The sequence below is a fragment of the Cryptomeria japonica genome, chromosome 1 (genome assembly GCF_030272615.1).
Source record: "Cryptomeria japonica chromosome 1, Sugi_1.0, whole genome shotgun sequence".
Taxonomy (NCBI): domain Eukaryota; kingdom Viridiplantae; phylum Streptophyta; class Pinopsida; order Cupressales; family Cupressaceae; genus Cryptomeria; species Cryptomeria japonica.
In genome coordinates this window covers 319647446-319791624 of record NC_081405.1, presented here as the reverse complement: position 1 = coordinate 319791624, position 144179 = coordinate 319647446, and the positions used below count along the sequence as shown (strand labels likewise).

The 144179-nt window shown below is 37.3% G+C and overlaps 2 protein-coding genes across 4 annotated transcripts; one reads left to right on the top strand and one right to left on the bottom strand.

Annotated features, from left to right (window-relative positions):
• The first annotated feature begins 15786 nt into the window (after nucleotides 1-15786).
• On the top strand, nucleotides 15787-16152 carry LOC131857393 (uncharacterized). The gene has a single exon (XM_059209916.1). The coding sequence runs from the start codon at nucleotides 15787-15789 to the stop codon at nucleotides 16150-16152; it is 366 nt and encodes a 121-aa protein (XP_059065899.1).
• Nucleotides 16153-42259: 26107 nt separating this feature from the next.
• On the bottom strand, nucleotides 42260-114405 carry LOC131070621 (dol-P-Glc:Glc(2)Man(9)GlcNAc(2)-PP-Dol alpha-1,2-glucosyltransferase). 3 transcript variants are annotated; one of them, XM_058006203.2, is made up of 9 exons: nucleotides 114257-114405; nucleotides 113936-114132; nucleotides 113754-113842; nucleotides 96811-97144; nucleotides 96152-96428; nucleotides 69290-69427; nucleotides 68909-69113; nucleotides 42844-42986; nucleotides 42260-42692 (listed from the first exon to the last, which is right to left on the bottom strand). In XM_058006203.2, the coding sequence occupies exons 2-9, from the start codon at nucleotides 114023-114025 to the stop codon at nucleotides 42436-42438; spliced, it is 1533 nt and encodes a 510-aa protein (XP_057862186.2). In that variant the 5' UTR covers nucleotides 114026-114132; nucleotides 114257-114405; the 3' UTR covers nucleotides 42260-42435. The 3 variants fall into 3 exon arrangements, with proteins under 3 accessions (XP_057862186.2, XP_057862184.2, XP_057862185.2); XM_058006201.2 differs by having other exon boundaries at nucleotides 113936-114161; nucleotides 114257-114404; XM_058006202.2 differs by having other exon boundaries at nucleotides 113936-114102; nucleotides 114257-114391.
• Nucleotides 114406-144179: the final 29774 nt, after the last annotated feature.

Genomic DNA, 144179 nt, shown 5'->3' with positions numbered 1-144179 from the left:
CCAAGTTGCCAACATAATTAAAGGGAAATCATGAATCCCTTTCTAATTAAATAATTCTAAACAAACCAATGAAATATTGCATGTATGACAATAAGGATGTAAAATATCTAATTAAAACTCCCTATTCCATAAACATAAATGGCTTTCATTGTTCTTCTTCTTCTTGTGGTATGGTGGCTCTTAGATTGTGTTGTTAACCTGTAAGTGACACAAGATTTCAAAGTTCGTGATTCTTCATGATTGTTTGTGATTGTTGAAAATGGAGAATTGATCTTGAATTTATAGATTTTTGGGTGAGATTAAATGAGAGGTGGAACTCAAGTGAGCTCAAAGGCTGATTGACAGTTAAACTGTTGATTTGAAGGTGGAATAGAATAGATTGAATAGATAAATGAGTTAACTAATTTAGAAAAAAGCTTTGTTTAGAAAAAGCTAATTGGATGATAAGAAAAGAATGATTGGAGGAGAATTAAAGGATGATGCAACTAATCAATTAATTGAATTGAAGATTGAAATAGATTGAATAGTTAACTGGAGATGATGATTGAAAGCTTTTTGGGAATAAAGCAAAGTGGAAGATAGAAATAGAGATTGGAAAGATAATTGATTTAATTAATCAATTAATTGAATTGATTAATTTAGCATGTGCTTGAACTTGATTTAGATTTTTAATTTAATCTTTGCATGAGAATTGATTTAAAAAATTCAATTTGATCTTTGAATATATTTAGAACTTCACTTTGGAATTCAATTTGATTTTTGAATGTTAACTGAATTTGATTTTATTTAAATTCAACTTGATATTTGAATTCATGCAAACTTGATTTAGGAATTCAATTTAATTTTTGAAATCATGAAATTGAAATGTACATGTATTTGAAATTAGACGAAATTGGAAGAATATGAATTTGAATTAGAAGAATTAGTGAAATTAGATGGAATTAGAATTTGGGGATTTGGATTTTGAATTAGATAAATGAATTATCTAATTAAATATTTTAAAGAAGTTATTTAATTATTTAGAAATTGAATTTAATTAAATAATAAAGATTATTCAATTAAAGGAATCAAATCACAATTAATTAAATTATAAATATTTAATTAATATTAGAAAAGGGTTTAAATGATTAATTGATTAGGATATAAATTAAAATAGAATAATTAGTAATATGGTGATGAAATGTGATTTTAGAAGAATAAGATTAATTAAATTAATCAAATAATTATGTAATCAATTAGAGGAATAATTAGTATGCGATTAATGAGATATTTGTAGGTGTCTACACCTATCATTTGGAAAACATTGATATTGTAAATGAGTTCTTTGATTATGTGAGGGTTGTATGATCTTTAGCTAGGATATGTTTATCACGATGCCATCATGGATAGCTCTAGATCACTTGCAATGTGAGTTTTAGTAGTGATGTAATATTGTGCCATGGAACACTCTTGATCATTGGTTGAAGTTTTGGGCATGATGAAAAGATCTATCTATTGGAGATAGATTTTCTTTGAGAGAAAACCAAAATGCCATGGTGATTTCATAGATTTTGTATCAACCATGTAAAGGGATAATTGGTGATTATTTAAGGTATAGTCTTATTATAATTAACACAATGATCAGTATTTCATGGGGAGCTTTTAGAGACTATAGTGATGTAGTTAGAGTTTAATTGGAATAAGTTGGTATATTGGGTGCTCATGGATACTAGATATACTTGGGTGAGGTTGGAGAACTATAGGTTTTAGATATTGAGTGTTGAAACAACTCTTTGATGTGATTTAACAAAAAGATTAATGGGCCTTTACCTAGATCTAGGTGTGAGTTCAACATGGACCTCTTGAAGAGATTGTTTATGGATAGAGAAATTTTATTCCCCACTTTTGATCACTCAATAGAGAATCATTTGATAGGTATCACCTAGTTTCTTAGATATATTTTGTTCCTTACTTTTTGTCTCCATGAGAATGAGTGTAAAGCTATTAAAATTAATCTTAGAGGCCTTATTTGAGGAGTACATGACCTAATATCTTTCTCCTTTGTCTTCACACGTGCATGAGTTTGTTTTGAGAATAGTTTGGTTTACAAATTTTCTTTCTAGATGGTTGGTTATTCCTCATGGACGTTGGATTCATATAAGAAATTCAAAAAGATAAGGAGATATGTTAGTGTGAATGAGGTTATTTCCTATCTTGTTATCAGTGGCAGTTCATTCACATGTTAAGTTTACTTAGGGCTTATGTTGCATTTTATGTTAGTTGTCCTTATATCCTAAGTGTCATTTCTAGAAGTTAGTTTTAATAGATCCATGTTCCATTATTTTCTTTTAGCCATTTAGGTGTTTAATATTTTTCATTAAGAATTTTAATATTTCTATCAAGTGTAGTTGGCATACCTCATTACACCTTTCCTATATATTCAAGGTATTTGTACATTGTAGTATATCTCAAGTTCTTATCTCATTTTTTCATTTTCCTCTCTTAGTATTCAAGCAAGATCTTTGTTGCAAAACTCTCTTGTGGAAGGTTTACTTTTTTATCAATCCCAAAGTCTATAGCTTCAACATGGTATCAGAGTCATGGTCATGCAAAACCCTTCTAAAATTTGAGAGTTGAGCTATTTCTAGATGAGATATTTTTCATTGTAGGTTATCTTTGCCACATGTTGGAGGAGATCTAAGACCATTTATTCCAAGTTGAATGAGAAAGTTAGGATTGGATTTTGCTTCATCTAAATCCAATCACTTTTGGCAAAATTATGATGGTTTGAAGTTTGGGCTAGTTGCCATTTTTGAGAGGTAGTTGATATTTTGGAGTAGATTGGGTCAAATATGACCTTACCATTGCATCTAGAATGCCCCAAAACCCTTACAACACTTGCCAAACCATTGAAATATGACACTTTTTGAGAGGGAATTAGAGGTTTTTTTGTAGGTCAGAGATTTCCTATGACTATACAAATTTTTATGAATTTGTACATGATTGTATTATATGGATCCATATAGTTGGTAGAAAAAAATCCCCCCAACTAGGACATCTAGGGAGAATATTCTTGGTACTATTCAAGATTTATTGAATGATATTCAACAATTTTTTACATAATTTTGGTTTTATTTCCTTTGCCACATCCTTATTGCATACTTGGTTAGGTTGTTAGTACAAATTTGTAGTTTTATCAAAAATTCAAATTATCTTTTTTGGAGGTGTTGAACAGACCAAAATACTGAGAGGGGGGGTGAATCATTATTATATTCAAATTCTAAAACAAAAATAGATAATATGTTGATCTTAACTTAATCTTAATTATCCTTGATATAAAATGAAAGATAGAAATGAATTCCACAACATAGCCACAAAAGAGACACCAAAGATTTTTATACATGGAAAACCCAATAAGGGAAAAACTATAGAGAGGGTTAACTCTCAAGATAATATAACTAATTATATGAGGTTACAAAATAGGCTCACTGCCAGAAAGGCTTACTACCAAAAGGAGTGAACTGGGAAGATTGCATCTACTCATGCATGAAATTAGTTCCAGTTAAATCTCTAACAATATACTAAATATTTGTAGCAGATCTGGTTAAGAACCTCTACAAAACACTTCACCCACTCACTGCACCAATCTGCTCATACTAAACCAATTCTCTGATTTTTTCGCTCACCACTTTTATTCTTTGCTCATGCAACATACACTTCCACACACTCACTCACTCTTTCAATCTAAAGAGATCATATATATATATATATCAATTTGGAATTATACATCAAGTCGGCCTCTAAGATATTTTAAATATTAGGATAGACACTACATTCACCAAAGTAGAATACCAATGTAAGTCTTCAAAGTTGTTCAATAACATATCCTCGAAGTACCAAAACCACACGCTACAAAAATGACACAATAACGGGAGCACAAAATGGAACAGCCGGATCATAGCTAAGTCCAAAAATTTTGGGGTGCAATAATCATGATCCAAATCAAATCACCAAATGAATGTTACCAAAAATCATAGAAACTAGAGAATAACTAAAGCATAAGAATCCAATCATCACAACATATCTGGACATACAACTGAAGCATGGCATCTAGAGACTAGCTTCCAGAGCACAAGAACAAATGTCACAACCAATGCCAAAAACTCACACATCCATATACTCACATCCTCATTATTCTAGAGCAATAATCATATCAAAAAATATGACAACAACAACAACAAAAACAACAAAAATTATTGCAATTTGTAACATACATACCTATCCTCCACTCTGCTACAACTCAACATATATAAAATCTCACATATCAATCTAGACCAATCCAAATCACCATATTTGACATCAATGACAACATAGCTAAGTAATTCCAACAATCTGCCCCTTTGTCATTGATGATATAACACTTATATCAAAACTTTCCACAAATCCCCCTTAGATAATGCTTCCAATCATCTCCAAGACTCCCAAAAATTCTCCCCCTTTGACATTGAGGAGAAAGCTAGACAAAAAAATATCTACATTACAATACCTCATCTCCTCTTATATTTTTGTTTCAACTTAGGGAGAAAATTCGTCCATGAGTTCATTGCCAAATGGATACTCAAGAAAAAACTATCATTGTGCATAATTACATCAACTGCATATGATAACAAACCAGGAACAGAGATGTTTCACTCACACTTCTCAGCTTCAAAGAGAATACTAGAAAGAGGCTCTAACCAAGGTTCAATGATCTCTTTAAATTTCAAGAATATACTAGTTGAATCTTCTTTATGTTTCTGATAAAATATGAGATATGATTGCAAGGAGTTTATATTTCTTCTCTGTGGACCATCAAAATCACTAAAACTATCAAATGCCTTACCCAAGGAACACAACTCATATTCAATAGAGTCATTTTTTTCTTTGAATTGTTCCACAGCTGCAGGCCACTAAAAATAGTATTTGTAAACTTTTCTTGCTTCTGCCACACAGACTCTCATATTCTTTATATTTCCAAATAATTTATTTTGAGCATATACATATTTTTTATCCATGTCATCTTGAATATCTTCTTTAGCAATTGGTGCCTTAATAGACTACTTCATTCAATCTTTAAGAACTTCATAGAGGACATCCAACAAGATATATGCAAAACTATCTAGAGAAATACAATTTCAAACCAAATAATTAGCTAAAATTTCCTCAATTTGATCTTGGTCATACAAGGGATGCTCAATCCACAATTCACCAACCTTTTTCAATCCAACTTCTTCCATTAGAAAACTTTAAATATTATCAACATTGGACCGATCATCTTCCTCATCTTTTCTTTCTTCAGCAACATGCATATCCTTAATCACAACCAATGATTTTGGATCATCCAAAGAAATAACCTCATGTGCAACTTCACTTTTTGTCTTCTTCACTGATCCTGGAGGAGACATCAAGCATTTCCTCTTTAAAATTTTACTACTAGAGGCACTTCCTTCAAGAATACTGATAAAATTGGGAACCGGACCAGAGAACAACTTCTTCTTCTGAAACTCTAAGAAATATTCTTTCATTGCGAGATCTTTTTTTTCCAAACAAGATAAATATATGAAAAAAAAATTTCCAACACAAATATTTTATTTTCATGTAACATTTTCTTTCAAGGGTAATGACTTTGTGAAGTAAAGCATCAAACATACAATCAAGGAGCCAAATCTAAAAGAATAACCCTACTTCATAGTCATCTTGATGTTTTCTACCAATTGTGCTCTCAACAATTCACATAAATCAAAGTTCTTGTCTTCTCTCACCATCTGATGTGCAATGTATACAACAATAGCCAAAGTAAAACCTTCTCTATTTATGAAGTAGATTTTATAAGAAACTCCATAAGCAACATACCTCATTGTAGGGTAAAAAATAGTGTCAATTATGAGTGCCCATTGATCACCTGAGACACTCGCTAGGGTTTCAACTTCTTTGTTCTTGATTGATTTCTTTACCGTAAGGAGTCCATTATTACATAAATCTAACACAACAAAAATAGCTTTTCAAATCGGATATGGTTTATCCAAAATGATTTGATCATTCCCAATGCAATTCAAGAGAAATTTTATCATGTCTTCATTTTCAAACCGAGGAAATTCATTCCACAGATCTAAACCTTTATGCCCTAAATTTTTTATTTCCTGCATACCTTCATTTGATAAAGAATTTACCAATTTCTTAAGTTTCTCATGATTATACTTATCCAGATGCACATTCTCATTTATCTGAACAACTACTATCTTCCATAGGAAGAGATGTGAAAAAATACCTTTTGCGCGAACTAAGATTTGAATCTTCTTCTTTTCTTTTCTTGCTTTGCTCTTCAATTTTTCTTCAATGCAAGATGCAAAACTGATTAAAATATTGAATACTTATCTTACTTGGAATGCCTATGGTTTCACCACCAAAAATGTCTTATCAAAATGATGTCAGCCAAAACTTTACTCTTCTGCATATGCAATCTACCGAAACATACATCAACAACAATAACAACAATATCTTGTGATGCCACAAGCATTCCCTTCTCATGGGGAGGAAAAATAGATTTTTTATTGTATCTCCCCCTAAGAGCTAACTACCAAATCAGTTTCCAGAGGAAGAAGCACCCACACCAAACACAGGTGTAGAGGGCTCATTAGATTCCTTTCTTTTCTATACCATAACATTATTTTCAGGTTTGTTTACTGGAGCCTTCTCATTACTGCAATTGTTAGAAAAATTTCCATATGTGTTGCAATTATAGAACTTTACCTTCTTCTATCCCAAATTCAGTGATTTTCCTTTGAAGCTACATTGATTATCTTTATGACCAAATTTATGACATGTGTGACAATAACCTTGAAAAAACGTATTCACTTGTGATACATTCATTTCATTCACAAACAATCTATAGCTTTTGTTATTAACTTGACTACTCCAATTGTTAGCCTTATGTCCAAAATTTCCACATCTAAAGGATTAAATATTTTGATTAACATTTCTTCTGCAATCTATAGCTCTGTGTCCAAAATAGTTGCATTGAAAACAATAGCCATTAAATGATGAGTACCTTTGAGCATTAGGTTGCCGAACTGGAGGTTTGTATGTAGTAGGTCTAAGAGTCTGGACTTTGTTTGTATCCTTGTCTTATTTTCAATCTCCACCTTTTCTTTCCCTTTACCTTTGTCTTTTGAACAATCACCGGTGAATCCTAATCCTTCCTTATCCTTGTTTTCTTACTGCATTTACAATATTTGATCCAATAATGCACTGCTTTCACTAACTTTAACTTCCAATTTTAGCTTCAACAATTCTTGTTCTAACTTCCCATTTTCTCTAGTCTTCAGATTAACTGTGTTCTTTAGGCTTTCTTCCACTTTTCTATTTTCTTCTAATTGAAATTTTAGATTCTCAATAGGCTCATTTTCTTGCTTCAATTCCTTGCTAACTTCCCTATGCCTTGCTTTGAACTTCCAGATTTGATCTCTCGGCTTCTACACACATTCAATCACTACCTTCACATTATATTTCAATTCTTCATTCTCATATTCCAAGCTTTCAAGATCTTCAAGGGTTGTCTTTAGTTCTTCATCCAATAGATATTCTCCATCCATTTCCATAGGATCCATCTATTCAAATCAAGATCTACCTCAAGCGATTAAGTTAGCAACAAGGGACCACTTGCTTTGATACCAATTGTTGAACAAACCAAAATCTTGAGAGGTGGAGGTGAATCAGTATTACATTCAAATTCTAAAACTGAAACAAATAATATGTTGATCTTAACTTAATCTTAATTATCCTTGATATGAAACAAAAGATAAAAATTAATTCCACAATATAGCCACAAAAGAGACACCAAAGATTTTTATACGTGGAAAACCCAATAAGGGAAAAACCAAGGAAAAATTATTTGATTTCTATTATCCCAATGAAATAAGAACTAAAACATCCAAAAATTACATGCTATAGTCACATGGGTCCAAATAATTATAAAGAAAATCAACTCTCTAAGAAATACTTACAATCTAGAGCCACAATTTGTACTAATGGATCTTTAACCTTGTAAACCTTGATTCACCTCTTTATTTAGCACATATAACCACCTTAGAATGTTCTTAAAAGTGCAAATTTTCTTCTTTTTGGCACCCAATAGTCCAACAATTCATTTTCTTTCCCAAGTGGATTATTCATTGAAATTTGAGTTTGGGTGGCATAAATTTTGGGAGCCATAACTTTTGACTTGGGCATCTAATTTGTTATTATAATATATCACTGGAAAGCTTGAAAATAGATCCAAAACACCAAATGTTGAAAATGTGAAGATGTTTTATGTGTCAATATGGTTGTCATTGATGTCAATGTACTGATTTTGTGTTTTAGTGTTTGGTTTTGCTTCACATTGTTGATATATTGTAGATGTGTTCATGTTGTGTTGATATGTTGTTGGATATTACCTTGAGATATTACTCTCATGTTTTGGAGGTTCAAAATTTGTGCTCCAGAATTCTATGCAGTTGATATGTTGCCCCTCGGATGGACACCATGTTGAGTAATAAGGTTGATTGTATGAAGGCTATGGCACAACCTATTCCAACTAAATTGAAGGATGTGGAGATTCATGCATAGGTTTTCATTGCATTCATTATAGTTTTGGACAACTTGAAGACAGGGTGGGATAACCACTTGGGATTTTTGAAAACCATTTTTGTTGTATATGTAAAGTCTATGGTAGATATCCTTGTATATAATTTTTGCACAACACCCCATCTTTGGCATTCCTATCAAAGGGAGAGAGTAAAGGTAAAAAAATGTACAGTGCATGTTACAGGTTCTTGATCTAAGGGGGAGCCTTAGAAATTTTGATTTGGTGTACAGGTTTCAACACTTAGTCATTTTTCATGAGTGTTGCCATCAATGCCAAAGGGGGAGATTGTTGGCAATTGACATTGGTGCTTGATTATTGGTTTAAGTGTTGTCATTGATGGCAACTCTTCATGGAATTCTATTAGGTATCTATAGATCTTGATAACCGGAAACAGATGTGAACTGGTAATTCAGTTTTAGCAGAGCAGTTTTTGGTCCAGAAGCTTTCTGGTGATTGTGGTGTTATGAATTGTGCATGGGATGATAGGGCCTGTAGACACCTAAAAGTTGCCCAATGAATTAAGTGAATTTTATTCATTTAATTATCCCTAATTCTTCCAATTAATTAAATTAAGATTTAATTAATATCCCTATTCTTCTAATTGACCTTTTAATCAAATTAAAAATTTGATTAAATCTCCTTATTCTAGCCTAACCTATTAATTAAACTAAGGTTTGATTAAGTACCCTTAGCCATTTGATTAAATAAATCTTATTTATTTGATTAAAATCCCTTTTTCCCCTTTTGATTAAATTCACATTTAATTAAAAATCCCCTTTGCAAATAAATAAATCATTATTTATTTGTGAATAGCCCCCCAACTTACAAAATCCTACAAATGCAAGTTGCATCCCTTTTGGCTAAATTAAAGCATTTTAATTTGCTAAAATATCTATCTTCCTCACCCACTTGCAAAATCCTACATTTTCCATTATTCCCCTAATCATCCTTCTAGAAACCCCATAATCCCATCCTAATCATGTCCTTTCCCTAAATTTTGTGGAGTCACTTCTCAAAAATTGGAAGAAAGTATTCAAAATGCATTTAAGACTTTATCTATTTCAACAAGTTAACTTGTTGAGTGTTCCAAACTTTTAAGGCTCTTACATGAGACTTGAGGGTTATCTACCCTCTAGCAAGTTAACCTCTAAAGTCTTCAAAAGACATTTAATACCTCTTACAATCCCACACCCCTTAGCCATTATGGTTTTCCCTCTAACCATTTTCCATGTTGCACAAGAGTTTACCTCTTGGGTAATAGCATGCATCCCTGGTTAATGACATTATCCAATGATGTCACTCCTTGAGGTTATCCCTAATTGGTTTCTTAGCATCTAACGATTGTTTAGCATCCTCTCAAGCCCTCTCAAGGTGACATTTGTCAACTTGGGATTGGATTGAATCTCTCCCATGGATTGGTAAGTTTCAATCCTAGCCCTTCTTGAGATTACTCAATCTCAATCATCCATTTCTCTATTTTGCCTATAAATAAATCTCATTTCTTCAATTCAAGGATCTCAATGTTGTGCATCCAAATTATAGTCATTTTGCAGGTTATCAAGGAGCTCATTTGTCATCTTCAAGCATCTAAGTCTTCTAGCATTAGCATCATAGCATTTAGCTTAATTGCATTATGTTCTAGATCATTTGGCCTAAATTGCATATCAATTACATACTTTTCCATCTTCATCTACCTTAATTATCTCATCATAATATTCAATTTGGAACTAACTTAGCCTCATATCATCACCATCTTGATCATAACTAGCTTTTCATCTTGCATCCTTAGCTTTCATTCATATCATCATCTTAGCATTCACTAGGATCTTAGTTGCATTCATTTTGATCCTAGAATCATCATTTAAATCTCATTCTCTAAGTTGACATCCAATAAATCAAGTGCTCTTCCAAGTGAGGGCCATCTTGAATCTTAAGGATCTTTAGGGATAGAAGAGCATGGAACTATTTTGAGAGTTTTTGGTTCACTAACATATTTTTGTGATTACTAACTCTAATGCAATGTTTCATGTGTGTGTTTGAGGTATTTTCTTCCATTGCAGGATGATCCCACATTTCTAGCACACGGGGCCCACATAGAAACATCATTTTATCTTTTTGGTGATCCGCTTTTGTTTTTGGTGATCCGATCAAGCCGACTCAATTCTGCATGTTACACTGCAGATTGACTTGATAATTGTCTATTTTGTGATTGCAGATATATAAGACCGGTGCAGAGGATATTTTTGGTGTATGGTATGAAGTAATAAAAGTGAGTAGTGATCAAGAATCCCTTTTGGCACAGTTGCACGTGCGCATTCTTGATCTGGTAGCTGACTGAGACAAAAAAAATAAAGAAGAGTAGTAGAGGTGGTATAGTCATAGTTTTTCACTTAACTACAACTCATCTAGGCATTGTTAGATGCTATTTTGGAGTTCTTTCATTGTAATTCATCATTGTAGATGATTTGTAAGGCAATGAGCCTTCTAGAGTTGTAGCCCTTATTGTATTTGAGTTGTAAGCTCTAGGCAGTGTGCATGAATGTTAATGCATTCCCCCTCATGTAATATTGTTTTTCTATTGGCCATAGTAGAATAATATTGTGGGTTCAAATCCCACCGTGGTTTTTCCCATTTGAGTTTCCACGTAGAAATCCTAGTGTTATGATTTTGTGGTCGATTGTTTTGTGTTTTTGCATTTCAGTTTCATGCTTATGCTTTTGGTGGATTAAGGTTAAGTCAAAAAATTTAATAACCTGTAGAACATTGATTCACCCCCCCCCCCCCCCCCTCTTAGTGTTCCTTGATTCCAACAATTGGTATCAAATCCTAGTTCCTCTGAGGAAGCCTAACCGCTTGAGGAAGGTCCAGGAGATTGAATCAATGGATTTCAGTTTTCAAAGACAACTGAGTGTTGCACTTGAGGATCTTGATACAACAAGAAATGAGATCATCTCCTTAAAGAGAAACCTAAATGCATCTGAAGACTTCATCAATGATTTGAAAGATCAGGTCAACACTTCAAGAGACAAGAGGAAAGAGATGGTGTACAAGCTGAAGGAGAAAGAAGATCAATGCATGGAGAATCAGGACAAAGTTGACAAGCTTGAGAGAGAGAATGTTGCATTGAAGAATGAGGTGCAATCCATTGTGATGAAGCTAAGGAGAATGAAGACCAAAAGAAGAATGAAGAAAGCCTAGCATAATCATTGAAGGGCAGCCTAGATGAATGCTTCATGCTTACCTATGAGAATGATCAGTTGAAGCTTGAGTTGACACAATCAAGGAATAATGGTCAAGAAATTGAAAGACATATTGTTGCCCTAAGAGATGAACATGCGACTACAAATGAATACAAAGACAAATTCAATGCTAGCTTAACAAGGCTTGATGAGATGTTGGAAAGTCAGAGACATGGAAAGGACATGTGAGGACTTGTATTTGAGCAAGGTGGATCCTCTGAATCTGGACAAAGCAATGCAAAACCTAAGAAGAGCAAGAATCCTCCAGTAAGACAAGCTAATGCTCATAAATTCAATGGTAGATATTTTACTTGGAATAAATTTGGTCATATGGTGAATCAATGCAAAAGTAGGATGAATAATGGAATGAATAATATGAACAATGGTCCTACCTTTACAGGTCAGTGTTTTATATGCAATAACTTTGGTCACAAGTCAAATATGTGCAAAGAAGTAATGAATAATTTTCAAAACAAGATATTCTATGCTTGTGGGATGTTTGGACATATCTCTAACCAATGCAGGATGAGACCAAATCAGATGAACTTCAGACCTATCAAAAATGTTGTTTGTCATGCATGCAATAAAACTGATCACATTGCAAAGTACTACAGAAGAAAGAATAATGCTCTGGTAAACAAAGACAAATCAAATGATAAAGGAAAGGCAAAGGTAGAAGAGATCATAGACAAGCATGAGAAGATGTGGGTAAGAAAAGATGAATCCAAGGTAGATAATGGATCTGCACCTGAATCCGGTGCAGGATCTTCATCCAAGAACTAAGGCATTTGGCCTTAGGGGGTGGCATCTTCATGAAAAATATTGCAAAACCCTCTTGGAGAGACCTTTGATCGATCATCGTTGATTGTAGATGCTTGGAGACGATAATCTGGATCTCTAGATCATCCGATGAGTTTATTGATGTTGAACAGGGAATCTAGTTGAAACTTATCAGTGCATTTATGTCAACTTGAAATTAGGGTTTGCAAGGATAAAAAGGGAAAATGTGAATCACTTCTCACATTGCGAGCAAAGAGAAGAAGCAGAAGAGAAAGGTGAATCAGTTTCCAGGGAGATCAAAAGCTTTGAGGTGATCTGATAGAAGTTATTGTGCATCCATTAGGAACAAGAGGTATTATGACTCCATCAAGAACAAGAGGTATTTATAGAAGAACACTCTTAACCCTAAATTTCTTAGAATGACATCATCTTTTGTCAATACTCCATTGGCAGTTGAGGTATCGGAGAGAGCAAGGCTGCAATTCAAGAAGCACCCATTAAAGTCTATGGAAGATGATCCAAATGATGCCTTCTCATCCATGCCCTATGGTGTTTTGCATGTTGATGATGTGAGAGCCTATATTCACTACAACATTGAGGAGACCAAAAATGAGGCGATTATAACACTTTATAAAAAACATCTTCAAGATAGGGATGGAAGCCTTAAGCTAGAATATGCGCAATTGCAGAGGAAGGGTTTCACGTAGTTCATTCATTTCTCGGTGTTCCATGATGATGAATGGGTGAGATATATTTTGATCCATGTGCATGATGAATTTATCTGGTTAGACGAGCCATACAAAATCACCAAGCAAGCCATTCATGCAGTCACGTGTCTATATCAAACTAGTGACAAATCGGATCTAAGGAAGGTTGGAAACATAGCTGTGACAAAGGTAACCAGTGCACAATTTGTTAACAGATCCATCACTATTGATGATATCCGAGAGCATGATGTGAGATTTGTGTCCATTATCATTGGCTACAAGGTTTACTAGTCTAGTAGACTCAACTCAGTCTTCGGAATAGCCATTTATGCAGCTTACCAGATGGTGAAAGAGGACACTCAGTATGATCTTTGTTCAGTCCTTCTTAAAGATCTTCTCATAATCTAAAGAAGATTAAATCAAATATGAAGAATGTATTTAAGTTTGGTTCTCTAGTTGTCTTTATGGCATAGTATTTCATGAATCAAATCCTCAGTACAAGTAGAGTGCAATGGGCATTTGATTTATCGGTGGTCACCCAAATCAAACAAGGATTGCAAAAATTGGGAAGTATAGAAAATCAAACAACATTCTTGTGGCGTTTCTTTAAGACTTTCCAAGGTCGAATGAAAGATAGAGAAAGGATTCCCAAAGAGATTGTTTAGAAATATGAGAACACTATTTGCTTCATGGTGGACAAAGACCAATGTCACATGGAAGTTGTAGAGCCCGGGACAGTCTAGATTTTTTTGATGGGTTATGAGGTGGATGGTCAGACCCTTAAAGTTTATGTTCAACATCTTCTAAGCAAACTGGTGGACCCCAGTGAACCTAGGTTTGACACCTTCAAGGAGAAGGATATGGAGTTGCACAAGCAGTTCACCACACCTATAAGGAAGAGAAAAGTATCTAAGATGGATGAAGAAGTAGTTGAGCAGATGGGATTTACTAGAGAGGTAGTGAAGCAAGAAAGGGAGAAGCATGCTCAGATGCAAGCTAAGGAGGAATCCAAGAATCCTAAGGCTGAACCGGTTCCCTCCAAAGAAAAACCAAAGGAGACCAAATATGCCCCTACTTTGGTAACACTATCAACATGACAAAGCTCATCCAAAAAGGGATTCTTAAAGCAAAAGGAGAAACCCAAATGAACCTATGTTGCTATATCTCTGGTGACATATGAGATTGAATCAAATAAAGAAGCGTAAAAGGCCAAAATGAAAGGAGAATTTGTAAGGGTGGTGAGGAAACCATAATCCAGTGGTGCAGTGCAGAGCAAGAAAGTCAAATTAGAACCTACCCTTATCGGAAGACCCAAGAGGAGAAGGAAGCTTAGAACTCAACTTGATGATGATCTTGAAACTGGTGATTTGCAAGGTAAATATACATTTGTTCCTCCAATGACAACAAATGAATTGATTGATGAGATAATTGTTGATGGAAATTTGAAACACCTTGGAGCTTACTATGAAAATCTAGTTGAGGCAAATCGAAGAAAAGTTGAGGAAGTTGTTGTTTTATACTTACACAATTCTAGTAAAACTTTGATTGAATTGGAGGGTAGCATTCCTAAGGATCTTTATAATATTATTGATGCATGGAGGTTGACTGCTAGTAAAATAGATAAAGAAATGAAAGAGAGAGAATTGATAAATGTATGCACCTGTATCTCCCAAGATGAAGCCAAAAGGCTCATTGAGGAAGCAAATAAGAAGGAATTCAAAAGCAGGAATAGGGCAAACATGTTAATGGTTGGCAGAGTTGAAGAAGTGAGGAAGGAAACTGAGGAAATCTGCAGAAGAATCATATCGAACAATCCTTTATATAATGATGTAATTCAAACTTCCCATCTGGAAGTAAAGGAAGGTGTCAATGGTGATCAGAAAGGTCAAAATCAGATAGAGGGAGATCTGAAAGATCAAGTTCATACAACCCTTGATGCTAAGATTAGTATGAATCCTCCAGTGGTAGGAAGTATTGGAGAAATTCCAGAAGTTCCAAAGGATGACACTGCACCAAGTGGTAACACCGGTGCATAAGATAAAGGGGATGGTGCTGAAGAAAAGGAACCTAAGAAGATAGAGGTGCAAGGTGTTGAGGTAGATAAAGGGAAGAGAGTTGTTGAAGCTCCGGCAATTGACACTCCTCTAGTCAAAGGGACAAGGACACTACCCCAAATCTCAATCAATCTTGATGGCCCTCTTGATATTGGACAAATGTCACCAGCTGAGAAGATGATGCTTGCAGTAACCGTACAAGCTTAGGCTAGTCAAGATCTAGTCAATTCTAAGAATGAGGATGATGTTAAATGAACAATCATATAAAAGTTGTAAATACCAATATTTCTAAAAATTTAATATTTGACCAAATATGTAGAAGTGTCTATTTGCCTCCTCCTTAGGGAGTTCTTAAAATTAATATGGATGGCTCTTCCAATGGAAACCCTGGTCATTCTAGCATTGGCAGTGTGGGTCGGGATAGTTATGGAGATGTTCAGTTTATCCTTTTTGTTTATATGGGTATTCATACTAATAATTTAATGGAGGCTCGGGTCATTTTATTAGCTCTGGAGTGTGCCAGTAAATTGGGATGGTGCAGGATTATATGTGAGTCTGACTCTCAGGTGGTGGTCAGCTTGTTGAATAGGCAGCATTTAGATGGGGTTATTTGGCATTTGGCTTTGATTGTTGATTGGATTCTCAACCTCTGTGCTTCTCTAGAGTTTGTTTCTTTTACCCATGTTCCTAGAGAATGGAATGGGGTTACTGATTGTTTGGCCAAATAGGCCTCTGATCATATTCATGATTGGAACATTGTGGATTGGGGTCAGTTACCCCCTAATTTGTCTCAAAATTTTCTTCACTTAGTTGAGCTTGATAGGGCTATGTAATGCCCTTTCTTTGTACTTCTTCTTGTCTTTAATAATTTTTTACCCCTCCTTTATTGTGAAAAGTGTCTATTTTTAGGCCGACATGTGTGTAATTTTATTATAAAAAAGAGCCTGTAGATTAGTTTCAGGTATCTAAATTTTGGATACAAGCCATCCACACATTTGGGAATCAAATTTCTGAAAAAAATGATCGAATTTGCGTTGCAGATGAAGTTTTTTTGTATTATAAATGAATATTTTTAAATGGTGCTTTCTTATTCAAGTTGAGTTAAAAAAAACATTGTTGTGTATATTTTCTATAGTTATCTCCATGAATGTATCTATACTTCTTTCAGACACAGATTTCAAGGACCTATTCTATTTGTCTATTCAACTTCCTAAATTGCATATTTTATTTGTTAATTTCATTCAAGAAATGGATTAAAATGTTTTAAGTGCAATGTGGAGGATTGTGTGTTCATTTGTAGATATCAAAGAGAAATCAAAGGAGATAACTATCCTTGGGTGTGTCTTTGTAATGCATTGACACAAGTCTACCCTCTGAATATGAAGTCAATGTGTCATAAGGAAACACTTACTTTGTAAAGTCTGACTATATTGTCCAAGCAAAGCGCTGATGTGAAAATTGGTTGCCTAAAAGTCTAGGAAACCATTGGATTCAAAGAAAAATATTTTAAATAAGTTTATTTTATGTTTTGTTTTAGTTTAGGTGTTGCATGTTCTTAGTGTTGAAAAAGTGAGACAATCCATTGTCAAATTTTGGCCGATCTTACATATCTTGGTATGAATGTATGAGAACATAATCTACCTAGTTGTAATGAATGATAAATTAGTTGATGTTGTAATAAGGGTTAACCCCTAGGTTTGAAGCACATGGGAGATAGGTGGAAACAATATCTCGCTCGTTGGACAAGTCTCCCATTGAGTTTGAGCATAAGAACTGTCAAGACTTTAATATTTAATGTGTGTACATTTGAGATCCAATACATTCCACAAAATCTTCCTCTTCCTATTTGGTCTCATTGTATTTTGATCATGGGGATGATGGGAATTATTTTTCTTCTATTTTTTACTACTACTAGATTATTTATTCTTCTTATGGTCTTCATTTTAACCTCCATAAGACCATCCACTAGTTATTCCTCCACGACCTCTTCCATTTTATCTTGCTCTCAAATCCTTTGTTTAGCTTCTCTTCTACCTTTAAAGAAAATTGATAGGCATATTGAATATTGGAAATTTTTACCAAACTCAACTCTTTTGTATAGTCTTTGACAAATTTTCCTTGTTTGCTTCAACCCTTACATCTTCTTCAACAAATCAGGCTCATAGTTGATAATGAACTGTCTCTTGAATTTTTCCACCATTCGATCCCATCTCACTATTTTCTCTTTCCCTCTTCTTTCTCTTTCTAAGTGAACTTATTTCACCAAATATTGGTATGCTTAACCCTCTCAGAATCTTCTACTTCTTTGTACTCAAAATATTCTTCCATTCCATTGATTCAATCGATCAACTCTTTTGGATTAAGATTTTCAAAAACTGTGGAAACTTCAAACTATGGCCTTTTTCCAATGTTGGAAGTGATTGTAAAAAACCTAGCCTTATCTGGATCTTTGGCCACTTCTTATTCTTCTTCAAACTAACCTTATTCAAATTCATCCTCAATTTCATCTCTTGCCCTAATATCAATTTCTCTATGCAACTCCTCTTCCAGTGCTTGAACTTGCCTTTGGGGGGCTCTAAAACCCTCTCCTATCACAACAATATTTATTCCACTATGGTTCCTTTGTGGAGGCATTTATCTCACTTTTCTCATAGACAGACAACCACAATCCTAGTGAAAAATCCCTCATGTTTGGCAATTTGTTTATACACTCAGAAACATCTACTTCGATACCACTTGATGAAGGGTAGTCCTCTTACAAACCCACACACACAACAATAATGGAGAAATAAACAGAAAATGCCTGAAAGAAATACTTACTTTCTATTATCCCAATAAAATTAGAATTACAACATTTAGAAAATTACATGCTACAACCACATGGGCCCAAATCACTACAAAGAAAATCAACTCTCTAAGAAAACCCTACAATCTGGAGCCAGCATTTGTATTGATGGATTTGTCCCCCTATAAACCTCAGTTCACCTCTTTCTTTAGAACAAATAATAACCTTAGAATGATCTATAAAGTGTAAAAAAAAAAAAAAATCAAACTTCGTAAAGATTGGACAAAATTGGTGAAATTATGGCAAGTCAAAATTTAGCCCTCAATCAGGAACTCACCACTGGAAGAACAACTTTTAAGAACTAGTGAAACCACCAACAAATTCTTCCCCCTTAAGAAATTGCTAAACGCTTAGCTTCTTCTTCAACTTTTCAAATTGGATAATACACAAGTTCCTAACACTAGTAGATTTCTCAACACTCCTTCATGGGAAGTCACTGATAAAAGATTTGGTGTTTTCACACATTCAAGTCAAAACCTAAGCGTGTTCCTTTCATAGGCAGAATTACCAGTGGTTACCAATTACTTTGAATCTGCTATAATCATAATTAGTGGATACTATGGTGAGTATATATTGAAATCAAGGTTTTGGATTGAGGCTTACTTAATAATGGCTAAAGAAGGAAGTTAAGGGTCATGGCTCATGGTTAACCCCTTATCCTTAGTGATGTGTATTAGACATTTGAAGGATCTCAAACCCAATAATGGGTAAAGTGTAAGGGTCTTGAGTGACATTTGAGCCATGATAAGATAAGATCACCTAGAACCATAAATCTAATGTTAGACTTTAACCAAAAGCCATAATTATAAGCAAAGAGAAGTAACAAAAATATGAAATGGATGAAAAAGACTATACAACAACAATACGTGGCACTTGCTTAGTGGAATATTTGAAGATCATTAGTTCAAGTTCCCACGAAGAACATAGAAACATTGAATTGGGTATGAAAGAAAGGATGCATTGATTGAATTGAAAATGTTGTTTATTCTTGGAGAACATCAAAGTTGTTGGTTGTAGATGGAAATATTGGCTATAATGTGAATGTGTAGATTATTGATTTTTTATTGAGTCAATTGTTGGTGATTGAACTTGTTAATTTTATGTAATAAAGTATTATTTGTAGGTGAATAGTAGGTGTATAGACCTATCTTTTTAGAAAATTTGCACAAATAGGATGTAGTCCCAAAGGAGGAGCACCAAAAGAAAAAGAAAAATGTAGTGATTGTGGAGATGTTACAAGGCATAACAACAATATCAAAATCTATAGAAAAACACAAAGAAGAGGGTTGCACATTAAAGATGTTAGCAAAGATGAAGAAGAATAAGTTATAGGAGGAGATGAAGCCAGCGAAGGAGTATTGGATCCAATAAATGCATATTTTATACCACATTTGGGCCAATTTACCAAAAAAAGAAAAAAAAGGAAAAACTTGATGTTTCAACAACTCCTTTTATAAAAAAAAAAGTTAAATATAACAATACCATTTTGTAGATCTATAAGTTTAGTTTTGTGAAATATAATTTTTTTAATAGTTTAATTAGTTTTTATATTTTATTTTTTATTTTTAATAAAAGTAGTTCATTTACACTAAAATATAAGGTTGATTATCTTGTCAACGAAAAATACTAACATTTATATTTTAAATTTGAAAAAAATATGATACACCGAAGAAAAGATTCAATGTTAGATGACATTTTTTTTTATTTTGGATAAAGAATTAATATAGAGTGTGACTTCCTAGGGAAGAGTTGTGCTTCAACGTATACAAGTTTTAAGATCTATTTAAAATAATATTAAAATTAAAAAGGCATATGTCCATGCACAAAATTTTCTAGATATAAATATACACAAAAAAATTGAAGCAAAAATGATGGAATTTACTATATAAAGAGTGATGCCCCATGAAACTTCATTTTTCAACATTTTACCAACAACTAAATTATAGTGTCTATTTTATTAAAAACAAAAATTAACTATATATATAGAAAACATAAAATATACTAAAAAATATAAATTTCATTAGTTCACATCATTTCAAAATCCAAAACGTATGTCACTTTCTAGTGATTCAAGTTTAAAAAAATTGATTAGCGTTGGTTGTTTTCTTTATAAAAGTGTAACATAGCTTTGGACTTTTACACTTGGGATCAAATAGTGACAAAGATAAAAACAAAATTCTTGTTAGTATACTATTATCTTAGTTTGTATGGGAAATTACAAAACTTGAAATAGAGAGAAACACGTGTCAAAGATTATATTGAAGAGTACTGTAGATTAAGCATAAGAGGAAGACACGTGGACAATGGTGTTGAGCTAGTATCAAGGCATGTAAATGTCCTACATGTGTCAATACAATATGAGATAATTTTGTTTAGGTTGCATAATGTACAAGAAACTTATCAATGTGCCTTGAAGACAAAGGAAAATATGAATAGGAAACAATAAATTAATACAAGAGGATGGGGAGGGTATTCCCTTGGTAGAGGGAAATCAAGTAGTGGGAGAGGTTATCTCATGAAGAAAGAAGAGTCCAACACCTCTCAAATGAGTTATTACACTTAGGAAATTGGAGAAAGAGGAGGTTATTTAAAAGGAAGAGGTGATTCTTCTAGACGAAGAAAAAACATTTTAGAGGAAGAGGTTGAGGCTTTATTGATATGTGTTACCAATGCAAAGAAGTAGGGGATAGAGATTTTGAATATTCACAAGTATTAAAAAAACATTAGTAAGAGTAAAGAGGATAGAATTCACGTCACCCAAGAAGAAGAGAGTGTTGCTTCACCCAAGTGTGGAGAGGATACAAAGGATGAAGAGTCACTAATCAGAAGAAGAATTTTATTGAGACCAAATAAAGAGGAGGAACTAGTAGAATGCAAGAATTTGTTTAGTACCAAATGCAAATATGAAGGTATGTGTTGCAGGGTTATAATAGATAGAAGTACTAGTAATTAGTTTCAAAGGAGATGGTAGAAAAGTTACAATTGAAGATGATGAAACATTCCAATACCTATGATTGCAGAGGGAACACCAATTATTGGTAAGTGAACAACATCTTTCAAATTTTCATATCGATAGTTATAAAGATGAAATATTATGTGATGTGATGCCAATGGATGCATGCCATATCTTGTTGAGAAGACCTTGGAAATACCACAGGTAGGCCATCCATTGTGGCAAGAAAAATTATTATACCATCAAGAAAGGTGGGAAGGAGCACACTCTAAACCCCATGAAAGATAGAGAAGAATCATTGGGTTTGATTAGTGACAAGGAAACAATTTTTGGAAGATATAAAGGAGAAAGCCTACTACTCTTTCATTCTAAAGCCTATAGAGGTTGGGATAAAAGAGAAAAAGAAAATATTCCAATGGAAGTACTAGAAATCTTGGAAGAGTTCTTGGTTTGAATTATGGATTCAAATTACAACACCTGGTGTATAACCTGTAGTATTGTAGACCTTTTTACAATAAAGTTGAGAACAACAAACTTGTAGAGAAATGTATGCAGCTCAAAAGGTAGTTTATTCTATTTTGAAATTCAGTTTATACATTATTTTATGGATCTTAAGAGTTAAAAAAAAACCTTTGGAATTCAAAATGAACAATTTGGATAATGTTCGTTACAATGAAAATAATAAAATAATAAAAAACTATATATTTTATTTTTCCAACTTTGTAGGGCCATAACTTTTCACTTGGTGCTAGAATTCTGAAATTGTTATCGAGTTAATGGATTGACAACACTTTTGATCCCAAATTTCGCTCGACGGGCCCCCAAAAATGTGATTTACTAGAACCTACAAAATACCAGAAAAATAGATTTTTGATGTTTTCCATTATTACGTGTGCTAGTGCCATTCGAGTTCTCCTAAATTGTTATCTAATCAGTTCTCAAAAAATTTTATCGAGCTGTCAGATGGGCTACCACCAATGGGAAGTAGTAGACATTGTATGGACTTAATACTAGGGGCTACCTTTCCAGCAAAGGATCCCTATAAGATGACACCAATGGAGAATGAGGAGATTAATAAACAAGTGCAATAGATTCTTGATAAAGGTGTGGTCATAAAACTTTCTTAAGTTCATATGTTGTATAAATAGTACTCGCACCAAAAGGAATGAAGAATTGGGAAATATGCATTGACTTTAGGGCCCTAAATAAGATAACAATTAAATATAGATTCAACTAGGAAGAAAGAGACACCATTATCCAATCTAATTTGCAAGAACCAACCTATAGGAGACACCAATCCCCCAATCCAAAGAGTTTAGAACCAACTCAAATTATGAGGCTTCAACCTCAAATACAAATAAGATGTAGGAAATACAAAGCATATATCATCCAGACCTTTCAAACTCAAACTTCATCATTTGTATGATTTGATCTTCTTTAGAACACCCTCATATTGTGTATAAGATATGCATCTTAGCTCACATACTTCACAACATATATTCACCACCTTTTCTTCATATAATTTAACTCTTACTTTACAAATTCTCATTGGAGTGAAACTAATTGAAATTATACATGCATTCCTATATTATTTGCATCTCCATGTTGGCTTAGGACCTAATTCCAATGTTCGCAAGTCGGCCAAGAATAAATTTCTTAAATCAAACAATGTAAAATGGGTAGTCAACTCAATCCTAACACCAACACATTACTTTAGGAGTATGGATATGATGCGTGTTTCCCAACACAAACTCAGCTAGTTCTAAACTACCTTCACACGCTTCCTTTAGCTGGTGCACATTACCCTTATTTAGCGCATTCAACAAAACCTTTTACACAAGCAATAAACTGACATTGTGAACACTATCATTTCTATATACTAAAGCAAATCCTCTAAAACTTAGGAATATTTATCTTCATGTGTTTATTTAGTTATCTTTTAAACCACAAGCCATAATACCTTATTGTGGTAGAATGTGACATCACAAACGTCAATAGTATAATTGGATACACATATGATCACTAACTAACAAATCTTAGAAATTCAATGCTAACACTTCCAAATCATATAAATTGTACTATACATACAAGAACAACTGATACCAACACACAATGATAACATTAAGAGAGCTATATGATCATTACTAGACTTTTTCCTTCATTGTTCCTAAATACTTTGACATGACTCAATCACCTTTTTAGTTATCAACAATCTCCTTGGTATCAATGACAACACTATATTATACAGTCCCTATTTTCATTGATGGCAACAACAAAATGTTCCCATGTGAATAATAATCCATTCTTTTTTTAATCTCCCCCCCTTTGTGGGGTATATCTCTATCTAATTCTCTCTTTTTCTTAATGCAGATGGAGTATAGATTATTTCCCCTAATGTAGTATTCATATATTTTGGAATCTCTTCCCCTTTAACATCAATTGCAAATGGGCATTTGAATCCTTCCTCTAAGAGTTTTTCTCCCCTATCTAATACACTCCATGCTTCATCACATTACCATCTTGTCTACTTGTGATAGGGACTCAATACTCCCCCTAAACCTACACTTCCTCTTGATTTAAGAGGATGGAGATACCACTCCTAGCTTCTGCCTAAGATATTCAATATTTTCTTGGGAAGAATTTCTAAGAATATATCCACAATTTTTCCTTTTGGCTCAACATGACCCATCTTAACTTCTTTATCTACAACCTACTCTCTCAGAAAAAGATATTCTATTGAAATATTATTTGTCCTTGAGTGTGTCACTGATTCTTTGAAATGTTTATGGAACTTTTATTGTCACAAAGATAGGAATAGGTTCATCATACTCAATTTTCATATCCTTTGACATTTGTTTCATCTAAAGTACACATGAAACTTTTCAACATACTTTGCTTCTCTTGTAGATAGGGACACTAAGTCTTACTTCTTACTCAACCATGAAAAAAGACTTTCACCAAGAAAAAATGCACCACCACTAATTCTCTTTCGGGCCCAATTTACATTAGTAATGTTGTCAAAATGAAATTCTTGTATTTAGGGTACTACAGACCATAATCCAAAGTAGCTTTTAGATATGTAAAAATTATTTCTACCACCTTCACATGAGTTTTCTTAGGTGTGGCTTGAAATATTAGAACCATATGTTCTGCTTGCATTATATCACATCTAGAAGCTATCACATACAATAGACTTCCAGTCATTGATCTCTATAAAGTCTAATCTATTGAATAAGACTTGTCATCTTTACTCAACTTACATACTATAACCATAGGTGTGTTGACTGGGTTGCAATCTTCCATCTTAAACTCTTAAAAATCTCTAGTATATACTTTGATTTTGAAATAAATGTAGACTTTATTCAAGTGTGAGATTTGTAAGCCAAGGAAGAATGATAACTTGTCAAGCATTGACATCTTAAATTCTTTTTGCATTTCATGAACAAAATCCTTACAAATTTCATTACTACTACCTTCAAACATAATATCATCAACATAAACAAAAATAATTAACTGATGACCACCTTCCATTTTGATGTAGAGTATGCCTTTCTTGAATCCTTGTTGACACAGATACTTGTCTAATCTTGAATAGCACACCCGAGGGCTTGCTTATGTAATAACCCAAATTTTTTTAACCCAAGAAAATTTTGACCATTTTTTTTTATTTAATCATTTGTGTTTGATTCAATCGCATACTCTGGGCATCTATCCATTTGGATTAGGAATTCATCCATCTGGGATGAGCATCTAACCATATGGGTTAGGCATCTAACCATACGGGTTAGGCGTCTATCCATACGAGACAGGAGGTTTCATCTATCCAATACGGGATAGGCATCTACCCAAACAGGGTAGGCATCTATCCAACTTGGGATAGGAGGTGCTCTAGCCAGAGACTTAGACTCATCGAGACCATTCGGGTCCTGAGTCACTCACTAAAGACTACACTCCCCTACTAGGAATGCACCGAGGTCGTCGTCCTTGGGAGTATAAAATTAATTACACAAACAAGCTTGAGTTTCACCTCAGAATTTGGCCTAAAGCCTCGGGAAGTCAAGCAAATCCATACGAGATTCCTTCTGAGTATGCATTGAATTAATTTTAACCTTTTAATTAATATTTGCACCATTTGATTAAAAGACCAAGGAGCTTCGAGAACCAACTACTCACCCATAACCAAATCCTAATCCCCATCCCCGAACGCCTGAGTACAAGGGACAACTCTGTCCCTAGACTGCCTACATACTCGTTTCGACATGGGATCAAGGCGTATAGTATGTAGTTTTGGTTTCTAAACTATGGTTTAATGTAAATTGTATGGTGGGTACGCAACCCTTTCTAGGGTCAATGTGCCAGACAGTTTCTCTACGGTTGCTACCCACGATGGTAGCTCTATAGAAAAAAGACTCAAGATGGTTTTTTTATTGTGGCCTAAAACAACTAAGTCCTATTTCCTATAAAATATGTCACCCTTAGTCCATTATCATCCGTTGAAATCATCAAGATAAAATGAATTTTCAAGATCTTCACACAAATCCAAACCCTAATGGGGTTATCTAAAGTTTAACTGATCGGATGTGAATTCATTTAAAAATTAATCTTTTTAGATAATCAATCCAAGGGGGATTACCCGCCCCTTGGATTTTAACTTCCATATGACCCTTATTACTCCCTGATGATTTATAGGGATGATGCCACAAACATCGTTGTTGCAGCTTTATTAGGCGTTAAGTGCAGTAGTTCAACATGACGGCATTACCTGTAAGTGTGACCTAGAGGCACCATATATACCGAATGCCGCTAGTTTTTGGTTTTAACTCCACTTATTTAGTTATCTAACTAGGAATGAACCATAAGTTCATGAAAGCTTGAATACACATTACACTTATCAATTACAAAACTATTACATGAAAAAAACAAATTATTGCTTGAAATTGAAACTAAGATATAATTAAAAGGAACATTTGACAAGAACTAAAAAATAAATAAACAAATCAACTACTTTGGGGTAACGTTCTCATGAAAAAAAAAACTATGATAAAAGAAAAAAAATAAAAATTATATTCTTGAACTAAATACACGAAAGTTCAAATTTCTTGAAAGCTAGGATTCTCGTAGGAAATAACTTACAAAATGACTTGAATTACTAACTATTACACATTAAATAAGAACTCAATACATCAAAGATACTAAATTTCTTACAAGAAGGCTAACAACCAATTTAGTGCTTACTTACTCGAAGGGGGAATGATCTTGATAACCACATTACTCATGTTTGAAAAAAAAGGGTTAGGAGAGAGACAAATTTCATGCTAATTAACCAATATGAATATGTCTCTCAAATAATCCCAATCAATCCACTTTTAATTAACCAATATGAATATGGTTCCTAAATAATTCCAATTAACCAATATACAAAAAGTTCCTAAATAACTCCAATCCAATATACCAAAAGTTCCTAAATAATTCCAATTAATCAATATATAGTAAAGTTCCTAAATAATTCCAATTAACCAATTAACAAAAAGTTCCTAAATAATTCTAATTAACCAACAAAAGTTCCTAAATAAATGTAATCTTTTTTTAAAAAAAATTTTTTAGTTGTTCTTGAACCAATGTCAAATCTTTCGCAAATTATAGGGAGATAACTAACTAACTCTTCCACTTGAAGCAATTTAACCCTTGTAATTTTTTTACAAATAATAACTTTATCAATCTCAAATTATTAGATGGGGGCTAAGGTTTTCTCCTAGATCTTCTTCAATTAAAATTGTTTAATCTTCTAAGTGATCATGGAATAGGTTTCTCAAAACCCACATTAAGGTAAGAATCCAACAATAACAATTTTTAACTCATTCCATCTTCGAAGCTAAGTTTCATTAGACATTTACAACAAAAGACAAATACTTGATTTGAGGTTCACGAGCTAAGTCAAGTCTCATGGTAAAATGATTTCAGATTTGATAACTCTCTTTGTTTTCATATAAAGTTTATGCACTTCCCAATTAATTTCAATGTTCTAGATTATAACATGTAGATTATATGAAGCTTTACTATGAGATTCACCCCTACATTTAAATGTAACTTCTCCCTTTTGCTATTCTTATGCTTCCTCAAAGTTAGAAGATAAATTTGACTATTATTAGGTTTGGCTATACTAAATCCCTTGTTTATTCTGCATCTTGGAATCCAATAAAGAACAATCCAATATCCAACCTCCTACTACTACTAAGAGATTTATATTCAAAATGAGAAGGACTATTATTTCTAGCTTCTTGCAACTTGCATGATAACATGAATTGTGTAACTTGCATGATAATCATAGATATGTACCTGGTATGATGACAATAATGTGTAACTTGCATGGAAGCAATAATCAACTTACATGATGTAACTTGCATGATAACAATAATAATGTAACTCATAGGAAGATTAAAAATGTTCATTGTCTTAAATGAGGATTAGTTAAATTAAATTTGAATAATTTCCTTGAAATAAACAATTGACTAAGGTGGCTATGATTTCTTACAGAGGAGGTCCCTTTATACAATCTTAATCAATATAATTTAATAATTTAAAATAAGATAAAAATGTCAACCAAATAACCCAATTAAATCTAAAACTATTTAGATGAGTCTAAACAATACATATAGTTACAAGTCCATCTATGAATTTAATTCCCTTGATTTAGCAAGATTGAAGAGCCCCAATCCTTCGACAAAAATAACCCTCCAAATTTATCCCCTTTAATGGTGAAAAAAAAAATTACAGATTTTTATATTAATAAAATTGTATTCATGAACTAGCCAACTCAATTTGCAATTAGATTTTATTTATAAATCACCCCATACGATTCAAGTTTTTGTATTACAAAACAAAAAATTTATATTAATAATTCTTATTTTCACTAATAAATATGAAGTAGGTTTAATGCATTTATTACTCTTTAAAACAATAATAAATAAATAACTAAAATTGAATTTATATATATAATGCACTCTTTAATTATTTATGCTTTTGAATAAAGGAAAAGTGGGGGAGTGGGGGCCCACAGACCCTGACCCTGCCACCCTGCAACCTCTTAACACAATTAAAATGCTCTTATAAATTTATTATTAGTGCATATATATTTTGTATATATGATTATTTGTATATTTTTATCTAAGTTTTATTAAATTTTACAGAGAGACTAAATAGACTTAGAATGAAAATAAATAAATAACACAGATGAACAAATATATATATTCACAGAGACATAAATTCATAGAGACATAAAAATTGTTTGCTGGAAGATAAAATTATTGGCAGAGAGAGATTATTTGTTTTCTAGAAATGGTTTTCTTTTCTTTTTTTTTCTTTTTTTTTTCTCTTTTTTTTTTCCACGGGGAATAAATTTACAATAAATTTGAGGTAGATATGAATCTGTAGCAAGTTTTCTCAGAGATTATTAAAATTTCTCAATGCATTCTTGGATTAAGTTTCCAAAATAAATTGCTTCACAGAGAAGAATTCTAGAGAAAAATTAACCTATATTTTCATGCATGTTTTGGGGAGAGAATAGTCTCAAAGGAAATCAACCATAGAGAAAAGAAAGGGTTTCATAGAGAGGTAATTTGGAATAAATAAATATTTTGTGGTAGTGTTTTGAATTAAGTAAGAAAAATACATAAACAATTTCCAGAGGTAGATTTCAAGAGAGATGAACATTCACAGATTTCACAGAGAGATGAACTTGGATTTCCACATATTTCAAGAGAGATGAATGGTTCTACATCATATTGAAAATAACAACAGCAAGGTTTGAATTAACACTGAGAAGGGATTTCACAACACACACACAAATAAAAAAAGTTGTTCAATTTTTTTTTTCTATGCACTTTCTGATGAAAAGGAGAAGAAAATTACTCACAGAGAAAATCAAATACAAAGATTTCTCATAGATCTTTTCCTCGATTTTTTTTTCAATTGAGAAAAGCAAAAAGTAAAAAGAAATCTGATTTTCTTTCTTTTCTCTAAAACATATTAAATAAATAAAAAGGAATCTGCATATGCATATTTGGAAAGAATTTTTATCAATGCAAAAAAAAAAGATTTTTCCTTTTGATTAATCTTTCTAAATAATTAAGAGATTTTTTTTTTTTTGAAGCAAAATTTTCATACAATAAAATAAAAATAAATTAAAAAAAAATCTAAGAGAGGTAAAATATATTTCCTTTTGAAAATACAAATTTCATACATGCAAATAATAATGCAAAAGAAGGGAACCTAGATTGATGAAGCTTTTTTTTTTATGTTGAATCCTCTCTAGCCTTCTTAGATCCTTCCTTGTAGCTTGGTGAGAATTATTCAAGAGAAAACTTAATAATTCTACAATGAAATGTGACTACAAACAAAATCCTATTACTATTAACAAGATCTTCAGAAATCATTTCACACCAAAACCCATGAACTCCCCTATCAAAAGTTTGACATACAATATATAGAAAGAGTGCACCATATTCCACTTTCAAAAGAATTAATTGAAATGGAGATTCTTTTCTAAAATTGTTTTTCATGCAACATTGATTGTTGACATAGTGGGAGTTACATGCAAGAACATAAATTTGAAAAGACTCTTCTAGAAACTTCCCAAATTCTCCTACGACATGTGCTAGAATAAATAATTTATAAATAAATTTTATGACCTCATATGTGTCTTCACTTATTAATTCTTTTTTATTTAAAATTCCAATCATATTCAATTTATTTGGCCTATCTAACATTACTCATAGAATCAATAGTAGTTGTAATAATAATAATAATAAGTTAGGAAAAGAGAGTTATGACATCCTTCCCCCCTTAAGTTGTGCATCGTCTCGATGCACTAACCTTAGAAAGAGTTTATCTATAACAAAAGTGAAACATATTATTGCACCTGATTGAGTCTTCTTATGAAACATTATATTCGCCATAGTGATTCCATTGTAATTTGCATTAATCAACCTCATTGTTGCGCATTTGATACTCGTGCTTCTTTAAATATTTGAATAGTCCTATCGTTATTTCCCTGATTCCTAGGAGGATCATTTCTTTGTTTATCGAACCTTGGTAGATAAGTTATCCTTCTTGTTGATCATTTCCATTATAATTTCCCTTGTTTACTATTGTATCCATCCCTTTGATTTGATTAGGAGGTGGCCTCCTTCTAGATTTATTAAACTTTTAATACTTGTTGATGTTTGAGTTCCCCTTGAATTCATGATTTCCTTTGATCGAACGATTCTTATTAAAATTCTATCTTGTTGCTGCTAGGGTTTGAATCTTTCTTTCCTGCTTTAGAGACTTCTCAATTATTGCATTCATTCTTACGAGTCCATGCACATCAATTTCAAATTTTATTTTGGTACTTATCCCCAAAATGAACCTCTCGATTTTACCCTCCTCATCTTTTGGTACACAGGTGCATAATTTAACAATTTGGCGAACTTATTTCAATATTGTTGAACTATCAAGCCCCTTGTTAGAGATTATTTCACCTACACATTGATTAATAATTGTGGTAACCTCCTTTTATAAAAAAGATCTCATGTAATTATATCTTTGTTATACCCATTTTATTCCTTCGTTAATCCACCAACTAGTTTCTTCCTAGTTAAGTTTATAGGGACCCCCATAATGCCTTAGTTGTTTCACAAATAGTCCCTTAGTTTAAGGTACCTTTCTATTTTCTGTCATTCAATCTTCAACTCCTTCACCAATTCACTTTCCTTCAAACTTAGGTTGGGTAATTTCCTTCAAATGTTTAGATAGCTCCAACATATTATTTTCCCTCTTATCATCCATCTCATTTCCTTATCGTTATCAAGATCTTGATTTTAATTGTCCCACTTCTATTTTTCAATGTCATTACCGATCTCATCCCTTTTCTCATTTAATACGTTAATTATAGCTTCAACTCTCGTTGTTGAATCACTCCTTGTTCTTGTTGTTTTCCATCATTGCTAACTTCTTCAATCTACATACAAATTTTAGATTCTTTGACAACCGAAACCTTTTCGGTTGCAATATATACTTCTTCGAAGTCACCATTGAGACATGTTGACTTAACATCCATCTAATATACCTTGAAGTTCTTAAAATGATGATAAGGTTAAAAATATTGTGATTGCCTCCAATATTGCTATCAAAGTAAATGTCTCTTAAAAGTCAATTCCTTCCACTTTTGCATAGCCTTTGCAAACTATTCTAACCTTATTTCTAATCACTTTTCCATCGTCATTCAATTTGTTTCTACAAACCCATTTTGTGGCAATGACATTCTTGTCTCTAGGTCTTTGAACAAATTCCTAAATCTCATTTTTCTCAATTTCATTAACCTCTTCTTCCATTGCATCTAACAATTTCTCATCTTTGCTAGCTTCCACAAAAAAAAATTGGTTCAATTTTTATAATAAGGCAAAGTGTACCCATCCATTTTCTCTTGCTAACCTTCTCCTAGTTTGGGCATTGTTTTTTATTAAAAAAACAGCGTTAACCAGGGTGTTGACCCTTAACATAGCCAAAGATTATCAAAACAACAACAAAAAACAAGGGTGCAAACCCTTAGAAAGGAACAGAGGAAGAAAAACAACCCAAACCCACTCAAAGAAGAGGAGGGGTTTGGGAGAGAGAGGAGGACTTCCCCTTCCGCCTACGACAAACCACAGTCCAAGCGATACAATTTTTAGGACCAGCAAGAGATTGGTCTAGCGAGGAGGACCTCGTATGGTTACAAATGGTAGCACCAACAAAGTGTTGCAGTAGTAGCAGGTTGTTGTGGAGGAGTAGCAACAGTAGCAAAATCAACAGCATTAGTAGGAGAGGAATGGGTCAGCGAAGCTAGAGTGAGAGGAGTTGAAAACACAGGGTTGGAAGAGGAGTCCACTAGAGGGTCCAAAACATCGACAACAACATCAAGAACAGTAATAGGCACCTCATCCTCTTGAGAGGAGCCATCTGAAATAGCCTGGATGGCCAAGTGATCAGCAGTAGCGTCCTTCCACCAAGTAGCAGCACCTTTGTGGCATGAAATAGAGCAGTCTGAAGCAAGATGACCTGTAGAGAAGCATTTTTGGCAATAAAAGGGGAGGCCCTCAAAATCCAATAGTTGTGTCCAAGGCCTATCCCCCACCATGATAACAACATCTCCCGAGAGAGGCAGGGAGATTTCAATGTCCACAAGGATGCGGGAAAAGGTAGTGTGGTCCATTGAGGACATAGCATCATCGACCTTCAAAAATCAGGCATTATTGTTCTTGTCTCCAAGAATCAATTTTGCAAGACAATTTTTCTAAACATACAATATCAGTGTTTGCAACTATTCTATCAAATTCACTTTCACTTTGTTCTTCACTACGATGGAATGATCAATCACTGTCATTATCATCTAAAGCTTCATTATAGTGTAATGCCTCATCAATTTTCAAATTATCACTTTAAACAATCCTCAATGATCTATTGTTATAACATACCTAAGCTTTGCTTCATATAGAATAACCAAGAAATATACCATCATCATATTTTGAGTCAAACTTACCCAATTATTCTTCAACTCTTCTAATGTAACATTTGCTTCCAAATATTCTAAAGTGTTTAATTGGTGCTAATCTACCTTTCCACCATTCATATGGTGTCTTCGTGGTGTTTACTCTAATCTTTCCTCTATTCAGAATGTAAATTGCAGTATGCACAACTTTTGTCCAATATAAATTAGGTAGCTTAGCTTGTCTCAACATTGTTCTTATTATCTCCTAAACTATTCTATTCTTCCTTTCCATCACTCCATTTTCTGAGGAGTATTTGTGATAGAGTACTATCATTGGATTCCATGCTTCTCACATAATTTTTCATACTCGTCATAACTAAACTCACCACCTCTATCAAATTTTGGACATTTAATAGTCCAACCAATCTCATTCTCTACCAAGTCTTTGAATATTTTGAACTTCTCAAAAGCTTGAGATTTTTATTTTGAGAAAGTAAACCATTACATTATAGTAAAATCATAAACAAGCATCATTTTTTATATATGTCACCTTGTAGACTCTTTTTCCTCATTGGTCAACATAAATCGGTATGAACTAGCTCCAATGGCTTTGTAGTTGAATACTCTTTTGTTAGAAACTTCAATCTAGTATTCTTTCCTTTCTAAAATTCTTTATAAAGTAAACCATGATATTCTTGTAAAATCGTCAACAAGCGTCATGATGTATATGTCACCCTGTAGAGTCTTTGTCCTCATTGGTCAACATTAATCATTATGAACTATCTCCAATGGATTTGTAGTCGAATACTCCTTTGTCAAAAACTTTACTCTAGTCTTCTTTCCTTCCTAAAATTCTTTGCAAAGAGTGCACGAATGTTTTGTGATTTTGGGTGTGTCTCTTTCTACTTCCTTAGAGCCAATATTTTTAAATGTCAAGCATCTCCCCTCAAGAATCGTGAAAAGCTTTGATAGCCTCTTGTGAGATACTTAACTAGGATGGTTGCAATTTCTTGAATAGGTGCACCTTTTAGGAAAAAGGGCTAGCTCAATTCCTAATGAGTGATATCATAGTGGGCTCGTAGGTTCAAATCCCCTTAGGTAACACTAAGGGGGAATTGTTGGAACATGTCCAACACCTCCCCTCAAGACTCATGATAAGGTTTAACATCCTCCTATGAGATCCTTCACTCAAATGGTTGTAGTTTCTTCAACATGTGCACATTTGGGGGAAAATGGTTAGTTGAACTCCTAATACATAATCTTCACAAGATGATCAAAGTTTATATTTCCCATCCAACTATGCCATAGCCAAGTTTCCTCCTTTTGTACTACAAGTCATTTATTTCCGTTGACTTCATTGAGATTATATACATCACTTTATCTCTCACTTCCTTCTACAACCATCTTATCAATTCTTGCTTTTATGATCTCGCATCCATTTCCATTGATTGAAAGGTTGTAGCCTTTTTCATGCATTTTAATTACACTTAGAAGATTATGTTTCAAACCTTCCACATATAGGACACGACATCTCTTAGTTTTCCACCATCAAGGCTCAAGGTACCTTTTCTTGAAATATATATAGCTAAGTTATTGCCAAGTCTTAGTTGTATAATTCCACATTTTCATATTGATTAACTTGTTTTTATCTCTAATCGTGTGGCTAGAACATCTGCTATCAATGATCCCTAACTTCTTCTCACTTTGTGCATGCAGAGAGGTTTGCGTGATCATTGAACTCTTTGACCTCTATTCCTTTTGTTTCATTTTTCATACTATCTTATTTTCGTTCTTTTGGTTTGTTGAGATATTTTCCTTTTATATCTAACTTAGGTGGACCCACAAAACCACTTCTAAAATGTCTTGCAATGTGTCCAAAGTTGTTGCGCTTATAACAAATAATATTGAAATCAAACAAAGGTGCAAATGTATTTTTTCTTACAAAGTTATTTCTTCTTGCAGTAAACCTTCTTTAAACTACTACCTTGTGACCAAATTTATTGCAATTAGAACAATAATTTTTTTTTAAAAAGAATAATTAAACTTGGTATTGTATATTTGTCCTTGTGGATTTTGTCTGATGGATATGCTCTTTTGTCTATGAACTTGGATGAAAACATCATCTTCTTTCTTATTATACTCATTCACCCTGTACCGATTAGATCTTGAACTTCTAGAGTCATTCCCATCCAGATCCTTGTTGGTTGTCTTTGAGGGATGGTCAATAGCCTTAGTGTTTTGATTTTCATCAAATCCAATGTTGATCTTGATATTCAATGATCTCTAACTATTTAAGATCTCATCTAGAATCTCATTGCTTTTTCCAAACTTTGAATTCTTGTTTAGCTAATTGTTTTCTTTCTCCAACTCCTTTCTCAAGGATATCACTTTTGCTTCAATCTTTTCACAATCCTTCTCTTTTTCTTTTAATTTTTATGTCATGGCGTCTTCTATCCTCTTTGCTTTTTCTATTTGAATTTTTGAATCTATGATCAGCTTCTCAAAATTTTCAAGACTATCTTAGTTTATCTTTGGTTTTAATGTCCTTTGTAATTCTTTGCTTAAGTTTCTTGATCTCTTTTTAGGCATAGTATAGTTCTTTCTCAAAATATACTTTTTCGTCATCACCGAAGTTCATATTTTTGTGTCACCATTTAGGATTTACATCGCGATGAAAAGATATCCTTTTTCATTTTCACTTTCAAAGGTGCACTAATCATATGCAATGGATGTCTAATTGGCTTCTTTAGAATAGAAACCTTTGTTATGCTTTAATTTCTTCTTCTGATAGGCATTTTTCTCCTTCTCTTCATTGCTACTTATTCTATAGGGACACTTGGAAACAAAATGATCAATTTTGCCAAAATTGAAAGATTTTTTTTTAATTTGTAAGAAGATGTGGACATGGGGTCTTCTCCCATATAAAATAATAATAAATAAGAATCACATCGGCGCTCTAATAGGGGTGCATCCAGAGGTCCCTTGACTAGAGAAAATAACAAAAAAGGACCAATGTAGGCCAAAACAAAAAAAGGTTAATGTTGCCAAATTCAGTAACAACACCTATATTATGTTGAACTCTAAACTCCTACCCTTAAGCTAAAGGCCAAGAACTACATCTTGGCCCATATACCTATAGAAATTAAGATTCCAAATTTTTCCCCTTCTTGGAGGACCTCAAAGTCATATGATGTTGTGGGGTTTGTCTCCTTTTACTTTTGTCCACCATTGGTCATTTGGCTAGAAACTTTTGGACTTTCTTCATTGCATGTCCCATCTAAAAGATCCTTTGAAGCTTGAGGTGAAAGAGTGTATACATCCTCTAAGTTATGGGACTCTTTCACACGCTAGAGAATCTCAAGGTTGTTTTGTTGCTTGCTTAGAAGTGACAATAGGAGAGGTCCTTAGAGAAATTACTCTGCAACTATTTGCTCGTTCCAAGCAACAAGACTCAGTCAGCTAAGGTGATTTTTGGTCAACCTTTGGTTCTAGAGAAAGCCCAAATACCTTCTCCACATTTTGCTTCCTAGTTTTAATCTTTGGAGAAGAAATATTCCATTTGGGAGAATTCACAACAATATAATGTTTCGAGGAGGCTTCTTTCCACCAAGAGGCCTCCTGTTTTGGCTAAAGATTTAATAACTGGGCAATTTGATGCCATGTGCCATGCTTTGTATCATCTCATGCACCTAAAAATTAAACCTTTATAATCCAAAGGTTGTGGCTAGTTGTGATCATTAGCACTCAAGATAATTTATGCTAGAAGATCTTTGTTGGTGTCTAGTTCCACTAGGATCCTTGCATAAGTTGTGTGAATGAAATCTCTTGAATTTTTATATGTGGATACAAAGTTACTAATAGAGTTTCCAATTGCTACAAAACATGAATCAAACTTGTATCAAAGGGGGGGATTTGGAAGGAGAACCTAGATCAGCATGATTGAAAATGACTTAGTAGATGTACTAAAGTTTGGATGTCGAGATTTCAATAGCAACATATTATCTCCCCGCAACTAGATGTAGTTGAGAAGACAATTTCCATCTTTCTTGTTAAAAACCATAGTGAAAAAGCCTCTTTCACAAGGATAAATTTATAACTTTTCTTCCATAAGAGGAAGCCATGATTTTGAGATATAGTCATGGAGAGCTCCTAGGATAGGCCAAAATGGTTGAAGTTCCCAATTAACCCATTCTCTAAATAGAATTCTTCATTTTCACGTAGCTCCTTCGTTAAAATGGCATCAAAGTTCATATTCAAGGGCTTTTTAGAGCACTGAAGGAGTCTCATGTTACCAATTCCTTAATGATTCAAACTCAACGAAGGGGTAGAGGGCGAAACGAATCTAGATCTGACTACCTCGAAGATGGAAATCTCAACTAAGGCAATGCCCCTCCCTAGCAACAGATTTGAGGTCTCCAAAGAAGAGTTGTGAGAGTTTCTAATAAAGCTCTCCCTATGAGCACCCCTCGAGAAAGCCATTTTGAGGTATGATTGGGCATCCAAAGATCACAAGTAGAGTGGGCTTTTTATCTCGGCATCTAAAAAAACTACCATCCCAATCTACGTGCCTAAAATTATAAGATTTGAAAGGTAACTTACCTTTATAATTTCAGAGACTACAATTTCCTTACAAAGTTTGATTCTTTCATATTTGTATCATCACTAGGATCAAACTCTTCAATATTCCTAGATGCCTTAAAAGTTGCCTATGTTCTTGAAGATTTATCATTCACAATCCTCATCTCATATGTTGTCAGAATTCCATGTAATTCATCCATAGTCAAAGTATTCAAATCATTAGCTTTTACAACAACTGAAACTTTTAAACCAAACCTTGAGGGAAGGGATCTAAGTACCTTTTTTACAATAACTTATTTCATTGCTTCACCAAGTCATTTGATGTTACTGACAATTTCATCCACCCAATCTAAAAATGTGGCAACGTTCTCTTCTTCATTCATCTTTAGACTTTCAAACTTACCTCATTAGATCTAAAGCTTTGGTTGCTTGACCTTGTCATCTCCTTCATGGATACTATGGAAAATATCCCAAACTTATTTTGTGGTCTTGTAATGCATTATCTTTAAACTCAAAGTTACTTAAACCACATAAAAAAGCATTTCTTTCCCTAGCATTATTCTCACAAAGATTTCTTCCTAGTCTGATTTCTTGGAGGATTTTTTGGAATCTCATAACCATCTACAACTATCTACCAAACATCAAAACCTAAAGCCATCAAATAGGCTTCCATCTTTACACTCAAAAACGTATACTTGGATCCATCAAATAGTGGTGCCTTGTTTGAAATAAGACTATTACCGCATCTCACATTATCATCAAGTTAGCTATGCCAAGATAGGCACATTTATACATCAACATAAGAGAACACCAGATGTATGTGGAAACCTAGAAAAGAAAAACCATGGTGAGAATAACTGCTTGGATCTACCATCCAAATCCAACCTTACAAAAAATATTGAATTTAAATTATTTTGCAAGCACCAATCCATAAGAATTTCAACCTAAGAAAGCGACACCAATCTCCAATTTAATTTGGAGGCACTAACCTCAAATAAAATAAGATGTAGAAAATACAAAAGATATGTCATGTGGACCCTTCATTATCTGTCTTATTTGATTGGCTTCAAAGCACCCTCACAGTGTCTATAAGACATGTATCTTAGCTCACACACTTCACAACATATAGTCACCACCTTTTCTTCATATAATTCAACTCTTACTTCACAAATTCACATTGGAATGATCGACATTATATATGCATTCCAATATTATTTGCATCTTCATGTCGGCCTATGATCTAATTTCAATGTTTGCAAGTCAACCAAGCATAAATTCCTTAAATCAAACAATGTAAAACGTGCAATCCGCTTTGTCCGAACACCAAGACATTATCCCAAGAGTAAGAACATGTATGTTTCACAACATGAAGTCAACTAGTTCCAAACTACCTTCACGCGCTTCGTCTAGCTGGCGCACATTACTTTTCTCGGGCACATCCAATAGAACCTTCAACACAGTCGATGAACTATCATTGTGAACACTGTTATTTCTAACTTTCTGTATGCTAGAGCAAAACCTCTATAACTTAGGAATATTTTTCTTCATGTGTCTTTACTTATCTTTCAAAACCACAAGCCATAATACCTTCCTGCGGTAGAATGCAGTGTCACAAACATCAAGGAGTATAACTGGATGCACATACAGTCACCAACTGACAAATCTAAGAAACTCAAAGCAAACACTTGCAGGTCACAGAAAATGCACTAGACATACAAGAACAGCTGATAGGGGTACATAATGATAACATTAAGAGAGTTTTTTTATCATTATTAGATTCTATCCTTCGTTGTTCTCAAATACTTTGAGATGACTCAATCACCTTGGTTGTCATCAACAATCTCCTTGACATCAATGACAACACTATATTCAACAGTTCAGCTTCGAATGCACACATGCTGCTAATTGCAACAAAATATGAGAGTTTATGAAATGGGCAATCTAATGCAAAACTGGAAGAATGGAGCATTGACGATTCCATGCAAGAAATTATGAAATGGAGTTGTAAAAATGATAACATTAAGAGAGTTTTTTTATCATTATTAGATTCTATCCTTCGTTGTTCTCAAATACTTTGAGATGACTCAATCACCTTGGTTGTCATCAACAATCTCCTTGACATCAATGACAACACTATATTCAACAGTTCAGCTTCGAATGCACACATGCTGCTAATTGCAACAAAATATGAGAGTTTATGAAATGGGCAATCTAATGCAAAACTGGAAGAACGGAGCATTGACGATTCCATGCAAGAAATTATGAAATGGAGTTGTAAAAAATGTTAGTAACACCTGCAAGAAAAATTGTTAGTCATGTAAGAGAAGTTAAGAAAAGCATCAGGAAATGAGAAAAGAAGCTTCTTATTTTCACATGAAGAATAGCACCTTAGTTGCTTTGCTCACCAAAGTGAATTGATATCAGAGTTTTTGAATCAAATGCAAGCATTTCAAATTTGAATATTTCGGTGTTCTATTCTCAATATCACAAATCCAAATGAAACTACAAGGAGATGTCATTTTCAATATGATTGAGCAATGGAAAGATGCAAGCTAAGGAACATCTGTTCATGCAAATACAAATTATTTGACACAGAAAATATATGATTCGCTTTACATCACAGATGTAAGAAATCATACGCACCTAGTCCCTCTGACCCAGGACATTCAGATTTTTCTTCAGCCGCTGGAGTATCAACAACAAAAACTGATATCACATAAGAATGGTGCATAAACATATTGCAAGTCTTAGTTGGAATATTTTTCCATTAGAAAAAAATGATTGTTAAATTCCTGTTGGAATGTTTTTCCATTCGAACAAATGATGATAGAATATAAGAACTTGGGAACAAATTTTTCTTAGAAAAGTAGCTTTCAAATAGGTATTTCATACAAGAGCAGAAAAGGTAGTGTTCTTAGTAAGCATGTAAAGCATGTGCACATTGTTATAATACAATAGAAGATATATCATCGTGTAGGTTGACATTAGTAGTGGTATTTGTCTTGTAAGTGTTTTATATGTGTCTTGTAGCTTCTTCCCGCTGCATTCATAGATGCAATAACAGGTGTTTGACAATTTGATGGTCCAGATGCTTGTTGCCACTTATTTCTTAGACCCAAATTACTCTCCATTATAAAAAAAAAATTATTAAAGATAGAATAAGAGCTAGCTCTAGTTATTAATATTGTTGTTTATAAATAAATATTTAAATCACAAATCTGTTTCGAATCACAAATTAAATATAGAATAATAAAATAAGAATTATAAATTATGCAAATTAAACATGTTATACAATGTATATGTCAAAATTTTATGTTATGGAATCAACACTAAATCTTTGTGTATCTGGATATGATGCATTTCCAAATCAGATTCAGTTACAAATGTCTATAAAATCGGACAAGGTACCTTTTTTTAGGTGGATTCATTTAAAGTAATCATACCTAGTCAATCCCCAAGTTATATATGATATGATATTCATATCTGTAATAAAGTTCTACTTTAATTTTTTTAATTTATTAATATTTTACTTGTTTAAAAAATAAATATAATATAGTATAGCTTTTTATTAATATAATAGTTAATAAATTTAAGAGAATATGGATTTGTATTATTATAGTATTAATATAGTAGTTTTTAGATTGCAAATATACTTATACTAGTGATTTTATATATTTACTAAATAAATGTATCTAGAACTTATCCAATCCCCTCCAAAACAATTGCCATATCAACATTTAGAATCGTCTATCAAAACATAGACTAAACCTAGGAAAACACTTCTCTTTACTTCCACATGGTGAGAAGTCTCCAAATTTACTTACCTCTCAATGAAAAAAAACTGGAGCGACACAATACTAAAGAAAACTAGTGACACCTATTCAAAACTACCATTTATAAATAATCAATAGTTTAATTGTTTACTAAATTATTAATCATAATAAATTGATATTTCTAGGATTAAGGCAAAATGATCAAGGTTTATTTATCAAGTGAACAAGCAAATGATAACAACTCTGCATAAATTATAATACACATGCAATGCAGCTAGCAAGTTATATGATCGACTGAGTTTGCCCGATACATAAATGATGATTAACTTCAAATAAATCTCTGAATAACTTATATGATTGACCGAGCTCAGTGAGTTGGCTGGGTACAATAATCAATTTTGGAGATGATTATGAACTAATGAAGACATTTGGTTAAAAAGCTTACCATCCTGACTAAACATATAGTATGTGATGGATAACTGTGTTGATATTCTACCTGTTGAACCCAGAAAACTCTGAGAAACATAATTTTCTGTATGCTTAATGTCCCTGTTTGGATTGAATAAAACGTACGAACTGTCCTGGATAAAGGGAGTTGCAAATAATGCTAGGTGTAGCCTATGACTTTAATAGACCATTCTGTAAGTGTTTTATGATAGAATGATGCTTTGTGAATATTTTATTGAAATGGTTTTTATATGACTTGGAGGCTAGTAGTGAGTGCTATAACATTTTTTTGTAGTTTACACAATTGTGAGTTCAACCTTTGGTCCAAACTAAGGATAGAGATTGAAACCGTTCTGGAAAACTAGTTGCCAGAACACAAAAGGCATGTTCAACAAATAAAATTGTTCAGTCAGCAAAGTTAGTCCTTAATAGAAAACACAAATAAAACAGAATCTCAATAAACAACCAACACAGCACCTCAAACCGATCTAAGCCAATAAAAAATAACCAAAAAACCACATTTCTTAAATATAATTATATGACCATATGCACAACAAAAATACAGATGTTTTAACCTGCAATTTTAGAGGCCACTTGGGCAATGCTTATAGTTGAGAGAATTTTTTTGGAAATAATGTTAGTGAAAAGGATGGATTTACAATTAAATAAACAGTTTACAATATACATCTCTTGCCAACATCATTTAAGTATTTCAAAACCCAAACAAAGAAAATTATCTTGAACTGGCAAATTTATTTATGGACGAAAGTAGGAATACTTTCGATTTAACAATAATTGTAGCACTAAAATACTGCCCACCTATCAGAAGAGAAAAAGAAAAATAGAAGATTTTACTTGCAATACATTTTTGATGTAATATCAAGTTGTCAGAGAATGCAAATTTTCTTTTCACCAAATGAATCTTTGGGTTCCTGACTCATGATCCCAATGGAACGGTCTGAACAAAAACAAGGACATAGTAGCCAGATTTACAATGATGTACTGCATTCCGATTAAAATCCAAGTTCTTTCCTTGACTGGACTATGCAAAATTATTAAATAAAATGGAATGGTGTAATATCTAAACTCAATTAAGGGAGCTGGTACCAAGACCCCTACAGCCGCAAAGAAGAAAAGAAATAACCAGATCTTCTTCTGTGCCTTCCCTGTAAACAGATCAGCAAATAATTAAACATTATTAGATGCTGTGTTCCCATTAACAGTTTATAGGTAGCTAAACTGATTCACTGAAGGAAGAGCAGAAACTTGTTGCATCTAAACTAAAGATAAACTTCATAGGAGATTTTGATCACTAACCTAAGACATGAAAAATTGACCACCATGAATAAACATAAAGGGGAATTAACAGGTACTTCATCAACCAATGTGTCTGAATGACCCTTCTCCATATGTAGAAAGGATAGTGACGGTTGTCAGCAAGGAGATATGGATGAACCAAACTGCAAAATGAAAGCATTTAGTGTACCTGTAAACTATCCTTGAAATTGTTCAACCATACAACTGACTCAAACATGCATAATTGGTAGCAACTATGCTCTACAATTCGTGGCTTTATTTCAGCAAGTAAAATTAACAATATGTAGTAAAAGAAAACATATGCAATAATAAAAAAGAGCGCATTTCTATCTGTCATGTTTTCTGTCAGTTTGAGGTACATAATTTTCGAAAAAAAGACCTGCAAAAATATTTTTAAAATTTGCACCATTAAGTGGCCATCTTTGAAAATGGTGATCCTAATCTTAAACATATATTTGATTATACTTTTACTTATATATCTCTATGTGCTTGTAGCTTATTTGGCCTTCTATTCATTAATTGACAAATTTCTCAAACTGAAATCTTACCTTAGATATCCAAATCAAAACTCCTGAGCAAGTGAATTCTAGGTGCTAGGTTTGCATCAGAATAAAACTATGGCAAGCTCTAGTGAAGAAAAGAAAAAGTTGCCCAAGTTTATAAGCAATGGATCGAAGTGTAAAAGTATTCAAATTTATGTTCAAAAATTGGAATGCTAAGGATTTTGTCTTTCTTTAATTCCTTAGACAATATTCAATGCTATTAATGTGTGCTCTCTTAGTTATTTCTGATTATGAACAAAAACTTCTTTGTTTGCAGGTGGCTGTAGATAATATTTATTGATTTCGATATATCTTCAGCATGCTTCATGGCACATATATAGGCATTGCCTTGTAAGATCAAGGCATGCCTTGACCGGACATGTCTCATGACATGTCCGATCAAGACATGTCTTGATCAAGGGTGGTGCCTCTTCATAAAGCAAACCGATAACTATCGGTTAATGTCAATGCCGATACATAACAAATGCCAATCGGTTTGTGATTTAATGCGGTTTGATTATCATTGTAACCGATAATAAATCGGTTAGATTCTAATGCAAGTTATCATTAACCGATCACTAATCGGTTTATTCTTAATGCTATTTCGTGATAATTGATGGTAAATGTAACCCGATTATGGATCGGTATAAGAGCAAAAATATGTTAAGACGATAACTATTGTAGTTATCATATGACAACACTAATATGACAACACTAATTAGTGTTGTCATATGACAACTAGAATAGATATGCAGAACCAATTACAATCACAGCATATAAATGAAATCACTGCATAGCAAATACGATCATATCATGATCAATGATAGAAATGCTTATAAAGATGATTATGATGTCTACCATTAGTATGTAGATTTAACGATAGGATAGATGATTGAATGAGAGACTTCATTTATCTCTCATTCAATCATTTATCTTACCGAAGCTACATTGTTCCAACACTCCCTCTTAGCTAGGGAAGATAAATGGAGATCTATGTAAACATTGAAATAATCATCTAATTATATAGCATCACATTTCTCATAATAGAATGTATTACATGACTTCGTAATACAAAAGATCAAGTCACATATGCTCGTGACATGATGTATCACATAACACGTGATACAAAAATATATCACATCATCTCGTGATATAGAGATATCACATAGCACATGATATCAGTATCGCATAACACGCGATACCTTGGATATACAATAATTTGAGAATATTGAATTCTCTTATATCCAGGTTACGGTATGTGCACTGACATTACGTCACATAATGTCTACCATAACATATCATGGCACACTCATGAGTCAAGATGATATCAAGTCAGCATGGTATCAACATTACAAGATTGTTCATTATCTAAAAAGTCGTCACCTCTTAGAAATGGACACAGGGGGAGGAGCCTATAAAGTCATAACACGACAAAAGAAGTTTACACATTAAACATCTTATAAAGAAAATTACAATTCAATCATACCAAGTCCTTTCCTGAAGTGTTCAACTTTTACTCTGGATAGAGGCTTGGTCAGTATGTCTGTTGTCTGGTCTCCTGTACTGATATACTGCAATTGAATCACATTCCTATCCACCATGTCTCTCACATAGTGGTAAGGGATCTCTATGTGTTTGGATCTATCATGAAATACAGGGTTCACGAAGAGTTTTATACAGCTCTGGTTATCACAATGAATTATAGTAGGCTTCAGTGGCTCACCAAATAATCCCACAAGTAGTTTCTAAGCCATACAATTTCTCGTGCAGCCATGGAAGCTGCGATATATTCGGCCTCTGTAGAACTCTGAGCTACTGAAGACTGTTTCCTGCTAATCCAAGATATCATGGTTGAACCCAAATTGAAGCGATATCCTGATGTGCTTTTCCTGTCAATCACACTTCCAGCCCAATCTGAATCAGTGAACCCATGAAGATCCAAATCAACTTTCTCATACTTGAGTCCATAGTTAAGAGTACCTTGAAGGTATCTCATAATTTCACAGCCATAAGATGTATCTCCTTAGGTTCACACATGAACTGGCTCAAGGCATTTATTGGATAACAGATATCAAGTCTAGTATTGACCAAGTATATTAACGATCCAATCATCTGTCTGTGAGAGTGGGATCTACCAATGGGGAATCTGCTGCTGCCTCCTTCAATTTGTGAAGATTAGTTTCCATAGGAGAAGGCATGGGTCTGCAGTTCATCATACCAAATCTCTTCAATATGTCTAAGGTGTATTTTCCTTGATTAAGCACAATACTATCAGAGTTTTGTCAAACTTCCAATCCAAGAAAGTAATGTAGAAGGCCTAAATCCTTCATATCAAACTCCTTTTCAAGGTCTTTCTTACATTGTCCAATAAGGTGATCTTCTCCTGTAATTAGAAGATCATCAACATATAAGATCAATATCAGCATATCACCTTTGAACCTTTTGAAGTATAGATTTGGATCTCCATCATTCTTTGAGAATCCCAATCCTTGAAGATAGTTGTCAATTCTTTCATACCAGTCCCTAGGAGCCTGTTTTAAACCATATAGGGCTTTCTTTAATATGCACACATGTGTTTCTGCATTGTGGATCTCAAGCCCTTTTGGCTGTTCTAAGTAGACTTCCTCCTCAATTTTACCATTCAAGAAGGCAGTTTTCACATCCATCTGATGGACTTTCCAACCTTTGGCTGCTGCAATGGCCAATACTACTCTGACTGAGGTGTACCTAGCAACTTGAGCAAATGTCTCATCATAGTCTATCCCTTCTTTCTGTGAGAACCCCCGGGCAACAAATTTGGCTTTGTGTTTCTATATGCTACCATCTGCGGCATGTTTGATTTTGAACAACCACTTGGATGAAACAACGGATTTCCCTTTGGCCTAGGAACAATTTGCCACACATCATTGTTAAGTATGGATGTATATTTTTCGGACATTGCATTTTTCCAAACTTAATGTTTAAGAGATTCTTGTACACTAGAGGGTTCTGATTTAGAGAGATCATTCATAAGGGCTACATAGCTAGAAAATCTTCGGGGCCTCTTACTTTCTCTAAAAGTCCCTAAAGGAGCTGCAAAGTCCCTTGCATCCTCCATTGTTTTGTGAGCCCATAGAGGTCTTTTCTTAGGGATTTCTTGGGGAGGAATTTGTACTTCATTTTCTTCTGAACACTCCCTCTGAATCTCAAGAGTGGGATCCTCTTCTAGGTCTGAAGATGGAGCATAGGTTTCAAACCCAATAAAGTATTTAGCCCTTTTGAAGGCTATGTCTTCTTCAAATTAACATCTCTACTAAGTTCAATATTGCTATGTCCAAGTACAAAAATTATGTAAGCTTTAGAGGTTTCACTATATCCAATAAAGATTCCTCTTCTTCCAGAGGGTTCTAGTTTTGTCCTTTTCTCTTTAGGTATGTGAAAGTAAACAGGGCAGCCAAATATTCTAAAGTGAGTGATATTTGGCTTATCCTAGTGAAGACTTCTTCAGGGGTTTTGTCTTCAATGTGGGAATGAGGACATCTATTTTGTATGTAAACAACAGTGTTGGAGGCTTCTGCCCAAAGGTGAGTTTCTAAGTTCTGATCAAAGAGCATTGCTTTGGCTGCTTCTACAATGGTTCTATTTTTCCTTTCAGCAACCCCATTTTGTTGGGGGTTGTAAGGAACAGTGAACTCCCTCTTAATCCCAGCTTCTTTACAAAATTCCCTAAAGATGTCTGAGGTATTTTCCCTCCCATTATCAGTTCTTAGGACTTTTATTTTCTTTCCGGAAGAGTTTTCAAAGAGGGATTTGAATTCCTTAAATCTCTTGAGAATCTCTTCAGATTATTTACGTTTAAAGAAGTAGATCCAGGTCTTCCTGGAGAAGTCATCAATGAATATTACATAATAAAGGAACCCTCCTAATGATGGTACAGACATTAGCCCACATAGGTTAGAATGAACTAGTTCCAAAACATTGCTCGTTTTCCTAGAACTATTCTGAAAGGAACTCTTAGTATTTTTGCCTAGGGCACACCCCTTACATGTACTGGAATGGTATTGTTTTAACTTAGGCAAACCAATTACTAATTTTCCATTGAACATAAAGCACGAAAGTTTAAATGACCTAATCTTCTATGCCAGATTTCATTAGAGTCTACAATCTCATGAAGTAGGGCTAGGTTAGATTTAGTACATACCTCGTACAAATAGCCTTTTCTATGTCCTAGGGTTATAGCCTTCTTGATGGAAGAGTTTTTTGGCCATACTAGAACTTTACCATTCATTAAGGTTATTTTGTACCCATCATCTTCGAGTGCAGATATGGAGATTAAGTTCCTCTTGATGCCAAGAACGAATAGGACTCTAGTGAGTTGGAGAGACATGCCTATCTTCAGCTTAATGGTGTAGGTACCGACGCCTTTCACTGGATGTGCAAAGTCATCACCAATGGTTACTTCTTCATCAGTTTCTTCTAACATGGAATCCAATAATTCTCTATACCCAGTGATGTGTCTTGAAGACCCACTGTCAATGATCCAGGTGTTAGATTTATTGGATACTTGGCTAGAGAGGGTAGAGTAGAATACATGCTTCTCGGAGTCATATTCTTCCCTTTTCACTTTTGCAAATGTAGCTTGTTGTTTGATTCTATCCAGACATCTTGCTACATACTGTCCATATTGATCACACCTAAAGCATTGAATGTGAGAGTTTTCTTTCTTAGATGACCTTTTCTCATGTCGGTTCTTTCTCTTCTTGAAATGTTTCTTCTTTCTTTTCTTGTTGGAGTTGGGTATTTAGAACATGGAGATCTTCATCTATATTATTTTGCTTGATCCCCTTTTTATTTAACCTTGACTCCTCTTGAAGACAATCTGCTCTTAGCCTATCAAATTTCGAATATTTAGCCCTTGCACTAATACCTTGGACAAATGTTTCCCATGTACTAGGCAACCCATCTAGAGCAATGAGCGTTAACTCTTTGCTTTGGATCTCATATCCAAGCGTTGCCAGTTCATCCCTTAGGGCTGATATCCGCATAAAGTATGCATTGATTGACTCTCCTTTGTTCATACTTATATGATTTATTTCCCTTTTTAGAGCCAAGGTTCTACTTGCATTGTTTATCTCGAATGCACATTCGAGTGCTTTGAACATATGGTAGGCAGTCTCATGTTTTGTTATTATTGGCATAATGTGATTTCTCACTCCATCGACTATGATCTTCATGGCTTTTTCATTTCCCTCGATCCATGCCGATTTGTCAGGTTCATTCTCAAGTTCTTTAGATTCAACTTTTACAAATGATTCAACTTTATTCTCTTTTAGAATCATCTTAATTCTAAATTTCCATGCTGAGAAATTGTCGCCTCCTTCAAGTCTATCCTCAAATCTGATAGCGTTAGCCATGGAAATGTGATGTCTATATCCTCAATTTGAACTTCTCAAATTTGAATGCCTTAGGTTCGATCACCTTGGCTCTGATACCATGTAAAAGTATTCAAATTTATGTTCAAAAATTGGAATGTTAAGAATTTTGTCTTTCTTTAATTCCTTAGACAATATTCAATGCTATTAATGTGTGCTCTCTTAGTTATTTCTGATTATGAACTGAAACTTCTTTGTTTGCAAGTGGCTGTAGATAATATTTATTGATTTCGATATGTCTTCAACATGCCTCACGGCACATATATAGGCATTGCCTTGTAAGATCAAGGCATGCCTTGACCGGACATGTCTCATGACATGTCCGATCAAGACATGTCTTGATCAAGGGTGGTGCCTCTTCATAAAGCAAACCGATAACTATCGGTTAATGTCAATGCCGATACATAACAAATGCCAATTGGTTTGTGATTTAATGCGGTTTGATTATCATTGTAACCGATAATAAATCGGTTAGATTCTAATGCAATTTATCATTAACCGGTCACTAATCAGTTTATTCTTAATGCTATTTCATGATAATTGATGGTAAATGTAACCCAATTATGGATGGGTATAAGAGCAAAAATATGTTAAGACGATAACTATTGTAGTTATCATATGACAACACTAATTAGTGCTGTCATATGACAACTAGAATAGATATGCAAAACCGATTACAATCACAACATATAAATGAAATCACAACATATAAATGAAATCACCACATAGCAAATACAATCATATCTTGATCAATGATAGAAATGCTTATAAAGATGATTATGATGCCTACCATTAGTATGTAGATTTAACGATAGGATAGATGATTGAATGAGAGACTTCATTTATCTCTCATTCAATCATTTATATTACCGGAGCTACATTGTTTCAACACGAAGGATCTCATTAGGCACTATAAGACTTGTGAAACAATTTGGACAGCAAATGGGCAAGATGATAAAGCAATTTGGCTGCGATCTTTTCCAACCACCTTGCGAAGTGTAGCGATTGACTTGTATACAAAAATTGACCAAGCCTCCAAAAATACATGGGAGAATTAAAGAAGGCCTTCGAAGAACAGTTCAAATTGCTCTGTAATGATAATGAAATAGTAGCACAAATTTACAATACAAAACAAGGTAAGCATGTAGGAGCTTATAATCATAAACTTAAAGAATCGCTGGTAAAATTGAAAATGAAACCAGCTGACAATCTAAAAAGAAGTGGTTCATTGAAACTCTACTTTTGTCATTTAGAAAAAAGATGAAGGTAGTACCACCCTTGTCCTATTTTAAAGTCTACAATTGGGTGATGGACATAGAAATTGAAGATAAAATGTCCTCACATAGTAAAAGAAAAATTGAGGAAGATGAAGTTCAGATGACAACAGTGACAATGAATCAAGAACGGTACAAGCACTCTGAAGGGACATGCTGCAAATTTTAGTCACAAGGTTCGAATTCAAGTTCGAGTTTGGCAACAATAAAATTCTGATGAAGTTCGGCAAGGGTAAAAAATTTGAAAAAAAAAATTGTCTTTATAAATTTAAATTTGAAAAAGTATATATATAAACAATAAATCCATTAAGTAGTCAAAATAGTTTAACAATGCTAAATAAATTTGAAATTAAATTAATCATTTATAAAATAAAATAGTCAAATGTATTGCTTATTCAAATAAAATAATATTATATAAAATTTAAAATTAATATACATATGCTACACTTATTAAATTGAAATTATTAAAAATAAAACAATATTATTAAATTTAATACATTATAATAAATTTTAAAATATTATAATAGATAAACAATATTATTAAATTTAATACATTATAATAAATTTTAAAATATTATAATAGATATATTCAAAAAAATAAATTTTAATTTATCAATATATAAATAATATGTTAAGGTTTATAATAGACATCAACTATTTTGGGACGGACTTTATTTCCGTCGTAGGGCGCGATGGACTTCAAGATGCGATGAACATCGTTTCGACCTGGGCTTCCCTTCTGCTCCACAATCAAATACATTTTAAGGTGGCTCTCCTGAAAACTATTTATGATGATTGTTAGAGTAAACTTAAAACCACTATCCTTATCTTTGCCATCTATGTTTCTAGCTCCCGAATGGTCTTGAACACTTATTCAAATATTTCACTAGAGCTTTTGTGATTTTTAGAGATGAAATAATGCCCAAAGCTTGTTCCGTATGAATTATAGGGCAAATTTGAGAGAATTTTTTATATTTTATAAGAATTTGGCCAACTTCAAACTTCATACACAAAGTTCAGCAAACACTATGACTTAGCTCCAAATGATGAAAGAATTGAAAGCAGAGAAAGAAACTAACAAACTATGATGTACTGAGTGCAAAATTTGTTAGTGTAGGTTTTTTATTTTCCTTATGTTAGGAGGTATTTATTTTTCCTACACATATTTTATTAAGCTTGCTTAGGTTATTAGGAGTGGTTAATATAAGGACACGTGGCGAAATACTTCAGCTACATGTGTAACTCTCCACCTCACATGGGTAGTTAAGTTACACACCCTCTTTTGGCTTGTTGTGTCACCTCTCATAACTACTATTTTGTCATTTCCTAAGTGGGTTATGGGGTGGTTGGGTTTCTCACCCTCTTTTGGCCTTATGTACCAACTTTCTCAACTCCTTTCCTGTCTTCATGTAAGGAGGTTATGCCACATGTTTTGGCATTTACTAAGAAGGTAAAACCTCCCACTTTTTATGGAGAATAGGAGTTAATGCACCCCTTGGATGTATATGCTTTTATTTTTCTATATAATAAGCATTATACCCTCACCTTCACTAGTTCAGTGATTGCTCGATGAGAGTCTTCTCCAAAATTCTATTTTGTCTCTATTTTTCTCTCATATCAGATTTATCTTCATTCGGCTCGGTTATTTTGATCTTCGAACATCTGTTGTTGGGAGTTGCATGTGATTTACGACCGACATCAAATCTTGGCTCGGTTCTCGCTTCTCACAGAATCTAACATGTTATCAGAGTCGTGTTGTCTGGTATAGCTCACTGTTTTTTCTGATTTATTTGAAAGATTTGAGACTTTTAGATAGCTAATATTTTTCTTAAAAACCAAGTATGCCCTTCTCCTGCATTTTGGTGTGACCTGGAGAATCAGAACAGTTTAAAGGAAAATAGCTTCTAGTTAAATTTGGTTTTATATGTATGTGTTCTTGTAAGATCTGGATGATTGCAGCATTTTGGTAATATTGGAAGCTTAATAAGCATTTCCAAAGTGTCCAGAAGGCTTGAGTAAGTCAAAAGTGACTTTTACTTCACCAAAATCAGAGTTTGGAACACAGTAAAAAAAATCAGAGTGAAATCTTTTTACTGGAGCTATTTTCATTTCGGTTTTAGATTTCCAACTTACATTCATTTTCAGGAAAAACGATTTCTGGGTTTTCTTCCCAGCATCGAAATTTTTTTGGGTTTCTGATGGTGTTCCTAGAAAATTAATAATTTTTTGCAGAAATTGAGCTTGAACAAGGCCTAAGCCGTTTTTCTAGCAAGCAAATTCAGCAACCTTTCTTAAAAGTTGCACAACTTTTGCCTCAGGTGTCGGATTTTGGCAAACGAATACTTGACGGAAAGCTGGAAATGAGCACTCTCCATTATTGCAGGTCTCATTGAAAAATTATGTATTTTTCTATCAGATATTGTAGGTTGTATCAACTGCTCCATTTTCCTTGAAAGGTCATATTTTTCACCTCAACTCTGTTTTTCAAAAACTAATAGTTGTTGGAAATGTATTGAGATGAACTGAGCAGCTATAAGGTTATTTTTTTCAAATCTTGTCACAAAATTATTTGCATTAAAAAAATTTATTTTTGACCATTGGAGTCTTAAAAGCATTGTAATCTGATAAAAAGCCTTGTAAACGCACTAATTATAAAGTGTCAACCTTGTAATATTTGTTGTCGAAAGGGGGGATGTCTCTTGTGTCTTCTTTCTTGCACTTTTCCAGATTCTTTGCAATCTTCTTTTCTGCTATCATGGATGCATCTACAATTCCACTTTTAACACCATATAATTACTTTGAATGGAAATCTAAGATGATAATATATCTAAAAAGACATGGATATCATCATGTTACCATGGGACTTGAAACTGAACCTCAAGATGCTGCAGAAAAGATTAAATGGTTTAATAAATGTGATGAAGCCTTTGGTACTCTATGTATGTCAGACTCTCCTGACCTTCTTTTTCACATTGAATCTGCCCCTACACCAAATGCAGCGTGGACCACTTTGGAAAACCTCTTTGGTAAGCAGGATGAGCTAAGAGGTCATCAATTGGAGAATGAACTCATAGGGTTGAATCCAACCAATTTTGATACTATATAAGACTTCTTCACTAAACTTAACTCTATAAGATGCAGCTGGAACAATGTGGAACTAAGAAAGATGATAAGCAATTGATCTTGAGTATTCTTTCTAAGCTTGGTCCTAACTATTCAATGTTTGTTTCTACATTCTATGCTACAAAATGTGCCCTAGGTCCCTGTTGTGACCATTTCACACATCGCCCCATTGCAAATGGGGACCCCCTCTTTTTGCTCATTTTTCGCTCGCTTTTCACTTCGCTTTTAGGATTTTGTTAGTCAGTCGATTGTCTGGATTTAGGGTCAAGCCTTAGGGTTTTAATTATCATCTTTTCAGGCCAGAATCCAGTCAATTTTGAGAGCTTTTGAGCTTCCTTTCGAAGGATGCAAATTTTGAATGCAATGATTTCGCCAAAATGGTCTATTTTCAATTGGAATTTTGAGTGCAGAGCTTAAATTTGTCTAAGTGTTAATGATGAAATGTGAATTTTTGTCCGATTGAATATTTTGACCAGATTTTGAGTTTTTTTGATTTTTGATCCTAGGCATTGTAAATGATTTGTTTTCGCCGTGTGAAGTGATAAAATGTGTAAAATCATGATATTTTGGCCTGTAGGAGCAGAATCGCTCATGTCCCTCAGTGAAGGACCGGAGCTCGTTTTCGAATATCTTACTGTCCTTGCAGGGTCAAGGTGAATTTCGAGTTGGAAATGATAGAGAAAGGCGTGATCTTTCCGTTGAATATAAATTGAAGATTTTCACAAGCACAGAGGTGCCTCCAGGAATCAAAATCGCTCCTGTCCCTCAGTGAAAGACCGGAGCTACAAATCAAATATTGCTTTGTCCTTGCAGGATTTCAATGACTTGACGATTTGAAGATGTCCAAGGGGATATGTTTTATCGAATGAATATAACTTGAAGAGCAAACATGAAGAAAAATGGTCCAAAATGCCAAAATCGCTCCTGTCCCTCTTCAAGGGACCAGGGCGAAGTACATTGTAGCTCCCGTCCCTCTCCAAGGGACCAGAGCGATATTCTTCATAGGGCGAGATTCAGGCAAAGATCAAGTCAAGTTTATGTTTGAAGGCAAGGAAGGAGGTAAAATGAACTCATTGAAGATAAATTGAAGATTGCCAAATGCCAACAAAGGACCAAAATGCTTAAGTTCGCTCCTGTCCCTCAGGAAGGGACCAGAGCGATTTTTGTTGTAGATGATTTTCTTGCCAAGTTACAACCGATCTCAAGGCATAGATGAATGGAATGGGACATTGCAAATCCGTTGAAGATAATTTTAGAGGTTAGCAATGTGATGTGGAGCCTATAAGAGCAGGATCGCTCCTGTCCCTCTCCAAGGGACCAGGGCGATATAATGATTATATTGCCGTTCCTCCAAGTTCAGGACACTCTAAAGCAAGGAACAAGGTGGCAAAGGCGTTTCAAGGCATCTCAATCAAGCACGAGGTATCCAAAGTTGCCAATATTGGAGGAACCACACCAAGACATCTAATTCGCTCCTGTCCCTCAGGAAGGGACTAGAGCGATATTTCATAAAGGCATGAAATTTGAAAGTTGATCATGTTCCAAGTAACTAAGATGGATCAAAAGGACTACATTTTACACGATGATAGCAATTACAAGTTGGAGAACGCAAGCATAACCTCAAAGTATTGAAGTTCGCTCCTGTCCCTTGGGAAGGGACCAGAGCGATATTGAATGTATTGACCAATTCATGCAAAAATCACGTTAAGTCAAGACTTCACAAAGTTGTAAAAGGTATAAGGTGTTTTTTGAAGATGATATGCAAGAGTTTTGAACGTCAAAATGTTATCAATCAAGCTAAGGAACTCATATCGCTCCTGTCCTTTGGACAAGGACCAAAGCGATTTTTACTAAAACACTTATGCTCCTTCAAAATCAAGACAATGTAAGGATTGGCGAAGTAAAGGACGTCCTTTGGAAAGCAATGAATGAAGAACAAAGATCAAAAGTTTGCAAATTTGAGCCAGGACACATGGATCGCTCCTGTCCCTCTCCAAGGGACCAGGGCGATATTTGCCAAAACACATGATATCCTTTAAAGATCACGTTGAAATAAGGTTGCACAAGGTTTTAAACATCATTTGGAAGGCGATACAAAGGGAGATAGATGTTAAATATTACCAATTTGAGCTTAAAATGGAGAAAGGACAAGGATCGCTCCTGTCCCTCTCCAAGGGACAAGGGCGATGATCCTTCTAACGTCCAAATGCCTCATCAAAGTCAAGTGATACAAGCATGGAATGAACAAGCAAGGTTATTATTTACCATACAAGGAAAAGTTGATATCCAAATGGAGAATTTCAAGTGAAAACATTAGGATCGCTCCTGTCCCTCTCCAAGGGACCAAGGCGATGAGGTATGTATATTTCATTTTCAAATTTTGGCGCTCAAGCAAATATTTTTGAATTTATTTTAATGCTAAAATTCGATATGTTTTGAAAATTCAATTAATTAGCATTTAAATATTGCGCTTGGTATCAATTAATTATTTTGCCTTGTAAAAAATCGAAATTTATTAATTAAAAATGAAAGGCATTTAATAATTAATTAATTAATTAATAAAAAATCAAATGGAGCGTTTGGTTTGGAGAGTCGGCCTTGTTATTTATGTAAAAATCGTTTTTTAATTGCTATATTTTTACAAAAGTTGGCCTTGGGGATGATAAGAGGTGAGCGCTATAAAGGGAGGGTGAAAATTGTTATTTTCACATCATTATTTGTCATTTCTTACATGCGATCTTGAGGAAGACAAAGGAAAGTGCGGAGTTGTATTCAAGGAGCGAATTTCATTTCAAGTTTGAAGGCGCTAGTAACTTCCAAGGTGGTGCGAATCTATATTGGGCGAACTTGCCAAGGTGTTAGAGAGTCACGTCAAGGACAAAAGGGTGGCGAAATTGATATTTTGAAGAAAGAGATCACGTTGAAGAATATATATTCTCGATCTTGTTGCCTAGGCGAATTTTCCTTATTTTGCATTCTAGAGTTAGCTCTCGATTTGAGGTATGGCGATTTGGTTTTATTGTTTTATTTGTTGATCGTCATATTTTAAATTTTGAATTTTGAATTTTTGAAATTTTGAATTCCTAGCTCAATCGTTTTATTTTAGGAAATGATAACTCAAAGACTTATCATGAAGTTTCCTAAAATTTATTCTCTAATCTATGTTTTTTATTGCAAAATCTAGCTTCTCATTATGAAATGTTGTGTAGGTATGGCAACCCCGAAGGCGGGAGCATCCACCAGTCGTTCAGCTCTCATGAAAGAAGATCAGAAGACCGAAGAAGTGGAGACCAAGATCGTGTCGAAGTGGAGCCACATTGGAGATACAAACTTAGGCAACTTCAGCACAAAGAAGTTTCGAGAGATCCCTTACATTGGCAAGCCATCGCCTGTCGCCCGGAGAATAATAGAGAGTGGCATCATTAAGGCGGCCGGCTTTCCTCCAGTTGTTCAGTGCCATGAGTTGATGATCGAGTGTGCTCGTCATTATGATCCACAGTCCAGAACGATCGTGTCCAAAGAGGGAAACACTTTGGCGTACCTTTCAGAGGAAGCTATAAGTGAAGCTTTCCATCTTCCAGAGCACAGGGACATGATATACAAGAGCATAGAAGGAGCCAGATCAATGTACGAAGATGATCCAGATGCTTGTCTAAGCATTATCAATAAGAACTGGCTACTCAAGAGCCGTCCCCGTCTGAGCAAGGTCCCGAACACACCGCACAGGATTGATTTCCAAGAAGAGTACAGAGATTTGATTACCATGCTCAACCGAGTTACAGGAGCCCCTCATGCCTTCTATTTTGAGAAGTGGATGTTTTACTTCATCCAGGTGATCGTTCAGGGAAAAGGTACAATACATTGGGCTAGGATGATTAGCCATTGCTTGGACGTACAGTTGAGGAGACTCAAGGCTACTAAGTCCTTCCACATGAGTTCATATGTCATTTATGCCTTGATTAGGAGTGTTGAGTACGCAAGACTACCTCACAAAGGAGTGATTGGAAGAGGACCCAGCGAGGTCAGAGCTTGTGATTCCTATGCCTACTTGCATCATCCGCCAGGGAGCAACTATAAGTTGGTTAATGATACTTTCACGATGAACATCACAAGGACGTTGCAAGGTGGAATTCACAACAAGTTATCTCAGGATGCCCAGGAATTCATAAAGAGGTACAGTGCTTGGTTCATTCAGTTTCCCAAGTTCACTTATATTAGGGTGCATGGATGTCCTTTACCTCCATACATGTTGCCGAGATATCCGACAGACAGAATTGTGTTACTTGAAGTAACAAGACAGTTGGCAGCATATGTGAAGGCATTCAGACACAGACATCAGAATGGAGTTCCAGTACCTATCATTTTGGGTAATTCAGTTGAGGTATGTCCTAATGCTTTAGCCATGGATGACGCAGAGGAGGAGTTAGCCTTGTATTCTTTTCCATCTTTTGCTTTGAGAGAAAGCTTTGATCCACATGGACATTTAGAGGAGACAGTCGGCAGGAAGTTTAGACATGAGTATCAGATTGAAGATTTTATGATGAATCTCTTAGATGATCTTGAAGTGAAACGAAAAATGCATTCTAGATTACCTTTGGATTTCATCAGGAAATGCAGGATTTACAGAGTGGCCGACCAAGCTCAGGACAGTGGCAGACATATCCAGTCTTCCTATGATCGAGAAAGCAAAACAATAAGGTTGGATTGGAATGAGCCCGAAGTCGTGGATTTAGATGCTTTGATGGTACCAGTCTTGTCTTGTACTCGCAGATGGGTTGACGTTCAGCATCAGAAATTGAGAGAACAAGGCATAGCTATGACTTTCACTTTGGAAGAGAAACCAGCCGAAGGTGGAGCTAGTGTGAGTGAAGGCAATCCTAATCCTAGAAATTCAGGTGAAGGAAATCTTCGATGTGCCAGTGAGGGCAATCTCCATCCAAGAGGTTCGAAGAGGAAAGAGAGACCTGGAAAGGGAGAATCTTCCAAGAGGAAACAAGAGGCTAACAGAGATCGATCATCCGGTACTTCTTCTAGACCTGAGAAGAGAACAATTCAAGTGGAAGAATCCATGGAGTCTATGGTACAGAACGACAGGCAGGAAGGAGGACAGGCACAGCAAGGGTCACCAGATGGATCTCTCCAGGACTATGAGTTAGGAGAAGATAATGAAATGACATCTCCTCCCAGAGAAGAAGAAGTGGTACATAAAGAAATACAAGTTCAAGAGACAAGATCGAATATCCCAGATTGGTTGAAGGAAAGATTAACTAAGGTGATCGTAGTAGAGGACGAGGACAATGCAATTGATTTAGAGAGCCTTGTTGGACGCTCACACGAAGTAACAGAGAAGAAGAAGGCTACCAAGATGTCCAAGATGATTCGAGATGAAACTGGATCCAGAAAACTGCAGATAGCTACACCGGCAGTAGACAAATATGAAGGTGAGATCCTAGCAGAGGAATATGATATACAGACTTTTGAGTTAGGACCATCCACAGCAGAGCAGACTTTAGATGATGCTACCGACTCATTTGAGGCATTGAAAGACAAGCTTAGAGAAGAAATGGAGAAGAATAGAAAGCTTGAGAGAGAGAGAGGTGCATGGAGGACGTATTTCAGTCACATCAATGAACCTTTGGGACGTCAGGATCCAGCTAGATCACCAGTGCAAGCACTTCCACTTCAATCAATCAGTGAGGCAGAGAGATTCAGGAACATGGTCCAACGTACAAGTAATTGGATGGATAGATCTCATACAGTGGCCATAGAGTTTGTAACAAGGATGATGAAGATTATTCATCAAGCTATCCAAGTTCTTGAGATAATCCACAATTTGATGATAACAGTAGCTGCATTTGCCCATACCAAAGATGTCATCATTCCTGTCTTGAAGGTAATTAGACACACATCAAGGAAAGTTTTAGCGCAAGAGAAGATCCTGGATGAAGAATCTCACAGTTTGTTTCAGTGGTCAACCTTACTCCATATGAAGAGTGTTTTCTTCGAGGACATCAGTGTTAGATGTGGCCAAGTTGAGGAGGTGATCAATCCGATCCAGGACAGAGTATTTGAGGTACTTCGTACCATTCTTGGCAGAAGGATCGAGGTCGAGACAGATGTGGATATGCAGGAGTTAGAGGATAGAATCAAGGTCATCTTTTGCAAGGACGCAAATGTTACAGATGAGCAATATGATCAAATGTTTGCCACCATGCTCCTGATTGAAAGAACGAAAGAACTTGAAGCTTCATGGGACGCAGCTCTCCTAGATGCATTCGATCAGGTCATCCACTTGGAAGAGAGTATGAAAAATCTTCCCGAGATTCCAATTGCAGAAATCGAAGGAATCGTGACAAGATTCATTGCATATGCCAAAAAAAGAACATTGGAAAGGGAATAAGGTTCTAGATGAAAGGTTGTTATAGATGACATGGCATCTTATTTGTCATTGGTTTATGTCTCCTAGGTTTTTGTGCCAAAATTAATATTTGGCTATGCATTTAATATTGTTCAGTAAAAAGGAGGCCATTTGTAACAAACCCTAATTAGGGTTTAGGTGTCATGATCTTGACTGTTGATCTACTTTCAATCTAGACCTTTCATTGTAATTGGGGATGCTATTTATACCCCCATTTTTCATTTCATTTGGTAATAGTGTAATAGTCAATAGTTGATGTAATAGAGAAGAGAGATTAGAGTTAGAAGCAATTTTATTTTGTAGCAAGATTGAGTTTTGAAGAGAGAAATTCAAGCAAATTGTTGTACATTATGATTTGGAAATCAATGAAATATTGAAGTTATGGTGTTTCGTTGCAACTTTCTTAAGTTATCTTCATGGTTGTTTGATTTACTTGAATCATGCTCAATCAAAGTAGCTTGTTAATTTGAAGGACATAGTGTGAGACTTGATTTTTGGTAGGATTCGTAATCCAAACCACTAGCTTCTTGCTGATTGTAGGAACGCCTTGCGTGGTCGACTGGAGAATACCTTGAAACCCTTAATCTTCAATCATTATTGTATCTTGGATATGTACCTTCATGGTAGTGTCCATGATCTTTGATGCATTGAATATCATTTTATTACCTTAGAAGATCGCACTAATTTCAATTGAGTTGTTATCTTATGGCAAAATTGAAGTTGGTTGAATCTCGCCAAGTCTTGTCCATACTAAGTCATTCATAGGGTTAGACTAGATTAGACCTCTTTCAAACCCTACTCTTTTGTTATTTTTGAAAAGTTTCTTAGTTTAGCAAATCTTGAACTTTCGGAATACGTAAGGCCCCTTGGAGGAAACAACAAATCACATCATACCGCTGGAAGCTTGTCCACACGTAGAGACCCTACTAAAAGAACCTTGGAGTCTACCTAACTGATCCTTTATGCGAATCTTCAGCAGTTAGAGACTATTTTCTCAAGAGAGGATAAGATGCCTATTGGTATTTTATTCTGTGTATGATGGTGTACAAAATACACGTCAACAGTACACCGCACCAAGCCTCCGAGTGGCGGTGGATAATAGACTCGATGATGAAGAGAGCTTGAGTGCAAGGCTTAACAACCTGGTGAAACTAGACGAACGGAGGGTAATGGCACAATGGGCAACGGAGGTAGCGCAACGATGGCCGAAGTGCTGGCATGACAAGCACCTACAGCGGGTCAACTTTCGGCCGGGGCAATTGGTTTTGAAGTATAACGGCCGAAACGAACTCCGACCGGGGAAGTTTAAAGTTCGTTGGCTCGGACCCTATAAGATCAGAGAGGTTGGCAAGAACGAGGCAGTGAAGCTATCCACCTTGGATAACAATCCAATCAAGGACCCAGTGAATGGTTCGAAACTTAAAGTCTACAGAGAATGAAACAAACTTGTGATAGGGATCAACATGCTAGGATACACTACAAAAGGAAACTGGACCATCAGCTAGAGTAGGGAAGTGGAAGAAGACCTGGTGGTGAAAGCAGAGCCCTACAAAGGGATGAAGATTGGGCTAAGCCGCTTACATGCATGGAAGAACAGCTTGTGCCGAAGCAGATGGAAGGTGTTGCGGTTCCCAGGATCCATAAACACCTGACAAATGCGTATTTTGGGGACCCAGCTGTGTGGGTACTGATTTCAGGTCATTGGAAGAAGTAGGCCCCATATGAGGGTCTTCGAGAAGGGTACGTCGCATATGATATCGACGAAGAAGCAGAAGCCCAAAGGAAAGCTGAGAATGCAAATAAAGAGGAGGGACCTGTAGACCAGGAGGAAGAACTTGACCTAGAAGAGTACGGGGTAACTCTAGGTCCCTGTTTAAAGATGGTGCTCAAAACGGAGGACTTGTTCATCATTGCCTCCCAGCGAAGCGAATTGGAAGCCGAACCAAACTCATTATATGGGACTTGGAGTACGTGGGGACGTGTTGTACACAAGAATGCTACAAGAGGATGTCGCACGTATGTATGTGGTTGCACAATCCGAAGATAAAGCTAAGGACTTAGGATGACCCCTCAAGAGTGAAGAGGAACATAGAAGACAAGGACGCTGACCGAGGACCAAATAAAAGGTGGAAGGAAATCAGGACGAGTGGCAAGGGAAGAGCAAGGAAAAAATCAGGTACCCATACAGCAACAAGGAAACTAAGGGGGTGAAAAGATCATTCAGAAGGGTTCGCAAAGGTGACAAGCTACCCTGAAAATTGCAAAAGACGAACTGAACGACTGACACCGGGACACCTTAGTAAACTGAAGGTACGGAAAGTTGCATTTAAGAAATATTGTCAAGTGAAAAATTTAAAACAATTGTTAAGAGAGGGGTATTAAAACTTGGAAAAGAAAAATATATGGACGAAATAAAAAGGCCAGGGTTAGTGAGCATTAAATAATTAAAATGTAAGGCAAAAGTGATGGAAATAAGGAAAAAATACAAGTAGTAAGAAGGCAATTATTTTATAAAAAGTTAATAAAGTATTTATGCCTAACCCTAACCCTGAAAAAAGAAAATGACTATAAAAACCCCCAAAGAGCCCATTCTTACACAATACACGGGCAAAATCACGCTTGTGGAAACGGAAGGAGCAAGAGAGAGGAAGTGAACCCAGAAAGGATAGTACGGCCAACAGGCACAACAAGGGGGTGGAATCCATACAGCGTACGGATTGCACGTACGGACATGGAGGAGACCGGACAATTCAATCCATACGGCATTGCAAGTATTGACGGGGAGGCTAGAGCACAGCAAAGTGAATCGTACGGTGACCTCTGCACGGCGTACGATAAAGCCATACAGTACACACGCACAGAACCTCAGGAGAGGCTGTACGATAAATCCGTACAGTGCACATGTATAGAATCCAGAGAGAAGTTGTACAGTGCATGCGGGTCACAACTCGGGGGAGGTCGTATGGCAAGGCCGTACAGTACACGCGTTCAAGGAATCAAGAGAGGTCGTACAGTCAAAGCACATGTAGCAAATCGTACGAACAGGAGGCGTACGGACATGAGGGAGAAGACCGTACAGGGGCTGACACAGGGAAGTCCATACACACAGGGAACAGGTACATATAAAAATTGAGAGCATTTGTTGGAAAATTTGTGCCATCCGTACAGAGTTATCTGCAAAGTTTGTGAAATTTGAAGAGGTTGTACGGTCAGGAGAGGGAAGTGTACGAAACAATCCGTACGGTGGAGAGGCAACAGCTAGTACAATGGTCCGTACGAATTGGCGTGACAAAATTTCAGACAGTTATAATAACAGTCAAGGGCTTGACAAGAAAACAAACAGAAGTGCGAGGCAGCACAATCATGACTGCTACAGACCCACCAAGCAGCAACAAGAAGGCGAAAATCAAACCGAAGGTACAAAAGGACTCGGAAGGAGTTACTGCAGAAAATGTGGCCTTCGAGAGTGTGACCGGCAATGAATGTCGTGCTTGGTGGGAGGAAACCCCTCTCGACCATGTGATAAAAGATTCTCTCAGAAAAGCACAGGTGGACCATGCCATTCAGATGCCAACATTCAATATCAAGGATTTTGAAATAGTGTTGCGGACCATGGTGTCTGGATACAACCGCCAGGAAAGGGCCTCCATCATTCAGTTCAAGGGCTACATAGTGCGGGTTTCCTTCAAGGCTGAGGACTTCAGGAGGGTATTTGGTATACCCGAGAAGGGAGCCTCTGCAACAAAACCGGCCAAGAAGCTCACCAAAGAGAAAAAGAAGTGGCTGCTGGACTTGGTGTGCAAAGATGACCTGACAGAAGAACAATGGAAGAGCGCCTGGTCTGACAGTAGGGGATTGAAGCGTGCTTTTATTGCACCGAGAGAGTGGAGGATGCTGATGGACTTGGTGAAAATTCGACTCACAGGGGCCAGCCGTGCATCCGATATAGCCATCTGGATGATAGGGTTGATGAATGGCATCAAGTGTGGCAAAGTTTACAACTGGGGACAGCTTTTAGCTAAGAGGATTCATGATTTCCTCAAACTGGAGCACAAAACATTTTATATGTGCCACCACGCCATCAGTCTATTCCTGGATGCGGTACATTTACAGGTACCTCCAGAAATGGGGGGTACTTTTGAACCATGCGGTAGGGTGGAACCCAACAAACCATCCATGTACTATTATGCCCACCTGGACACTCTTGGTGATACCATACAGCCAGCAAAGAGGAGGAGGAAGCTAGACGTAGCAGTCGAGGTTGAAGAGGATAGCAGCATGGAAGATTCGGATGAGGAGGTCGAAGAAACTGAGCAGGAGAGTGGAGATGAAGGATTTCGAATGGCACCACACACAGTCGGAGAAGAAGAAGAGGAAGCGGAATCACAACAACGGGAAGGGGAGGAGGAAGAGCAGCATGGAGGACTGCGAGCACAGTGGAAAAGCATGCGGGTGAAATTTACACCCCCCAAATTACCTCCTTCAGCACACTTGGTACCGCAGGAAGCACTCACAGTGACCAGCCCGGTAGGCAACGTAAGACCAGTAGGAGTGTTGTTCAGGAGAGTTGATGAAGGGGAACCGCCAGAACAACGATGAGTGTCGTTGCCGCAGATTAGCCTGGCCATACTTGAATCACAAGCCGTACCAGCAACAGAGCGTACCAATAGGCCAACAAACCGTAGAGGTAGTGACCTAGGCAGCGTAGGAATGATGGATCGTACGGTGGCAGAGAAGGTCGTACAGTATAGTCTGGAGGTAGAAGTACAAGAGGCAGTTGTACCAAAGGAAGTTGCGAAGACAGTTGTGCAGGAAGTAGTCGTACAAGAGATAGGTACTGGTATGGCATGTACTAGTATGGAGGGGACCGTAGCAGTTGAGGGCAATACGATACCAGCAGGGGGAAATGAGTCTAGGGATGTACCGATGGCAGGAGATGGTCTGGAGGAGTTGGCGGTACTGGACACACTGGCTGAGGAGGATATAGATGCATCTTTGGATAGGTGGCTGGGACAATTTGCACTCACACCTCACCTTCCCACTTCGCCCTCACCGCACGCCATGGCAGTTGGACAAAGCCAAACACAGTATAGGACCACTCTTATCACAGATCAGGATGAGATGATGTCTGTAGAGGAGCAGAACAGAGCAACTGGAGGTGGTAGACATGATCCGAAGATCATTGATGTCAAGGAGAGCGGGTCTGGAGGACCACCGACAGGTCTTCACCTCACCCCACCAGACCCTAGCGATCCAGCACGCTCGCTCCAACAGTTCCTTGGGGAGCTACAGGGGATCTCAGTTATAGAACGAGGTATGGCACAGTTGACTGGACAGATGGATGCCAGCAACTCAGCTAACGCTGAGAAGTTGTTCCACTTCATGGCTTTCGGATGTGCGGAGGAGTTTGCATGCCACTTTGAGCAACAAGGGTGGCCAGACAGTAGTACGTCGGAGATGGTATTGGAGTGGACGCACATGCGACTGGTGGAGGGAGTGAGCACCTTGGGAGCCACCTTGCGCAATATGGAGGGATTGTTCCTGAATGTCTACCCACAAATGCGACAGAGTCAGATAGAGCAACAGACCCAGCGGCTATACGTGGCAAAATTGGAGAAGGAAGGGGAGAAGCGTGCGAAGTTAGCAGCAGTAGAGAAGAACCTGAGGATTGAGCTCGAGACAAAGATGACCACTTATGAGGCCCGTTGCAGCATGCGGGAGGAGGCACAGGCATTGGCAGCACAGGTGGCTGACCTTACTCTGCAGATGGAGCAGAAGGACAAAAAACTATTGGAGGCTACACACATGGTCAAGAAGGCACGGGAGCGGCAGCTGATTGCAGAGAAGAACCTCAGACTCCACACAGGGCGACAACCTTCTTCTTCGACCACGACAGGGACGCCTCCTCCCCCTCCTTAGTCTTAGTCTTTTGTTTTGTTATTCCAGCTCCTGTTGTCTTAGTCGTCTGGAAAACGACTACTTTTTAGGGGGGGGGTTGATGTTAGGGGTCAATAACACGTGTTAGTTTATAGTTGGTTTGGGTGTTTATGTTTTGTTATGTATGAGTTGTCGAGAAGTTCCCGTGGGGTAGTTGGTAGTTAGTGACAGTTGGCAACTTGGCCAACCGTCGAGTCTATGTATGGATGGAACCTCGGCAAATGAGTATTGTACTGGCATATTTGAGAATCCAATAAAGATATCATTATTATGCCATAGTTGTTCTGTAATTGTTATCTATGCTTTAACATATGTTAATGTTCTCGTTATATGAATTTTTGGTACGTGTGGAATATCTTTGTTTATCCTTGAGTTTACCAACCTCACCGTAAGGACTAAACAATATCGTATATTATTATGATAATAATATTAATCCGTGTTTATCGCATTGGTATTATGTTCTTAGCAGATCGTTTTCCTTGTCAAAAATAGAACAAGCACTAACTTCTATCTTTCCTCCTCTGCACAGTAGACACAGACAGGTATCGTGTAGATATAGGGACCGATAATTATCCTTCTAAGACTGTGATCACCTGTATAAGGGTTATAATAATTTAGAAGTATATAGTGGATATCTCTAATGCCCATTAGCTATCGATAATACTTTGCAAATTTGTCATTTGTCGAAGAGGCCATATGATCCCTCTGTATGTCAATTGCTTCCTTCAATTACCCAACATATCACGATTCATAGTGCATCGGCTTCAATCATTATATTGGTCGGTTATTACTACTTAGTTCCTGTGTGGAACTAATCGCTGATTGTTATTGTCGATCTGATGGGAATTGATCGCTGTTTTGTATCATCACTGATTCACTAACATCTTTATCGCTGTTGGTCTTCCATTCCTTGAATGTTTAAAACTTTAATCAATTGACTACCCATATCTCTGGAGCAGCTATAGTGAATATTCGTTTAGACAGATGACTATCGAGTGCCATATATTGTTCTCGCAGTAATCCCGTATTAATATTATAACTCATTGATGTTATCCAAAGGTGCTGAAGATGCATACTTGTGTAATTGATATGTTGCTTACTATCTGTTGGACGTATCCTTATTCCTCCTACAACCAGCTAGTCAATATCTCCATTGCTGACTTTATCCATAGACTCAAATGCTTTCTTGTGTAATGTCCCCTAATTAGTTACACTTTAATTTAACCTAAATTTGACCAAATCTAAAAGATAGGTAATTAAGTTTTATGGACGTACCTTTGTATACTAGCTTCTTGCAACAAAGATTAGAGAACACATGAAATAATACTTGTAAAACTGAAACATATACCAATGAAATTATATTAAATGATATCAATTCTGCTATATTAGTTACTGTTTAGAATTACAATTTGTTGGGTATAATCAGTTTATTATATAAAATTAGATTGAAAGTCAGTTACCAAATCAATGTCCTTAGCCCATTAGGGTAGGCTAGTTGGATAGGGTGTCCAAGAAACCATTCCTCCTAGGCCCAAGGGCAGATACCATATCCCCCTTGGCTCCATATGGCAGGTGTTAGGCATCCATCATGGAGTGGCGTACCCAGCGAGGTGTTCTATCGCCATTCCCCCTCATCACAACCACCTTCTCTCTTAAGCCCAAGAGTAGATGCTTCATCCCTCTTGGCTCCAAGTGGCACGTGTTAGGCATCCACTATGGAGTGGCATACTTACAAGAGAGTCCCTCTTTACAATGAACCATTTATTATATTTATTCAATCCATCACATTATGATAATCAATTACATCTGACATAATTATCATTTTATATTACATTTCAACAGTGTTGTTTATTGGATTATCATCAAAGTTTCCTGTTAGTGTTACTTTGTATCAACATAAACCACTTATTGTCATTATTTCATTATAATCAGTTTGTTGTTCCTTATATTATAAGAATTTACAGTATTACCATAATTCACGTAACCTGAATCTGATTGTATTATGTATTCCTGAGATTAGGTGCAGATATATATTTATATGTTATGCCTGGCAATACTGTTATTTTAATGCTGTTTGAATAAATAGATAAAATTTACCTTCTTAACTTAATATGATATTAGCTGTCACTGACTTGATTAAGAACATCTTAATTTATATTCATTGATGCACAGATCTGAATTTAAATATGTATATCATACTGACTGATATATACTCTAACGCTAACTCAGAAAATTCATGCTTATACGTACCTGACACTGAACTTACCCGTCTTTATCCCTGCTGGCAGACTGACTTTCTTGTTCCCCTTGTGTATTCCCCCTTATTCCCATTTGCACCGGGGGGGTATTTATCCTACCTCCCCATGTGGTGAAGAGCCACGATGGTCTCCTAATAAGCAGCACCCCCCTTTTTGAAGAGTTGCTGTCCCTCTATTTCTGACGGCTCTTTTCAAGAAGAGCATCGCTTCATATAAAACCCGATTTGGAACTATTCAAACCACCCTTTAAAGAATGGTTATCGGGCCTTGGTAAATATAGGGGTTAATTGGTTAACAGAAATAAATAAGTTTTAATACAAAGCACCATTATAATATAATGTGTATTGTTAATATAATAAAATCATTCAATATAAAATGTAAATTGATAATATAATATTATTTATTGTTAATATAATAACATCATTCAATATAAAATGTAAATTGATAATATATAATATTATTTTAATGTTAATGTGATATAAAATAATTTTGATATGTTTTTAACATATTATTTTATGTGGCAAAAACTATATTAATTATTCCTACTATAAATGTGGGGACATGACATCCTGTGAGTCGGCTATAAGCATATATTGTTGCCCACATTTATATGTGTCTTCATATCTATAATCTTTATTAATCCTAGAGTCATTTTTAATGAGACTATCTTAATTGTTTCCTTCTTCATTTGTCTTTGTAAGAGTTCATTTGTGCTTTCTATTATCTATAAAGATGATACAAGGAGCTTTCCTTTAGTTGTTTGGTTCTAGAGTTCTAGCATCTGGATGGGGACATCACATATTCAACAGAAACAGAATGACTTATCTTTACTCTTTAGTTATGTAATAACAATGGTATATTTCAAAAGATTGATTCTGGAATTGACTATGCATGCTTTCGAATCAACATTTTGGATCACACTATCCTCTTCCTCATGATATGGATCACTGAGTCTGATCCAGAACATCAATTCAAAAGCATACATGGTTGATTCCAGAGGTAATCTTCTGAATGCTATATGGACTGTGGAAAATCAGTGGCATTTAATAAAAAAATAAGCTTCTTTAATCACAATTCATAGTATATTGTATGTCAATCTAACCTGAAAAATCTGACACACACAAAGCCAGCAACTAGGGATAGAAGGCAACAAATGATGAATCTTGTTCTTCCTTTCATAAATGACTGATGAAGTGCTACTGCTTGGTCAATATTGAAATGCAAAGGTGCCAGTGCTACTGCAGATGCAAGCCCAAAATATAAAATCTGCGCAAAGTGGGGAGAAACTGCATGTGCATCTTTTGCCCCTGCATTGAAAAGCAAATCCTTATTTGAGTTAATAACCACTTTTACTTAAAATATCTCAATTCGTCATGGGCATTTAGAATTATACCACAACAATGGAAAGAAAAGTAAAACAAAAGAAAATCCCTCAGGCTTAATAAAATATAATACTCATAAGGAGACAAGGCAGGAAGCCTACCCACAACTATGCTGCCATTGTATATAACAAAAGCAGAAAATGCCATGAGAACAAGAAGAAAAGGAAAAAAGTTAGTCAAAATGCCCCATTTTTGCCACCACAAGTTGTATGCTAACACATGCAACTCCCCAACAACACCTGTTGCACAAAACAAAACCCAGTCAGATGCACAATAGAGTTGTTAAGATTTAAAGCACTAAATGATCAGCAAAACACTATAAATATGTTTGCAGAGAATTATGGAAACAGTTTCTTGTATTAGCTTACAATCAAATAAAAGAATTCAGAAAGAAAAAGATTTGCATTTTTGAAATTCCTTTTTGTTTCTCCATTACCCAGGTTTTAAAAGATGATCAGGATGGAAGGATGCCTCTTTGAATAATGTTTAATTGCAGATTTATTATATGTTCAAGATCCCTCCTGCCATAAAAAGAACCTTTTTAAGTATCCTTTGAAATATAAATTAGAGTTTAGCACCTTTAATGGCACTGTAAGCTTCTAAAGGCATTTTAAACAGAGGAGCAGTGGTAAGCATTGGTTCTCAGGCTTTCAGGTGGCAGAAAGATCACTTCTTATTTCTGAAAAATCACAACTTAAAAAAAAAACAAGTAGATCCTAAGCTTGGAGTTAGAGAAGAAAAAGAAAAAAGGAAATCATATTAGTGTCTATGGATGATGGAATTAACGATGGGATCAAAGTACAACTAGAGGAAATAAAATGAGAGAAGGTAATCCAAGAATAGGCCACTTGCTAAAACAAACTAAGTTGAAGTCTTTGAAACAGATAATGTGGCTATCTTGTAAAATATGTACATGCAACACGAGTAGGAGAGACTGATGAAAAATGTAGCCAAAACTATACTACACTAATGTGAAATAATCCAGATCCAATTTCTTTTTAGAGAGAAATGTCAAGCAGATAGGAAAGGAGATATAAACAGAAAGGAGGGCAAACAAAAATTATGCAATGAAATAAAGCAAAAAGAAACTGTGGGAAGAAATACATAAGGGTGAGCATGGTGAATTTCCACATCACATACGCCTGAAAGCATGAACCAATTTTATGTGGTTAGCTCGCAACACGAGCTAACTAAATTAACTAAAGAAGATGTGACAATTAAATCTAACATTTCCTTCAAAAAGACAATCTTCCAAAAATCAACGGTGCTTCCAAAACCAATTACAAGTGAATATTTTAACTGTAAGGTCTCACTGCATTTTATTACCAAAATAACACAATTTAAAAAAAAAAAAAAGGATTAAAAGCAATGTATGTGAGTAGCAGGATAGTAAATTATGTGAGTCCCCCCGTCCCCGAAGCCCATCCCCGCGTCCCCCCGTCTCCCCGTCCCGAACGACCATGGAACATTGGTTTATACACATATATGATATACCACACCTTCTTGGCAATGTATGTGATAGGATTAAGAAACATAAATGCAATCTCCTTGAAAATGAAGATTAATTAGGCTTCATATGATGCTACCAATGTTGAATTGTCTATCAAAGTCCAGATTTTTTTCTGATACCAATGGAAAACGAAAATCCAATAGGAATGATACTTGGAGGTGAAGGCCTGTTGATTACATGTTGGAAAGAAACAGAATGATGGCCATAATTTTACTTAACAAAAATCAAAAGTATAATCCACAAAGGTGAAATCCCATGTGATTGGCTATTGCGTTTAAATAGTGGTCCACAGTCAGAATGGTTTACTTGCTATCCAATATCTCCAGAGCTTTTATCCACTGGAGAGGATTCCAATATTGTAGTGTGTCAATGTGGTACTAAAGAGGTAGGAGGGTGATAGACAAAGATTAGGGAGTTGTTGAAGTAGAAGGACAAACATCTTTAGTGCTGAAGAAGACTTAAAGACAGTGGGAGTTCCTTAATATGGTTCTTAACCACCAAAACCTAATCCGAACTTATTAAGGATAGGTTAAAGCCTTATTCCATTATTTAATATCCTAGACCTTGGGAAATATGGCTAAATTAAAGTGATTTTTGGATCACATCAATAATATTCTAACATATCCTTCCTTGGATCCAAAAGTGGGAAGGAGATAGTTGTACCTAACATTCTCCTCTACTACAAATACTAAATGTGTCCCTCAATTTTGCGAACTTGATCCTCCAAAGAGATTTGAAAAAGCTATTTTATGTCTACTCTTACGTGAGTAGCAGGATAGTTTTATAAATTCTTTCACAGCCAAATGCTTACTGCAAAAGAAAGATCTGACCGGGTGCTCACTAAGCAGATCAAACTTCCCACAAGCTCTTGATACATAGTCTTGTCTGCAAATTACCTTCATAATCACAGGAATGTTTGAGGCCCTGTTCCACAGGTGTAGCCAATCTTTACATTCCTCCATCTCAAATCTTTTCAACAACTTACTCAGTTTTCTAAGTTGTTCTTGTCTTATCTTAACTTCAAGGTAGCAGCAAAGCAGACCCGAATTTAACATTTCAAAACCTTGTTGAAGTTCTTTCTTTCCTTCCTGATTGTATTTTTCATCATTACTTTGTGGGAATGAGATCATCAACATACACTGTAAGTATGAGCAACCAATCAAATACGCGAGGTGCCATTAAACAATCCATTTGAATCCAGTTTTCTGAAGGTATCTATCCATCTTAGCATCCCATGCTTTAGGTGCATGTTTCATGCCATAGTTCCTTGATCAGTTTGCATAAATTTCGTAATGCCCCCTTTTTGAAATAGGATTTAATAATAAATAATAATAAAATTAAAATATAAAATAATAAAAAATATAATATAATATAATTAAAATTTAATTAAGTTTATGAATGGACAAAAGGCATGAAATGAAGAGTTGTGACTCCCTCAAACATGAGATATAAAAGGGAGAAGAGTTCATTAGAAACAGGATATGGGGGAAGGAAGAAAGAATGAAGCATGTGAATCAAGAAAGATTGAATTGAAGAAAATAAGGAATTGGAAGAAAATAAGGAAGTGACTCCTTCAAAATGCAAAAAATCATGAAGGGTTGTGCTCTTTCAAAGCACGGTAATTGTGAAAGGTTGACTCTTTCAAAGGGCAGAAATGATGAAGAGTTGCACTCTTTCAAAGGGTGGTAATTGTGAAAGGTTGTGACTCTTTCAAAGGGCAGAAATGATGAAGAGTTGTATCCTTTCAAAGGGTGGTAATTGTGAAAGGATGTGACTCTTGCAAAGGGCAGACATGATGAAGAGGTATAACTTCTCCATCACATTGGAAGATATAAAGGAGAGAATATTTCATTTAAGGAGGAAATCCAAGGGAGATCTATTTGGAAAATAATTTATTATTCTCAAAAGGCAACAATGAAGTGTGGTGACTCAATCCTTATGAAAGGTGGTGACCCTTTCGCCAATAAAGTATAAAAGGGAAATCATTCCAAGCAATCAAGGATCAATTATCAATCATCTCTCATGAATCCAAAAAACCATTCATCAATTACCAAATCAAGCAAACAATCAATCAGCTAAATCATTCTATCAAATCAGCATTCATTCAATCATCATTCACCAATATGTCAAAAACCAGCATTCATTACATCATCACTCATCAATCATCTAATCAACAATCACTTAATCATCACTCGCCAATTCCTCAAATCATACAATCAAAGGAATTCATTCAACAACACTCCATCAATCAAGTGAAATCAAATAATCAAGTTTGAATTGGAGAAGAATTCAGAAATAACCTGAGTTAGTGTTGTGACGTATTCAGACATCGCCCCATTGCAACTGGGGACCCCTACTTTTTTTTGCTTTCTGGGGTTCGCCTTCTAGGTGTTTAGGGTTCGTTTGTTAGCCTTTGCATTTTGAGTGTTGCCAAGGGATCAATAGGATGGTAGGCTTTGCTTGAGTGAGGTGAGTCTTTGGGGCCCCAGAATTAGGGTTTCTTTGAGAGTCTTCCTTAGGGCCTAGTTTTGCTCTTGTTGCTAATTGCGTCTTGCTTGGTGAGTGAGTATCATCCTTGAAGGTCTGAGTTAGGTCGAGTTGGTGAGTGATGAAGTCTGGAATGTCATACTGATCTTCAAATGCCCTGAAATTTGGCTAAGTCTGGAATGCCCTGAAATTTGGCTAAGTCTGGAATGTCCTGATCCTAAAATTTGACTAAGTCTGGAAAACTGAAGAATCCTCCAAATACTAGATTTTGCAATATAACTCTGGGAGGTCCGAAACCACTCTCAAACATCCTGAAAGTATATATGGAATATAACTTAAAGTATAAGTGACTTAAATGTTATATTCCATAAAATGATCCTGAGAGAGAGTTCAAAATGTCAAATTTCGCTCCTGACCCTTCCAAAGGGTCCAAAGCAAATTTCGCTCCTGACCCTTCCAAAGGGTCCAGAGCGAAATTCTCCATAAGACATTCTACTTTGACCAAAACCTAGAACTAACGCATTCCTAGGCTTGAATGAAGGCAAAAGCACTTGTTTGAATGAAGAAATGCGAAAAAATGAAGTCAGGATCATGGCCTAAGGTGATTTTCGCTCCTGACCCTTCCAAAGGGTCCAGAGCGAAATTCATATTTCCTTTATTTTTCTCCTTAGCTTGACCAAGTTTGTAGACTTTTGAGGCATAATTGAGAAGGTTTGATGCAACTTTGCCTTGGAGAAGAGATTTTAGACCTTGGGATGATGGATTCTAGCCTGGGAGAGGAATTTCGCTCCTGACCCTTCCAAAGGGTCCAGAGTGAAAATCCTTATAACCCTCATTTTCCTTCCTTGTTTTGGATGGGCGTTGGTTTATTAGGCATTTTGTGTGAGTCTTGATGTGTTCTTGCCTTGAGAAGTGTTTTGAAAAGTGAAGATCTTGTCCAAAAATAGGAATTTTGCTCCTGACCCTTCCAAAGGGTCCAGAGCGAAATTCTTCATAAGCCTCATTTGCTCCCTTGTTTTGGATACCAACCTTGTTCCATGGGCGAATTTGGGAAGGAAATAATAGGTCTCTGCCTTTTGAGGTGATGGAACGTAAAAATGTGAAGGATTTTGGCCAGGATTAGGAATTTCGCTCCTGACCCTTCCAAAGGGTCCAGAGCGAAATTCACTATAATCCTCATTTGCTACCTTGAATGGGCTTAAAACCTGGTTCCTCACGTGGAAAACAATCTATATTTGCCTCCAAGAGAAGCTTGAAGTTTGAAAAATGAGCAATTAAAGCCTAAATCAAGATTTTCGCTCCTAACCCTTCCAAAGGGTCCAGAGCGAAAATCAACCTAAGACTCATTTCTTGCCTTATTTGACCAAATTTTGATTTGCAAGGCATTTTGAAGGGAAGAGTAGACATGTTTGGACATTGGAAATGTTTTGAAAAAATGAAGGATTCTAGCCAAGAAGGTGAATTTCACTCCTGACCTTTCCAAAGGGTCCAGAGCGAAATTCCTTGCAAGCCTATTCTTTTGACCTTGTTTTGGCTTAAGACCTTATCCCTTGGGTGAAGGATGATGTTTAGTTACCTCTTGAGGTGATTTTGAGTTGGAAAAAGGAAGAATCAAGCCCAAATCATGATTTTCGCTCCTGACCCTTCCAAAGGGTCCAGAGCGAAAATCCTCCTAGACCTCATTTCCTTCCCTATTTGACCAAATTGTGATGTCCAAAGCATGTTGAAAGGGGAAATGGACATGATCTTGCCTTTGAGAGTGTTTGGAAGTTGTGAAAATGAAGGATTTTAGCCAGGAAAGGAAATTTCGCTCCTGACCCTTCCAAAGGGTCCAGAGTGAAATTCCTTATAAGCCTACTTTTTGGCCTTCCTTGAACATGAAACCTTGTTCCTAGGGCAATGAAGGATGAGATTCTACCTTGCAAAGAAGTTTCAAGTTGAAAGAATGATGATTTTGGGTCAAGAATGAGATTTTCGCTCCTGACCCTTCCAAAGGGTCCAGAGCGAATTTTCTCAAAACCTCTCTTTGCTATCAACTTTTTGCTAGATCAAGTGTGGACTAAGGTAAAATCAAGGAGAAGTTGCCCCTAAGAGTGACTTTAAGTTGCTAGAAACCATGAAAGATGAAGGAACTGAGCCTAAAAATGAAATTCACTCCTGACCCTTCCAAAGGGTCCAGAGCGAAAATCCTAAAATCTACCTATTCCTTTCAAATTTGTGCTAAGCTATGCCTAGACCAAGGTAAAAGATGCCCTTGTGATTGCCCTTAAGTCGATGGTTGTCTCCAGAAGTAATGATTTTAGGCCAGAAGAGGAAATTCGCTCCTGACCCTTCCAAAGGGTCCAGGGCGAAAATCCTTCAATCACCTATTTTGCCTTGCAAAATCAAGATAAACTTGGGTTGGATGAGAGAAGAAAAGTGTTTCCTTGCCTTGTGAGGTGGATTGAAGTTGAAATGATGAAAAAATGAGCTACAAACAAGAAATTCGCTCCTGACCCTTCCAAAGGGTCCAGAGCGAAAAACACTAAAACCATCATTTTCTCTAAATTTTGTGCTGAGTCAGGCCTGGATTAGGTTGAGAAAAGCTATTTGGAATGCCTTGGAAAGATGTTTGACCTTCAAAAATCTGAATTTTGAGCTAAAGTTGGAATTTCGCTCCTGACCCTTCCAAAGGGTCCAGGGCGAAATTCTTATAGGGTCTGTTCCTGGAGAAAATCTTGGGCAAGTTTCATGTTAATATCTTTTTGTTGATGATTTAAGTTGAAAATGCTATGTTGAAATGAATTTATCATGTGTCCTTAATCATCTTTTGGTTTGTTTTGGCAAATGAAAGAAGACCAGGCCAGGACAAAGACGACCTTCTCCAGCCCAGCATCAACAAGGACGACCTTCTCCAGCCCAGCCTCATCAAGGACGACCTCTTCCAATCCAACATTTGAAGGAAAGACAAGGTGGCATCCCAGTCATCACTCCTCCAGTCGGGTTGGTCCACTTCAGCATGTCCAGATTCAATGTACCTGACTCATCAAAGATGGCACTAACTTCAATGTACCTACCCCGGCTATCCATTGGTCGAATATTCCAAAGAAGACGTGTCCAAATAATGCAATTATTTCATTGGTCAGAATTAAGTTTGTTGTAACAAACACTAATTAGGGTTTCATTGTAAAATCTCGGCCATTGATCTCAAAGTGATCGGAGCCATTGAATTGTATTGAGGGCGCTATATAAGCCATGGCTCCTCATTTGTAAAGGAATAGTTAGTCAATAATAGCTAATAGTTAATAGTTAGTAATAGAGGCCAAAATAGTAGAATAGCAATTAGAGTAGATTAAGAAGAGAAGGCAAGACATTGTTGCCTTAATTGTAAAGACTTCTTTTCATCGAAGATATGGTGGAATATGTTGTTTCTTTGCAATATGCATGGTCTCTTGTTGAATCTTCATTTTTGATGATAGATGATTAAATTGAGTGAAGAAAATTGTTGAATGCACCTGTGTGGAATCTATCTAGTCCATGCCACTAGCCTCTTACTAATGGTAAGTGCGCTCTGCGTGGTCAACTGGCATAAAATGAGCTTAATCTTAAGTCGTTACACGTCTATTGTTCATGCATTATCTTGAATGGTGATCATAGTCAGATGGTGTACGATTTGAACATATTGGAAGCATCCCTTAGAAGATCGCACTGAGTTGGTGTTGAATTGTTCAACCTAATGGTGAGACCCAGCCCAGTAGGACTCCATCTAGTCATTCATCCATTTTCTCGCATTCTAGGTAGTAGAGTAGACGTCCTGAACCCTGCATCTTTTGTCATTTGTTTGTCTTCCAGTTAGTTAATAGAACTTGTGATTCCAGCAAATCAGACGTTTAGATCATTGAGTGTAAGTCCCCTTGTGATTCCAGCAAAATCACATCATACCGCGAAGAGCTTATCCACGAGTAGAGATCCTACAAAGCAGAACCTTGGAGTTGCCTCGACTGATCCTTCGGCGAGATCTTCAGCAGTCGGGAACTTTGTTCAAGAGAGGATAAGGTACCTTTTAGGTATTTTATTCTGTGTTTGGTCGTGTACAAAATACACATCAACAATTAGAAATTAAAAAAAATAGTCTATAATAATAAGGAAATAATTGGTATGCAAGTATTATTGTGTTTATCTCAACATAAATCTGATAGGAAGATGCAGCAGTTCAGTCTTCCCTAATCAAGTATGCCACCTCGAGATGGATGGACTGAAGGCCCTGCCATACTTGTGGGCCAAGGGGCCAAATGGATTGCAGGTTCATTCCGTGCCCTTGGGCTTGGTTGAGGAAGATAGTCTCCTGATGTCCTATCAAGAAATACAGGATTAGTAGTTATTTACCAAATTTCCATCAGCAATCAAGTTTGGAATCAATATGAAATGTCTGATAGGAAGATGCAACAGTACCGGTCTTTCCTCATCAAGTACGCCAACCCCAAGATGGATGGACTGGAGGTCCTGTAATACTTTTGGGCCAAGGGGACGAATGACTTGGAGACTCATTCCATGCCCTTGGGTTTGGTTGAGGGGGATAGTCTCCTAGCGTCCTATCAATCTTTTCCATAGGATTCCTAATACGGTTGACAATGACAATAAGCTATGAAATAGATATGATTTTAGGATACTTTGATTTTAATAGAGATTACTTGTATATGATCATAGATTCTTGGTATTAATGCTTTGATGTTAATTAATATTGTTTATTAGATTACATTAGGATTTCTCTAAAATGGCATCAAATTTATGTATTTTATCACAAAATCCTATTTGTAAATAAATTGCATTTGTTGGAATTGTTATTTTTTGGCAAAAAGCAGGTATATCCCAAAAGGGGATGAAACAAATTTTCTGCTGTTCTTGTAACATCAAATCCCTCCAGCAATTTACAGCCCAGATGAGCAGTTAGGACAAGCACTACTCATATTCTATGTCCTTCTGTTAAGGGTAGCCCTTAACAACCCACTATGTTTTATACATGTTGATTGATCCATCTACTTCGTATTTAACTCTTTAAGGGTACACCTATTTAACTCGAGACTCTTTGGTCTGGATTCATAATATGATATTCTATATTCTTTTGGAGAAAAACACCTCTCTCTGTTTTGAATTCTTTTCTTTCTAAGTCGAAAAGGAAATTTGAATAGAAAAATGGCATCCAACCTACCTTGTTTTTGTCTTTAAGTATTGCTTTCACATGGAGATTGCTAAACCATGATTGCACAATAAATAACACTAAATAAAGTATTGCATTCTTGTAAAATGTCCCTATTGGAAACTAAACCCCCAACAACTAACATAAACCTAAGATCACTAAGTCGCTAAGGCGACTTCATTACAAAATATAAAACTTAATTTCCAAGACCCCCTCTTAAGGTTTACAATAGAAACAAACAGAACATGCCAACCAATCATAACATCATATTCTTCAAAGACTTCGCTTTGAAAGCAATTTTTGAACTAGGTAGAACTCCATCAAGCTGCCTTGTAACCCTTGTAAAGGTGTAGATCCCAAGCTGAATTCCCAAGTTTTTGGATTAACACCTCCAAAACTCCCAAAACATAGATCTCTCAAATTATTGAACAACAATCCTGTTGATGGTGTTTTTACGCACTATGCAACACAAAATAAAATACTAAGTATTCTATGCTCTCTTGAACAAAGACTCCCCAAATGCTAAGCTGCATGATCAAATGGGACAACTCCAAGGTTCCAAATGCCAGGTCTTGACGTGCTCTTGGATAGACTCAATTGTATATGATGTGATATTTGCTGGAATCACAAGGTGGACTTAAGTTAAATACTTGAATGCTTGAATGTCGATGGAATGTGGGATTTCACTCGATTTGAAAAAAGGAAAAAAGGATAGGGTTGAGAAAGCTAATCTAACTTCTAGGAATGTAAGAGCAATGGTCAATCTTTGATGAAATTCAACTAAGCTTTGCTTTGACATGCAGCGAACATCTCCACAAGGCTAGTGCGATCTTCTAAGGATAGCTTTAAAATTTTCAAATCACCACTACAAGCATAGACACCATCAAGTTGATGCATATCAATGAAGGAGTGATAATTGCAGTTAAGCTTGGCTAAGATAGATCCAATTGACTATGCAAGACATTTTACCATCGGCGAGGTGTTAATAATATGGATGTACGAATTTCACTATTGATCATACACAAAGTTCTTCCATTCATCTAAATAACATGAAATCAAATTGAGAAGTAGAGACCATGCAAATTGTTGAATCAACATATGAATTTCACCATATCTTCAATGAAGTTTACATGCTTCTTGCAACAATATCTTGGCAACAATCTTTGCCTTTTCTTCCTACTCTACTCTAACTATTTGCTTGCTACTGATCTACTCTTGCACTACTAACTATTATCTATTCACTATTAACCTTTATAAATGAAAGAGTGGAGCCTTATATAGTGCTCTCATTACAATTGAGTGGCTCAGGTTGATTCACAATCAATGGCCAAGATTGAAAGATAGAAACCCTAATTAGGGTTTGTTAAACCCATTGCAAAGCATTCTTGACCAATGATAAGATGACATTAAGATGGGACACATGTCCTCCTTTGAACATTTGACCAATAGATGACGATGGTAGGTGCATCGAACCTTGTGCCCACATGTGGTAGTTATCTTCTTTGTTGGATGAGTTAGGTACATTGAATCTAGATGCCTTGTCTTGAAATAATGTGATTGGATAAGTGATGATTGAGCGCCACCTCTGTTTGCTTGATCTTTGTAACTCATCACAAGTTGTAAATAAATGAGGCATATCTCTTGATACTCAACATTTCCAAGCTCGATCAATGAATGAGACGATGGTAGGAGACATTCCCAAATTGCATCATCTTCTAACTTTGATTAACTCTTCTGAAACAATCTCCTGTCTTGATCACTCTTGTCTTGGAGCTCCCATCTAGCTATACTAGTAACGATTCTTGGATTTCCAAAGGAAATTCAAGATTGTGAAAAATTTCTTCCTTGAGTATTTTATGTTGATCGCTACTCTTTGCCTTGTAGTGCTTGATTGACAAATATGCAACCTGAACCTTGATTCGCCTCCCTGGACTTGACTTGAAGCCTTAACCTTGATAAGGTTTGGTGCGATAGAAGCCTTCTTTGTTTGAAACCTTGAGCCTCTCCTCCTAGGTATTGTTGAGCTCCTTGTAGATCTTCATGTTGAGGTCTCTAGTACCTTGAAGTGTGAATGTCGTCCACCTTCACATCGTTATCCTCTTGTATCCACTTCCTTGAATCACCATGAGCTGATCCCTTATATGTCTTAAATCACCTTCAAATGATGAAGTTCTTCCTTTATATCTTATGATTGCTTGCATCCAGCTACTTCACTCTCTTTATCAGCCACCTGCAACACAAACAGAGATGCAATCAAACACAGTAGATATACTGATTTCACACATTTCCTAATCAGATATAAATGCTAAAACAGTGTAAAATGATGTTCTAAGCACTGTTCTTATGTCTTAATCTTATCACTTCATGTCTGATTTTCATTCTAGGACTAATTTCTTTCTCCTTTGATGCAAATTAGGAAGAGCAAATCTGAGTTTGATTTGAACTGATTTTGCCTTCCTACGTGGACCTTTGCAAATCATATTGATTCAAATCGCATTTCTTTAATACTAAAATGTTGTCTTGTCATTGCCAAGAGGGGTCTTAAATCCTTAAGTCACACTTTCCCCTGAGGTAGGGATGAACTGATGTCTTAAGTCGCACATTTGCTTGATGTAAGGACGCCTTGATGTCTTAAGTCGCACTTTTCCTTGATCAAGGGACGCCTTGATGTCTCTTAAGTCACTGATTTCATTGGTCGCACATTTTATTGATCAAAGGACACCCTAATGTTTTATGTCGCTGATTGACTCAATCAAGGGACACCTCCATCCTTATGTTGCTCTTTTGCTTGGACAAGGGACGCCTTCATCCCTTATGTTGCTCTTTTACCTTGCCTAAGGACGGGTTCATTGCTGATGTTGCTTATTTGCATGGCCAAGGGACAGATTTATTTTCTTAAGTCGCTGATTTGGCTAGGCAAAGGACATAGCACAAGGCTTAGTCGGTGTTTTAAAACGGTCAAGGGAGATCGCACATATCCTTAATTTGCTGATTTGGCTGGACATTGGAAGTGTCGATGTCGGTGCAGTTGAATGGTCAAAGGAAGTGTTGGTTCGCTCCTTATAGGAAATCACAAGGCTAGTGAAGTGGCATTGTGAATGCCTTTAAAACTTTTTACTCTCTATTCTAAAGTTTTGGTGGGGCCCAAACATGCTACACAATAGTGAAGGGAGGAGTATAGGGAATCCAATGGAAGGGAATGAGTATGAGGGGATGTCGTGACAAGAAAGGATGAGGAGATGTGGTAAGGAGAAGCCACAGGGGTAGGAAGGAAGGGATACGGGGGATGGGATAAGTGTCGCGATGGGGTAGGAGTTAGGAAAAAGAAAGTTTAGGGAAGGTGATGAAGAAGGTGTCGGGTAATAGGGAGGCATAAGGGATAAAGGGAGGTTGTGGCAAGGAGGGGTATTGGGCTGTAAGCTAGGATAAGATCAAGTTATGAAAGGGTAGCAAGGAAGGTGGGTTAGGATAGGATAGGGGTAGGAGGTAGGGTGGTGAAGGAGTGTGGGTAGTGGATGGGTAGGCTAAGGGGTGTGAGATGTGGGTTAGAGAATGGGGAGGTTAGAAAGTGGGGGTGATGGAAGGAAGGAAGTGAGGGTGGATGAAGTTAGGAAATGGTGGAGGTGATAAAGGAAGAAAGGTGAAGGAAGATGGAGGGATAAGGGATGGAAGATAGAGGATGAAAGAAGGATGGGTAGAAGGTGAAGGGTAAGAAAGGAAAGAAAGGGTAGATGAAGTTAGAATGGACGGATAGGGGGAAGGAAGAGAATATGGATGTTTACCCTCTAGGCGAACAATTTAAGACATACAGATAGAATACTTAACGAGAAACAGTAATGTCATAGATACCAGATAATAATATTAAGCCAACAGAAAAGATACCATTTCCATTCATAATCGCGTTACTGACAAGTTACAGTACATGGTATATAAAGGTATCGAGGGGGTGCGAGGGACAACCATCGCACCCATAACTACCAACCCTCGGTTACATTACTAACAAAGTACTTCCTAATTAATTATAATTTATTCCTGTACATACAATATTACCGCCAACATCATCCCCCCAAAAAAACAAAGTTGTCTCCTGACGACTGAAAAACAAAATGGGATGATTAACAACAAAGAATTCAAGACTGAGAATGGGGTGGAGGAAGCGTCCCTGGTGAGGAGGGTGTCGATGCGCAGGGTGCGGCTGCCAAGCATGTCCGTAACTCATAGACCTGCTCAGTCCTTAGCTTCAAGTCCCGCTCTTCAAAACCATCTAGCGCTCCATAGTTGTTTTCACCATCATCGCCGCCTCCAAGACCTCTTTATCCTTCTACTCCACCATCTCTAAGGCAGTACCCAGGCAGCTCTACAACATAGCCCTGTCCTCGCGGGCTTCCTCCAACCGTACCCCCAAGGCATCCCTCGCCGACCTCTCCTCGGCCAGCACTGCTTCCAAGGTAGCGCGTTTTGCATCCCATGAGGCCTTCTCCCGAGCCAATTGCTCCCTGTGCGACTCCTCCAATTGCTGGAGTCAAGCAGCCAACTCTTCCCATGCCAGCACGGCCTCCTGGCGCTAGGTCTCGATACCCTGAGCAATATATTGTGTCCTCTACAACTCATAGTAGGTCTCCCGGAAGACCTGCTCTATCCTCCGCAACAGTGACTATCTACTGGTCTCGCCCACCTGCTCCTGGAGGCCCCAATCCTCCAACATCTACAAGGTCTCCGTAGTAGGCCACCCTCTAGACTCAAAACACTACGCAAAGTGTGTCGTGCACCTACCCCTCATAAACCCCAGCAGTTGCTCCAACTTTCCATCTGTCTGGGCATCTCCCTGAGACCTGGCAGAGGCTACCATCCTCTAGGCTCCGACAGCCATGTCCGCAAGAAACTGCTCCAATTCCCTATCACCCTCCACTCTCAGAGATGCTAGGACACCGTGCTCCTGGGCATTCTCGTGAGGGCTCTGCAATGGCTCGTCATGAGGGGGGCTTTGGATCAACTCCTCCTCCTGCCTGGGACTTAGCACCAACTCACAAATGGGTGAGTGGTCTCTCTGTACAATCCGTGAAGTCTTCAGTGAACTATCTCCAACCAAATCCACAATCTCATGAGGGCTCGGCTCACGCCGTGGGGAGAGGACCACTGCTCCAACCGGTGCTACTAGTGCCATCTTGTACCGACTCAGCCAAGCACTCATATCCGTCAGAGAAGGCGTACCACTCCCTCCATAATGCTTTGATGGTATCGCAGCCTCCCTACCAACTGTCCCGCCACTGGTCCCAGACTCTACTGTTGTCATGGGACTCCTAACGCCAACCACCTGAGGCTCTGGTAAGGCTACCAATGTTGCAACCACATGTGGGGGAATCATAATCACTGGTGCCCCGCCTTGCCCAAAACCAGGAATCGGCACTACCAATACTGCCGCTCCAAGCAGAGTCCGAGTGGCACCTGCTGAGGCCGTCTGCTAGGATAACTCACCCGAGGGCCATGTGGCTACCGCTGCTAGAACAACTACGAGAGGTGGAGGTGTGGCTGTTTGCACAACTGCAGAAGATGTTGCCCTCGTCTCCTCCTCCACCTGTTGTCCGCCTCTTACCACCATTCTGAAACTACTCTCGGTGGCTTGTGATGTATCCCCGGAGTCCTCCTCTGCACTGGCCTCCTCACTCGGGTCACTAGGCTCAGACTCTGACTCTGTCTCAGACTCAGACACCACCACCCGCCGCTTCCGTTTCTTGCCTGATTGTGTATCTTCACTGGGTGCCATGATATCCAAATGAACCCAATAGAATATAGGCGGCTGCCCAAGGTGTACACAGCCTTGTGGTGCCAAGTGTTGTGTGTTCGATGAACCCTGAAGGCATACCACATCCAAGAAGAGTCCAATGGCATGGTAGGGCATGTAGAAGTTTCTATGCTGGAGGGTCATAAATTTCTCCATCCTATCCACCAATACTAATGCCCAGTCGTATACCACGCCATTGCGGATGCCATTCATCAACACCACCTACGCCATGGCAATGTCTGAAGCCCTATTGGCTCCCATCAAGCATCTCTTCAACACATCTAGAAGGCACCGCCATACCCCCTCTCTCAAAAACGACTTCTTCAGACCTCTTCCCTTGCTGGCATGTTGGAGACTATCCAGCTCGGCTTGTGTGAGGTCATCACGGCACATCAACTTGAGAAGTTTATCCTTTAAATCTGGGAATATTTTCTGCCCCTTATCCACTTTCTTTCCCTACGCTCCTGGAATACCAAAAACCCTCGTAAACTCTGTGGAAGCGAAGGACACTATAACCTGGTGGTTCTCATAATCGAATACGGACTATCGCTTGTGTGGGTCATAGGCACCAATCATGGCCCGCAGCACAACCTCAAAATCCTTAATGCAAAAGATGGGCATCTGGATGGCCCACTGTACATGTGCATGTCGTAGTTGTGCCTTCACAAGATCATCATGCGGGGTCTCATTCCACCATTTCCTACAATCTGCTCCACTCAAACCCTCGAAGGTAATGGTGTCCATGGTCACATCATTCTTCGCTGCCATCTGCTGCTACACTTTGGGTTGCACCTTTTTACCTTTGCTTTTGCTACTGTCAACCATGCCGCCCCTGACTTTCACACTGGAAGGCAGAATCCAAATAGCTTTCTTGTTGGTAGAGGTTGATGGCACTATAGCAAGTAACTGCCGCAACTGTCTTTGCCAATTCTTTCCACCACTAGGGTCGATTAAATGATTTGACTTTTGTCTTTTTTGCCCTTTAAATATTAAAAAAATAGGGTTAGGGTAACAAAATTCTGCACATGCTTACTCTCCTCCAAACGTGGGACCCTTCCTCGGATGACCAAGCACTTCCGCCCGTTAGCGAATTCCTACTAGCGACGACTTTATTGTTTGTCCTCTCCTTTCCGCGGTATGGTTCCATCTTTAAATGCCTTCCCTCGCCGTACGGTACCGTAGAGACAATACGATGGCGGTTGTGTCCCTCCAAATGCCCGTCATACGGTGTATGGTATTTGTTATTTTTCCTCTGCAAGGGCGGTGATTCTGGTGATTCTGTCGCAACCATAGCACTCCCCCCTATACCGTACAAACAACTCTTTATACCGTACAGCCACCATTTCAGGGAGTATAGACCGTACGGATCTTTTTCCCTTCTCGCCAAACATGGAATGCATACCATGCACCGATATTTTTCCCCTGTCGTACGGCTGGTTTCAATGACGAATGCTCTCCTTCCGACCGTACAGTGCATATATCGTACGGCCACTTCTTCCTTTCAGCAATTTCCATCTCACCGTACGGCAATTATGTACCGTACGGTGGGGTCAGTATAATTCGTACGGTTTTTTGGGGGGGGGTTTTTATTTATTTTTTTAATAAAATTCTGATTAATTTTACCTAATTCTGCCCTTGAGATGATTCCGAGTCAGTCCTCCATCTGCGCTCATGATATGGTTTTAGTTTTGACCTGTTAACGCTGTCTGGAACCTCCCGTCCATCCAATGTCCACAACTTGACTGATTCGTTCTCGGCCACCTCTCGAACTTTATATGGTCCTAACCATCTTACCTTGAATTTGCCCAGTTTAATCTCATTGCGCCCATTATATTTCAGTACCAGTTGGCCCAGGGCGAACCTCATTCGTTTTAAGTGCTTGTTGTGCCACAACTTCCTCCTTTGTTGGGCTGCCTCCGTAGCCCACTGGGCCATCATTCTTTTCTCATCCAACTTGTTCAAGACATACAACCTCTCTCTCAGGCTCTCCATATCCCCTAGTCTGTTTTCAATGGCAATGCGAAGGCTTGGCACCATGAATTCCGCTGGCACAACCGCTTCATGTCCATACATGAGTTGGAATGGCGTCTGTCCTGTGGTCACCTTGTAGGTGGTGCGGTAGGCCACAAGACCGAAGGTAATTTTTCTTCCCAATCTTCTCCCTCAACACCACAAGACTTGTAAATCACTCCAACAAGAATCTTCTTGGTAACGTCCGCCTGTCCATTAGCACGAGGGTAATAAGGGTTGGACAATGAATGAAAAATTTTGAATTCAATAGTAAAGAGCTTGATGACATGGTTCACAAAATGTCCACCCCGGTCACTGGTCAACTATATGGGGATGCCACACCGTGTAATGATCTGCTCATAAATGAATCTTGTCGTACTTACGGCCGAGTTATCAGGCAGGGCCCACGCTTCAACCCATTTGGTTAAATATTTTGTGGCTACCACAATGTAGCAGCACCTCTTGGCACGGCTGGCCTTGAGTGGCCCAATAAAATCTAGCCCCCAGTGCTCGAATAGTTCCTGAGCATGCAAAGGGTTGAGGGGCATGAAATCCCTCTTCAGCAGCTTCCCGACTCTCTGGCACGTATCACAACCTACTACCCATTCTCTAGCATCATTATACAATGTGGGCCACCATAGGCCCGCCAGTAGCACCTTTCTTGCCGTAGTGTCGGGTCCCATATGACCTCCCGCGGGCCCCTCATGTGCCTCCCTCAGAACGCTTGGCACCTCTTCCTCCATCACACACCAATGCAACACCTGGTCAGGCCCCATTTTATACAACGATCCATTAATCAACTGAAATGTGCGACTTCTCAACACCAGTTTCCTCTGTTCTCCAGGTGGCATACCTTGCGGGAACACGAAGGTGGAGAGATATTCCCGATGGCAGTATACCATGATGGTAGTACTGCGATCTTGAACAGGTGAGCATCCGAAAATTCATCATTAACCCCCTCTAGCGGCTCTCCTGACCTTATCCTGGATAATTGGTCAGCTATCACATGGCTTTTACCCGGTCTTACAATACTGGTAAATGTAAACTCCTACAGCAGGAGTAGCCATCTGTTGATCCTTCCCTGAATGATTGGTTTATTGACCAGATACATAAGCGCCTGGTGATCCACGTAAAACGTGAACGGCGTCGCCAAAAGATAATGTCTGAATTTTTGCACAGCATAGACTATTCCTAGGGCTTCTCGCTCCATTGTACTAAAATTCTTTTCGGCCTTAAACAGTAATCTACTCGCAAAGTAGATTGGATGGTCCAATCCATGGTCACCCACTTGAGCTAATGTGGCACCAATTGCGAAATTAGATGCATCTACATGGACATGGAACTCCCTGTCCCAATTCGGATATGCGAGGATGGGGGCCACCACCAGCCTGGTTTTCAACTCTTCAAACGCTTTGCCTTCTGAAGTCCCCCACATGTACGACTCACCCTTCCGAGTTAGTTTATCCAAGGGGTAGGATATATCAGCAAAATTCTTTATAAACCTTCTATAGTAACCAATGTGACCCAAGAAGGATTTTACCCCTGTGATATCTGTGGGTGACTCCATCTCCACGATCACCCGAATCTTATCAGGGTCTGTTTTTAGCCCTTCTTTACAAACAATGTGCCCCAGCAGTTTGCCTTGCAGCACCATAAATCTGCACTTCTTAGGGTTGAGTGCCAACCTTGCCCTCCGGCATCTCTCCATGCATTCCCTTAGGGCTACCAGATGTGTGTCTTTCCCGCTGTAAATCGACCAATCGTCAAGGAAAGCCTTAAAGTTTCCTACAGACATCTTATCAAAGATGTGCAAGATGATCCTCTGAAAAGTTGCAGGCGCGTTGCATAGACCGAATGGCATCCGGTTATTTGCGTACACACCGTCCTCCACCACGAAGGTGGTCTTGAGCTTATCCTCCTCGGCGATGGATATCTAATTGTATCCTAAAAACCTGTCCATGAAGGAATACATTTTGTGGCCGGCTACCTCTTCCAGTATGCTATCCGTGAAAGGAATAGGAAAAGGGTCCTTTATGGTGACTACATTCAGGCACCGAAAGTCGACACAGATCCAGATTTGATTAGCCTCTTTCTTTAAGGAAATAACAATTGGAGACACCCATTCACTGGTCTAGACCCAAAAAAATGATGCCAACGTCTAGCATTTTTTCTATTTCCTCATTCACTCTTGCGGCATAGTTTATGTTCATCCGGTATAGCCTCTTCCGCAACGGTTGGGCTCAAGGTACCAGTTGAATGCGATGTACACACATCTCACGGGGCACTCCTTTTAGATCTTTATATGTCCAGGCGAAAACATCCTTATACTCCAAAAAGATTTTGACAGTTGTTGCCTTCAACACAGGATCCCAATCGTCCCCGACCAAAATGTTTTTAGGGGCTTCCTCTGTTCCCAGATTGGTCACCTTTAACTTGGACTCCTCATGCTTGATAGGTTTGTCCTTCTCAAATTGATGCATCGGAGCTTCATCCACTCGGGCCTCCCCTTCTTTGTATTCTCCATACTCAGGTGGAAACACAGCTTTCTCCTTCGATTCCTCTATCTGGAGCATGTTGCATTGGAACAACTCATAATCCTCCATCTACCAATGGAAGAGTCCATTCAATGAGCAAATGTCGTCTTCCAAGCAGCCCTCGAGTTCAAGCACTCCTTCATTATTTGGTTCCATCTCGTCCCTGCCTTCGTAGGAATCCCACTCCCATCTGTTTGAGTCCTTTGAGTCGGAGTCAGATGATACAAGCTCCTCGCTGACGGCCTGGGTCCTTAGATCAATAACGTACTTCCGCCCCCCTTTCTCCATGGAGAGGTTGTTCTTCTTCCAATTGTGATTCACTTTTGTTGTGACCAGCCACCCTCTCCCTAAAATGGCGTCATAGCCCTTCTTTTTAAGTGGGATTACCACAAAATCCAGTAAGAAGGGTTGTGTGCCAATGCTCACGGGTTGGGTCATCAAGGTGCCGAGTGGCTTGATACCGTACTGGTTTGCTCCCAACAAATTGAATCTGGGTGGCCATAGTGTTGGCTTCCTGAGCTTCTTCCATGTATCCTCCGGCACCACATTCACCCCAGATCCTTCGTCCACGACGGTGTCCTTGAGGATAGTCCCGAGGATTCCCATTTCCACTACCACAGGATGCCGACCACTATTTAAGGCCAATAACATTGGATCAGCCGAAGGGCTGACCGAGACTTCCATTTGGGTCACACCTGAAGGTGTGTGTGCAATGTTTTGTACGGTACTGAGAATGGCAGTCCTCAGCTTTGGCATTGTGTCCAAAAGGTCCTTCACCCTTATCGGCACCTCCATCTGCAAGACTTGCCCAATAATGTTCTTTTCTGCTTCAGTACAGGATGAGGTACTCACCACCCCTGCATTTTTTTTGTCGTTTAGTCGTCATCTCCCGCTCAATGTCGGCCTTTGCCTCCCGTAATCTCTCCTTCTCTGTATGGGGGTCGGGATAAGTGGCCTTCTTGGTCTGAGCACGAGTGATTGCCAGTACTTCTTTATCACCAGTTTTCTCAATATTGAGAAGATTAACCCCTGGCTTGGGGCAATTTGTGTCATCGTGGTCTCCAAGACCACACCATCTGCACAAGTTCTAGGGTGTTTCCTCTTTCTGGCAATCCCGCGCAAAGTGTCCTCGTTGGTTACAGGCCCGACACTAAATCACCGGCCGTCCTTTGGCATCATACTGCATTCGACTCCGGATATTGTTATTATTATTGTTGCCTCTTCCTCCCCTTCGGTTACCTCTGTAACCGCCAGATAATGTCATGGTGTTGGCTTGAGGCTGGGATGTGCCTACTGTAGCGGAGGGTGACGGTTGCTCCTGGGTGAAGAGCACCTGATTCCCTCGTGTCTTCATGTTGTAGGGAAATTCTTTGGTGGAGTGTCCCAACACTTGGCAAATGTCACAGAAGGCCTTTTTAGGACAGGAGCCTTTTGTATGACCTTCCTCCTTACACTTCATGCACCACACTTCCTCATTCTTGCTGGTGCTTCCCTTCATACTTTTGAATTCGTTCATCATGCGATGCATATCCTTTTGGAGGGCTTGCACCTTCTTGCTCGACCCCTCGTCGCTACTACTACCCTCGGAGGAGTCCTCCTCCCCAAAGGATTTGTCTTTCTTCTTCCTGGATGTCTTGCCTTCACTTTCCAGGTCCATTGCCTGGTTATAGGCATCTTTGTAGGAGGTGGGTGGTACAATTTTCATTTTCCTCCTGAGGGACGATTTCAAACCCTCCACAAACCACCTTTTCTTTAATCCATCACCGGGTTGGTTGTCCATTTTTCCCAGCAATTCCTTTAGGCACCGACTATATGCTCGGATGGTCTCGCTTTTCCCTTGCTTGGTACTCAGGATTTCCGCCACGATTTCATTGTCGTCTCTAAGAAGTCGAAACTTTGTTTTGAAGGCTTTATGTAATTCATCCCAAGTTGCCAGCTTTGTTTTATCAGCATCAGAGTACCAATCGATGGTTACCCCTCGTAGGGTGGCGGGGAATTGCACCATCCATTCCACCATGTCGGTCATGCCATTGGCCGACCAGATTGTTTCACATGTACGGAAATGCCGTACCGAGTCTTCTTTCCCGTCTCCATTAAACTTAGGCATTTTTTGCCAATTCGCTATCACACTCCTTGGCGGCGGCCCAGTCTGCCCTTTGCAACTCGAACTCGACCCTCCAGGAACTCCTCCAGACACTGGTCCTCCAGAAGGTACTCCGTCGAGATTTGGTACGTTGGGTCCCACCAAGTTGCTCTGACTACCAGGGTGTGATGAGCCTGAACCGAACAGATTGCTTCTAGTACCGTGACCTTGTGTCCTCCCAACACCTTCGGTCGCACTGGTATCCTCCGCCTCTCTGTTTTCGGTCTCTGTCTCCTCTTCCCTCTTGGTCTCGACACCTCTGTATGGCGTGTATGGCTCTACTGTACTTCCGTCACCACTCTCTTCCAATGTCAGGAAAAGGTCCCCCAACCACTTTCTGGTGGTTTCTATTAGTACGGAAACTTGGCCCTCAGCACCCGAGCCATCATTGCCAGTTGTGCTTTCTTCAGCAAGTTTCTTCAGTCGTCGCCTACATTCTGATTGTTGTTCTAACCTCGGCGTCCTCGTGGTTGCCTCGTGCGCGTCTTCTTCTTGTCCCTTCGGCACACGGTTTCTATCCTTGTTCAGCGTCACGGGCATCAATTCCTTCTTGCCGTGGGGTTAAAGGTTTGTCGAAGGCTTTCATCACGTTCCTCCTCTCGTCGACTCCTTTCTTCAAATTGCTACAAAATTTGTTGTCGACGGGTCTCACGGTAGGTTTCTTCCCGACGAGTTTGGAGAGCAAGGAACGCCTGTGCCAACAAGCTAGGTAAGTTGTTCATCAATCAATTTACGGTCGGACTTACGCCAAGGGCACTCCACACTGCACTCTCAAGGGCGTCCTCAATCGTGGCCTCCCTCTGTACGTAAGTTTTGATGGATGCCTATAGGATGTAGGTGAAATCCCTTGTCAATGCTCCCTCTCCTTCGAACAACTCCATCGGCTCTTCCTCGGGATTGCTACTTGTCCCCTCGCTCACTGGTTGCCCCATTATCGTCGTGCCGTGTAGTATGTTCCCGTCATTCCAAGTTTAATTTGGCAACGGCGCCAAATGTTTACCCTCTATGCGAACAGTTTAAGACATACAGACAGAATACTTAACGAGAAACAGTAATGCCATAGATACGAGATAATAATATTAAGCCAGCAGAAAAGATACCATTTCCATTCATAATCGTGTTACTGACAAGTTACATTACATGATATATAAAGGTACCAAGGGGGATGCGAGGGACAACCGTCGCACCCGTAACTACCAACCCTCGGTTACATTACTAACAAAGTACTTCCTAATTAATTACTGTTTATTCCTGTATGTACAATATTACCGCCAACAATGGAAGGGTTGTGGAGTGAGACGGAAAGATGGAAAGGCTTGGGCACCCACTAGCAGTGCTAGGAGAGGCAGGTCGGAGGCTTAGAAGGGCAAACGAAGTGTTGTCAAAGCCTCAGTTGTTGATCTAGGTAATCAAAGAAATTTTCATGCTTTAGCGAACTGACCTCACTTCATCTAAAGAGAGAGACTTGATTAGTTCTTGACCAATGACACCTCTTACAAATGAAAGGCTAATAACTAAAGACTCTACAACTATACTAGAAAACGAAAAAAGTGGAGGTCCCCATTTGCAATGGGGCGATGTGTGAAAACATCACAACAAATCCATGTTGAGCTACATTTACAATGCTTTGTCGTCTCATGACCCTCATAACTCATAAGGATGTAATTCCTAAGATCCACAAACTCTTGAACTATCTAGGTAACAATCCATGTTGAGTTTAGTTTACAACAGATCCCTTCCTGTCTTCAAATAGGCTTCTTAATATATGAATTTTTCATCATTATTAGCATCTGGTGGAAAGAACACAAATTAAAAACCGGTGCTTCTCATGCGGAGTACCATCTCTAAGTAAGAAGCTAGCTTGAGATGTGAAAATTCCTCCTCTTGGACTTCGTCACACTTTATCCTCCTAATGTCACATGTTAGTTTCTAGAAGTCCTCTTAAATGTAGCATTGATGACTTCAAGAGTACAAGCATGGGAAGATGCAATCATTTTCAGAGAGAAAGGTTTCTACACCCATTATAATGAACTTTCTATTTCTCCTTTTAAAACTAGAAATCCAAAATAATTCAAAATCCCTTATTTCTCCAATTCATTTGATTTTTTTAAATCAACACAATTTACCAACACATTTCTACTGTTACTTTAAAGTGGTAATTTTGACACAAAAAGATTAGTAGTAGTTTGTAATGTCCCCTTCTCAGTAAGGAGAAACCAGTGGTCCATTAGCCTATTCCGGAAACCCGTAGGCTGATTGGAATAAAGAATTAGGGTTTTCTATTTTTGTGGAATACTGTGTGAGCCAATTGATGCTTGTCTGGTAGGGATTCTTCGATTCCGATTGTGGATTCCTTCTGGGTTTTTTGAGGGCTTCGCAGAGGTATAACATGCATCTTGTTCTAAAGTGATTTCTAAACTTACTATTTTTAGTAAGTTGGTGGCAGTTGACTGGATTTTGAGGTTTTTCTGGGTTTTCCAAGCTCATTCACGGGGGTTGATGAGCATGTTTTTCGGAGTTGTTTTCATGACTTACTATTTTTAGTAAGTGTCAGTTCAAGCAATGCTATTTTTAGCAATCTTGGGCAGAGCTCCAACCCAGTTCAGATTAGTGATTTCCTACACTTCAGTTCAAAGTTTGATTTTGCAGTGATCGGTAGTTGATTTATAATTGATTAATTAAATATTATTACTTTATCCTAAAGTTTGATATTTAATTATTTTTACTGATCAATTTTGGAGGAACGACTTAGGAAGGGAAAAATATATCATTTATCCTAAGTCACATTTTATTTCCCTGAGCAGTTGGCGTCAAAAATGAATGTATTTCATGCTTTGTAATGTTAATTTGTTATAACATGACAATTTTGGGAAAAGTGCGACTAGGGAGACTGGGAAAGTGGATGCCATACTTGGAGGGGGTTATGAAATGAAATGCATATGAACTTAGGGAAATTTGGGCACCATTTTCATCTAAATTTGAGAATCAAAAATCTATAAATACAAGGTTGGGCGTCTCATTTTGGTTATCTTGTAGAAATTATAACGTTATGCTGCCGGAATGGCGATCCACGATTCGGAGTTGTGGCTTCCTAGCTTGCACAGTTTCATACTTGAAATACAGTACCTAGCTGATCAGTGTGTTTGTTGGAGAAGTTTTGAGAGTGTGTTTTCAGTTTTCAGTGTGTGTTCAGTGTTTTTTGTGTTGCTGGTTTGGTGTGGCTGCAGCGAAGTTTTGTTCATATCTCTCTGCCCGTGCGACAAATCATTCTGGGTAATGGCTCATCGGAAGCATATTGGTTAGGCTATTATTCTTCTATTTTGGAATGGTTTTTGGTGTGAGTTTGAATTTTTAGTAGCAAATCGAACTTCTAGTGCTGGCCATACCTTGCTGGAGGTGCCTCGGGTTGCATGTTGTTCGTTGAGGGTGTCTTTGGGGCCACTTTGTGATCCTATCCTAGTCGCCTTGGTCATATCTTCCATTTGCCTATGTTTTGTGTGTGATTTGGAGCTGTTTCGAGGAAGTTGTGAGTCTTTCAGTGTTGCTGGTCCATTTCTGGAGTTGCTAGTATTTTACATCAGATTTGGTTATTTATGTTTTAGCTTGTATTTCTCTGTGTTCCATTGTTATGATTCCTAGTACTTCATTGTATTCATCATTGTAATTGTTGGTTAGTAGTACTAACATCTATTGTATCTGAAATACTTCGTTGTAATTCCCACTACATAAGTGGAAGAGGTTGGCTTGGCCGCCTTCAGTGTTTGTAATTCAATTTGTAGTTCAGTCCTCCCGTTGCATAAGCGGTCAAGTGATCTTTGTTTGTAATTGTCCTCTCGATGCATAAGCGGTTGAGTTGAGTTTGTTTAGTGAAAAGTCCTCCCGCTGAAATATCGCGGTAGAGTGATTTGTGTGTGAATGTGTTCTTGTTTCCTTGGCTGGTTTACCGCCAAGTTTCCTTGTTTTTACCCGCTGGAAAGTGGAAGGGGCTGGCTTGTCGCCAATTATTGTAATCTGCATTTTCAGTGTTGCATCTAACGATCCCCTGTCACGGTATGCTCTCACCCTCCCAGTCTGGGCTCTCGGTGATCAAAAGGTGTAGGGTTCCTTTCAGTTGGTTTGGATTGCATTATTCTAACCCTAACGGGTGATTGGTGTGTTTGTAAAACTGTTGAAAAAAAAAAAATGATTGTTGGGGATATTACATAGTTGGTTTTGAACTATTGAACTTCCACACACCTTCTCCAAAGGCACTATGGACTAGCATATCAAATATTGTGGCAAATAATCTATAGGGATCATACTTATTCTCATCAAAGGCCTTTACAATGCCTCAAACACAGAGTTTTCCTGGTGATTGACTTGCAAACAAAATGACCTCTGTTACCCACAACAATAAGAAGTGAAATGTCACCCACGCCAATTCTAAATAATTACTGAAACTACTCAAACATACCTCATTTGTCCTCAATGTCGTACAAATAATAAGCACAAAACACAATAACAAAATAACAGCCTCTTATTTCTACAGGTGAAAAATAAATAAATTTGACATCACCTTTGTATGGAACAGAATGTAGCTCCTACATATTGTCAGACTGTATCACATTGCTTGGGAATTTTACCACGCTTTCTAAATTGCCTAAGTGGATTCCTCATTCACAGGAGAGAAGATTTCATGCTCTAACACCATAAAAAAAAACAATAGAGCATACGCAATGCTGAAAAATAAATCATGACTGAACAGTAAATAACACTGAATGATAATAATAATAATAATTAATATTAAGTTATTTGGAATGATTACAAAATATTATGCAAATGCTCATAAAGCATTGCATTCCCATATAACTTCCCAAAACTTCTCTCTAGGAAACTAACCCCCCAACAACTGACATCACTAAGTCACTAAGGTGACTTTATTACAAAATTTAAACCTTAATGTCCAATAGGATTGTGGTTAGTAAGGCACCCACATGCTGACAAATTCTTGTTATTGGCTACTGTAACTACTTGCTAACTTCAAGAAGTCTAGGAATAACTGCAAATTTGTTATGGATATTGGCATTAAAACATGCTTCTATCATCTGAGGTCCCAATGAGTATTTGTATTGGAGATTGTTTGCACTCAGCTTTTTTGCAGGCTCGAGGATCCCTTACTCTACGTAACTTCACAAAAAATAGAAATTGAAGAACAAAAGGATCTATAATATGTTCCTTGTTGCCTCAAGAAATGCATGTGTAATTCTGATTCAATCACTTTTGTTGTTCTTTTTGGATAAAACGAAAAGCCAACTTTTCACTATAGTCAAAACAGTAGTTACCTGAATATTTACTTCTTGTATGGTGCAAATTTTCATCTGAAAGAGTGTTAGATGCTATTTTCTTTGAATTAACATTCTGGCGATGCCTCAAATATGTGTGAACTGCTTTGCTGTTTCCATCACTGGTTTCACTCAGAGGATTAAACAATATATTGTTTTTCATTGCTACAGTGTATTCTCCACCAAACTTTTCTGTGTACTGCACCACCCCAATGCATGCAACAAATGCCATCCACACAACATTTGTCTGTCTAAAGATTATTGCAAGGCAACCAAGCTGTAGAAGGAAAGAAAAGGACTTATGGTCAAAATTTGATGATAAAACCCACATCCATTATTGATATTGCAGTGCCTTTAAAAAACAATCAAGCATAAACAAAAAGTCAGCAAGATTGCCTAAAAGGTATGACAGCTAACATGTTGTGAAGATAAAAAATGTTCTAGATTGCTCCTATGAACCATAATTTATCACCAGATGTGTCTAAAAAAAGGTTTATTTCTGAAACCGAAAATAAGTTAAACAAAGAAACAGCAATGCCATGTCTTTTATACTCAAATGTAAAATTGTCATCAATTGCTGCATATTGTGATTATATCATTTTCATCAAAAACAACCCAGCCTTCAATGAGGATAGTGTAAGAAGATTGCTTGCTCTTACCAGGGCACTTAACCAGTAGGATCTTTTAAGGCAAGCCAGATACATGGCCATGACTGCAGTTGTGGAGCCCACATCTGTGTAGAAAAGGAAGGTGAAGAACCAATGTAATGGATAAAGAGAGAAAACAAAGGCCCATCTAGTTGCATATTTGGTATATGCATTTGGCCTTAATTCTATTAAAATATCATGGAAAAGAAGACAGCAAATAACTGCCAAAGCAATGTTGACAGAACGAAGAATGGCCGTAGAGCACAAATCTTGAAAAGATGACACTATTCCAGCCCACTGCACCCATGGAAACAGAGGAGCGACATACGCAAGGGAAACATAGTATCTGCACAAATTTTTTATGATTCATAATCAACCTTTAACAACGAATTTCATTTATCAATATCCGAAAAAAAGTACATAACAAACAACTAAAACTCGGGTATTTATTAGTTATGAGATTCATTCACAACTCTATAATAGAAACAAGGGGAGAAAAGATCCACATCAGCAGATAAAGACCAAAGCTTTGGATCTTGACAAGCAGGAAATAAATTAGCTATATATACAAGCAAAGACAAATATCACCAATAACTAAATCCAGATAGAAATCTCTTACTATATATTCAAATAAAGATAAATGTTGCCAACAACTAAATGCAGATAGAATCCCTCAAAGCAAGTCATGGTTACCCAAAACAAGCATAGGCTGTAAGAGTGCAAATATTCCTGCTCTAACCCCAGTAAAGGTGTTGCTAAACAAGTTATTAAGAAAGGTAAATGGACACCACCAGGAAAAAGTGAAAAGAAATAATGCAACAATTTCCTATTTAGTCCAATGAGAAAAGTTCTACCAGTTAACTAGATATAAATTATTTCAGCAGATTATTAGCACTTAGAAAGAAAAAGAAAAACACAAGATATACTTAGAAAAACCCACAGAAAGCAAAAACCCAGCAAGAAGAGATTCTCAATGTATCGTTAACAACAGAACAGTTATGTTACACTTTGGAGATTAAATCCTCATAGGAGATCTTCAAGCTTCCACTTTCAAGAGACAAACAAGCAGCATAACTCTACAAATGCAATTTTCTAACACGTGAAGAATCCAGCACATGTCTCCAACCTTCAATTTAGAATGCACCAAAATTAAGATGATTAAGAATGCCCAAACCATTCAACCAAAGCTTGTTTATATAGGCTAGAGACAAACCTGGGAACCACATGGACTATCATGACACCTCATCCAAAGGTATCTCCATAGAATAACACAGCTACCAAAGCACCTTTTAGCCTATCCCAAAATGTGATGAGGTTGTTGCTTGCACATCACAACAACCTCCTAAAAAATAGTAGTCCTTTCTATTACATCCTCAACAACTTGCCCAAAATTTGGGGGACATCCAAAGTCCACATTAGCCAATTCAAGCACCCTATTCTCACTCCATACAACGTGCCCAACATCCCAAGATTTCCCTATCCAAGTGGCATGAACTTAAAGAGTCATTTTCACATTGATATCACCAACTTAATAAAAACATTGACCCACTATAATAACCTTATTTATGCAAGATGTACAACACCTTCCCAAGAATCACCCATTTGTTGTATAGTCTTGAAATTAGAAGCTAAGAACTGAGCCAAATAGCCAACCAACACCATCTTAACTTCTTTGTGCTCACAAGCATCATCAATCAATCAGCAACATTCATAGAAACAAAGTGATATTGCACATCAATGTGCTTCGTCTATGCATGAGAGGTAGGATTCTTTGTGAAGATGATCAGACTCTAATTGTCATACTAAACCAACACAGTATCTTGCTTCAACTTGATATTTGAACACAATCCCTTAAGCCTAACTACCTCCTTACAAGAATGAGTAGTTGCCATATACTGTAAAACAATGTGGACAATAGAACCATTCTTCCTATTATAAGGGTAAGATCCCCAAGATCTAACTAAACTTAAAACTTACAAGTATGCACAATGTACAAGATTTCATAAGGGGTTTTATATAAAAGTAAATATCTAGATGACTATGTGTTTTACCCCTATTGCAAGAACCAAACTGCCAACAATCAAGGCCTGCAACGAGATTTTCAGATTTGACACTAGGTAAACTACCAAGCAGAAATCATAAAACTCAACTTCCTATTGGCTAAAGAAAAGACCAATGTTCAGCTATAAAAGAGGGTTTGAACAACAAACAATCAGTTGCTAACTATCGGCTAACTTAGAGATCAGCAAATCTACATCAATAGGAAATGATTAAACAGATGAACATCACACAATTACAGAAAATAAATTGTTAAGTGATAGACAAAGCCATTACCGAATGAATAAGAAATATCAATTCAGAGTTTCACAAAATTACTCAATTCAATATACTTTATAGAATCACAAAATACAGAAAAGCAATAACTTATGTAGAACAACAATTTATGTGGCATGGGCTTCTGTAATATCCCCCTTAATTTTTTTCATTTTTAACACAACAAGATTCACCCGTTAAGATTAGAATAATCAGACTTGTGCAAAAAGAGAATGCTGAAAGTAACCCTTTCACTTTCTGATCACCGAGAGCCCAATATGGGAGGGTGAGAGCATACAGTGTCAAGGGGATCGTTAGCTCAAATAACTGCTGGAAATGAAATCTCAAATACAATACTGGGCGGCAAGCCGGCCCCTTCCGCTTATCCAGCGGGTGTAAGAACTTCTACAGCAGTGTGGCGGTGCAACCAGCCAATTAGAAGAATAGAAATTGTAAGAACAACAATCACTTGACTGCTTATTCAGCGGGAGGACTAGAAATGAAATAGCAATCAACTCCACCTCTTATTCAGCGGGAGGACTGAAAATGAGATTACAAATCAACTCTACCGCTTATGCAGCAAGAGGACAGTATTACAATATTCAAAATAGGCAGCAAAGCCAGCCTCTTCCACTTATGCAGTGGGACTAAGAGCAAAACTTTTTGTCTTTTTCATGCCACGCTGTCACTATACCTATCCAACTTGTAACTCCAAGATTGAGTTTGACTCTCTATAGTGCTAAGACAAATAAATCCATGCTTTGATTCCCTTTGATTCTCTTTTGAAATTCAAATAAAATAATAGCAAGGTTTTTAACTTCAGCATCACTTCAACAAATAACACTATCTCCTACAAATCTGAAAACTTTGATCAAACCAAACTCTGACTTTTTGAAAAACTTTGCAAAACACAAATAGCCCCAAACCTTTACCTACAAAACCTTCTTTTCGCACAAGTTGAGACTTTTGTCGCCACTATAGCCAACCTCCTACAAGAGGGTTTCCATCCTCCAAAAGGCTGAGACAAAAATCAATAATCTGCATACTACCAAATGAGCCCCCAAATTGCCTTTTCTACCTTTCCCTACCAAATATCCAGATAGCACGATTTAAAATTTACCTTTTCAATTTAAATTCCATTTTAGCTTTGAAAAAACCTTTTTATCAAAATAATGATAATTTTGATACACGAGGTCCCTGTTTTATGCATCTATGATTTACAACATTTCATCTCGGTTGCAACAAGCTATAGCACTAAGGTGCTTTTAAAATATTTTAATAAAATTTATGCAACCTTAGTAAAATAATTAAAATAAAGCCATTAATGCACTCATTTAATAGGGATTGTTGGAAAGCATCGGAATCAAAATCTGACTAAATTGGATCTATCCCAATGATGAATAATAAGAAAATAAACCAACTATAAATAGACATTCTTTCCAAGAATCTTGGAGAACACACCAAAACCAAAAATAACATCAAAAAGCATCATATGAGTCCTCTAGACCATCTGAGCTCATTGGTAACATCAAATAACCCCTCAAACAAGACAAACACTCACAAAGAAGGTCAAAGCCAATTGCAATGCAAGAGAACCCTAAAATGGGAACATGTTGTCAGTCATCAAAAGGAATGGATCAATTGACTCTATCAAGGAGAGCATTCTTATAATAGTACCTATCATAGGTCTATTGGGATGATGCCATTTATAGCGTTGTAAGTTTATGAGCCTCAAACTTTATTATTTCTAACAGTAGAGTTTTAGGGGCCAATGATTTGGTTCACAAAGCCAAAATATCTTTACGACTCTTAAGGACAAGCTCCATCATGCTCAAAATCAGCAAAAGTTATATGCAGATCAAGACCTTATTGAGCATAGTTTTGAGGTTGGTGACATGGTTTTTTTTAGATAACAATCATACAAGCAATCCTCTCTTATGAGGAGTGAAGCGGAACAGCTTAAGCACCATTTTTATCGACCATACAAAATTAAGTAAAGGACTGGGAAAGGAGTTTATGAGTTAGAGTTGCCTAAGAAAAGTAAAATTCACAATGTGGTCCATGTTTCTTGCCTCATGAAAGCACTTAAGCATCATGTCATTCTTTCAGTTGAACTACCTCCCTTGGATGATGAAAGAAAGTTGATTTTGGTTCCTAGAAAAATTGTTAACACCAAGGAATAAAAACTGAGAAATAGGAGCATAAAAGAATATTTGGTCCATTGGAAGAATATTCTAGTTGAGGACGTTACATGGGAAGGTGAGCAGATTTTGGAGCATCCTTAATTGCAATTGCTTGTGGGCAACCAATTTTGGGGGGGTAAAATTGTCATGTCCTCTTCTCTAAGTAAAATTAATGAAGACCCTTGACCTATTATGTTCAATTTTCCCATAAGGTAATGGGGAGGCAAAAAAAATAACTAACTAATTAAATTGAAGTTGTCAAAAATTAACTTCATATTATAATTTATATTAAATTATATAAGGTCATTATGAGATAATAATAAAGTGTCACTAAACCCAAGCTCCTAAAAATAAGTATTAAAAATGATACTTCAATATTTTTCTAACTTTGTGAGAATAATTAAATAATAGAATATGATATTATATTGTTTTCCCTTACAAAAGTTAAAAAAGAGGGATTGTTTTCGAAAAGAGGTTTTCTTGCTCATTCAATCAATTTCAATTTCCAAGAATGAACTTAAATTCTTCTTTCTTCACCTAAGGATTAAAACCCTCTTGTAAGATGGTTTTGGAGACAGAAGATTCTCCTAGCCATTAAGAGCAGTTCTACACAAAAATTAGCCATTGTGCTTCAACTATTGAAGATTTCCAATATCCATCGATTGATTTTTTTGATTTGATGATTCTAGATTTTATTGTGAGATTTTCTGAAGTAAAGTTGATCATTTTATGAGTTGTTTCCTATCATGAGTAGTAGAACACAGAACAATATTTGATATTGTTATTGAGGTTCCTGTAGATCTTTGTCCTACAAGATATTTCCCCTAGCAAAATACATGGTGTGCAAACCTTTGATACAAGCCATACCTTCCTACCTGACTGTACACCTACAAAATCCTTACTAATAATTGCTGTTTGAAAAGTATTTGTTGGGTGCTGAAACTACTGGTGTTTTGATTGGAAGTCTAGCTGCTCCTTATTTCATACGAGGCCGTAATACTGTGAGCTTGCCATACTATATATAGAGTGGTCAGCTCTTTCCAAAAAGTTGTGATTTCCTTGGAATTAATACTCAGACCTGCAGTTCCAAATGTTATATCAGTTCCAGTTGTGCCTTTTTGGGGGTAGTCAATGCGATTTCCAAATTTTTAAAAAGTTTCAGTTCACATTTGTTTCATTTCAGAGTTGGCTAATTACAGTATTCATCAGTTTCTAGGAAGTTATCAGCTGTTAGCAATCAGTGCAGCAGTCATATGTTGATATTCCCATCATATTTCATCATTAAAAGGTTACATTTTTCTGTGAGTCATATTATTACTTTTTTCTGCTGATAATATAGTTCAAAAATTGTCTTTATGGGTGAACTTTGATATTTTTATCATCTTTGAATCCGTTCAATAAATTCACTTTATAATACTAAACAGTTTACTGCTAGTCATTGATTATTATTGTCAAAAATTCTGGATAGTTCACCACCAGAATTATGCTATCATTGTAAAAAAATCCTAGTCCATTTATCTGCTAGATCCATTTTTATTTTCATACCATTATCTGTCAATTGAACATGTATTAAAATCAAATGATATAGTCTATCATTTTGGAATTAACGCATTTTTACTTGTAATCTATCAATTTGGCATAATCAAAATTTGCATAATATTATCTGCTATTTTGGCATTTATCAATTCTATGGATTTGATAATAATGTAATTTGGTCAGCTAGCTGCCAATATTATGTTATTTAGTTCCATTTTCTAGTCTACATATGCTCTCACGTTGCCCACATCAGAAATTTGATGATCAAAATGAGCTAGGATTTGAGTTGATTGTAGATATTTTGGTGGATTCAGGCCAACTGTCCTGCTAGGGACATTACATTAAGCTTGTAAATTTTATCCTCTTAAGAAAACTTGTAATTTGGTCGGGTAGCTGCCAATATAATGTTGTTTATTTCCATTTTCCAGTCTACATATGCTCTCCCCTTGCCAATAATTTATCCGATCAAGTAAGCTTGTAAATTTTATCCTCTTAAGAAAAAGGCTCAGGTTGGTGGAATGTTTTTGAAGGGTAAAATAAGGGAAGAAAAATCCCTTTCCCAAAGACCCTGATAACTTCCTAAGTAAGCTAACCATGCATACTCACTAACCCAAGTACTGGGCTCTTAATGTAAGGAAGATTAATTTATTGAAGGAAAGGTACTGCCTTGACCTGATATGGGTTAGCCTGCTGTTAATCCGGAGTCAAGATTAAGTTGGAAGCTGTATTTGAAGGTTTTCTGTTTTCACTTTTATTATTTGGAATTAGTTGGAGAGCATGGGGATGGAGATGCCATGCTGGGCTCCCAGCCATCTCGTCTGCATGCATTATGATCTCGTAACTGCTTGGAGAGTGGAGCAATCATTATCGTGGCCTAGGAAGGCTAGGGTGTGGTCATTCACGATCATTATGCTAAGCTTGAGAGGAAGGAAAAGAGAGAAGGGAGGGGTTAAAAATTTGTAGAAGAGCATGTGTATCAGCAAGGAGCATTCTCTGTGAACGTGTGGAAAGATTTTGTAAAAGTCATTCAAGATAGAAACATCAATTCTGTAGGCTTGGTAAGCTTTTTTACTGTTCTTTGATCTTTCTTTTGAAAAGAGACTGTCTATTATCAATCCAGTAGCCTTTGTGTTCCTGAGGAATTCTTTGCTTGGTTTCTCTCCAATGAAAAGGGTTTGCATGCTCAGTGCTATTTCTCTGTTAAACATTGCAAGGTGACTTGTGCTGACTGTGATGGTCAAAATAAATGAGTTTTTCACTGTTATTTCTCCTCCTCGCAGGTATATGTCTCTGCATACTGTGCAATGTTTGTGATGATGGACCTAAATGATTAGTCAGTTGGAACTTTGAACTCGCTTGTAGTGTTAAAATTGTTGTTTTAAATGGGTGAAGCTTTGAGACACTTTCCTGTCAACTGGCACTACAGTCATTGTTGTTTATGTTGGCTTGGCACCTCCTTTGCAACTAGTAGCTGGCGTTCCTGACAACTGTGTTGTAAGAATTGAAGATACAGGTTAGCTGCTTATGTTTGAGATTACAATGAGGTTGCTACTTTAAGTATATTTCTTTGTGGGGTCTTTCTACTATAGTTTGACAGTGTAGGTGAATGGTAGATTTTAAGGCATATTAATATTATGCATTCCTTCACTGAGCACTAGGAGCTGTCATTTGGATTAACTTTCTGTTGATTTATCAATAGTAACTTGAATACGATGGTCCCTTTTCCTATTCTTGCTGCTGATTTAAGCTCTGTTAAGCCTGCAGGCCTAAGTTGAGTTGTCAGGGTTTCCTGTATCTAAGAGAGACTAGAGATGTCCAAGGAACTGTATAGAGGAACCACCGTGCAAGCGGGGTTGCTCATCATCCATGTTAATCATTGTGAATGTAACTGTTTTGATTTGTGTGACTGTATGGAGAAGTCTCAGGGCAAGTGGGATTGCTGGTTCATGTTACTCACAGTGTTTGTACTTGTTCCATTGTGTAACTGTGTGTTGACTGAAAGTTGTTCTCTCAATGGAATGAGAGTGCGTGGGTTTATTTTGAACACTGGATCTTTCCACGTTGTCATGGCAATGACCCCATGCACAGTTTTCACTGGCAGGATTAATGCACCATTCACAGACCATGGATTAATTCAGTGTTATTTAAGTGTTGGAAGAAACTAGTAATTGAAGTTGTCTGTTGATGGCTCATGATAATGAAGTCTCAGTCCACTGGCCTTGGGTTGGGAGATGGATGAAGGGCACAGTTTGGGCTCATTTGTCCACCTTCTCACCCAAAATGCCAAGTGGACAGGACTATGAGTTGTGATTGTTAAGGAGACTGCATCATTCAAGAACACAGAGATTCAAATGTCTATTCTGAAGACTTACTATTCACTATTATGCAATTGTCAGTGTCACATACAATATGAATGCCCAGTGTGGAAGGATCAGTCTTCTGTTAGATTCTATGTGAAATTCAGTAGTATTATGAGTTGAATAATAACTAACTCGCATAAAAACTGGATGACATTGTTGAGACATGGACCAGCTAGGACTCGAACCTAGGACCTTCCATACGCTGCTGGAGTGCTCTAACATTGAGCTACTGGCCCCTCTTGGACCAGTCCATCGTCAGTCCGGGTGTGGCTTATTTCCAACACCAACACCCCCCCTTAAGCCACACCTCTCGTGTGCTTGGGGCTCCTAGCCTGGACCTGGCTCTAATACCATGTTGAGATATGGACCAGCTAGGAATCGAACCTAGGACCTTCCATAAATTGCTGGAGTGCTCTAACATTGAGCTACTGGCCCCTCTTGGACCAGTCCATCGTCAGTCCGGGTGTGGCTTATTTCCAACACCAACATGGTATTGTAATCTTCTCAAGGAGAAGTGTAATTGTTAACCATCCTCTGCGGGCAATGTAAGATGGTATTGTAATCTTCTCAGGGAGAAGTGTAATTATTGACCATCCTCTACGGGCAATGTAAGATGGTAGAAAAGATCCTCTCCACCCTCTGTGGGCAATGTAAGGTGGATCCAGTCTATGCTTGTGTGCAAGCTGGAAGATTATATTATGTAATTCCATTCTTTGCTTGTGTGAAAGATGGAAGATTATAGTTATGGTTCTCCTCCCTAATTAAGAGGGAGTGTTGATATTAATTAGGGAATGGCGGATTCCAATTGCCTTAAGCAACATTGGAATCCCCCCAAAAGGATTGGGCCCTTTCCCAAACGTATAGGGCAGAGACCTATCCCCATAGCAACCTTAAACTTCACCTCACAAGCCTAAAACACTCAACGTGTTGCTAACAGGGCCGACCCTACTTACAAGGCATTTAAGGAAACAAATAATTAATTAAAGTTAAAGGAAGCCGACCTATACAAAAAGGTTTCTCTCCACATATAAGTAAAGGAAAGACCTCATCATTATTCATTTAATTCAATCTGCTTATTCATTCATGCGAAACCTACATGCCTAATGCAAACTCCAAGGAATCACATGATATCTGCACTTAAAGCAATCTGCCATTAGAAGGAGGTGCGAAATACTTGACAGCTACAGCAACATACATCTGCCATTAAAAGGAGGTGTGAAATCCATCATAAGGAGTCAGCGAATTCCTTGAAGGTCTACAATTTAGGTTAAGGCAACATCAGCATCCATCTCCCACATGACAACAAGTGAATGTTGAAGGCAGCCATCTTGATCTGCCATACCTCCAGTGACAGCAAAATCTGAACCTACAAACACATGAGATAAGTGCTGTAATGTTTGCATAACTATAATCCATAATCAGATATGAGGATCTTTTCTGGCTGGGTTTTTCCTCCTAGGAGGTTTTCCTAGGGTAATTGTGTCTTGTCTCTATTTCTTTATCTTTCCTCCTTGTGTTAAATCTGAAACTATAAATCTCTAATCTAATTAATCTAATCAGTAAATAAATTCTAATTTTCTGAGTTTTAGTTAATCTGAAAGTGTTAAAACTAACATGGTATCAGAGCTGTAGGCTAGATCAACTTTCAGATTTTAGAATTTTTAGTACTCCTTTATTTCCAGATTGTTGTCGCATTCACAAGTCAGGTCAATGGGGCTGAAAGTTGAAGATAGGCTTGATGGGAATCTCAATTTTACTGCATGGAAGGTTCGAATCAAGTTGGCTCTAGAGGAAGAAGATCTCCTCCAATTCATAGAAACGAAAGAGCTAACTGAACCCACGGATGCAGCTGAGCTAAAACAATTCAAAAAGGATGTTGTCAAGGCCAGGAAGATTCTCATTGATTCAGTCAAAGACCACCTAGTCACCTCTATTGCCTCATTTACCACTGCAAGGAAAATGTTCAGCCATCTACAAGGTACATATGAAGTTAACAATCTCAGTAGGGCAATTACTTTAAGACAACAACTACTTAATATCAAAATGGCAAAAGAAGATTCTGTTATTTCCTATTTTATGAGAATTTCAGAACTAAAGAATCAACTAGGTTTAATTGGTCATAACATGGAAGACAAAGACCTTGTCATGATTGCCCTAAATGGTCTACCTCACTCATGGGAGTCATTTATCCAAACCATAAGTGGCAGGACTGAGTTACCTACCCTTGATCGCCTTAAGAATGATTGCATCCAAGAAGAGTCTCGCCTCATCACAAGAGGGCAAACCAAAAGTTCCCATGTAGATGATCATCACATGCTTGTAGCTCAATGCAAGAAAGGGGGAAATTGGAAGAAACCTTATCCAAAAAGAAATAGGGAATTCAGACCACTTAGTTCCCAAGACCCTTGGGAGAAACCAAGAGATACCTCGCGTGTCTGATGCTTTAGATGTGACAAATTTGGTTACTATGCTAAAGAATGTCAGAATAACCCTAACCAACGTGAAGCCAACCTAAATGAAGTCTCAAAACAAAATAATGATTTTTTATTCATCTCCGCCCTGTCTAGCAGTGTTCCTTCAGATAGCAATACATGGTTGATTGACAATGGTGCCTCCAGACACATCACAGGCTACTGTGATCACCTTTCAGACTTAGTAGAAAAGGATACCAGCCTTCACGTGGTAATTGGTGATGACGCTCATTATTCGGTAAGAGATTCTGGCTCTACTTCTCTAAATTTAGACTCTGGTATTTCTTTGCACCTCAGTGATATCTTGTTTGTTCCTGGAATTAAAAGAAACCTAATTTCCATTTCTGCTCTAGAAGATAAAGGTTATCAAATTGCATTTTCCGAGGGAAAAGTTCTTGCTTGGCCTAAGAAATCTAGTTTTAAATCTGCTCGTATAATTGGTCATAGATATGATAGCCTTTATAAGCTCTCTACTAACCCTATTCAAGCCCTCATTAATGAGGTTCCTGAATCCTGTGAGTTATGGCATAGAAGACTTGGACACTTGCATTATCAAGCTCTTCCATCCCTTGAAAAGCTAGTCAAAGGTATGCCTAAACTCAGTCAAATCCATGATAACACTTGTAAAGGTTGTGCTATAGGTAAAAATGTTAAAAGTCCATTTCATAAAAGTGAAAATAGAGCTAAAGTCAAACTAGAACTTGTTCACTCTGATTTATGTGTTCTTATGTCTATAGCATCTCCTAGTGGATTTCTTTATTACATAATCTTCATAGATGATTTCTCTAGGAAAACTTGGATCTACTTCTTGAAATCTAAAGAATCTGATGAAGTCTTAAGTAAATTTAAACTCCTCTGGTAAAAGAATTAAATGTTTAAGATCTGACAATGGAGGTGAGTACACCTGGTAGCTTTCATGACTTTTGTGTTGAGTCAGGAATTAAGAGGGAGTTTTGTGTTCCATACAATCCTCAACAAAATGATGTTGCTGAAAGGAAGAATAGGACTATTGTTGAGGCTGCAAAGGCTATGATTCACGATCAAGATTTGCAGACCTTCCTATGGGCTGAGGCTTCTAGAACAGCAGTGTATATCCAGAATAGATGTCCTCACCGTGTTCTAAAGAACATGACCCCTGAGGAAGCCTTCACAGGATCCAAACCAGACATCAGTCACCTCAGAATTTTTGGAAGTCCCATTTATATTCATGTGCCCAAGGAAAAGCGATCCAAGTTGGATCCCTTCGGAAAGAAAGGCATGCTAGTCGGCTACAATGAATCCTCCAAGGCATTCAGGATATTCATCCCTGGTCAAAGGTATGTTGAGGTAAGTAGGGATGTTACATTTGAAGAAGATATTGCTTTTAAGAAATCAAAAGGTTCTTGTGTTATTGATGAAGCTAATGACAATCAAAATATGAATGTTGATACTAACCCTGAGATTCAGAGGGAGCTGGTTGAACCTCCACCTCAAGATGAACATCATGATCCACCAGAGCCCATGAATCTCACTGATATTCCTAGTGACATTGTCGTTACCAAAAAGAGGCCTCTTTGGGTAAGAAACACCATTCAAGAAGCCGAAAGATTTGCTGCCCCCAGTGGCACCTTCCGTGAAACTAAGAGACCACAAGTATTCTCCAACTACGTTGCATTGATGTGCAATCTCATCGAAACTGAACCTTGCAATGTTAAAGAAGCCTTGAATCATCATGCCTGGAAGATTGCTATAGATGAAGAATATCAGTCAATCATCAAGAATGATGTTTGAGATATTGTGCCCAAACCCAAAGGTAAATCTGTTGTTTCCTCTAAATGGTTATTCAAAATTAAACATAATGTTGATGGTAGTATTGAAAAATATAAAGCTAGATCTGTTGCTCATGGTTTTTATCAAAAGTAAGGCATAGACTATGAAGAAACTTTTGCTCCTGTTGCTAGATATACTTCTATTAGAACAATAAAAGCTATTGCTGTGCTAGAGGCTGGAAACTACATCAGATGGATGTTAAGACTACCTTCCTTAATGGTGTCATTGAGGAAGAGGTCTATATTGATCAACCTGAGGGTTATGAGATTCAGGATAAATTAACTCATGTGTGCAGGTTGAAAAAAGCTCTGTATGGCCTTAAACAAGCTCCTCGTTCTTGGTATGAAAGAATTGATAAATACTTGTTAAGTCTAAGTTTTCATAAAAATGATGCTAACTCTAACATATACCTTAAGTTAGCCAATGATGAAATGCTAATTCTAGTTCTATATGTGGATGACTTATTTCTTACTAGTAAAAATGAAATTATTGTTAGATGCAAGAAAGAACTAGCTTCAGAATTTGAAATAAAAGACTTAGGTCTAATGCATTATTTTCTAGGTCTAGAAGTATGGCAAAGATCTAACGAAATTTTTCTAAGTCAAGGAAAGTATACTATTGACATTTTGAAAAGATTTAGAATGATGGATTGTAAACCTATGTCTACTCCTATGGAATCTAACTTAAAGAAGTTAAGTGTTTCTGCAGCTAACTCTGATTTTGCAGATCCATCAAAATACCGGCAGTTGATTGGATCACTGATGTATCTAGTTAACACTAGACCAGACATTTGTTTTGTTGTGAATGCTCTCAGCCAGTTTATGAGCATGCCCAAACATATTCATCTAGTTGCAGCCAAGCACATCCTAAGGTACTTGCGAGGCACAGTTGGTTTTGGGGTAAAGTATCCACTTAACACTTCAATAACCTTGGAAGGTTATTCAAATGCAGACTAGGCTGGAAGTGTCAAAGACAGGAAAAGTACCTCTGGTATTTGCTTTAGCTTGGGATCTGCAGTGATCTCATGAGCTTGCAGAAAACAATCCTCAGTGGCATTGAGTACTGTTGAAGCTGAGTATATTGCAGCAAGTGTAGCTTCTAGAGAAGTTGTGTGGCTTCGTAAGCTTCTTGCTAGGCTGTTTGGTCAGCCTTGGGATCCTACAGTTATTCACTGTGATAATCAAAGTTGTATCAAAATGTCTATCAATCCAGTGTTTCATGACAGGTCAAAACATGTGAAAACTCATTATCATTTTATTCGGGATATGGTGCAAAGAGGTGCTATTCAACTGAAGTACGTTAGCACTGATGAGCAGGTTGCAGATATCCTCACCAAGCCTCTATCCAAAGTGAAGTTTGTGTACTTCAGGGACAGACTTGGTATTGTGGAAAATGAATCCCTAATTGAGAGGGAGTCTCAATCTCAGTAATACATTATGTTGTATCAAACCACCCTCTGCGGGCAATGTAAGGTGGCATTGTAATCTTCTCAAAAGGAAGTGTAAATATTAACCATCCTCTGCGGGCAATGTAAGATGGTATTGTAATCCCCTCATGGAAAAGTATAATTATTAACCATCCTCTGCGGGCAATGTAAGATGGTATTGTAATCTTCTCAGGGAGAAGTGTAATTGTTAACCATCCTCTGCGGGCAATGTAAGATGGTATTGTAATCTTCTCAAGGAGAAGTGTAATTGTTAACCATCCTCTGCGAGCAATGTAAGATGGTATTGTAATCTTCGCAGGGAGAAGTGTAATTATTGACCATCCTCTACGAGCAATGTAAGATGGTAGAAAAGATCCTCTCCACCCTCTGCGGGCAATGTAAAGTGGATCCAGTCTATGCTTGTGTGCAAGCTGGAAGATTATATCATGTAATTCCATTCTTTGCTTGTGTGCAAGATGGAAGATTATAGTTATGGTTTTCCTCCCTAATTAAGAGGGAGTGTTGATATTAATTAGAGAATGGCGGATTCCAATTGCCTTAGGCAACATTGGAATCCGCCCAAAAGGGCTAGGCCCTTTCCCAAACGTATAGGGCAGAGACCTATCCCCACAACAACCTTAAACTTCGCCTCACAAGCCTAAAACACTCAACGTGTTGCTAATAGGGCTGACCCTACTTACAAGGCATTTAAGGAAACAAATAATTAATTAAAGTTAAAGGAAGCCGACCTATACAAAAGGGTTTCTCTCCACATATAAGTAAAGGAAAGATCTCATCATTATTCATTTAATTCAATCTGCTTATTCATTCATGCGAAACCTACATGCCTAATGCAAACTCCAAGGAATCACATGATATATGCACTTAAAGCAATCTGCCATTAGAAGGAGGTGTGAAATACTTGACAGCTACAGCAACATACATCTGCCATTAGAAGGAGGTGCGAAATGCATCATAAGGAGTCAGCGAATTCCTTGAAGGTCTGCAATTTAGGTTAAGGCAACATCAGCATCCATCTCCCACATGACAGCAAGTGAATGTTGAAGGCAGCCATCTTGATCTGCCATACCTCCAGTGACAGCAAAATCTGAACCTACAAACACATGAGATAAGTGTTGTAATGTTTGCATAACTATAATCCATAATCAGATCTGAGGATCTTTTCTAGCTGGGTTTTTCCTCCTAGGAGGTTTTCCCAAGGTAATTGTGTCTTGTCTCTATTTCTTTATCTTTTCTTGTTGTGTTAAATCTGAAACTATAAATCTCTAACCTAATTAATCTAATCAGTAAATAAATTCTGATTTTCTGAGTTTTAGTTAATCTGAAAGTGTTAAAACTAACAGACATTACCTGTAATACATGGAGTTGAACTGTTGGCATTCTTGTAGAGCTATAACAGTTAAACATGTTTAAGGAAATGAATTGATTTGATAATCTACATATTTCTATGAGGAATGCATGTTGTCCTATTGATCAAGTGTTGATGGTGATGTTTTACATATTGAATTGTCATAGAAAAGAAGGAACGTTATCTCAGCCAAATGTTGTAATGATATGTAGGGCAATGTCTAATAACAAACTGTAGATCATTATGAAACTAAAACCATTGTAATGGACAATAGCAAATGAAGTATGTATTGTGTGAGAAGGCATACGTAGAATTGGAATGTGCCCTTGAACCTTGAATTATTCAAACAATAGTACCACTTTCATGTTAGCATGGTTAAATGAAGTATGAATATGACTGTACACTTGGACAAGATCAGTAACATGAGTTAAGATTTAAATTCGGTAATTAAGGAAGTGACCAAATTAAACAATTGCTACTTTAATTAACTAAAGTTGAACCCCGCTGTATTTTAGATATTTGACCTTCTTCGGGAGCTGTTCTTCCAGGATGTGGCAGCTGGATACACCATAGAATGTTCTTTGTGGTCATTTCATTATTGCATCACATGATCAAAAGTTTTGTGTCCCGTTACAAGATATTTGTTTATACATGCAAAGGGGAGGGAGCCATGAGTGCCAATGCCACAAAGGGGTTGGTATTGGGAATGAATGCCAGAGACTAAATTCACTGATATTCACTTTAGTTTCTCAATGCCGATCAAAGGTCATGCCTGGAAAATGAGTTCCTAGGTTATAACTAAGTTAAGAATCCTTAATAAATTGTAACTAATATGTGCGGTAAAGAATAAATATGAAGTTGAATGACTCAAATGTTTCTGTGATTTATTACGTGTGTTTGTAAGCACAATTATTTTTAATTACAGCAGCAATTCAATTCAGGTATAGAAAGTTCTACGCAGGTACATTCAACTAAATAGAACAACCTGTCATTGGCTAATAGTTTTATGGGAAGGATGTTACACTTCTCCTTCTATACTAGTTATTAAAAAAAAGGGTCCAGAATTGGGGGTGTTTCCTCGAAGTTATGGTGTAATAGTTATGGGGTATTTTCAACCTAAAAAAAAGTAGTCCCAACTCATCCCGCACTCCGCAACACCTTAGAGGGAATCATTAACCTTACTCAAGATCTACCAAGCCAAAAAATCCTGAAGTCAGAAGAGGTATGAATAGCCAAATTCAGAGGTCAAATAGAGGAATGTTATATATGCTAAATTGCTAATGATTCGGAAACCGATACAACTGCAAAGCATATCTGTGGGTGAACTATTATAATTATATCCAAACATAAATCTTGAGAATGCAATCCAATCATTCATAGCCTATACAACATTTGGCTCACTCAAACAAAACAAAAAAAATCCCTAACTTATGAGGAACTACTCAAAGAATTGATATTATAACATCATGGATAGAAAGTGCTACGTACAATCCAGGAAGGGTTGTAATCATGGGATCCCAAGTTTTGAAATCCCCTTTACAATATCTTTGTGCTTGTGGCGCATGAAATATTTCATCCTGCCCAAAAACACAGAAATCAAATTTTCATTCTCCTTTTTTAACATGATATAAAACACCGAATACTGAACGAGAGGAAATGTGAGAACATACCATGTAGGGATCTGTAACAATGCGATTTACAAGCATGGAAATAGGCACAGCCCATGCAAGTATCGTAACTGTAAGAAGCAGGCGCCCCATATTTTTCACTCTGCTCAAGTCTTAATTGGTGCAGATAAAGATGACGAATTCAACCATTGAGCTCTCAGCATTTCCTTCTGTTTAAGAAAGGAAAAATTGTTGGATACCTAGAGGTAGGAGTAGAAGTAAAACATTACTGCACAGAAATAGGGGAAACACGTTAAAGGGGAAAAAATCTCCAGAGCAACGCAGTCGGAAATATTTCAGAACTTTATTGAATTGATCTTGCACCTTAAACGTGATAGTATACCAACGTCTCTGGTGGTGGCTGAAATACGAAGCAGGATGGAGCATTATAGAGTTAGGCTCCAAGAGCATAAGCCAAAAATGTTCAAGAAGTAAAATAGCATTAAGAGATTATAGAAGTATGAATGAATGATTTTACTAACGTTTATTATGAGGAAATCACAGCTTAAGATAATTTCATAATCTTTTTCATGTCAGATTTCTTGTTATGAATTTTGATCAAAAAACTAGAAGTCTGATTGATCTTATCTTCGCCAAATAAATGAAATAAATGATGCATGTTGTCACTTTTCAAGATGAACTCGTATTGAGCACGAATATCGTCATAAGTCGTGCACTCACTGAGAAAGTGTCATTCAGTCTCAATTGCACCCATCTCGCAAAACAAGCAAATTCTCTCTTCCCATAGTGTGTGTGTGAAAAAGTGACAAGCACAACACTTCAATTAAGTCATTATATGCATGGTTAGTAATCAATAATCAATAAAAATAAACCATAGCAAAGCGACCCATTGCCTTCTAAATGTTCCGAATATAAGATTGCTCTCAGTTTGTTATAAGCAATACCAGTGACTAGACTACACCAAGACGAAGGATTTAATCTATATGATATTAAGCTATATGGATGCAAGATAAATAAATAATTCAAGCAAAAAATCACTTCAAGCAACAATGAATGCAAGCAATAATGAATGTAAAATGGATGCAAGATAATCTAAAAAAAACAATAATAATCAATCAATGACTCCAGAGCAAAATCAGTATAATAATGATGTATTCTCAAAAATCTCTGGGGTGAATTGGAATGAGCGTTGATGACTGAATTTATAGAGAATTACAAAGAGATGATGAAAAAGCTCAATTTAGAATTAATTGAAAATAATTGAGAAATCGGGTTGAGTTAACCTTGAGATAGATTCCAATTATAGTTCAATTGAAATGCATTCAAATTAGAAGTCCAAGTTGCATTGGAAAACAATAATAAATCAATTCCATACATTTGTGATAAAAATAGATAATTCTTCAATTTAATCAAGAAAAGAGTTTTCTTAATGCAACTGAACTTCTTTTCTGAAAAGCTTTGAGTTCCAATTTAAGAGAATAATTAATAATTCAATTAATTGCTTTTCTGATTTCAAGTTTTAAATTTAGAAAAAGAAATAATATCTCAAGTTTGATTTCTCTCTTAATTCAATTATTTTATTTTATTTTCAATTCAACTCTTTGTAATAACTTAATTCATCTTTTGTAATAAATTAATCCTTTCGCATGATTGAATGGCAAATTTATTAATTAATTAAATATGCAAAGATATTTAATAAATTAAAATGGGATAATTGATCGAAATGATATTTTTGGAAATGATTCAATTAATTAAATAAATATTTAATTAATATTGGGTAATTGATTCTGCCATGTAATATTTGATAATTAAAGAATTAATTATGTGCTCAAGATTGATTTAATTGCCTTTTGGTTAGGACCTTGGTGATGTTGTCGAGATTAGGGGCCCATGGTTTAGATGACCAATTTTAGGGTATTACACATAGCTCTTTGGGCCTTTTCCACCTACCCGTTTTACACCTGAGATGATGCGAACGTGTCCTCAATTGAACCACTAACAACCTTGCCTTACCTTTTATAACTGCCCCTAAGTATACTTTCTCCCCATGATCCCAAGTTGGGTTAAACTCATTGATGTAGTACGTCTTTTTTTGACCAATACAATTATTCCACATGGCAATTTGAAGCTTTCCTATGACCAACTTTTTTATTTCCTCATTGGTATTCAGACATTCGTGCAACTTGATGTTCCATTTGTTCAACCACTTTTTATTTTGTTTCATCCAAGTTTTCTGCCTACGGTTAAGTCCCTCTTCCATAGCAGTTTTGGGCCACCGTTGATTATCCATGATTTCCACCTTCTTTAGATAACTTATTAACTTGGTTATCACTGAAGCCTCCAACGAGAAAGTACCTACTTCCACTAAAAGGATTTCATATGGAACTGACATTTTAACTTTGAGATTGCTTGTGATTAGGTGTTTTTGAATCCTCTCTAACTATCTCCATCCAGAGTTTGACATGTTGCCTCCCCAAACTTTGCAACCATATAGAACAAATGGCGTAACCAACAAACCAAAAAGAGTTTTCTTGATTTTCCAATCCCACAATTCACCTTTTCTGCACCTATTTTGGAGTAGAAACGATGCTTTCCATCCTCCTTGTACCCTTTTCACTCTACAAGTCTCACTACTAAGCTTATTGTGGAAATCAATCCTTAGATATTTGTATTCTTTCACAATTTTCAATGGGCTACCATCAAAAAGGAAGGTAATTTTCTTTTCTTTCCTCTTTAGAGAGAAAATCATGATCTTAGTTTTAGTAATGTTCACCTGCATCCCTACCTCCTCACAAAAGTTCTCTAGTTCTTTTAAGTGCTCTCTGAGCCCATGAGCTATTATAGAAATTAGGATAAGATCATCGGCATATAGAAGTAATTTCACCACATATTCTGCAAGTTGGAAGCCTTCTCCCTCCGTTTTGTTCATCCATGCTTCTAATTTATCAATGTATAAACCGAATAAAGTCGGGGATAGAAGGCATCCCTGTTTAACGCCAATATCGCTACCAAAACACTCAGACATTCCATCACTAGTTCTGATTTTAGCTCTAACTTTCTCATAAGTCTATGCATTGCAGCTCTATACATGTCAGGAACACCCAATTCTTCCATTGTATTCCATAGCTTGTCTCTAGGCACCATGTCAAAGGCTTTCTTAAAGTCCACAAAATAGCAATATGCTTCTTCTCCTTGACTATCCCATATTTTCTCTATCAAATGTCAAAGAGTGATGCAATGATCAATGGTGGAATGCTTAGATCTAAAATCTGCTTGTCCTTTGGCTCTTTTTCCTTCATTTTATGTCCAACTATTGATTCTACGCTCTACCATTCTCCCAAAAAGTTTGCCTAGAAGGGGGTTGACCATGATAGCGTGATAGTTAGATGGATTATTCTTATCCCCACTTTTAAAAAGGGGAATAACCACACCAGTTGTCCAATTTGTCGAAAAACCATCCCAAATGACACTATTGAAGATACCCTTTATGTGAGGAGTGAGAAGTTCAACTCCCCACTTTAAGAATTTAGCTTACAACCCCTCAATATCACTCGCCTTGCCACTTGCTAAATTATTTATTCCCTATTTGATATCCTCAACTGTGAATAGCTCCACCAAAGTGTTCACTATGGGAGGAGAGTTCTTCTCATGTGATCATTCGTAAAGAAGCTTATCATATTCCAGCCATTGCGCATCTATAATATTGTTCTCAATTTGCTTTGTCCTTTGTTGTAGCTCCTTCCAAAAATATTTGGGATTGTGTTTACCAAGATATATTAACTCTTTCCTCCTTGCGTTTACTGATGAACAATGATGAATCAGTTAGTACCAAACTGGTACTGAGAGGGGGGGTGAATTAGTACAAACAAAAACTTTCCCTGAATTAGTTTGACTGCAAAGACTGCACTTGACTCATAAACAATAACATCGGTTTAAATCAAGGCACTACTGGTAAAACACAGTGAGAGTATGAAAGACATAAACTGGTAAACACTTAGATCTCTACACAATCTAATATCTCATTTCCACTTCACCCGTATGCATAAACAAGTAATATATCATCAGAAATATAATGACTATCGGTTCGGTTCAACGTGCTTTACCACTTGACAGAAAATATTAAAGCATCACACATGACACACTGATTTTTCACGTGGAAACCCAACTAGGAAAAACCACAGTGGGGATGAATACCCACAAGATGTTCTTTTAACTCTTTTGAAGTCCGCTCTGTTAGGAGCCTAGTCCGGTTAAAGACTTTTACAATAGGTTCTGCTAGGAACCGATCTTGCTAGGGATCACCCAGTTAAGGGATGGCTAAATACTTGGTTAAAGGTTACCTCGCAAGAGGATTTGAAGAAATCATTGAATTGAGTCACCCTATTAAAGGATTTACACAAAAGCCTATTAAAGTTACCCGGTTAAGGAATTTTCCAATTGCTGAAATAGTTAGAAGTCAACAGGTAATACACTGATCTGATAACAACACTCAATGCCAAGGTAGATCCACTCTAGCTCCTTTGCTTTTGCAATCACATTCTGCAGGTATCAATACACTTCTCTGGTCTGGCAAGAATCAAGTATCTCTTCACTTGGATACACACATAACATTTGCCAACAACTTCAAAATGAAAAACATCATCGACCTTATAGGAAACAAATAGGTCGGCAGCATAAACCCTAAACCCTAAACATTTAGGTTTAACAATTCAATCAGTTCAATCTTGACCATTAATCATACTACATTGAATACAACAGTCTTGAATAGATCTCAAGATGTTCTCCAACGTTCATTATTTGCCTCTTTAGGAAGTAGATAACCCATCACGTGCTCTCCACCGTTTCCAGAGACTTCGCACATTCTCAAGGTAGATAGGATCAATCTCCATGCAAGATCCTCAAGGAAATCCTTCACGCGCACAAGGCTGATGTGGCAACACTATCTGATCTTCATTACAATGCTAACTCATCACAAGATGTCATCAGTTGAATCACACAGGCTTGGAATGCATCAACCGGAAACCCTAAAGTTGAGACTACCAACTGGTAGTCATGCCAAGTGAAACCCCGATACAAAACTTCCCATATACCAGTTCTCATTCCAACATACCGCTTCACTTTTTCACATATACCGGTTCACAATATCATACCGGTTCTCACATATACCAGTTTGCTTACTTCAATATACCGGTTCATACTTCAGCATATTGACCTCAATGACAACATACAATATCATCATGTCATCAAGTTCTGCACATATGCCAACAATCTCCCCCTTTGGCATTGATGGCAATATAGAAAGATATCTCTCTGCTTCACATCTTCTCCCCATTATTGTAGATATCTTCTCCGCTTCACATCTTCTCCCCCTTTGATAACAATGTCAAAGTGAAGGCACAAACAACTATGTTCCACTGTGTTGCTCCCCTTAAAGAGTAGCATCCTTCTACACACAAGTCCTGAAAAAGATTTATCAATGCAATACCTGACTGATGTGGAGCACACACTTTTAGTTCACCTCTTGAAAGGGCAACACCCCTAATTCACCTCTTAAATAGGTAAATGTAGCCTTCGGTAGAGGCTTGGTGAATATGTCTGCTAACTGCTCCTTACTGGAAACATGTTCCAATACAACCTCTTTGTTATGAAACTTCTCCCTAAAGAAATGATACTTGAGCTTGAAGTGCTTGGTTCTAGCATGTAAAACCGGATTCTTGGAAATATTAATTGCACTGTGTTGTCACAAAATATACTTACTGGTTCAGATACAGGAACTTTGAAGCCACTTAATACATGCTTGATCCAAATTGTCTGGGTGCAATTCATAAATGTTGAAACATATTCCGCTTCTGCTGTAGACTGAGAGATACAACTCTGCTTCTTACTCATCCATGAGACCAGTCTACCACCAAGAAAGAATGCACCATCGGTTGTGCTCTTCCAGTCGTCCACATTACCAACCCAATCAGCAACTATAAACACTTTCAAGTTGAAATCATTACTGTATGGATACCATAATCCATAGTCAATAGTTCCCTTTAGATATCTAAGAATCCGCTTGACTGCTACCAAGTGGGATTCTTTTGGACTTTTTTGGAACCATGCAGTAATGCCTACTACATGTGCAATGTCTGGTCTGCTATGTACTACATAGTGCAACTTACCAGTCATTGATCGGTATTCCTTCTCATTCACCAACGCTGAGTCATCATCTTTTGATAATTTACAACCGGTCACCATCGGTGTACCAACCGGTTTGTTGTCTTCCATGCCAAAGGTCTTCAACACCTCTTTGACATACTTGGATTGAGTGATAAAGATACCATCTTTCATTTGTTGAATCTTTAGTCCAATGAAGAACTTAATCTCCCCTATAAGTGACATCTCAAATTCCTTCTTCATCTCATCTGCAAAATCATGACTCATCTTGTCATCTCGACCAAAAATTATGTCATCAACAAATACCTAATAGATCTGATGTTAGTTCTGATACTAATTGTAAAGTACAAATGCCAATAGCTAACAAGATGAGAGGGGGGGGTGAATTATACAAACCTAAACTTCCATAAAATCATCAGATTCAACCTTGGTAACTTCTACTTCAACAACATAACCAAATACTGCTTAAACATGTTAACTCATAAACACATAATCATCATAACACTCATAACACCAGATTTAATGTGGAAACCCAAATAGGGAAAAAACACTGTGGGATTTCGGACCCACTAAGAAATATACTCTTCTAGAGTATGCTCGATTAAAAGAAAATTATGTTAAAGATTACAAACACATTGCTAGATGTGACCCGGTTAAGGGATTTCCCTCAGATCTGTTAGGATCTTCACTTTGTTAGAAGTGACCTTGTCAAAGGATTTCAAACACTCATTTAGAATGTTACCTTGCTAGAGGGTTTACAAATAAGACTGTTAAGCCCACTCGGTTAAGAGATTTTATGTTACTTACAAAATAACAATAATAAAATATATCTGCAACTTCACATCAAAAATGCTAAAGCAGATTCTTATTTGCTCAAAAGAATCTAGTCATAGGACTTATCTTGTCCCTCTGTTGGGCTCTCTACTCTGTTATTCAAATAGGTCTTCAAGCTTCTGTGCTCGGTAATCACTATGTAGCATTCTTGTGCTTACACTTGCCCACATACATTGTTTATTAACAATTCCTTATTTATAAACAATTGCTAAGTGCTTAATCTCTTTGATCACATTTCCCATGATCAATCTTAGCCATCAGATCTTTAAACTTGACCAGGCTCAATGTATCCTTCTGATCTGAAAACGTTTTACCTTGCCTCGGGACTTGCATTCCTATCTTGGAACTTGCACAAGGTTATTGCGGTTCAATCTGCGCTGTAGATCTTCTTGTCGATTTTCCTTTGCCATAGATCCTTAACAAACTTCATGCATGGCATACCAATCATTTATACATCTCCAACTCATCATTGTCCTTCATTAAATAATGCTTGTATTCATCCAATGCGCACTGTCATAACTCGGTTGCAACTTGGTAAATACTAAACTTTACTCGGTAGACATTTCACCTTCATTAACCGATATCGATAACCTTAGGATTTACCGACTAGGTTCCTTAGGGTTTACCGACTAGGTTCTTTGCTCGGTGACATAGTATAGTATTAACCTTACAATTAACAACATATGCAGGATATCAAAACAATCTAAACATCATGATCTCATCATTGTCTAACTTGGTAATAGTTGCCCATTGAATAACTTATTTCTCCCCTTATTCATCACATTCTTTCTGTGTCTTTTACCGACATCTTAATTCTCTTCAAATCAATCTTCTCAAGATATGGCAATATCATACTGAATCAGATAATCAATTTCTTGACATCAATGACAAAATAATGTTATAAAGATAGTTATCATCCTTCTTCAGTTATATCAACAATCTTCAACAACCTTCTCAATATCCTTATTGAATATCAACAATCTTTCTTACTGTAATGCCAACATCTAAATCTAATATCCTTTTGACTTCAAGTAGATATTGCTAACTTCACTTGTTCTTTCAAATCCAATCTTCTCAAGATGTGAGTGTAAGTGTTCATACCATGCTCTAGATGCCTGCTTCAATCCATACAGAACTTTATGTAGCCTACACACCATGTCACTGTCTTCTGATAGGGAAAACCCATCTGGTTGCTCTATATACACCTCCTCTTCAAGTATTCCATTCAGAAATGCAGATTTTACATCCATTTGATATACTTTGAATCCCTTGAAGGCTGCATATGCAAGAAGCATACGAACTCCTTCCAATCTAGCTACTGGAGCAAAGGTTTCTCCATAGTCTTCTCCTTCTTCTTGAGCATATCTTTTACACACCAGTCTGACTTTGTTTCTTACCACTATGCCATCTTCATTCAGCTTATTTCTGAAAACCCATTTGGTGCCAATGATATTTTTATGCTTAGGTCTGGGTACCAAAGACCATGTACCATTCTTTTCTATTTGGTCAAGTTCCTCTTCCATTGCCTTGATCTAGTCTTCATCGTTATGTGCCTCTTTAAATGTTTTAGGCTCAAATTCAGAGATCATGCAAGAATTTTCTCTGACCTTTCTTCTTGTAAGAATTCCTGCATCCTTATCTCCTATGATCTGCTTTGGATCATGATTCAACTTTACATACCTAGGAATGATCTTAGTTGTTTCCTCTTACTTTTTTTCTTCATCCTCATCTTCATCAACATCAACATCTACCGGTGTAGGAGCACTGTTACTGGTACTAGATTGTTTTGCAACCGGTTCCCAGAAGGTTACAATCGGTTCATCTACCACTCACTCACTGCCGGTTTCTCAGAGGTTTCATCAACTCCAACATTAATACTTTCAACAATTCTCTGAGTCCTATTGTTGAAACACTTGAGAACTTTGCTTTTGGTGGAATATACTAGGAATATTCCCTCATCACATTTTGCATCAAACTTGCTCTGATGTTCACTCCTCTTGATATAGCATTTTCTACCAAACACTCTAAAGTAGCTTACTACAGGAGTCTTACTCGTCCAATCCTCATAAGGTGTTTTATCCTTACCTTTCTTGATGAGTACTCTGTTCATAGTGTAGACTGCAATGCTCACCGCTTCTCTCTAGAAGGTGTGAGCAACCTTCCCTTGAATCAACATCATTCTGGCTGCTTCAACTATAGTCTAGTTGTTCCTCTCTACTAGGCCATTCTGTTGTGGAGTTCGGGGGGCAGACAATTGCCTCTTGATGCCGTTCTCTTCATAGTACTTGTTGAATTCACCGGAAGTGATTTCTCCTCCTTGATCAGTTCTTAGGCACTTAATCCTCTTACCACTTTCTTTTTCAACTAGTGCTCTGAAAGCTTTGAACTTTCCAAAAGCTTCAGACTTGTCTTTTAAGAATGTGACTCACATCATTCGTGAGCAGTCATTAGTGAGAATCATAAAGTACCTATCTCCCTACACACTCCTAGTTTTCACAGGACCACACAAATCTGTATGCACAAGATCAAGATCAAGTAAATTGTCTGCAATGAAAGGTTTACCTTTGAAGGTTGAGGAAGACATTTTCCCCAATTGACACTCTCTGCACAAAGGATTCTCCGGTTTTCTCAACACAACAATCCTCTAACTACCTTGATCTTATTGGCTTTCACAATATTATCAAATTTTACATGGCAGAGTCTCCTATGCCATATCCAGCTATCATCAAACTTAGCCATTAGACATGTACTGATATTTGCATTCAGTTGAAATAAGTTGCCTTTGGTATGCATACCGGTGGCCATCAGTTCACCACTCTTTCCTTTTATTTTGCACACTCCATCTTTGAATTCCAGAGTGAGTCCATTGTCATTCAGTTGGGCAACACTCAAAAGGTTGTGCCTGAGACCTTCTACCCAATACACATTATCAACACTGCTTTTTTCCATTTAGAGAGATGGACCCTCTGCCTTTTACCATACATGGTGCATCATTACCAAATCAGACCACACCACCATCATACTCTTCCAGAGACAAAAACTTACTCCGGTCACCAGTCATGTGGTGAGAACAACCACTGTTAATAATCCACTCATTGGGACTATCAAAGTGGGAGACAAGAGCCTTCTTGTCTGACACATCTTCCTTAATTGCTACAAACACAATGTATTCACTTTCTTCATCTTCTGATTCCTCGTCAGTGACACCTTCATCAACTGCTACAAAACAATTTCTCCTGTTTCCTCCTTTAAACTTCTTAAACTTCTCTGGTTTGTCCTTATTATCACCATTAGGACAGTTTACATCAATGTGTCCTATTCTATTGCAAGAAAAACATTTCAAAGGGAGCTTACCTCTGTATTTACCAGTTCCCTTAGGAAGTTTCTTGGCAAGAAGAGCTTCAAATTCCATCAGGATCTCCTCATCATCCATTTCTCTACTTTGTCTTGGTTCACAACTGGTACTAGCTTCTTTTCCCTTTCTAGATGGTGCAACAGATGCTCTAAAGGCTTATTCAATTTTTTGAATACTACCATCATAATTGTTTAACTCATATGCGGTCAACTTAGCAATGATGGAGTCTAGGGATACCTTTGTCTTGTCTATAGACCTCAACTCCTGAATAGCAGCAACCCTTATTGCATAGACCGGTAATAAGGATCTCAAGACTTTGCTAACAACAGTAGAATCATCTATTTTACCTCCTGCACTCTTGATGTCTCCAACAATAGTTTTGATTCTTATTCCATATTGTTGAATGGTCTCTCCTTCAACCATCCGCATGTCTTCAAACTTTCCCCTAAGGCTCTCTTCCTTAGCTTGTTTCACATGCTCATCACTGCCATAGATATTCTCCAGAGCATCCCATACTTCTTTGGGATTATCTTTATCCTGAACATCAATAAACTCAATGTCAGATAGACTGCTGATTAGGGCTTCCATGACTTGCCCATTCTCCCAAATCTCTCTTTTTTGATCATCGGTGAGAGTACTGGTAGGACTAACATAAGCATTCTCAACATAGCTCCAATGTTAAGCACCCGTGCTTCTAATGTAGATCTTCATTCCGTCCTTCCATATCTTGAAGTTATCTCTATTGAACTTTGGACCTTCCCTCTTCATCATTAGAGTAGGATCTTTTCCTCGAGCAGTTAAGCTTACAACACAAAGGACCTGGAAGGTGCTCTGATACCAATTGATGAATAATGATGAATCAGTTAGTACCAAACCGGTACTGAGAGGGGGGGGTGAATTAGTACAGACAAAAACTTTCCCTTAATCAGTTTGACTGCAAAGACTGCACTTGACTCGTAAACAGTAACACCGGTTTAAATCAGGGCACTACTGGTAAAACACAGTGAGAGTATGAAAGACATAAACTGGTAAACACTTAGATCTCTACACAATCTAATATCTCATTTCCACTTCACCTGTATGCATAAACAAGTAATATATCATTAGAAATATAATGACTGTCAGTTCAACGTGCTTTACCACTTGATAGAAAATATTAAAGCATCACACATGACACAATGATTTTTCACATGGAAACCCAACTGGGAAAAACCACAGTGGGGATGAATACCCACAAGCTGTTCTTTTAACTCTTTTGAAGTCCGCTCTGTTAGGAGCCTAGTCCGGTTAAAGACTTTTACAATAGGTTCTGCTAGGAACCGATCCTGCTAGGGATCACACTTTTAAGGGATGGCTAAATACCCGGTTAAAGGCTAGAACCCTGTTAAAGGTTACCTCACAAGAGGATTTGAAGAAATCATTGAAATGAGTCACCCTGTTAAAGGATTTACACAAAAGCCTATTAAAGTTACCTGGTTAAGGAATTTTCCAACTGCTGAAATAGTTAGAAGTCAACAGGTAATACACTGATCTGATAACAACACTCAATGCCAAGGTAGATCCACTTTAGCTCCTTTGCTTCTACAATCACATTCTGCAGGTATCAATACACTTCTCTGGTCTGGCAAGAATCAAGTATCTCTTCACTTGGATACACACATAACATTTGCCAACAACTTCAAAATGAAAAGCATCATCGACCTTATAGGAAACAGATAGGTCGGCAGTGTTGTCTTCAAAATATGACTCACTTCAACATCCTTATAATAAGATGATCAAACTTTGTGCGAGAGGGATGTTAAGAGGAAGGAAACTCTCAGGACAACATATGACAAGGTTTGATTTAACCTTCTACACTTTGGACTCAGTCAAAGTCCAGGCGGGTATACCTTTGTGAACCAAATTCACACTTTCAAAAGATAAATCCACAACAAACCAGTCCAGCAAACCAGTGGATCTATTCACCTTGAAACTAACTGAAACAAAGGAATGCAAATTATACTCACATTTAGTATTTTGATCAACAAAACATGCAATAAACAACTTCAATCAATACCAGTGCCTTATCCAAGGTCACAGAGTCATCTAAAACTCAGATAATAATCCTCAAACTAAATATCTTTACGCATCCCATTGGCTTGGTTTCTATTAATCCTTATACATGCCTAACACTTATAATAATTTATGTATTCCAAATTAAACTATGATCATCAAGATTCAAAGTTTCTTCCAAAGAATTTATTGGTATGAGTGATCCCTGCATCTTTAATTTCCCTCCTAAAGAGAAAAGCCAGCGAGCACATCTACTGAAAATAGCCTTGCTACCCCTTTCAAACAAAATAACCCTAGATTATTCAGAATGAAAACAGTAAACAAATTGTAAACACACTTGAAGACGACACAAAGCTTTACTCAAAACCGATGGTCTGTATATTGATATTATATTCAGAGAAGTATTACAAGAAGTTTTTGAATACTCCCCATTAGACTCATAAAAGCTCAAATAAATTTCTGCAGCGTTTTCTTACAATTCTTTTGTGATCCTCTTCTCTCTAGTCTTGGTATCCATTTATAACAACATGGATGCACAAAGCTTCGGACTTTTCGAGGAGAGTTTGTTACAATCATTTCTTTCAAAAACAAAGAAGTTACAAAGATTTTCATAGAAACAATTACAAGTTCTTTTCAGCCTCTGTATCTTCTTCAACAGGTTGTTCGGTTGTAACTTCTTCTATCTTTTCAGGAGCTCTCTCTAACTATTCTGGATCATGAGTGGCATATTTTGTTGTCCACTCATCATACACATCATTAGTCAGCCACGAGAAATTAATCACTTTAGCCTTAGCCTTGGTCAACCTTTCCCAGGAGTTTCTCATTTTGTTGACTTCTGAATTGAGAAAACCATAATGTGCCTTAATTTTCTCTATCTCCTATATTGTTACAACAAAGAAAGAAGCATCATCTAGATCAATAATTCCCTTAATTCTTGCTGATAGTTTAGCTTCTACCTCCTTAAGCCACATTTGTTTATCCTTCAATTGATCTGGGCTAGCAAAAACTCCTGGGAGCAACTCAAAAACTTGATCAACATATTCCTTTTTGCATAAATTAACTTTCCTATCAACATTATCCACCCCTGCTACTTATTGTATTAAATCTTTAGTGATGTCAAAAGTGGACCTAATGATAAGATTGGCCCTTGCTTCATCACAAGACACACACATAAACTCTAAATCTTGCTCCCTAGGCCTCCATTTGTCGAAAATTGGTGTCAATATGGCCTTGTCTCCCCTGAGCTCATTCCATATATCCAAAATTTTACCTACATTATTGTATAGCAATGAGGCATTCATTGTATTTGCAAAAATGGAAATTGTAGCCCTTACTCTCTCCTCATACTTCTTTGCATATAAGGCCTGAGCCTGTTTTAAATTTTCTAATTCTTGAGGAGTTATCTCAACCATTTGAGAACTGGAGGGTGTTGGAGATGGTGGAAACTCAATGATAGGGCTAATAGGTGGAGGTCTTGCAGGAGAAGAGGAGATCATCAGTGTTGAAGACTCACCTTGATGGTATTGTCCAGTCAAATGGCTCTGAAGCTTAGCAATGATACTATCCTTACTTCTTACCTCCTCCTTAGCACTGTTGTAGGCCTTCAAAACTGTCTCCAACTTGACTTGGAGGATCTCTTTTTCCTTGGCTTCCTTTTCTGCTATTGCAACACTAAATTTTGCAGTCTCTAGCACAATGTTAGCAGCTTCCACCACCCCGGTATTCTGTACTCTCTTCACCATCATTCCACCAAGGTAACTTGACCCTGGGGTATCTTTGCTTTTCCTACTCTCATTTCTCTTGAGAGACCACATGACGAGTGCAACATTATCCTTACTAAAAGTAATCCCCTCCATGGGTTTGGTCTCCTTCCTCACTGCATCTAGTACCAGGGCATCTGCTATATCCCATTCAGGTAAAATAAGTACTCCAGCTTGTGCCACCATATCTCTCCCTTGCTTGGGGGTGATGGTCTTGAATTCTTCCATCATCTCTTGCTTTATTTCCTCCTCTACCAGGGCTAGATCTTTATTGGGTTTCTCACCTTTTCTCTTTTCACATCTAGCATTATACTTATCTATGTTTTGCTTCCATATAAATTGCACAAATGCTTTTGATGTGACAAAATTATTGTCAGCCAAGAAGGCATTACTTGCCTGCTTTATTTCAGGATCCCACTCCTGGCCTTTGAGTTCAGTGGTGGTAATGTCCATTTCAGCAGTAGGGGGTTCTTCTGGCATTCCTTCTTCCACTTCATCATAAGTGTAGGCAATTTCCCCTAGACTGCCTAACTATAGGAGCTGCTCAGCTGCTGCTTGCTCATCTCCTATGTGGATAGGGGATTGGGATGGAGAATACAAAGGTGCATCCGATTGTACATCTTTCCCTACCCTCTACTTCTTTGGGCTCTCTTGGATGTCAATGACATCTTGTATCTTCCTCTTTCCTTTAGAGGTAGAGGGCTCCCCTGTTGCAGGCATCAACACACTGTAACTAAATTTCTTGTGCAGTGTATAATCACCAGGAGGGATTGCTTTGCTGGAAGCTGACCTACTTAGAACTACTCTTGCCTTTTCAGGGTTGCCTTTAATCACAGCTTCCCTCTTCTCCTTCAGGGTCTACATCACATCCTCAAAGCAGACAATTAAAAACTTTATTTTCTCCTCCAGAGGGAAAAAGCTAGACAGTGGGTCATAGCTGACATCAAACTGATGCACAAAATCCAAGGTTTTCTTACAAGCCACCCATTTTTCCTTTCTCAACTCCTTCTCATCTAGATCAAACTCATTTTTGATGAGGTCTTCAGGAAACTGAAATTGATGAGGCCTACCTCTACACGTTGCTCTCTTTCTGAACATGTCATTGAAGAAATCTTCTAGATCAGCACACCTGGATACTGTAGTAGACAAATGATAAGGCTTGAGAAAATCCTCAAAGCAATTCCAACCTCCTTTTGTTATTACAAATTGGTGGGCTATGGTAACTGTAGGGAAAATAGTCCCTTTACCCCTGCCTGTCAGTTCTGCTTCTTGTACACCACCAATTTGTCTAAGGATCTCTGCAATTCCCACTTTGAGAGGGCCCTGATAGGGTAAAAAAAATGGGGTGCCTCTAAAACCAAACACTCTGAAAACTGTTGAGACTGGGTATAGATAAATGTCACCCCAATTGTGAACAATAATTATGTTCTCTACAAATTCTTTTGGTCTTATGAATTCCAAAAGAACCTTGGGGATTCTTGGGTTCTCTGAGCAGAGGAGAGTCCTGATCTTAGATGCAAAGTATTTGTCAAACTTCAAGAAACTAGCATCCTCTCTATCCCATGACAACATAGTACTCCATAATTGTACTGACATTTTTTCTCCTTCTTTCTCTTTGACAAGGTCCAATCCACTGGCAAAGTAATCACCACCTTTGAAAAGAAAAAGGTGCATCAGGGGTGAGTACCATCTGAAAGGATTATCTACCTTTCCATTCTTTATTCCTGTTAACCCTCCATGGATAGCATCAACAATGAAAGAAGCATAATCAAATGTAACTGCAAGAGAAGGATTCAAAATCTGAGCAATCATTAACAGGTAGTGATTGGGCATATTCATTTCAGCATCTTCTCCCAAAACTTGGCAAAGTGCCCAATACAGTCCCTTAGCCCTGAGGGTGAACATACTCAATGAAAAGGGCTCCTCTGTGTTGGGTCCTACAACTGTCAACCCACCTATCTTCACAAAAAATTCCTTGAGAGGCCCATTCCTAAGATGATTCCTCTGTGCACTATAAATTTGAGCTAATGATTTGAAATTTATGGGTTCTAGAAAATTGGTGAACTCATTGAGCCCAAAAGCATTTCTAAATTCTTCAGTATTAACCTTAATAAGGGTTTTTCCATTTATGTCCCGAATGCTTCTTGTGACTGGATCATAATTGAGTGCAATTTGGGTCAACAAATCGATGTCCATAAATACCCCTGGGACTACCAACTTCCCAACATCTAATTCCCAAATACTATTTTGAGGGGCCAAAGAATTTCTCATTCCAAATCCAACCTTAAATAACCCCAACCCAGACAATCCAACTTTTGGGTCTCTCAACCAGTTCCCCTTGTCATACAGTCCTTCTCCTATTTTCAAACAGGGAATTCTAGGCACTAACTCTTTTGCCTTCAATGCCTGATTAGTTGACAACGTCAACTGTTCAAGAAAATCATCATAGATGGCTCTTTCTGGATAATTTACTTTCCCAGAAAATTCCCTCTTAGGTACCATTTTGAAAATGCAAGAAATGAATACTACCCTTAAATAATTATGTGACAAATCAATATCTTATCTAAAACATACCACACAGAAATTGCAGCACGAGAGTACGAGAAAACCTGTTCTTAACTTGGAGGAATTTAATCTACAACCAAATTGACTTGCTCTGTATTTGAAGAAAATAGCTCTGTATCTGCTCCTCTGCAATAATTCTTTTAAAATATACCTTCATCCAGTTGATAGGAAATCATATATTGTACCCAAGGTCTTAACTGCAACATTGATTCTGCATGCTTCGGCCATCCTTTCAAAATTGAATTCATGGGAGAATTCGTATTTTTCGCTCCAATGGGTCACAATGTTCCTGCAATTCTTTCTCTTCACTCTTTCGCAAAGCATAACCATCGAGCATTTCGGTCCTGTGAAATAGCGCTGACCGTCCGATCAAAAGAAACTTGATCGGCCGTTACACTAACTAACAGCCTTGGTTCCACACTGGGTCCCACTTCTTTATTTGCTACAAGCCACCACGTGGCACTCAACCATTGGCTTTTAAAAAACCTTTCACATTCAACTCAATGTCGGCCGCGTGTCTTTCTTTTATACCGCCGGTTCCACCTTGGTGGGCCCATGACTTTCTTCTAAGACCACGTGTCTATGGACACGTTACCATCTATCAAGACACATGGACGATCCTCGCTTACTTTTGCTATTTCGCAAGGTATAAAACATGAGCATCTTACCCTTGCGAAATAGCGCAGGTCGTCAGATCATTTTTTAGTTGCTCGGTGCTTAACCATCTAAATAGACTCTGGGAGGGGTGGGCCCTCTGACTCAACTTTGAACACCTAGCATCTAGTCACCTCCAGAGCTGACATGTCATTTTTTAATTTGCCGAGAGAAAGCACTGGGCTCCAATTAATTCTTGACACCTGTATCTGCCAGGTCACCTCCCCTCCTGCAATTTGACTCACCTCTGGGACCCGCCTTTTAACCTTTGATCCCGACATGCTGATTGTTGTAGCTAGTGCCACGTGTCGCCATTCTACTTGCCTTCTTGACCAGCTAGACCGCCTAGGTGGCATGCAATGTCATTTTCGCAACTTCGCTGGTTTTAAACCATGTGCAACTTCGCCTAGCAAAATAGCGAAAACTGTAGATCAATCTGCGAGATGCACACTACTTACTGGGCCCGACAACTTTAGGAGGGATACACATAAGGCATAAATTTTTGCGATTAATTCACATGACCGCCTAGGCAAAGAAAACAAGGGGGGACACTTCCTACGATCCCATGACCCATTACTTAAGTGGATAAAGTAATAAAAGAATAGAAACCAGAGGGTTTTTTATCAGATATTAGGCGATTTAAAATCAAAAAACCCTAAACCCTTAAGACCTAAAAAAGAGCTGAAGCAATTGAAAATGCACCTTACTTAAGATTTCAAAAAATCATAGCTAATTATGGGAAAAGAAAAACCCATTTTTAATCAGTGATAACAGGCGGCATAAACCCTAAACCCTAAACATTTAGGTTTAACAATTCAATCGGTTCAATCCTGACCATTAATCATACTGCATTGAATACAACAGTCTTGAATAGATCTCAAGACGTTCTCCAACGTTCATTCTTTGCCACTTCAGGAAGTAGATAACCCATCACGCGCTCTCCATCGTTTATAGAGACTTTGCACATTCCCGAGGTAGATAGGATCAATCTCCATGTAAGATCCTTAAGGAAATCCTTCACATGCACAAGGCTGACGTGGCAACACTATCTGATCTTCATTACAATGCTAACTCATCACAAGATGTCATCGGTTGAATCACACAGGCTTGGAATGCATCAACTGAAAACCCTGAAGTTTAGACTACCATCCGATAGTCATGCCAAGTGAAACCCCGATACAAAACTTCCCATATATCGGTTCTCATTCCAACATACGACTTCACTTATTCACATATACCGGTTCACAATATCATACCGCTTCTCACATATACCAGTTTTCTTACTTCAATATACCAGTTCATACTTCAACATATTGACATCAATGACAACATACAATATCATCATGTCATCAAGTTCTGCACATATGTCAACATTTACATATTCTTCTTTTTTTGCTTGAATCAATTTTACATACTTTTTCTTGTTTTCTTTACTCAAATCTTGCCCCTTCAAAGATCCTTTGGCTGTCTTACATTCTTCATCATACCATGGATTTGTTGGAAAAGTATTTGTGTCCCTCTTCTTATTGCAAGTCCTTTTGCATTCTCTCAAAGCCTTGTGGATTATAGAGATCAATAAACTGCTATCGACATGGTCCCTTTCCTTAATGACCCTTTCATCAGCCACAATATTGTTTATTTCATGAAATTGTTGCTTAAGAACAACACTAAAGATGTCCTTGTTTTCCTGATTTATGAGGATTTTTCCTTTATTAGTTGTTCTCTTTTGCATGTGAAGAAGTTGTTCATTTTGTGAGATGCTCGATGCAACATCTAATTTAACAAAAAGAGGCATATGATCAGATTTCATTTCTATGGGGCATTCTCCAATGTTAAAATCTAGCACTCTAGATGTAAGGTTTTGAGAACAAATAACGTAATCTACCACACTCTGACCATTATAGGTTTTGCAAGTGATATCCCCTAAAGTAGGCCAACTCCTCATTCTGTTGCAAATAACCATATCAAACAAACTACACAACCCCAACAATTTTGCCCCAAAGTGTGAGATATCCCCATTATTATCCTTTGAAGCTCTTTCCCAAAATTGATCCCTCCCTTCTTCCAACCAAAGAGGACTATTTTTCTCCTTTCTCACCGTTGCTCAAATGTAAAGATTGGTTATTGGTTGTTCTTGCATTGAAATCTCCTATTAGCATTATGTCTCCTAAGGTGATGAATAGGAGATATCCTTTTGTAGAGATGTATAAGGGTCTTCATTATTTAGATTCTACCTTTTGTAAAACTTGGAGTTCTTAGGAGCGAAGTAACACGCAACCAGCCTGAAATTTATCGCATTCACTATTATTTGCAACCAAATGTATTGTTTGCTTGGGTCCTCTTTTTCAACTTTTACGATTTCATACCACTTCTCATTTATAAGCACTGTGACTCTGTCATACCCTTTACTTGTTCTGTTCCCCTTGTTCCATATTGAAAATTTCTTGTAACCTTCAAAATCTAGGACCATGCAGCCATCATGTTCATGTGTTTCGACAAAAATGATAATATCTTTCCCCTCAGCTATGGGCCCCACCCCAGGACCTCTTCTCCATGGATAGCCTCTACAGTTCCAACTCACTACACTTAAACGATCTTGTGGGGCCCCTATTTCCTATTTCTTATTCGAGAAATGTTCTCTAATTTGTGCTTTCCCATTTTGCAACCATGCCCACTTTCCCTCATTTCTCGTTGTCTTTACTTTATCACACTCCTTTCTTTTCTCATCTTGTTGTGCAAAAGTTACATCCTCATCCAAATAGAAATGTGAACCTCTAAGTAGTCTTCTATTTTTAAGGATCATATTCTTATCCTCTATACTTCTCATTGTAACTCTTATATGTCTATCTCATCCTCCATTTATCTCCTTTCCTATCTTGTTAGCTTGTTGAATACCCCTTGTCCACTCCAATTTATCTCAAAGAAAGTCTCTTATTAGCAGGTTGGTTCTCTCTTTCACTCCAAAGTCTTTCGACCCTTTGATAATGATATTTGTTGCCTTGCCATGCCTGTCTTATTCTTCATTTATTTGTGTTTTGATTTGTTGCTCGATAATTTCCTTTTCTTTGTTTGTTGATCCACTAACAAATTGAGACCAAGATTTGGCCTCTTCTCTCTGCTCCCTTAATTTAGACTCTTTAGTTTCCAAATCAGCTAAGGCCAATTGAATTTCCTTCACTTGGATAGTCTCCTCTCCTTCTATCAATTCTAGTCCCTTATCCTTATGTAATTTCCATTGTTCTAGTTATTGTTTTATGTTTCCCAACTCTTGTTGTCCTTCTTCCATTTTGATCTGCATATTTGAGATTTGTTCTTTAATGCTTTTGTTTTATCTCTCTATTTTGCTTGTGTATTCAATTGCTTCATACACTTTGTTCTCTTCTTCCCAATTCCTTGCTTCTAGTGTCTTAAGCCTCTTTTTTACATCCATGAGTTCCTCCACATATAATTCAGAAGACCACAATAGTGGTGTTGTTGTTGGGCTGTAAAAAAAAAATTGCCTTCTTTATCTTCCATGTCATCATCTTTGCCTGATAGGTCTACTTCTGCTTGGAACAAAGTTGACTTAATGTTCTCCTTAATTTTTGCTTGTACTTGAACCCCCTGCATTTCATTCTCTTTATGCCCTGATTGCACCATACCTATTTGGTGAGTTAAATTGTTCACTCTTAGAAGAATTGTTACAAAATGCCTCTTATGTGTTTGCTTTAACTTCCAAAACTATCTACACCTTAAGATATCTTTGTACTATTTTGCATTTACCAGTATAAGTATTTCATCTGCATTGCTTGCTTGCTTTTGTATAAAATTTGTCATGATAGATTCCCAGAACCCTGTTAAATCCTCAAAATTAGCCAAAGGTTGAGATGCTACAGGTAGAGTTGCAGAATGTTTCCATCCTTCTTGGTAAAAGAAGTTTAACATTGAGCTCATCCATTGAGCTTGAGGTTTATTATTGAAATCAATCCCTATCATTACCCTTGGATGGTATAAAAAATTGTTTCCTGTTGAAAAATGAGGCCCCTTCATATCAGGCTCTTGACATACCACTATTAAACTACCCTCTGCCTCACCCTGATTGATACCCATGTTGTTTTGTGCAGTATTAAAGTATTGATATGTGATGATTTCCAAATGTTCTTTTGTGTAATGAAAAAGATGTTTTATGCCAGTGCATTTACCCCATTTTGAAAGAAAGTAAAATAAAAGCCTGGAAACCGGAGAGAAGAAAAAGAAGAGGATAGGTTTTGTCACACCTTGTCCGCCTAGGCCCAACAAATGCGTTGAAAAGTGCAGATTATTTTATTGTTTGTTGAAGCTAGGACCCCCTCTACTGGATTTGAGGTCATCACGATCTGTGCAACCCAAGTTGTAGCTCCCACTCAGAAGACCATGTTCCACATAGAAGATCTTGCCCCCCTTGCCTGTTATTGTTGCTAAGAAAATTGGTTTGAGGGAAAGAATCTACATCTTGCATCATCTAGTTCTTTTCATGAAGTTTGATTTTTTAATATTTAGTAAAATTGCTTTTTCATTATCTATGAGAATAACCTTAAGAAAGCTAGAAGTTTGGTTTGCAAGAGATTTTTTAGGCTTTTGATTGGCATAGGATTTTTTCGTCGTTTCATATTTATTGTAATTATTTGTCATTTTTTTATGGTATCAATTCTTGTTGGTGTTGATGGTTTAGCGGCTCTAAAACATGACTTGCTTTACCAAGAACCCTAGGAAGTTTGTGGTGAAAGTAATCTATAGACTAATCTACAAGGGTCCTTGGGCTTCTCTTTTGCTTCACCTCTTTATTTCACATTTTCTTTCCCTTTCCTTTGTTGCAAAATGCTTATTTTTGTATGCTCACACGTTGATTCCATGTGTTGATCAAGCAGAATTTTTGAAAAGCCCTCAGCCTAAGGTTTCCTCAATGGCATGCAAAGTTGCCACTTATCAAAGCAGTGTGTCAAGTTTTCATGGAGGCACAATTTCTAAGTGTCTTTTTGAGGTACCGCCACATGCTACCCTCTTGTGGATTTTAAGTTCTTGAAAGGGAAGAGAATAAGGGAAGCCCTATTGTCCTACCATGTAATGCCCCGCTAGGAACCCCAAAGGAAAACCCACAACAAGGGTGAAACAATTTTTTTGTTTTAAAGTATAAACATCTTAAGTGCATTTACACAACATGCACGATAACACAAGCCGAAGACTTACACCAGAATTCCTTAAGGGTTACCAATGAAGAATTAACTTCATAAGATAGATTCCGCAATTACCACTAATCCACATAATTCATCATTAACTCAATGATCACAAGAAGCCATAAACAATATCAGATTACACCATTGAAAGATTGAAAGGATACATTATAATTCCACTTTAATAAGCATTTACACACATCATAAGGAAACTGATAAAAACATCCCATACATAGGATTACATTGCTCTTCCAATACATAGCTTCTCAATATACATATTGTAGTCACATAAATCTGTCCATTTTAATTAAATGAATATTTGCTATTTATTTGATTAAAAAATACACTAGCCATCAGTTAATTAAATTAATATTTAAATAATTCATCTTCAAACATTCTCCTATTAATTAAATAAATTATTCAATTTATTTTAATTTATTCATTATACCAAATTCACAATCAATTAAATGAATAAATATTATTTATTTAATTTAATCCCCTTTCTTCTTTTACATAAATAATTAAAAACATTTATTTAAATCATTTATCCCCCCCCCACTTGCATTTTCCTACAAATGCAAGTTGCAACCACAAGTTGAAATAAATTAATTTTATTTTAATTAAAATCCTATTTTCCCTCACCCACCAAACCCACTTGCAATCCTAACCCCCTTCTAAATTCTTCTAAAAACCTTCGTAATTAACCTAATCCATCCCCTAATTATTGTCACATTCCTAAGAAACTTGGAGTCACTTCTCAAAGACTTCAAAGTCTTTGAAAAGTATTAAATGCTTTGTGTGTTCAACAAATTAACCTCTAAAGTCTTCCAAACCACTTATGGCTCTTACATGACCATTTATGGTTGACCCCTAACTCAACCCTCTTGTGACTCGTGTGTCTCCTCAAGCATTTATTGCTTTGACCATGGTTATCCCTTTAACCTTTGCACAAGAGTTTATCCATTGGATAAAAGCTTTATTCTTTGAATAAAGAAATTATTCACTCAACCCAACCTTGACCTTAACTCCCAAGTTAACTCTCGGGTCATGTCAAACATTTAATGCTTATTCCCTCTCCTCTCAACCCCTCTCATATTGACACTTGTCATCTTGGGATTGGTTTGAAAGCCCTCACATGGATTGAATATCATTCAATCCTGACCCTTGTTGAGATTACTTAATCTCAACCATCCATTGCTCCATTTTTCCTATAAATAGAGCCCATTTCTTCATAATCCAGATCCTGAAAACTTGTATGTATATAAGTTATAGAGAATTTTAGAGAGAATTTAGCATATTTTAGTCATATTCACTCTTTTGGTTAAAATTAACAAATGGCATTTAGATAACTCATCTTTCTTTGGTTATTAAGCTTGCATTTGCATACTTTTCATAATCATCTACAATCTTGAACCTCCATAAGGCATCCGTAGTGCAAAAAGCTACTGAGAGCTACACTAATTTGGAACTTGGAGAGGAGAGGAACAAGGGAGAAGGAGCTAAAAGCATGTTAGAAGGCATTTGGAGATGCCTTGTTGTATTTACTTTCATAGTTAAATATTTTATCATGTTTTTAGTGTCTCTTTTGGTATGCCTGCTTAGACTAGTTTTTGGTTGATTAACACTAACATCTATCTTTGTTTCTTGCGTTTTTGTGTGTTATATGACCACAGGTTTTAGTCTAACCTTGCCCCATTTTGCAAAGCATCACATATAAAGTTACAAATCAACCAATTACAAGGTTACAAAAGATCATGATACAATGACAAGAAGGGTCTCCAAATAACAATAATCTCCAACATGAGATTATGCATGAGCCACGAACCACAAAAGCACATGCGAAGCCAATTCTCGCATGAAGGTACAAATTTGAACATCTGATGGGAAGTGGCACTACCACCCGACCCTGTAATTCCCAAAATGGAATCACCCCACTGTGCTAGGAGATAGCTGAGGACCCTCAAGCAAGCAAAAGCATGACATGGTCGATAAAACAACACGACTCCATGACAACACAAGAGACTCCACAATAATCCAGGTGACTCAACATCACAAATACACAATGACTCGATATCACAAAGCACAAGTGAACCGACATCACACACACAAGTGAACCTAAAGAAAGAGTGTCATCGCATAGCTTCATGGTTACCTCGGTAGCCCCTCATAGGTCCCGACTCTCTTTCCTAGTAACCTCTCTCGAACCTCTAGCTCCAACTAAGTCTCATGCGGACCCTTCTGGCCTTTCATGAAGACAAGGTGGTCGGTTTGCCATTCCAGGCCTTCTCACTACATTATGACCCTCAATACAAGCACTCACCTATGCACGAGGTACAATATCTTTATTAATGTTATGAACTACCCACATAATCAATTAATTAGATTATCAGTTATTAACTGACTTTCGTAGGGGTAACTTGCTCGAAAGCCACTCTCTCAAAGGACACTAAACAGACAGGGTCACTCCCCGAGGACCCTATGGAGAAGCAGACAACCATTACACCACTTTCAAAAACAAGTGGTGAAACAAGGACATACTGACTCTTGGCTAACCATAAGGCAAAGACACTACATGGTTACGACAACAAAGCCAACATTTATCACTTGGTCAAAGGTACCAAATATGCCACCATAGGATGACAGAACCACAGACCAGAAATAACACATTATATATTTGCAAGGACAGCTAATTCACTAAGTCCGCACTCAAACAATCTTTGAGGAAATCAACATCATAAACACTTGCAACATCATTGATTGGAAATTAAATAAAACACTCTTTTCTAGCATTCACATCTAATCAATTTCCAAATCAATATTCCATCAAGAAGGAAATACACATTAAACATTCAATCGGTTATAACATGAATTCCGAACAAGCATTTAATTCATTTCCAAAATATATCCAAATCTACCAATTTGAATCTCTAATTCCTTCCTTGACTTCCATTGATAAATTTATTAAACTACATAATAAAAATCACACGGAAAATCACCATTTTCATTTAACACTAAAACCACTTCACAAAGTAGATTTCATTTGATAAAAATTAACTTTATTGTACTAACCGGTTTGTACCGGTGAGGGTACAAGAACAAGCGGTGGCCAAGGCCAACCCGTAGTAGTGCTACTGCCGAGGCAACAGGCACTACCTACCGGTAGTACTACTACCGCTGGTAACTGGCCTACCAATCAGTAGTGTTGTTGTTGACCGATAGCAGGCGCTACCATCCGGTAGCACTACTACCAACCGGTAGCAGCCGCTACCAACCGGTAACATTGCTACCAACCGGTAGTACTCCTACTGAATGGTAACAGTTCTACCGATCGGTAGCACTGCTACCGCGTAGCAGTACTACCGACCGGTAGCACTGCTACATACGGGCAAAAGACACTACTGATCCGCGTGGTGAGGCTAGCCCACCGCGGGGTAAGGTAAAGTCCATGCAGAGGGTAAAAACATGCTTCCAAAGCATAATAAAAACAATAAGATGCAAAACGATATTACTACAAAGTGAATCAATACACTCCCAGATCATTTCATGACACAAACACACAGTGCCATAATCCAAAACACCTAGGATAGTTTCCAGAAAGGTAAATGGTGATATGAAATCACACAATGATCCCAATACATATCGGTTAGGAAACAATAGAAGATTAAAACAGAAAAGAGAAGGATAAAGACCAAATTTCCACACTTCCATACACAGGAAGAATTTCTTGCATAAACTCAAGGGCAAAACTGATCTTTTCCCACACAAACCCCAAATCTTTGGCAATTAGATACTAGGAAGCACACAACAAACTGAATCTAATTCATTATTTTCCCAAAAGAAGAGATAAAACAAGAAATTGATTTTCAAGAACACAACATACAACAAATAGAGAAATGAACCATTTCTTTCTTAAATGCAACCATATGATAAGAGCTTCACAAAATCAACAATGTTAGGCATTCTTTCTTCCAACCCAAATATTCCACAAGAATCTACAAGTAGATTTGCATTTTTAAACACACAGGAAGAAACTGAAATATTCAAAAATCAAATTTCAAATTAAGAAGAGAATCTCCAACCTTGAAGCAATAGCAAGCAAAGAGATGAAGAATTTTCAGTCTTGCAAACCAGGTTGAATTCCCAGTTCCTCCAGGAAGTTTTCTTGAATTTCTCTCCAAAAATTCCCCTCTTCCTTCTTCTCGTGAATCTTAGGAATAGCATGAAAATTATCTTTTAACCTAAACTTTCTAGGTTAAAAAGTTATCCCATCCAATCAGATTTAAATTTTTTTTGAAGTAAAAACAATCAGATTTACCTTTTTCCAAAAATAATTCTTTTCCAACAATTAAAATGAAAAAGTTAAATGGGAAGGTAAAAAGAAAAGATTTTATTTAAATTTCATTTCCTTTTCACAATATTTTCTTCCAACATAAGCAATTAACATTTAAATGGCTAGGCAATTATTTATTTCCTTCCACAAAATATATTAATGCACTTAACACAATGAAATAAGCCATTTAACCATTTAATCTAGCAACTCATTAATTAATTTAAATCAATAATCATAGAGCATAATAACTAACTAATTACGCCAACATGAGATAGTATCATCCATTTAATTAAATAACCATTTAAATAAATGGAAGCACACAAACCAAAGGATGACCAAATGATGACTCACAAATGACCAAACCAAAGTACTATGACTCGCATACCAGCCAGACGGGACAGACAACTTACTGACAACACTCACATGAGTGTAACTGCAGGTCAAGTTAGGGTATAACAACTATCTCCTCCACTCTCATCAGACATATAAGGCATGCTCAGACTTGCGAAACCAGGTGGAGTCGATACCCCGTACCTCCCTGGTACTAGTACCTACAATGTCCTGCACCAAAAGAATCCATACGTGCATATAGACAAATATTCGTGTATATATATATATATATATATATATATATATATATATATATATATATATATATATATATATATATATATATATATATATATATATATATATATATATATATATATATATATATATATATATATATATATACAGACATGACACACACACAGATGAAGGAGAATCGTGATGTTCGCTGTCTCATCAGAGTGAGTGAAGGAAAATCATTCCATCGCATCCCAATACACTTGCAAACATGCAACATATAAATAACGCATCACAATATAAGGTAAATGTGTTAGTTCATGATAATGATCCATAAAATAACATTAAACACAAGCATTGAAATACTGCATAAAAGCATACACCATACATCCAGATAAAGCATGAAATATCATCACATATAATCTGAATCAATATACAATAATGCTCCACTGAACAGTCACTGAAGTCAATAAAAAACATACAAAAGAGGCCGATTGAGGAGGGGTACTACATCCTCCCCCCAAGCCTAGGCTTACTCCTGGAAGCCTAAAATAGATAAGAATAAAGCTCTCACATCTTCACTGCATCTTCCCAAGTCACTGAGGTCTCATCACTTGGGTCCCATGGGACCCTTACCTGCTCGATGGTACGACCCCTGAGGGTCAAATCCCGATACTGAAGGATGCGCATGGGCTCCATGGAAATTTGCCTGTCCTCAACCTACAAAGCATTCCAATCAAGAACATGGGTCACATCAGGATGATAAGGTCGAAGAATAAAAACATGAAAAACACCGTGGATATGGGATAGACTTGACGACAAGGCAAGACGGTAGGCAATGGGTCCTATCCTCTCAAGGATCTCAAAAGGGCCTACAAAATGAGGCACCAACTTAGAACCCTTTCCGTAACAAATTGGACTCTTCTAAGGATGCACTCTAAAAAACACACGGTCGCCAGCAGAAAACTGATGATCGACTCTATGGGCATCGACATACTTCTTTTGCTTATCCCGAGCAACAACCAAATGCTGACAAATCTGCTCAACCTGCTGCTCCATCTCACGAAGCAAACCCGGGCCTAAACACACCCTATCCTTCAACTGATCCCAACTCAAAGGAGTATGGAAAGGATGACCATACAAATCCTGGAAGGGAGACATGCCTATAGAGCTATGATATCCGTTGTTATAAGCAAACTCCACAAGGAAAAGATATTCCTGCCAACATGACTGTTGGTCCATAACATACATGGAAAGCATGTCCTCCAAAACATGATTCACATGCTTAGTCTGACCGTCGGTCTCTGGGTGATAAGATGAACTAAAGTTCAACTGGGTTCCCAAAGCATGCTGAAGAGAAGTCCACAAGGTTGAAGTAAAGACAGGGTATCTATCAAAAATGATCTGCCTTGGGATCCCATGCAACCTCACCACATCTTCCAAAAAGACTCATGCCACAACTATTGTCATATAAGAAGATCAAATAGGCACAAAATTATCAACTTTGGCCAATCGATCAACAATGACCATGATGGCAACATGACGACGCAAAGAAACAGGCAACCCCATAATGAAATATATGGAAATGATATCCCATTTCCAATGCAGTATCAAATTAGGTTGTAAAAGCCCTATAGGGTGCTAATGCTCCGCCTTCACTCGTTGACATTCTAAGCACTTTGACACAAAATCAGAAATGTCACACTTCATACTAGCCCAATGATATATCTATCTAAGATCTGTGTGCATCTTCTTGACACCAAGGTGTGCCGAATAAGGTGCACGATGGGCCTCAGTCATGATCAAAATGTGAAGACCCTCCAAAGGAGGTACATAGATCCATCCAAGATGTCAAAGAAGACCATCTGACTCAAGAGTATATCCAGAATATCTACCCTCCAATGGTCTTCCACACTCCGCCATGGCTCTAACATCTTGATACCAGGTGTCTAGAGGAAGAACTCCAAGAATTCTCCCACTCAAGTCCACACCAAGGGACAATGCTACAACCACATGCCACCTACGGCTCAAAGAATCTGCCACTACATTCTCTTTCCCCTGAATATAACGAACTTCAAAATCATACTCACAGAGGAATTCCATCCATCTTTGCTGTCGAGCATTCAAGTTCGACTGCGTGAAAATATACTGCAAACTGTGGTGATCACTATGCAGCTCAAACCAACGCCCCAACAGGAAATGTCTCCATCTAACCAATGCATGCACTGCAACAGCCAACTCCAAGTCATGAACTGGATAGTTCAACTCATGATCCTTGAGTTTGTGAGACTCATAGGCAACCACACGTCCATCTTGCATAAGCACTGCACCTATACCTTCTAAAGAGGCATTTGTGCATACCATGAAATCTCTAGATGGGTCAGGAAATGCCAAAATTGGAGAACTAATAAGGAGTTCCTTCAAGGTACAAAAAGCCAATTCGCACTGCTATGACCAAACAAACTTCTTCCCTTTCCTCTAAAGAGAAGTAATTGGGTGGCCTATCTGAGAAAAGATTTGCACAAAGCGACGGTAATATCCGGCCAAACCCATGAAACTTCGAACCTCAGAAACATTGGTCAATGTTGACCAATCAACAATGGCTTGGATCTTAGAAGGATCCATGGATAGACCTTCTCCCAAAACTATATGACCAAGATAGCTCGCCTCTGACTGGAAGAAATCACACTTCGCCAAATTCGGAAAAAACTGATTCTCCCTCAAGCACTGCAATACCTGACGGAAGTGACCCTCATGCTCTTCCATAGATCTAGAATAAATCAATATGTCATCCAAGAACACAAGTACAAAGTGGTCAAGG

Coding starts and splice junctions, on each gene's coding strand:
- LOC131070621 (XM_058006203.2), bottom strand. CDS start 114,025: ATGGGGCGCCTGCTTCTTACAGTTACGATACTTGCATGGGCTGTGCCT. Junction 96,429..96,810: donor CCTACTGGTTAAGTGCCCTG/GTAAGAGCAAGC, acceptor TTCCTTCTACAG/CTTGGTTGCCTTGCAATAAT. Junction 42,693..42,843: donor GTCAATTTTTCATGTCTTAG/GTTAGTGATCAA, acceptor ATCTGTTTACAG/GGAAGGCACAGAAGAAGATC.
- LOC131857393 (XM_059209916.1), top strand. CDS start 15,787: ATGGATGGCTCTTCCAATGGAAACCCTGGTCATTCTAGCATTGGCAGT.